General features: G+C 43.6%; 6 protein-coding genes across 7 annotated transcripts; 3 read left to right on the forward strand and 3 right to left on the reverse strand.

Annotated features, from left to right (window-relative positions):
- The first annotated feature begins 2,483 nt into the window (after positions 1-2,483).
- LOC106579933 (glutathione hydrolase 1 proenzyme) lies at positions 2,484-12,013 on the forward strand. Its single transcript, XM_014160336.3, has 12 exons — positions 2,484-2,668; positions 2,795-2,925; positions 3,013-3,102; positions 3,457-3,649; positions 4,797-4,957; positions 5,104-5,253; positions 5,991-6,127; positions 7,877-8,064; positions 8,316-8,443; positions 8,591-8,703; positions 8,842-8,955; positions 9,084-12,013. The coding sequence occupies exons 1-12, from the start codon at positions 2,496-2,498 to the stop codon at positions 9,228-9,230; spliced, it is 1,725 nt and encodes a 574-aa protein (XP_014015811.2). The 5' UTR covers positions 2,484-2,495; the 3' UTR covers positions 9,231-12,013.
- A 1,410-nt stretch (positions 12,014-13,423) lies between these two features.
- Positions 13,424-16,121, reverse strand: LOC123729313 (anaphase-promoting complex subunit 5). The gene is made up of 5 exons (XM_045704193.2): positions 16,049-16,121; positions 14,549-14,656; positions 14,308-14,455; positions 13,911-14,073; positions 13,424-13,777 (listed from the first exon to the last, which is right to left on the reverse strand). Exons 1-5 carry the CDS (start codon positions 16,105-16,107, stop codon positions 13,566-13,568), a joined length of 690 nt encoding a protein of 229 aa, XP_045560149.2. The 5' UTR covers positions 16,108-16,121; the 3' UTR covers positions 13,424-13,565.
- A 1,426-nt stretch (positions 16,122-17,547) lies between these two features.
- Positions 17,548-47,897, forward strand: LOC106579829 (glutathione hydrolase 1 proenzyme). 2 transcript variants are annotated; one of them, XM_082966274.1, is made up of 13 exons: positions 17,548-17,894; positions 38,425-38,631; positions 38,758-38,888; positions 38,976-39,065; positions 39,434-39,611; positions 40,635-40,795; positions 40,941-41,090; positions 41,830-41,966; positions 43,760-43,947; positions 44,199-44,323; positions 44,471-44,583; positions 44,722-44,835; positions 44,964-47,897. In XM_082966274.1, the coding sequence occupies exons 2-13, from the start codon at positions 38,429-38,431 to the stop codon at positions 45,108-45,110; spliced, it is 1,737 nt and encodes a 578-aa protein (XP_082822400.1). In that variant the 5' UTR covers positions 17,548-17,894; positions 38,425-38,428; the 3' UTR covers positions 45,111-47,897. The 2 variants fall into 2 exon arrangements, with proteins under 2 accessions (XP_082822400.1, XP_045559021.2); XM_045703065.2 differs by having other exon boundaries at positions 17,549-17,894; positions 39,419-39,611.
- A 1,311-nt stretch (positions 47,898-49,208) lies between these two features.
- LOC145862394 (anaphase-promoting complex subunit 5) lies at positions 49,209-51,994 on the reverse strand. Its single transcript, XM_082966275.1, has 5 exons — positions 51,915-51,994; positions 50,415-50,522; positions 50,177-50,324; positions 49,780-49,942; positions 49,209-49,646 (listed from the first exon to the last, which is right to left on the reverse strand). The coding sequence occupies exons 1-5, from the start codon at positions 51,992-51,994 to the stop codon at positions 49,435-49,437; spliced, it is 711 nt and encodes a 236-aa protein (XP_082822401.1). The 3' UTR covers positions 49,209-49,434.
- Positions 51,995-53,390: 1,396 nt separating this feature from the next.
- Positions 53,391-86,862, forward strand: LOC106596834 (glutathione hydrolase 1 proenzyme). Its single transcript, XM_082966276.1, has 13 exons — positions 53,391-53,709; positions 78,089-78,295; positions 78,422-78,552; positions 78,640-78,729; positions 79,084-79,276; positions 80,382-80,542; positions 80,688-80,837; positions 81,574-81,710; positions 83,502-83,689; positions 83,941-84,065; positions 84,213-84,325; positions 84,464-84,577; positions 84,706-86,862. Exons 2-13 carry the CDS (start codon positions 78,093-78,095, stop codon positions 84,853-84,855), a joined length of 1,755 nt encoding a protein of 584 aa, XP_082822402.1. The 5' UTR covers positions 53,391-53,709; positions 78,089-78,092; the 3' UTR covers positions 84,856-86,862.
- A 1,313-nt stretch (positions 86,863-88,175) lies between these two features.
- On the reverse strand, positions 88,176-98,053 carry anapc5 (anaphase promoting complex subunit 5). Its single transcript, NM_001165333.1, is given in 16 exon segments — positions 88,176-88,613; positions 88,747-88,909; positions 89,144-89,291; positions 89,382-89,489; positions 90,436-90,557; positions 90,746-90,820; positions 91,023-91,158; positions 91,400-91,581; positions 95,273-95,365; positions 95,520-95,601; positions 95,712-95,902; positions 96,045-96,213; positions 96,719-96,965; positions 97,106-97,215; positions 97,325-97,404; positions 97,493-98,053. Coding segments are annotated over 16 exon segments (2,319 nt in total). The 5' UTR covers positions 97,694-98,053; the 3' UTR covers positions 88,176-88,401.
- Positions 98,054-104,832: the final 6,779 nt, after the last annotated feature.

Here is a 104,832-nt window from a genome sequence, read left to right on the forward strand (position 1 = left end):
CGTGTAGACCAATTTGGGTTTCCAATCTCTCCAAAAGAATGTGGTGATCGATGGTATCAAAAGCAGCACTAAGATCTAGGAGCACGAGGACAGATGCAGAGCCTCGGTCTGATGCCATTAAAAGGTCATTTACCACCTTCACAAGTGCAGTCTCAGTGCTATGATGGGGTCTAAAACCAGACTGAAGCGTTTCGTATACATTGTTTGTGTTTAGGAAGGCAGTGAGTTGCTGCGCAACAGCTTTTTCAAAAATTTTCGAGAGGAATGGAAGACTCGATATAGGCTGATAGTTTTTTATATTTTCTGGTTCAAGATTTGTCTTTTTCAAGAGAGGCTTTATTACTGCCACTTTTAGTGAGTTTGGTACACATCCGGTGGATAGAGAGACGTTTATTATGTTCAACATAGGTGGGCCAAGCACAGGAAGCAGCTCTTTCAGTAGTTTAGTTGGAATAGGGTCCAGTATGCAGCTTGAAGGTTTAGAGGCCATGATTATTTTCATCATTGTGTCAAGAGATATAGTACTAAAACACTTTAGTGTCTCCCTTGACCCCAAGTCCTGGCAGAGTTGTGCAGACTCAGGACAACGAAGCTTTGGAGGAATATGCAGATTTAAAGAGGAGTCCGTAATTTGCTTTCTAATGATCATGATCTTTTCCTCAAAGAAGTTCATTAATTTATTACTGCTGAAGTGAAAGACATCCTCTCTTGGAGAATGCTGCTTTTTAGTTAGCTTTGCGACAGTATCAAAAATAAATGTTGTACTGTTCTTATTTTCCTCAATTAAGTTGGAAAAATAGGATGATCGAGCAGCAGTGAGGGCTCTTCGATACTGCACGGTACTGTCTTTCCAAGCTAGTCGGAAGACTTCCAGTTTGGTGTGGCGCCATTTCCATTCCAATTTTCTGGAAGCTTGTTTCAGAGCTTGTGTATTTTCTGAATACCAGGGAGCTAGTTTCTTATGACAAATGTTTTTAGTTTTTAGGGGCGCAACTGCATCTAGGGTATTGTGCAAGGTTAAATTGAGTTCCTCAGTTAGGGGGTTAACTGATTTTTGTCCTCTGTATCGTCATTAGACATTTACATTACATTTACGTCATTTAGCAGACGCTCTTATCCAGAGCGACTTACAAATTGGTACATCTATATCTTTTTTTTTGGGGGGGGGGGGGGGTGTAGGGGGGGGGAAGGTTAGAAGGATTACCTTATCTTATCCCAGGTATTCCTTAAAGAGGTGGTGTTTCAGGTGTCCAGAAGGTGGTGATTGACTCCGCTGTCCTGGCGTCGTGAGGGAGCTTGTTCCACCATTGGGGTGCCAGAGCAGCGAACAGTTTTGACTGGGCTGAGCGGGAACTGTGCTTCCGCAGAGGTAGGGAGGCGAGCAGGCCAGAGGTGGATGAACGCAGTGCCCTTCTTTGGGCGTAGGGACTGATCAGAGCCTGAAGGTACGGAGGTGCTGCTCCCCTCACTGCTCCGTAGGCAAGCACCATAGTCTTGTAGTAGATGCGAGCTTCAACTGGAAGCCAGTGGAGTGTGCGGAGGAGCGGGGTGACGTGAGAGAACTTGGGAAGGTTGAACACCAGACGGGCTGCGGCGTTCTGGATGAGTTGTAGGGGTTTAATGGCACAGGCAGGGAGCCCTGCCAACTGCGAGTTGCAGTAATCCAGACGGGAGATGACAAGTGCCTGGATTAGGACCTGCGCCACATCCTGTGTAAGGCAGGGTCGTACTCTGCGGATGTTGTAGAGCATGAACCTACATGATCGTGTCACCGCCTTGATGTTAGCGGAGAACGACAGGGTGTTGTCCAGGGTCACGCCAAGGCTCTTAGCACTCTGGGAGGAGGACACAATGGAGTTGTCAACCGTGATGGCGAGATCATGGAACGGGCAGTCCTTCCCCGGGAGGAAGAGCAGCTCCATCTTGCCGAGGTTCAGCTTGACAAACGTGCAATCACAAGGAATTCACACATTTACATTTTTAGACTCTTATAGTCAGCTCTTTGCTCCCTGCTCACTCACCCTCAATCCCAGGTAGTAGGATACCACTATTTTCTACCAGGAGTTTCTGTTTTATTATGCTTTTGAAAGTTTAATGGAGCTTGTCAAACAGACACCACCAACTCCGTATCATTTTGTAACTCACAGAAAACATTAAGGGACACATGCAGGTATCTCAAGGGACAGCCTCTGACAGTTTAGATTTGAGTCACATGTATATGATTGACAACCCACAGCATGCTCCATGGGGGACCTCTGCATTGGGAGGATAGTGATGACATTAAGATACAATGCCCATGGCGCTTTGCATGTTCCTTTGACAGTGTTTGATCAGGCAAAAAACAGCACTAAGACTGACTGCATGCTAAAAAAGCCTACTACTTCTAACTATATAATAAATTCGATCAGGAAGATATCTGTAAGGCTCCTGTCTAACTGTAAGGCTCCTGTCTAACTGTAAGATGTGTTGGTGTGTTGGTTCCCCTGGGCAGGAAAATGGTCAGGAAGTCCCTGGTGGCTGGCCTGGTGTTTTTGCTGGTGGCTGCAGTAGGAGTGTTCGTGGGGGTGTTCATGGGGGTGGGAAACAAGAACCCCATCTCACCCTCAGACCATTTCTACTCAAAAGCTGCCGTGGCTACAGATGCTGGGATATGCTCTGAGGTGGGGAGGTAAGTAACGTAACACTAGCCAACTAATTCCCTTTGATACAATGATTCATGGTACAAGCTTAGTCAAATGACAGGACACGATTAAGCTCTACAAGGAGCATTAAGTGTGTGTGTGTGCGTACCTAGGGACATCCTGAAGAGGAACGGCTCAGCGGTGGATGCATCTATCGCCGCCCTGCTGTGTGTTGGCCTCCTGAACGCTCACAGCATGGGCATTGGAGGGGGTCTCTTCTTCAACATCTACAACGCTTCCACAGGTGAGTCAGTGTGTCCTCAAGACACCACAAATTAAAAAGGCTAAAAAACACATCCATTTGTCTGTATTTTGTATCACTGCTCGACAGGGAAGGTAGAAACCATTGACGCGAGGGAGACAGCACCCATGAACGCGACGGAAGACATGTTTGGCGATAACACCCAGCTTTCTCAGAAAGGTACCATTTTTACTGTTCTGGAATGTATGTCAGGTACAGGGTAGGCTAGGCAGGTTCTGTAGTTCAAACCATCCTGAGATAACAGTTGAATAGTAATATCGTAGCTGTCATGTATCACAGTGGGGTAGGGATAGAGAGAAGATAACACTGTGTTTGAACCTTCTGGCAGCCTCTTCCCTGATCTGCCATCATTCTAAGAAAAATTAGCTCTAACCTTCTGCATCATATGCATTGCTAAGGGGGCAACAGTTTGACCTGTCAAAATGAGGAAATGGACTGATACGCATTTTAAATCCTTTCTGGGCAGGGTTCCAACTTTGTGCAAAATGTGGTAAAGACTTCTTTGCATAACAGGTGGATTGTCTATAGCCATTCCAGGGGAGATCCGTGGTTACGAGATGGCACACAGGAGACACGGCAGGCTGCCATGGAAGGAGCTGTTTGAGCCAAGCATTGAGTTGGCACGCGTAGGTTTCCGTATAGGCAAAGCCCTGGCCAAGGCCATCGCCAGCAACAAGGACGCTATTCAAGGAGATGCCAATATGTGGTGAGGATAGGACAGGAGATCAAAGAAAACAAATATGGAACAAAAATTATTCTGTAATTGCTATATTACCACTACAACCACTTCTACAAATCTAATAATATTGACAAAGATAGATTTAAGTGATATGGATGGTTGATAATAGCTACCCTTTAATGATAGTGTAAATTAAATGTTCTATAACAGGGATGGGCAACTTTGATGGGGGTGGGGGCCACAAAAAATCTGAACTCATCATGAGGGGTCGCAGTGGCTCGCGGGTCTGTGTACCAACATCCATACCCACACATGCAGTCAGTGTCGGCCCTAACCTTTTGGGGGCCCTAAGTGACATTTTGTTGGGGGGCCCCCCACCTTGCGAGCAGAACATTTTAGAGTTTTAGAGTTCATTTCCTGCAATTCTACACATTTTGCCATGGGGCTTTGAGGGGCTGCTGCCGTTTTAAAGCAAGTGTGCTGCAATTCTACACATTTTGCCATGGGGCGGAGAGAAGATTTATCAATTGCATAACTCATTTCATGCAATTCTATTAATTTTGCCATGGGACTGAGAGAAAAATGTGCAGTTTTACAGCTCATTTCCAGCTCATTACACATTTTGCCATAGGGTGGAGAATTGTTTTTTTCAGTTTTGAATATGATATCTGAGTGACAGTGAATAAGAAAATCAATGGGGTCCCCTGGTCGGTAATTTGACCATGATTACTACACATTTAGAAAGCTGGCTAGGCTAATTTACAATCAAAACATGTTCAGCTGACAGGCAACTTGAGTGAATGACATAACAAGATAAAAACTGCTGATGTACAACAACATTTAGAAATTACACCTTGTGTGATCTACTATTCTAACTCTCAACATTAAGTTCAGACCCCGACTGAGTCCATCCCTGCTCAATAAAGTACTATAATTGGATTATTAGTTGGATTTTATCACAGAGTACCACATTGATATATTGCAACCAATAAAATGTGATTACATTGATGTCCAAAATTCATGGCTTCCTCTGTGATTTATTATGACCATTGATTATTTGATTGACCGCTGTAAAACCTATGATGACAATGCCATGGGAATGCTGGTCCTTTTACTCTACAGATTTGTTTGAATAACTCCTGATAAGTTTTCTGCTCCTGTTTTTGTATTCCAGTGAAGTGTTCTGTGACTCCCAGAAAAAGATCCTGAAGGAAAATGATATCATTAAATTTCCCAAACTAGCAGACACCTACAGGAGGATAGCGGAGGAAGGACCTGATGTTTTTTACAATGGGACAATGGCACAGACAATTGTTGATGACATCCAAGCAGCAGGTCTTTTCTCTATTTCTTGTGCATTATAATATTCTATTAAAGCTCATCATTCTTGCTGTACACACTATGATAATGATAAGGCAAGACAGATCTGATAGGCAGTTTGTCGATGTGCTTCTTCAGCAGTTATTATTTTCACTTTTCAGGTGGGATTATCACCCTGGAGGACCTGTTGGACTACAGGCCTGTGTTGAATGAGTACCCACTGAAGCTGACTGTGGGCGAGTACACCATGCACGTCCCAGATGCCCCCTCCAGCGGCCCAGTCCTGGCACTCATACTCAACATAGTGGACGGTGAGCAGCAGCCTAGATAACTCTGAGTCTGAACTCAGCCATGCGGACCAGAGGATGTCAGGTTTCCTTCCACTGTACCACCTTGGACAGTGTTTCAGCCCCCTCCATCACCACCACCGCCCCTCTACATGAATCCAGCTACAGCTAATCCACCAGATGCAGAGAGTGTGGTCATGGAGAAGATCATTAGTCGTGCTTTAGACACAGAAGGGCATCATCCACCACTAATTGACTGTAAACAAACAGCTCAGGCCTCCCAGTTTGTCATCTCATCTTAAGAGAGATTCACTGTAAGCACTCTGGACATTATCTCACTGGAAATGAACTAAACTGCACTAGTCCTCTACATCTTGACATCAACCATAGCTGCTAGTGTTTGTGCAAAAACAAGGACGGAATCAGACGGAAATGACCCTGTGATGGAAACATCGAATTACATTAAAATTGTATCTTTGATAAATGAACACAGTTCTTTTTTTGGGCTGACATATTAGATCGATTAAATGTGGCCCGTGAGGGATTTTGTAAGCTTTTTGGGGGGATAATGATAATGGACCGATACATTTTCAAATAACTCCCCTTTTTCTTGCCTACAAATTAATTTTGACGAACAAATCAGTCGCGAAAAAAATCAGTGCGGCCATCCATTGAATTTTGAAATCCCCGATGTGGCCTTAGAGTCAAAAAGTTTACTCACCCGTGTATTAGATCTACATTTTGGTGTGTTTTTTCAACAGGGTATAACTTCACTTGCACAAGTGTTTCAACGGCCGAGAAAAAGACTCTGACGTATCACCGCATCGTGGAGGCTTTCCGGTTTGCTTATGCCAAGAGGAGCAAACTAGGGGATCCACGATATCTCAATATCACTGATGTGAGAACCCTGATACACAGCTTTCAAATACAAAGTTTCATTCACAAATATATATACACAGTGCATTTGGAAAGTATTCAGACCTCTTGACTTTTTACACGTTTTGTTACTTAACAGCCTAATTCTAAAATTAATTAAATTGTCCCCCCCTCAATCTACACACATTAACCCATAATGACAAAGCAAAAACAGGTTTTTAGAATTTTTTGTAAATGTATTACAAATAAATATATTACAAATATAAAACTGGACTATCACATTTACATAAGTATTCAGACCCTTAACGCAGTACTTTGTTGAAGCACCTTTGGCAGTGATTACAGACTTGAGTCTTCTTGGGTATGACGCTACAAACTTGGCACACCTGTATTGGGGAGTTTCTCCCATTCTTCTCTGCAGATCCTCTCAAGCTCTGTCAGGTTGGATGGGGAGCATTGCTGTACGGCTATTTCCAGGTCTCTCCAGAGATGTTTGATTGGGTTCAAGTCCGATCTCTGGCTGAGCCACTCAAGGACATTCAGAAACTTGTCCTGAAGCCACTCTTGCGTTGTCTTGGCTGTGTGCTTAGGGTCGATGTCCTGTTGGAAGGTGAACCTTCACCCCAGTCTGAGGTCCTGAGCGCTCTGGAGCTGTTTTTTATCAAGGATCTCTCTGTACTTTTCTCCATTAATCTTTCCCTCAGTCCTGACTAGTCTCCCAGTCCCTGCCGCTGAAAAACATCCCCACAGCATGATGCTGCCACCACCATGATTCAACATAGTGATGGTGACAAGTGTTCTCCAGACGTGACGCTTGGCATTTAGGCCAAAGAGTTCAATCTTGGTTTCACCAGACCAGAGAATCTTGTTTCTCATGGTCTCAGAGTCCTTTTAGGTGCCTTTTGGCAAACTCCAAGCGGGCTGTCATGTGCCTTTTACTGAGGAGTGGCTTCCTTCTGGCCACTCTATAATAAAGGCCTGATTGATGAAGTGCTGCAGAGATGGTTGTCCTTCTGGAAGGTTCTCCCATCTCCAGAGCGGAATCTGGAGCTCTGTCAGAGTGACCATCAGGTTCTTGGTCACTTCTATGATCAAGGGCCTTCTCCGCCGATTGGTCAGTTCCAAACTTTTCCATTTAAGAATGATGGAGGCCACTGTGTTCTTGGGGACCTTCAATGCTGCAGAAATGTTTTGGTGTCCTTCCCCAGATCTGTGCCTTGACACAATCCTGTCTCGGAGCTCCACGTACAATTCCTTTGACCTCATGGCTTGGTTTTTGCTGTGACTGTCAACTGTGGGACCTTACATAGACAGGTGTGTGCCTTTCCAAATCATGTCCAATCAATTGAATTTACCAAAGGTGGACTCCAATCAAGTTGTAGAAACATCTCAAGGATGATCAATGGAAACAGGATGCACCTGATCTCAATTTTGAGTCTCATAGCAAAGGGTCTGAATACTTACTGTATGTAAATTTACATTTTTATACATTTGCAAACATTTCTTAAAATCTGTTATCGCTTTGTCATTATGGGGTGTTGTGTGTAGATTGATGAGGATTTTCTTTTTTAATAAGGCTGTAATGTAACAAAATGTGGAAAAAGGGAAGGGGTCTGAATACTTTCCGAATGCACTGTATTTGACTTTAAAATAAAAATGGTTTGTAGTTGTTTACTGAACATGGTCTATAATCACATGCTGTTGACTGCTGTTCAACATTGCCAGGAGAAATTAATTGAATTCCTATTTGATGATTTTATCTTCTCTCCAGCTCATCCACAACATGACCTCAGACTACTTTGCTGACGGGATCAGGAGCAAGATCACAGATGACACCACTCATCCCGACAGCTACTACGAGCCAGATTATTTTGTCCCAGACAATCATGGGACAGCACATCTGTCCGTCATAGCTGAGGATGGAAGTGCTGTGGCTGCCACCAGCACAATCAATCTATAGTAAGAGTCCTACAAGGCAAGACCTCCTCTGAGACAATAGGACTGATGAATACATAATGCTACAGGGTAGATTATAGATATCCAGAGACAGATCCTTAATATAGTATACATGTGCACTCTAAACAAACTTTGTTGCCGATGGTCTTACTAAGAATTTCCTATTTGCATTTAACCCAAAAATAACATGTATAGGTTACTTAACTCCTATAATTACTTAACTCTAACTACTTAACTATCATTCCTATCTTCAGTTTTGGCTCCAAAGTCATGTCCCAATCAACTGGCATCATTTTCAATGATGAGATGGATGACTTCAGCTCTCCGTACATCAACAACGGCTTTGGAATCCCTCCATCTCCGAACAACTTCATCCAGCCTGGTGAGAATAGGAACTGAAATCAATATCCTTATTTCTGGTAGGCTACTGAAAGTTCTCAATTTACACATGGCTCCAGCTTGATCCTTGGCTGGTTTGTTTTCTGAGAATACCTTTTGGTCTGAAGATTTGTCTCTCTCTCATTTTTAGGTAAAAGGCCTCTCTCTTCTATGTGCCCAACTATTATCTCCGACAAAGACAATAGAGTGAAAATGGTGGTGGGAGCCTCTGGTGGAACAAAGATCACCACAGCAACTGCCCTAGTAAGTTTTCATCCATACACATAAATGTCCTCTCTAAAACAGATATAGCCCATACTAACACATGATATCCATCTATCCTTACATAGTGATATTGTGATGAATCAGAGTACAAGAAGATTCCTTTTCTCATTTACATAGGTGATTCTGAATACCTTGTTCTTTGACTACGACCTCAAAAAAGCTGTGACACTACCTCGAATTCACAATCAACTCAACCCAAGTATGACTGTAGTGGAGGACGGCTTTGAAAAGGTGGGTAATTCTGAACAATTTTCCATCGTATATTGTTGAATTATAAAAATTGGTTTAAACTCTGGACTTTAATCTGTGTGTGTGTGTGTTGATTTCTGTGTTTATGTATGTGTGTGTTTGTGTAAAAGAGTGTATTAGATGGCCTGGTAAAGAAGAACCATGTAACAGAGCTGCTGAAGATTCCTGATTCAGTGGTTCAGGCGGTGGTGAGACAGGGGGAGCGGCTCTGTGCCGAGTCCGACCCCAGGAAAGGGGGCTATCCAGCGGGCTACTGAGTCTTACCTCACCCCTTCCTTCCCAAACCTGGAGTGTACCTCCATAAAGAGGCAGGGATAGAGCTAAGTATCTGGAAAGACACGCAAACAATGCCTCCTCAAGGTTACACAGCCACTCTCTTCAGCTGAGATTCATTTCAAGACATGGAAAATGACTTTACTCCACATCAATACCTCCTCCCTTCACACCAAATAATCGGCGGCATTTCTGCTTTCATTTCAGCATTATTCATTATTTATTTTTGTGTTTTGAGAAAGAAGTGAGGTTGCAACTCTGAAAGTGGCATTTTTTTAATCCTAGCTGTATCAAGAGATCATCATTATCGATTATCCTGAAGATGGAAGTTTATTAATGCAATGCAGTGGGGTAGCAGAAAGCTGGACTGCAACTTTCGATTCCTGCTGGATGTAAATACCAATGGGCTAGAACTTTATGGACGCCATGAATCTTCTGTTATACATTATGAAATAGTTTGCCTAGGAAATTTTAGCCAACATATTAGTCAAATTACTCTGTGATGATGAGCGATCATTCTGTTTGACAGAAAAAGAGCCATTTATCTGAGATTTAAGGAAAGCAATGTTTTAGGGGAGAATATGAACACCAATATGGAAGGTTGTCAAAGTAGTTTGTCTGTCCATTGAACAAATCAAATGTAGAGAAATGACTGTTTTATCTCTCCATCAAGGAAAAATGGTCTGTATGTTTTAACCTCAGGCCTTAACCTCAGGTCTTAACTGGTCAGGTTGCTATATCTGTTGGTGTTTTATGGGTTGGCTAAATCACCAACAGATCTGGCAACCAGGCTACAGGTCTACCATCTGCCTTATGAAGATGTTGGTCACAGGTAGCTACATTTTTTCTTTCATGAGGAAGCATATTCTGATCTGTTAACTGAAAACTGTGATTTCTGTTTTTCTGATTTCATCTCAACTCTGACCGTTGCCCATGGGGGCCTATTGTTAACAAGGGCTCAAATATGGCTGCCATTTAACTATTCAAATGGTATTTTTATATTTTTTTGTGATGCAGAATGTTGAGAAAAACACATCAATTGTTAATGTTTAATATGGAGTAAGACCATAGCAGTACAGTGAATGTATAGTGTATTTTACATTTGCGTATATATATTTTTAAACATGCATTGTTCTCATGCCATGCTTGTTATTAAAATGTTTAAAATAAGATATATTTTACATTAGTCACCCTGTTCCCAATATTCTTAGAGGCTTATTTCTCTGCATCGATACCTGTAACCAAAGAACAGTTTACATACAGTAAATATATACAATTTCATTTAAAAGTTAATATTTGAAACATGTATTATATTGCATAATACATGTTTCAAATATTAACTTTTAAATTCAATTGTATGTATTTACTGTATGTAAACTGTAAACGCATGGGATACCCACACAGGATTAATAACAGCTACATGATGTCTAAACAACTGACTGAAGTACAATTTTACACCTACAACCTAAAAATTGGGCTCGACTTCCTTCAATAGTCTGAAGAACATAATACACAGCAGCTTCCTTCTGACAAATATTAGCAAGATGTGGAATTTGGCTCCAGCTTCAGCTTTTACAAAAGCCTCCAAATGGATTATTCACTGAAGCAATTGCTTCCATGGACCAGTGATGCATAGGAGGCTACATAGCCGACTCAGGCTAAATACTTCCTCTCTATCAAAGTGTGCTCTTCTCCTTTATTAAGACACTTTATGTTGATGTTTCCTTTATTTTGGCAGTTACCTGTAGCTGCTGAGTAAGTGCACAGAGAAGTGACTGCCAACTAAAGTCCATCTATGGTAGTATCCTGTTGTCTAGGCTACAACCCGGTTGGCCCTATTGAATGTGGCCTGAGACACTATCTGCATACTCTCTACTCTCTGCTTCCCTGTATGAGCAAGAAGATCCATATTCATTCAGACAGCACTCAGCCTGTGGGCAGATGGGAAATGATGGCTAATGAAGCTGTATATTACATACAAAAATAGCAAAGCAAGGGTATTTCAATCCTTTGATACAGCTCATCTAACTGTGCTAATAGAACATATCCCATTCCCCCGACTAATGTGATACTCTTGACAGAACAGGCCTGAACAGAGTATAGTGTCAGTGTTGATGCACAGTGCTCACATACAGGGCAGGCCACTGGTTCAGAGGACATTCAGCGTCACTAGGCACATGCCCCATCTTGTGTTGTCTGATGAAAAGACATCCCACGGCTGCAGCTCACCCTCTCCATCTCGCTCTAGATATATAAACACACGCACACAAGAGCAGAGTGAATGATGCAGTGTGAGTCTGTGTGTATTTACACAGACAGTCTCTGTCCCGTCTCCTGTCCCATGGAGGCCCATTATCTACTGTATTTGTTTATAGAGCGAAGTGACATGTAGCGTATTTCAGACCCCACACACGGTCTTGGAGTACTTCTTGTGCAAACATACCAATAAACATCTGGAACAAACCTACATGGTAAAGTTAAGACTGATAGGGCAATGGAACATACTTTCTTTTTGTCTAATGTAAGCCGTTGACGTCAAACAGAAAGGCTCAAGTAATGATGACAATGCTTTTTTCATGTAAGAGGGACATGCAGAACATTCTCAAAAACCAGCCCACTCAAATGTTAAATATTACATTGTCTTTCAACTAAATTGGTTCTGCTTTGTACCTCAAATGCTTAGAGACCCAGAATGTAATATTTGAAGGCTCAGGGCTATATCACCGTGTCAATGCTTTGTTTCAGTAATAAAACTTCAGTGTTTTCATACCAATGTTAGGTCATGTTTTAAATGCTATTAGGCTAAGCTACTTCTGTATACAAACCAAAAGGCAATTCAGGATATTGAAAATATCCAAATATTTCATAAGACCTGATCTTGGATCAATGCCATTATGAAGAGATAATGTAAATGTAATAGCGCTCATGACTGGTACTGACTGAGTATGCTGAATAACTTAACCCAATAAAAACATTATCACTCTCACAGGTCGCATAAATCTACACCAGACTAACAAAAACAATGTGCACAGATTGTCATGTTATGGCACACACACAAAGATATCATTTCAAATCATCTCAGGACTATTACATTGATGTGCGCATATCTCTGGGAAATCTTTTCCTTCGCTAAAATGATGAATTCCATTGGCATGCTTCCAGTTGAAGAAAAATCACAATGCTCTCTCTAAAACATACTCATCTTCTGCCCGGCTCTGATTTGATATTACTCTCACTCATCATATCGTTGTAACTCCGACAGCTGAGAAACATTAAACCATTCCTCATTCTCTAAGCATAGATGAGAATGCGGATCCTCTATGATAGATATCTCTGGATATTTATATTTGACCTATGATGGGATCCCACCACTGGGACTTTGAAGAACATGATGATAAATGACAAAATACAAGTACATATCATAGAGAATGATAGTGGCCAAAGGGCAAAATTAGCATGGGCAGTGTCATTGAAGACTTCCACCATTTTAATGTGTCAACTGGGTGGGACTTCCAAATTCATTGGCTGATCCCTCCTGTTGGAGTCATGTCCAACCTGGTCATCATGAGGGATTAGCCAATCGTGAAGAAAATGTACTACTTATAAATGAAGAGATCCTCAATGGAGCTGCCCATACCGTCACTGATGCTATAATTGCAGATGCAAAGACAAGTCCTCTATCTCTATAGCCCAGATCTATTCTAATGACATCCTACAACAGAGGCTATGACTACCTCTAAAGAATCAGATCTCTCTGGTCCTGAATAAAGGATAAAGGGTTGTATAACGGTATGTATGCTGAAATTCAAATACTATGTGGGTGCTACTCAAAGAGGTGGTGTGGCGGCATCTAGGTTTCCATATCGAGGCCTCTGGATCCTGCACAGTTCTGAGGGAAACACCTACGTTTGTTGGAACTGTTTTAACTGCAAATAAATGTTAAAATTGTGGGGAGGCCCAACCAGGCTGCACTCTTTCGCCAACAGCTGTGCTTGACATCAAGTGGTAGTAAGACAAACATTTTCAGGTGGAACAAATTAGAAATGTTCTTGTTCTCCGTTTTGCCAAAAAAAAGCACAACAAACATGACAAAAGATTAGAGACTTAAAGTCTGATCTTTATATTGTAGATAGATGATACAAGTTTGCAATGTAAATTGGGAGTGCCCTAAACCAGGTGTTTCTCTACTCTTTAACACACAAGCAATGTTGCAATTTAAACCAAAAGATAGGATAGAATGCGAAGTCCATGACAATGACAGAGTACACCAGTATATGTTCCGGTCTGTGTCGGGGAGAAGGCAGGGTGGTGATGACCGTTCAGAGTCGCATGGCGACAGCTGCCCCCGGCGCCTGCAGCTCCTGGTCCAGGAGGCGGAACAGCATGGCACATTTGTTGCGCTGGGGGGTTTGTCCCAGGGTGTGGTGCAGCCGGGCCTGCAGGTAGTGGACGTCACGGAGACGCTCCTTACAGTCCAGCATGGAGAAGTAGGCTGCAGCCTCTCCCAGCGATTGCACAGCCAGGCCTAAAGCTGGAGGGAGACAACAGGGAGGAAGACTGAACGACTCCTGTCTATGTACTTACATGACAAAGTAATTGTATCCACAAACATGTACATTTGAGGTAGTGAGTGATATTAAGTTTGTGTTGGGGATGTGTGCTACCTGCATGCCTCTGGCCATTGGACCGGGTCCCAGCCATGGCCATCTGACAGCGGGCTGCCAGCAGCAGAGCTCTGCCCTTATCCATGACCGCTCCGTGTGCCAGGATGGGCTCCATCGCCTCATGAAGGACACCCAGAGCCTGCTCCGGTACTCCCAGCATCAACTGGACAGGGGGAAGGAGAAGAAAAAACTATTGGAGTTTTGAAATATAACCCAGTATGAATTTCCTTGTTTTGCCTAAATGTGGGTGTTTACTTTGCATACAATATGCAGTTCTGTCTAAGTTAAGGGGTTTGAAGATGTGTGTGTTAGTATGTGTAGGGGTTTTAGAGAGTATACGGTGGTGTGTTTGCCATAACAGGGTTACATATTGCATGTGCGCGTCTGTTGTGCTGACCTGAGTGAAAGCCAGGTGAAGGATGGTCTCGGAGGACATGGCCTGTAGGTGGTGCTGTCTGGCCAGGGCCAGGGCCTGTAGCAGGAGAGGAAGGGCTGTGGCAAAACCTGACGACTCCCAATGCAACTCAGCTGTGACCAGCATCACCCTGCACAAGGCATACCAATATGTCTAAAACACATATCTGATAAACAACCCTTAACCCAAAAATATGGAGTCTGTTGTTTCATTTAGAGCCTACCGGATGATCATCTCTGTGTACTTGATCTTCTCGCAGTACAGCTGCAGCCTCTGCAGGATACTGTATGCTTCAGTGGTCCGGTTCAAGGCCTTCAGCACTTGAGCTTTCCTGTTAACACGACAGATATACACATGGGTCGTTCCACGAAAAGAGTGCGGTTTGCGTCCCTTTAATATTTGAAGTAGAAATTGTGCACCAATATTGCATTTTAAAAGCCTGTTGTATGAAATGAAGTGCCTTTAAGATAGACCACCTTCAATAAATCTGTCCCTTCGTCAACACCGTGTCACTTCTAGGAAGATTTCAACCCACATGCACCCAAAATGTATCCTAGTTTCCCCATCATTGTAAAACCCTGGTTATTTTGTTACTTTGACAAAGTTATTTCTGAAGATGATTATTTATTTAATGTGATTAGTGATTCATTTATGTTTGTCACTCATTTTAAGGTCAATCCTGTTACATTAATTGAACTCAAATTTTAATCTGGTGAAACTACTCCATCTTAAAATATTTGGTTTCAAAAGAAAAATGTAACATTAATAGTTAAATCATAGTGTAAAAAAGCAGGTGATCTGGTTCTACTCTTTTTGGCAATTTTCTGGTGTTCTGTGGTGGAAAACTGAGCGTGTCGAGAATAACATGTTAACCCTGTTACCCATAGATAGACAGGCTTGAAACGTTTTAACAATGTAAAATTTTTTTGTGAAGCTTGCATTCAGTTGCCCCTCCCTGAGGTACACAACAAGCTTTCATTCCCCCTGTCACGAGAGGATTTATGGCTGATTTAATATGAAATCATCAACCCTGTTAGAGTCAACCCTGTTCCTTTATCTGCTACTTAGTAGAGTCTTATTTCTATCTCTTGAGATGGGGAAACTTGTTTTTCATCAAGTTGAACATGTGCTCTTTATGACAATGTTCAAATTAGGTGAAATCAAAACGTTTTTGGGGACCAAGTTACACTTCTCAAAAGCCACTGAATTAGTGGAACGCCCTACATACAGATAGCTACAGCACTGGAAGACAGTGTAAAGGTGTTCTATGTTCTGAGTCATGACCCTTCCTTACCTATTGTCACAACATCCACAGAAGGTGGCGCCTCTCCCCGTTCAGGCGGCGCTCGGCGGTCGTCGTCGCCGGCCTACTAGCTGCCACCCATCTCCTTTTCTGTTTCTTTTGGTGATGTCTTTTTAGGTTAGCACCTGTTTTGTGTTAATTCATTAGTGGGGTATTTAGTCTGTCTGTTTTTGGTTTGGGGTTGTGCGGGATTATTTTGTGTCGTCTTTCTTAGGTTGGGGAATTTGCTTTTCCTCTGCCGTTCTATTTAGGCATTAGGGTTTGCTGGGCTGCGTCCCGACTCCTGTTTGGGTTCAATCCTGTCTTTGGATTTTGTACCCTGCCTTGTTTGACAGCACTGTTTGGACTTTGTGCATTAAACGTGTGTTGGTCTCCTGCGCCTGACTTCACCCCTCCTGCAAGTTAGAGTCGGTCTGACACCTATAAAGACCCTCAGTTTTGTTCAAGGCAGCAATGGCTGTGACATGGGGCTCCGCCATGTGGTATTTCCCATCATTCATAGCTCTAACTTTGGTTAACTTTGGTAAATTACTGGTAGCTTTGCAACCCTATATAGCACCAATCATTATAAAGCCAAACCATTTGCATGGCAAATGTGGAAGACTTTCCTCATTAGTGATTGTATTGGAACAGCATATAATTCTATTCATGATGATACTTATTCTATCGACATCTTGATTTCTGGAAGTTTGATTCCAAGCTAAGCAGACAATACACCTTGAGATAAGGGTTTTGGAGATCTTACCTTCTTGGGACACTGCATCTCACGAGCCAGGCTTAGCAGCAGCTCATGGGAGATGGGATCCACCAGGTTGAGAAAAGCAGCGTTCTTATATAAGATGTCATTTAGGGACGTTCCTTCCAAGCCCAGATCCTGCCAAATCAGACAAGAAGAGACAGTATTACTCAAAGTGCCTTAAGGCCACATTTTTCACTCTTCCTATTTTATGAAAACAAGGAATTGTGTAACAAGAGCAGCATTATCACAGACACACCTGATTGATGATATATTATGAAATGATGATGAAATCGACAAATCTGCTTTAAGTGCAGGATTAGCTGGATATATACGGTATAAAGAGGATGTAGAGAAGTTCCAGCAACAATAATGTAATGCTACTGTAGATGAGACACATAGAAAACTGTATTTAATTATTTTTTTTAAAATTAATTTAAGGGGTGAAGGCTTTCATCTGAAAAGAGCTATACCTGAATACTGTAATGTGCTTAATGTGCCTTGCACCAGGCAGAAGCATTACTTTTAGGATATTCACCAACACCTCTGTAATTTAAAGTTTCAGAGAGCTTTAGCATGCCACAGCATTGCACAGTCTGCATCTCTAACTTTAGTACTATGGTGTCCTTCTGATGAATCCTGCAGTATATGAGAGTTCAATAAACATTATATGATGGATGAGCATTTGGTTCTTCTTTTGATGTTTAATGTAGCATTTTGTTTAGGTCTGCCATTGCGCAATACATTCTAAACATTAGACTAAAAACAACTACTCTATGAATGGCGCAGACACATTTGTGAGGGCAGACAGACACAAAAGAGTTGATGTTTTTAAGGTGAGAATGATGTCTGTAACAAACTACAGATCAGAGCCAACGGAAAGAAATTATTTGCATACACCTTTTAAGCCGCAAATGAAGAAGTAAGTAAGGAGAGTAGATAGAGAACTGAAAATGAAAGATTTTCACAGGCCGCATAGAATAGCTGTTCCTGAGTCCTCTACAAAGGCCTTATTAGGCTGTGTATGTGAGGGGTAGAGATTGGACGTGCGCATATAGAGAGCTGAGAAACGAAATACATGTAGGATGGGAACACACACACACACACACACACACACACACACACACACACACACACACACACACACACACACACACACACACACACACACACACACACACACACACACACACACACACACACACACACACACACACACACACACACACACACACACACACACACACAGAGAGAGAGAGAAAGAGAGACACACACACACACACAGAGAGAGAAAGAGAGACACACACAACAAAAATTATTGATTGCAAATGGACAGTTTGGGTGGGAGGCTAGCAGCCACCTCTTACTGACTTCCCTTTTAACAAGAGGCAGACATTGAAACAGGATCAATACAGATGTAACCGCACCACGTCTGAAGCAACACGGAGTCCTTTTTAATGGGATATTGTGAAGAATAGACTTTACTACCTTACTGCAGACGCAACATTTTGAACTCAGTTGCCTATACAGGTACATTTTCATTCTTCAGTTGTTACAGTAACTCTAACCTAACCATAGCATGTCTACTAACTATACAGTGGATGATGGATCCCCTCTTTTAATTGAGTTACAAACCAAAATATAATTGAGACACGTGCCGATTTGCAATAGCATGAATGCTGATAACGTGAGTCTTATTCAATTAAACCAGAGCTAATTTAAAAGAGGGTCCCCTGTGATGTGGCTGTCATGCAGCTTTGGCACTCTGGGTTATCTCCTTGCCTTGATTAAAGAGATTCTACAATCTCCTCTGTCAAGTCTTCAGCGTAATTAACTACAGATTGGACAACCTCTGAAAGAGAGAGGAGCTTACGATTGAGCTAACAAACAGGACTATCAGATGTACTGTTATAGCGCATTAATAGTCATGTAATCATACTGCTGCTATTCTTATAGAAATGACTCATTTTCAGCTGATAACATGCTTTGAAATCCTGATCCGTCCCTAGAAACATGATGCATAGATAGTGAATAAATAGAGCCAAATCCAAACTTGACAGAATGGATTATGCTTGGGAATTTTCAAGACATCTTGCATTCCTGTGTCTTAGCGTGATACTAACCATGACTAATGTTGTGTAGCAATCAGGGAACTACTTGTAGTTCAACTAGTAATTTAACTACATTTTGCAGCAGCTTGGTGGTACTGGAACTAACTTCAAATCAAATCAAAGTTGATTTGTCATGTGCGCCGAATACAACAGGTGTACACTTTACAGTGAAATGCTTACTTACAGGCTCTAACCATTAGTGCAAAAAAAGTATTAGGTGAACAATAGGTAAGTAAAGAAATAAAACAACAGTAAAAAGACAGGCTATATACAGTAGCGAGGCTATAAAAGTAGCGAGGCTACATACAGACACCGGTTAGTCAGGCTGATTGAGGTAGTATGTACATGTAGATATGGTTAAAGTGACTATGCATATATGATGAACAGAGTATTCACACACCTAGGGCTGTGGCGGTCATGAAATATTTCAACCTGAGATTGTCAAGCAAATAAACCAAATCAAATCAAATCAAATTTCAAATCAAATTTGATTGGTCACATACACATGGTTAGCAGATGTTAATGCGAGTGTAGCGAAATGCTTGTGCTTCTAGTTCCGACCATGCAGTAATATCTAACAAGTAATCTAACAATTTCACAACAACTACCTTTTACACACAAGTGTAAAGGAATGAACAAGAATATGTACATATAAATATATATATGAGCGATGGCCGAACTGCTTAGGCAAGATGCAGTAGATGGTATAGAGCACAGTATATACATATGAGATGAGTAATGTAGGGTATGTAAACATTATATAAAGTGGCATTGTTTAAAGTGACTGGTGATACATTTATTACATACATGTCACGTCCTGACCAGCAGAGGGAGCAATTGTATTAGTTTTGGTCAGGATGTGGCAGAGTTTTTTGTGTTATGTGTAGATTGGTTGTTGGACTCTCAATTGGAGGCAGGTGGTTCTAGTTGCCTCTGATTGGGAGTCCTATAAACAGGTGTGTGTTTTTCTTTGGGGTTGTGGGTAGTTGTTTTTGCACTGCGTTTTGTGTGCCTGCAAAACTGTTCCTGTCGTGTTTTTTGTTTTTTTCCTGTGGATGCTTTACTTGTGTTTATTAAAAATATGAGTATCCACATTCCCGCTGCGCCTTGGTCCATTCCTGACGACAGACCTTACAATACAATTTTGAATTATTAAAGTGGCTAGAGATTTGAGTCAGTATGTTGGCAGCAGCCACTCAATGTTAGTGATGGCTGTTTAACAGTCTGATGGCCTTGAGATAGAAGCTCTCTCGGTCCAAGCTTTTATGCACCTGTACTGACCTCACCTTCTGGATGATAGCGGGGTGAATAGCCAGTGGCTCGGGTGGTTGTTGTCCTTGATGATCTTTTTGGCCTTCCTGTGACATCGGGTGGTGTAGGTGTTCTGGAGGGCAGGTAGTTTGCCCCCGGTGATGCGTTGTGCAGACCTCACTACCCTGTGGAGAGCCTTACGGTTGTGGGCGGAGCAGTTGCCGTACCAGGCGGTGATACAGCCCGACAGGATGCTCTTGATTGTGCATCTGTAAAAGTTTGTGAGTGTTTTTGGTGACAAGCCACATTTCTTCAGCCTCCTGAGGTTGAAGAGGCAGTGTTGCGCATTCTTCACCACGATGTCTGTGTGGGTGGACTATTTCAGTTTATCCGTGATGTGTACGCTGAGGAATTTAAAACTTTCCACCTTCTCCACTACTGTCCTGTCGATGTGGATAGGGGGGTGCTCCCTCTGCTGTTTCCTGAAGTCCACGATCATCTTTGTTTTGTTGACGTTGAGTGAGAGGTTATTTTCCTGACACCACACTCTGAGGGCCCTCACCTCCTCCCTGTAGGCCGTCTCGTCGTTGTTGGTAATCAAATCCTACCACTGTAGTGTCATCTGCAAACCTGATGATTGAGTTGGAGGCATAAATGGCCACGCAGTCATGGGTGAACAGGGAGTAGAGGAGAGGGCTGAGAAAGCACCCTTGTGGGGCCCCAGTGTTGAGGATCAGCAGGGTGGAGATGTTGTTTCCTACCCTCACCACCTGGGGGCGGCCCGTCAGAAAGTCCAGGACCCAGTTGCACAGGGCGGGGTCGAGACCCAGGGTCTCGAGCTTGATGACGAGTTTGGAGGGTACTATGATGTTAAATGCTGAGCTGATGAACAGCATTCTTACATACGTATTCCTCTTGTCCAGATGGGTTAGGACAGTGTGCAGTGTGACTGCGATTTCGTCGTCTGTGGACCTATTGGGGCGGTAAGCAAATTGGAGTGGGTCTAGGGTGTCAGGCAGGGTGGAGGTGATATGATCCTTGACTAGCCTCTCAAAGCACTTCATGATGACGGAAGTGAGTGCTACGGGGCGATAGTCGTTTACCTCAGTTACCTTAGCTTTCTTGGGAACAGGAACAATGGTGGCCATCTTGAAGCATGTGGGAACAGCAGACTGGGATAGGGATTGATTGAATATGTCCGTAAACACACCAGCCAGCTGGTCTGCGCATGCTCTGAGGACGCTTCTAGGGATACCGTCTGGGGGTTAAAACAGCCTTGCGAGGGTTAACGCGTTTAAATGTTTCACTCACGTTGGCTGCGGTGAAGGAGAGCCCGCAGGTTTTGGTAGCGGGCCGTGTCGGTGGCACTGTATTGTCCTCAAAGCAAGCAAAGAAGTTGTTTAGTTTGTCTGAGAGCAAGACATCGGGGTCCGCGACGGGGCTGGTTTTCTTTTAGTAGTCCGTGATTGACTGTAGACCCTGCCACATACCTCTCGTGTCTGAGCCATTGAATTGCGTCTCTGCTTTGTCTCTAGCTTGTTTGATTGCCCTGCGGAGGGAATAGCTACACTGCTTGTATTCGGTCATGTTTCCGGTCACCTTGCCCTGATTAAAAGCAGTGGTTCGCGCTTTCAGTTTTGCGTGAATGCTGACATCAATCCACGGTTTCTGGTTGGGGAAGGTTTTAATTGTCGCCGTGGGTACAACATCACCGATGCACTTGCTAATAAACTCGCTAGCCGAATCAGCGTATACATCAATGTTGTTGTTCGATGCTATCCGGAACATATCCCAGTCCACGTGATCGAAGCAATCTTGAAGCGTGGAATCAGATTGGTCGGACCAGTGTTGAACAGACCTGAGCACGGGCATTTCCTGTTTTAGTTTCTGTCTATAGGCTGGGAGCAACAAAATGGAGTCATGGTCAGATTTCCCAAAAGGAGGGCTTAATTTTAAGAAGTTATTTGGCCACTGTAGTTGTGATACAAACCTAATCAAAACATAGCATGTGGTGTTTCTTGCCTTAAGCTGGGCATCATTCACAAGTGATAATATATTATTCACAAGTGATAGGCTAATACTGTAACCCATCACACTATTCTTGATTTAATCTTGTCTTTACATATACTAAAAAACATGTGTGAAATTTGTTTTGATTTAGAATGGACCATTATCATGCACCTGTCTCAAAACAGGGGCAGCTGAAAAAAATACATGTCATCTATGCACTTAAATAGCAAATGGAGGACGCTTATCCCGTAGTTCATTTTCATGCCAGCCAGGTATGCTATACTCCTGTTATAAAGAGTAGCAATGTGCTTAATATTAGGAAAGTTGAGAAATAAATATAGTAGGCCTAGCCTATAGAAAGCTGATGGGATCCTCCTCTTTTTAATAGAGACCATCACTCTGTTTCTCACGCAATTGCATTGCTTATAGAAATCAGCAGCATCAGAGCTTGGAGAAGCCTAATTACCATGGCTAAACGGTCACGTGGAATTTGACTGCCTCACGACTCGTGACCGCGGTATGGACCCCATAACAGCCCTGCACACACCTGAGTCAATGCTTTGTAGAAACACTTTGGCGGCGATTACAGCTGTGAATCGTTTTGGGTAAGTCTCTAAGAGCTTTGCACACCTGGATTGTAAAATATTTGCCCATTATTTTTTATTCTTCAAGCTCTGTCAAGTTGATTGTTGATTATTGCTAGATAGCCATTTTCAAGTCTTGCCATAGATTTTCAAGTCGATTTAAGTTAAAACGGTAACTAGGCCACTCAGGAACATTTGGCCTTGTGTTTTAGGTTATTGTCCTGCTGAAAGGTGAATTCATCTCCCAGTGTCTGGTGGAAAGCAGACTGAACCAGGTTTTTCTCTAGGATTTTGCCTGTGCTTATTGCCGTTTCTTTGTATCCTAAAAAACTCCTAAAAAACTCGCTAGTCCTTGCCGATGACAAGAATACCCATAACATGATGCATCCACCACTATGCTTGAAAATATGGAGAGTGGTACTCAGTAATGTGTTGTATTGGATTTGCCCCACACAACACTTTGTATTCAGGACAAAAAGTTCATTTATTTTATTTTTTTGCAGTAATACTTAGCTGCCTTATTGCAAACAGGATGCATGTTTTGGAATATTTGTATTCTATACAGGCTTCCTTTTTTTCACTCTGTCATTTACATTAGTATTGTGGAGTAACTACACTGTTGTTGATCCATCTTCAGTTTTCTCGTATCACAACCATTACACTCTGTAACTGTTATCACCACTGGCCTCATGGTGAAATCCCTGAGCAATTTCCTTCTTCTCTGGGAACTGTTAGGAAGGATGACTGTATCTTTGTAGTGACTGGATGTATTGATACACCATCCAAAGCCTAATTAATAGGCTCAAAGGGATATTCAGCATCTGCACTTTTTATTGTTACACATCTACCAATAGGTGCCCTTCTTTGCGAGGCATTGAAAAACCTCCCTGGTCTTTGTGGTTGAATCTGTGCTTGAAATGTAGTACTCAATTGAGGTACCTTACAGATACTTGTATGTGTGGGGTACAGAGGTGGGGTAGTCATTCAAAAATGATTGAACAAGGAATGCAACTTATTAATGCGATTTGTTATGCACATTTTTACTCCTGAACTTACAGTGAGCTCCAAAAGCATTTGGACAGTGACACATTGTGTATTGTTTCTTCTCTGTACTCTAGCACTTTGGATTTGAAATGATACAATGACTATGAGGTCAGAGTGCAGATTGTCCCAAAAGTATTGGGACAAATTCACGTATGTATGTATTAAAGTAGTAAAAAGTAAGTTATTTGGTCCCATATTCAAAGCACGCAATGACTACATCAAGCATCTGACTCTACACATTTTTGGGATGCATTTGCTGTTTGTTTTGGTTGTGTTTCAGATTATTTTCTGCCCAATAGAAATGAATGGATTCCCTTTTATTGTAAATAAGTTCCCAAACACTTCTACATGAATGTGGATGCTACCATGACCACGGATAATCTTGAATGAATCGTGAATGTTGAGTGAGGAAGTTACAGACGCACAAATATCATACCCCTAACACATGCTAACCTCTCACCATTACAATAACAAGGGTGGTAAGCATTTTTGGGTGGACTGTTATTTGTGTATAAAAACAGAACTAACAGTAAATTCAGTAGGATAAATCGATCCACTAATATAGGACTAGTAAAGCCCCAGTGCTTCTGAGATTCTTCAAAGTTGCCACCCTTTGCCTTGATGACAGCTCTGCACACTCTTGTCATTCTCTCAACCAGATTCATGAGGTAGTCACCTGGAATGCATTTCAATTAAAAGGTGTGCCTTGTTAAAAGTTAATTTGTGGAATTTCTTTCCTTCTTAATGCAGTTGAGCCAAACAGTTGTGTTGTGACAAGGTAGGGGGGTAGACAGAACATAGCCCTATGTGGTAAAAGGCCAAGACCGTATTAATGCAAGAACATCTCAAATAAGCAAAGAGAAACTACAGTCCATCATTACTTTAAGACAAGAAAGTCAGTCAATGAGGAACATTTCAAAAACTTTGAAAGGTTCAAGTGCAGTCGCAAAATCCATCAAGCGCTATGATGAAAGTGGCTCTCATGAGGACCGCCACAAGAAAGGAAGACCCAGAGTTACAGTACCTCTGCTGCAGAGGATACGTTCACTAGAGTTACCAGCCTCAGAAATTGCAGCCCAAATAAATGCTTCACAGAGTTCAAGTAACAGTCACATCTCAACATCAATTGTTCAGAGGTGACTGCGTGAATCAGGCCTTCATGGTTGAAATGCTGCAAAGAAACCACTACTAAAGGACACCAATAGTAAGAAGAGACTTGCTTGGGCCAAGAAACAAGAGCAATGGACATTACACCAGTGGAAATCTCTCCTTTGGTCTGATGAGTCCAAATTTGAATTTTTTGGTTCCAACCGCCATGTCTTTGTGAGACGCATTGTAGTTGAACGGATGATCTCCGCATGTGTGGTTCCCACAGTGAAGCATGGAGGAGGAGGTGTGATGGTGTGAGGGTGCTTTGCTGGTGACACTGTCGGTGATTTATTTAGAATTCAAGGCACACTTAACCAGCATGGCTACCACAGCATTCTGCAGCGACACGCCATCCCATCTGGTTTGCACTTAGTAGGACTATCATTTGATTTCAACAGGACAATGACCCAACACACCTCCAGACTGTGTAAGGGCTATTTGACCAAGAAGGAGAGTGATTGAGTGATGCATCAGATGACCTGGCCTCCACAATCACCCGACCTCAACCCAATTTAGATGGTTTGGGATGAGTTGGACCACAGAGTGAAGGAAAAGCAGCCAACAAGTGGTCAGCATATGTGGGAACTCCTTCAAGACTGTTGGAAAAGCATTACTGTCACGTCCTGACCAGCAGATGGAGCTGTTGTAGTAGTTTTGGGGTCAGGACGTGGCAGTCTTGTGTGTGTGTGAATGTTCTGTGTTGGTCTTGTGACTCCTGATCAGGAACAGCTGGGGATCGTTGTTCCTGATTGGGAGTCATAAATGTAGGAGTATGTTTGTCACTTGGTTTGGTGGGTAGTTGTTTTTGCACTGTGTTTGTAGAGCCTGTAAAACTGTTGCTGTTGTCACCTTTATTGTTTTGTCAGTGAATACTTTACTCCTTTTTTTTAAATTAAAACCATGAGTATTCACATACCTGCTGCGCCTTGGTCCATTCTTGACGACGGACGTTACAGAACTACCCACCACCAAAGGACCAAGCAGCAGAAGAGGAGGAAGCCACAGGAGAACAAAATGGAGGAATGGACATGGGAGGATGTCCTGGACGGCAAGAGAGCCTACACCTGGGAGGAGATCCTGGCCGGAAGGGATCGCCTCCCATGGGAACAGGTGGAGGCACTCAGGAGAGTGAAGGCAGCTGGACAGAGGAACCAACGGGAACGTTATGCTGGAACACGGTTGGGTAGGAAACCCGAGAGGCACCCCCAATAATTTTTTTGGGGGGGGGCACACGGGTAGCTTGGCCAGGCCAAGGAAGAGCCGTAAGCCAGCTACCCGTGACTACAGGGAGGTGCGTATGAGGTGGAGGGCAACATGTTACGCTGAGGTACGCACCATCTCGCCTATACGGACGCACAGCCCAGTCCGCCCGGTACCAGCGCCCCGCAGGTGCCAGGGCAAGGTGAGCATCGAGCCGGAAAGGGTGATGCCAACCCTGCACTCAAGACCGCCAGTGCGCCCTTTCGGTCCGGTGTTTCCCGCTAGACGCACTAGCATGGAGGTGCATGTCTCCAGGCTGGCACATCCAGTACCAGCCCCACGCATCAGGAGTCTAGTGCGTCAGCCCAGCCTCGCCAGTCAACAGTCACCAGAGCTGCCCGCCAGTCAAGAGTCACCAGAGCTGCCCGCCAGTCGTAAGTCGCCAGAGCTGCCCGCCAGTCGTAAGTCGCCAGAGCTGCCCGCCAGTCGTAAGTCGCCAGAGCTGCCTGCCAGTCGTAAGTCGCCAGAGCTGCCCGCCAGTCGTAAGTCGCCAGAGCTGCCCGCCAGTCAGGAGTCGCCAGAGCCGCCCGCCAGTCAGGAGTCGCCAGAGCCGCCCACTAGTCAGGAGCCGCCAGAGTGGCCGAACAGCCCGGAACTGCCTGAGTGGCCCGACTGCCCGGAGCTGCCAGAGTGGCCCGACTGCCAGGAGCTGCCAGAGTGGCCCGACTGCCCGGAGCTGCCAGAGTGGCCCGACTGCCCGGAGCTGTCAGAGTGGCCAGACTGCCCGGAGCTGCCAGAGTGGCCAGACTGCCAGGAGCTGCCAGAGTGGCCAGACTGCACGGAGCTGCCAGCGTGGTCAGACTGCCCAGAGCTGCCAGAGTGGCCAGACTGCCCGGAGCTGCCAGAGTGGCCAGACTGCACGGCCCAGCCCGAGTGGCCCTCCTGTCCTCCGGCCCAGCCCGAGTGGCCCTCCTGTCCTCCGGCCCAGCCCGAGTGGCCCTCCTGTCCTCCGGCCCAGCCCGAGTGGCCCTCCTGTCCTCCGGCCCAGCCCGAGTGGCCCTCCGGTCCTCCGGCCCAGCCCGAGTGGCCCTCCTGTCCTCCGGCCCAGCCCGAGTGGCCCTCCGGTCCTCCGGCCCAGCCCGAGTGGTCCTCCTGTCCTCCGGCCCAGCCGGAGTGGCCCGCCTGTCCTCCGGCCCAGCCCGAGTGGCCCGCCTGTCCTCCGGCCCGGCCCGAGTGGCCCGCCTGTCCTCCGGCCCGGCCCGAGTGGCCCGCCTGTCCGCCGGCCCAGCCCGAGTGGCCCGCCTGTCCGCCGGCCCAGCCCGAGTGGCCCGCCTGTCCTCCGGCCCAGCCCGAGTGGCCCGCATGTCTTCCGACCCAGCCAGAGTGGTCCATCTGCCAGGGTCAGCCCGAGTGGCCCTCCTGTCCTCCGGCCCAGCCCGAGTGGCCCTCCGGTCCTCCGGCCCAGCCCGAGTGGCCCTCCGGTCCTCCGGCCCAGCCCGAGTGGTCCGTCTGCCAGGGTCGCCCGAGTGGCCCTCCTGTCCTCCGGCCCAGCCCGAGTGGCCCTCCGGTCTTCCGGCCCAGCCCGAGTGGCCCTCCTGTCCTCCGGCCCAGCCCGAGTGGCCCGCCTGTCCTCCGGCCCAGCCCGAGTGGCCCGCCTGTCCTCCAGCCCAGCCCGAGTGGCCCGCCTGTCCTCCGGCCCAGCCCGAGTGGCCCGCCTGTCCTCCGGCCCAGCCCGAGTGGCCCGCATGTCTTCCGACCAAGCCAGAGTGGTCCGTCTGCCAGGGTCAGCCCGAGTGGCCCGTCTGCCCAGCGCACCTATCGGCGCCACCAAAGTGGGCAACGCCGAAGGTGGAGCGAGGTCCACGTCCTGCACCTGAGCCACCTCCAGGATAGGTGGGTTGGGGAGGGAGGGTGTAGCACAGTGCCGTCGGTGACGGCAGCCACCCTCCCTTCCCTCCCTTATTGTTTAGGGGTTATTGTTTATGGGTTTTGTTGGGGATTTTGTTTGTTGGTGTTTTCTGTTAGGTGCATTCCGGGGTCTGCACCTTGAGGGGGGTACTGTCACGTCCTGACCAGCAGATGGAGCTGTTGTAGTAGTTTTGGGGTCAGGACGTGGCAGTCTTGTGTGTGTGTGTGAATGTTCTGTGTTGGTCTTGTGACTCCTGATCAGGAACAGCTGGGGATCGTTGTTCCTGATTGGGAGTCATATATGTAGGAGTATGTTTGTCACTTGGTTTGGTGGGTAGTTGTTTTTGCACTGCGTTTGTAGAGCCTGTAAAACTGTTGCTGTTGTCACCTTTATTGTTTTGTCAGTGAATACTTTACTCCTTTTTTAAAAATTAAAACCATGAGTATTCACATACCTGCTGCGCCTTGGTCCATTCTTGACGACGGACGTTACAATTACAGTTGAAGCTGGTTGAGAGAATGCTAAGAGTGTGCCAAGATATCATCAAGGCAATGGGTAGCTACTTTGAAGAATGTTAAATATAAAATATATTTTGATTTGATTAATACTTTTTTGGTTACCACATGATTCCGTATGTGTTATTTCATAGTTTTGATGTCTTCACTATTATTCTACAATGTAAAAAATAGTAAAAATAAAGAAAAACCCTTGAATGAGTAGGTGTGTCCAAACTTTTGACTGGTACTGAATATTTTTTTTATTAATATTTTTGTTTAATTCAACATTTTCAGGGGGTGGTGCAGCATCCTCAGCACCCTTACTTCCCGCGGCCATGCTTTTATCCTGTTTCCCTCTGTACACAGACCACATGTACAGTTGAAGTCGGAAATTTACATACACTTAGGTTGGATTCATTAAAACTCGTTTTTCAACCACTCCACAAATTTCTTGTTAACAAACTATAGTTTTGGCAAGTCGGTTAAGACATCTACTTTGTGCATTACACAAGTAATTTTTCCAACAATTGTTTACAGACAGATTAATTCACTGTATCACAATTACAGTGGGTTAGAAGTTTACATACACTAGGTTGACTGTGCCTTTAAACAGCTTGGTAATTCTAGAAAATGATGTCATGGCTTTAGAAGCTTCTGATAGGTTAATTGACATCATTTGAGTCAACTGGAGGTGTACCTGTGGATGTATTTCAAGGCCTACCTTCAAACTCAGTGCCTCTTTGCTTGACATCATGGGAAAATCAAACGAAATCATCCAAGACCTCAGAAAACAATTGTAGACCTCCACAAGTCTGGTTCATCCTTGGCAGAAATGTCCAAACGCCTGAAGGTACCATGTTCATCTGTACAAACAATAGTACGCAAGTATATACACCATGGGACCACGCAGCCGTCATACCGCTCAGGAAGGAGACGCGTTCTGTCTCCTAGAGATGAACATACTTTGGTGCGAAAAGTGCAAATCAATCCCAGAACAACAGCAAAGGATCTTGTGAAGATGCTGGAAGAAACAGGTACAAAAGTATCGCTCAGCAAGGAAGAAGCCACTGGAAGAAGCCACTGCTCCAAAACTGCCATAAAAAGCCAGACTACGGTTTGCAACCACACATGGGGACAAAGAGTGTACTTTTTGGAGAAATGTCCTCTGGTCTGATGAAACAAAAATATAATTGTTTAGCCATAATGACCATCGTTATGTTTGGAGAAAAAAGTGGGAGGCTTGCAAGCCCCGTGAAGCACGGGGGTGGCAGCATCATGTTGTGGGGGTGCTTTGCTGCAGGAGGGACAGATGCTCTTCACAAAATAGATGGCATCATGAGGAAAGGAAAATTATGTGGATATATTGAAGCAACATCTCAAGACATCCGTCAGGAAGTTAAAGCTTGGTCGCAAATCGGTCTTCCAAATGGACAATGACCTGAAGCATACTTCCAAAGTTGTGGCAAAACGACTTAAGGACAACAAAGTCAAAGTATTGGAGTGGCCATCACAAAGCCCTGACCTCAATCATATGGAAACTTTGTGGGCAGAACTGAAAAAGCGTGTGCGAGCAAGGAGGCCTACAAACCTGACTCAGTTACACCAGCTCTGTCAGGAGGAACGGGCCAAAATTCACCCAACTTATTGTGGGAAGCTTGTGGAAGGCTACCCGAAACGTTTGACCCAAGTTAAACAATTTAAAGGAAATGCTACCAAATACTAATTGAGTGTATGTAAACTTCTGACCCACTGGGAATGTGATGAATGAAATAAAAGCTGAAATAAATCATTCTCTCTACTATTATTCTGACATTTCACATTCTTAAAATAAAGTGGTGATCCTAACTGACCTAAGACAGGGAATTTTTACTAGGATTAAATGTCAGGAATTGTGAAAAACGGAGTTTAAATTTATTTGGCTAAGGTGTATGTAAACTTCAGACTTCAACTGTATATACTTTTTCTATACTATTCTACAGTATCTCATTCACTTAATAATGTTTACATATCTTGCATTACTCGTCTCATATGTATATACTATATTCTATACTATTCTACTGTATCTTAGTCTGTTCCGCTCTGACATCGATCATCCATATGTATATAGTCTTAATTCATTCCTACTTAGATTTGTGTGTATTGGGTATACGTTGTGTAATTTGTTTGATATTACTGCACTGTCGGAGCTAGAAGCACAAGCATTTCGCTACACCCGCAATAACATCTGCTAATCACGTGTATGTGACCAATAAAATTTGATTTGAAGATCAGTTTTTGGTTCAACCCCCGCATGGGAGAGGGAGATAAGGTCTGTTCAGAATGCTCTTTGTGTAACTCAACATGAAGATGTCCTCCTAACGATCCTTACGGAGGTGGAAGGCATACTAGGCTCCATGATGCTTCACTCCCACATGCTGTATATGCAGACAAAGACCTTCTTGGACAACGCCGTTGGAAGCATAGTAAGGTCCTGGCTGACCACTTTGGACCCACTTCATGTGGAACTATTTGCCAAGTCTTCAGCAGAGGCAGAAGTGGTGGAAGGACACACCAGACTTAAAGGTTGGACAAGTGGCCATGATAGTGGAGCCTCGTTGCCCATCATACGGATAGTGAAGACGATCCCAGGTGCAGATGGAAGGATCCGGACTGTGGAGGTCAAGGTCAAGTAACGAACCTACCTGCGTCCTGTTGCCCGATTGGTGGAGCTTCCTGCTGTGTTAGACAATGCAGACCTACCTTCGTAGAAAGGAAGAGGGAGGCTTTTACTAAATTCAAATTAGTTACACTAATTGTGGGGTGGTTGTATAAAAGCCTGTTAGATTTGAATTTAGAATCTCGCTAAATTTAATTAGATCTACATGGACCTTTTATTGAACTTTCAGTTGGCTTTAGTGGATACCTGTCATGGCTGTCTGAAGGATTGGACCAAAAGGCAGCGTGTTCTTAGTTCCACATATTTTATTTACCGTGAAACCAATTGCAATACACTAAATACTTGAATACACAAAAAACAACAAACTGTGACACAGAGAGGAAAACACACTACTCACAAAATAATCACCCACAAAAACAGGTGGGAAAAACATCAACATAAATATGACCTCCAATTAGAGGTAACGAGGATCAGCTGCCTCCAATTGGAGATCAACCCAAACAACCCCAACATAGAAATAGACAAACTAGAACTTAAACATAGAAATAGACAACATAGAAAAACCACCCAAAACACCCCCTGTCACACCCTGACCACTCTACTATAGAAAATGACCTCTTACAAGGGTCAGGATGTGACAGTACAGACCATTTTTCCTTTGCATGGATATTTGTGCATTTTCTACCAAATGTAAGTCAGAACAAATATTTATTTTACTTTTAGAATATTCCTGTTGCTATTGTTATATGTAAATGCAAGTAATTTGTATGTAGAGAACAGGTTGGCGTCGATAGATGGCCACTCTGTTTCTAGCACCTAAGCAACTTTGCAATATTTAGTATTTTTTTATGTTATTTCTCACATTATTAGCCCAGAATGTTTTTGTGTTATTACATACAGCCGGAAATAACTTTTGGATATCAGAGTGGCAGTAATACGACTATCCTGAATTAGATCCTTTGTTCGTACCACTCAAGGCGATTTAACTTATACTAGAGGCTGCTTCAAGACACTGCCGGTGGAGAAGAGGTATTCGGAGTGACCTTTAGTCAGACTCACACCATCCTCCACTTCTGAGTATATTACTCATTAATGTTCAGTCCCTGGACAATAAAACAGACAAGCTCAGGGCAAGGATCTCGTTCCAGAGAGTCATCATTGCCTGCATCCGTAATGGGTCTGGTATCAAACGACCACCCCTCATCACTGTCAAACGCTCCCTAAAACACTTCAGCGAGCAGCCTTTCTAATCGACCTGACCCGGGTATCCTGGAAGGATATTGACCTCATCCCGTCAGTACAGGATGCCTGGTTATTCTTTAAATGTGCCTTCCTCACCATCTTAAATAAGCATGACCCTTTCAAACAATTTAGAACCAGGAACAGATATAGCCCTTGGTTCTCTCCAGACCTGACTGCCCTTGACCAGCACAAAAACATCATGTGCAGTTCTGCATTAGCATTGAATACCCCCCCTGATATGCAACTTTTCAGGGAAGTTAGGAACCAATATACACAGGCAGGAAAGACTGTCACCACCGATAAATCCACTATAATTGAGAATTTCAATAAGCATTTTTCTACGGATGGCCATGCTTTCCACTACAAATCAGCTGGGCTAGACAATCTGGACCCTCTCTTTCTAAAATTATCTGCCGAAATTGTTGCAACGTCTATTACTAGCCTGTTCAACCTCTCTTTTGTATCGTCTGAGATTCCCAAAGATTGGAAAGCTGCCACGGTCATCCCCTCTTCAAAGGGGGAGACACTCTAGACCGAAACTGCTACAGACCTATATCTATCCTACCCTGCCTTTCTAAGGTCTACGAAAACCAAGTTAACAAACAGATTACCGACCATTTCGAATCCCACCGTACCTTCTCCGCTATGCAATCTGGTTTCAGAGCTGGTTATGGGTGCACCTCAGCCACGCTCAAGGTCCTAAACGATATCATAACCGCCATCGATAAGAGACATTACTGTGCAGCCGTATTCATCGACCTGGCCAAGGCTTTCGACTCTGTCAATCACCACATTCTTATTGGCAGACTCAACAGCCTTGGTTTCTCAAATGATTGCCTCGCCTGGTTCACCAACTACATCTCTGATAGAGTTCAGTGTGTCAAATCGGAGGGCCTGTTGTCTGGACCTCTGGCAGTCTCTATGGGTGTGCCACAGGGTTCAATTCTCGGGCCGACTCTTCTCTGTATACATCAATGATGTCACTCTTGCTGCTGGTGATTCTCTGATCCACCTCTACGCAGACGACACCATTCTGTATACTTCTGGCCCTTCTTTGGACACTGTGTTAACTAACCTCCAGACGAGCGTCAATGCCATACAACTCTCCTTCCGTGGCCTCCAACTGCTCTTAAATGCAAGTAAAACTAAATGCATGCTCTTCAACCGATTGCTGCCCGCACCTGCCCGCCCGTCCAGCATCACTACTCTGGACGGTTCTGACTTAGAATACGTGGACAACTACAAATACCTAGGTGTCTGGTTAGACTGTAAACTCTCCTTCCAGACTCACATTAAGCATCTCCAATCCAAAATTAAATCTAGAATCGGCTTCCTATTTCGCAACAAAGCATCCTTCACTCATGCTGCCAAACATACCCTCGTAAAACTGACCATCCTACCGATCCTCGACTTTGGCGATGTCATTTACAAAATAGCCTCCAACACTCTACTCAACAAATTGGATGCAGTCTATCACAGTGCCATCCGTTTTGTCACCAAAGCCCCATATACTACCCACCACTGCAACCTGTACACTCTCGTTGGCTGGCCCTCGCTTCATACTCGTCGCCAAACCCACTGGCTCCAGGTCATCTACAAGTCTTTGCTAGGTAAAGCCCCGCCTTATCTCAGCTCACTGGTCACCATAGCAGCACCCACCCGTAGCACGCGCTCCAGCAGGTATATCTCACTGGTCACCCCCAAACAAAGCCAATTCCTACTTTGGCCGCCTTTCCTTCCAGTTCTCTGCTGCCAATGACTGGAACAAACTGCAAAAATCTCTGAAGCTGGAGACTCATATCTCCCTCACTAGCTTGAAGCACCAGCTGTCAGAGCAGCTCACAGATCACTGCACCTGTACGTAGCCCATCTGTAAATAGCCCATCCAACTACCTCATCCCCATATTGTTATTTATTTAATTCTTTGCTCCTTTGCACCCCAGTATCTCTATTTGCACATTCATCTTCTGCACAGCTACCATTCCAGTGTTTAATTGCTATATTGTAATTACTTCGCCACCATGGCCTATTTATTGCCTTACCTCCCTTGTCTTACCTCATTTGCACACACTGTATATAGACTTTTTTTTCTACTGTGTTATTGACTGTGTGTTTGTTTATTCCATGTGTAACTCTGTGTTGTTGTATGTGTCGAACTGCTTTGCTTTATCTTGCTCAGGTCGCAGTTGTAAATGAGAACTTGTTCTCAACTTGCCTACCTGGTTAAATAAAGGTGAAAAAAAATGTATAACCTGTTTCGTCATTAAAACTCCTAGACTGGGCTTCTGTGTCTGTCGTCACTCTTTGACCGGAGTGCAGTCTGGAATCCGTCTACTCCGAGTGGCCTATCCACACATTAGAGAGTACCAGACTCTGTTTTATAACTACTTTTTCAAAGTAACATTAGAAAAGTAAATTACATTTTTCATAAGGGTAGCTTTACCGTGGTTTAACTTCCTTCAGTGTGAAGTAATTGGTAGCTTGGTAAACTATCTTTTCAGAGGAGCTTCCCCAACACAGGTAGCAATCATTACCAATAGGATGGCTCGATTAAATCTATACAGATATTATGTCAATGCTGTACTTTACTTGTGTGAATCTACATAACACATTTCCTCTGTATATCTTTAAAAAATACTGAGGCAAAACTTGAATTAACCAATATGAAATGGGCCGATTTCTGTATTTCTGGAAGCGTCAGCTGCTCACTCTCCTGCTGTAACAGCCAAGGTCCATTACAGAGAATGGGCTGGCAGTAGGGAGGAAGACATTAGGGGCAGAGAGATGGTGAATGTGTGGCTCTAATGGGTGCATTAGACAGCAGAGAGTGGAGGTGAGATCCTGCCCTGTCCATACCAGGGGATAAAGGGGTGGGATGACGGGGAGGAAGGGGGGCAGCACTCACACCCACAGTCCCATAAGACAATAGGAGCAGAAGAGTAGTCATTCGGTGACCTGTCAGTAGAAGAGACTCTTGTCGTGGAAAATTGCAAAATTATGTTATAATGCTTGTATTGCATAATATGTTTATGTTATATACGTGTCTATTAGAATGTATTTCTAATAGACTCTAGTGTTGGCAGTTGCATTTCTTCCCTCAGCTGAGGCTCAGTCACTTGGGGCCCAGAGAGGGGAGAGGTCAGACTTGTCTTTTACATGTCTCTGGTGCTATGCAGAATATCAGAAAGGGAAGCGGACAGGATGGAACATTGTCTTCATATGTGAATGTGTCTTTACCTATTCTTAAACCATGTGAAGGGATGGCGTGATTAATGGGGAACCAATTACTTGTTTCCACAATGTCTGTGCGCAAGTCACTCCCTCCTTTGGCATTGGGGGGAGGTGTATGGCAGTGTCTGGAACCATTGTATGTCCTCTCTGATGTTGCACTTATCCTGGGATAGTGTATGACCTAGAGGCTCACTCCCCTCAGTGAGCTTGTCCAGGAGAGGGGTCAAGAGGGGGTTTACTTGAGATGGGAGTATCTAGAGTTGACAATTGATTTATGCCATAGGATGAGATGGTGTTTTTGTGCTATGAAGTACCAGGAACGGGATTAGAACCTCGTCTTGGGGACCAAACTGAACGATAATTTATAGCGAATGCTATCTGGCTATGGAATACTCCTCTCTCAAGTAAAAGTCTTTCTTTGTGAACTGTTCCTAAGATCTGTTGTTCGTCATGTAGGTTGAGAGGGGTGTATCTTGGCTATAAAAGATCTTTGTACTTTTGTGTTGTCACTTTCAATGGTTCATTAGAAATGGCGCATCATTGAAAGTCTAGTGATATTGCAAAGCTCTTATTATTAAAGATGTAGTTGAAGTATAACTCTGATTGGTTTGTGAAGTTTGTTTCTCCTCATTTGGGGGTATTGATCTGGGCTGTGCAGACATCCAAATTGCACTTAGACTAATAACTGAGAATTGCCATTTGTGCTTCGTTTCAACCAACGCAAGAAATTGTAGTGGAAAATGAACCTTATTTTAAGCCATTTATAGACAAAACACAGTCGACATGACATAGGTCGCAATTAAATTGAAAAAATCAAATGCAGGTTTTCCAACAAATGTCAACACTAAACACATTATATTATCATTACATCATTATGGGTGGAATGGCATAAGATAATGTAATGTAATGGGAACATTTTATTAATGAAAGAAATCAGCATTAATTCTACAGACAGACACTTGTAGTCCCATGTGTTACACCACTGCTGTTGCACATAGAATTCCCTATTTATGAGAATAAGTGGCAGAATCACTCTATTCCCACAAGCTGGTCCAGCACCCTGTTTCTGTTATTATTAGAAACTCTGAAAAGACCATGCACTCAGACAAATCTGTGCAATATGTTATGTCTATCATATTGTGAATAGTAATTGTGATATTGTTCAAGGTTAATTTGAAATAGCAGCAGCACCTGTGGTGCCATGGAAATGACCAGATGCCAGGGATGACAGTGAGAGTAGTGGGCCTAATAGTTTACAAACACCTCCTTCAAAAACAGGTCAATAGTAGGAGCACCTGTGGCCACCGTATGGGTGGGTAGGCTACTTCAAATGTAGGTTAAATAATGTAGAGGAGCTCCTGCATAAACGGAAATATTGGGACTTATCCACGACAGTCTGTCACGTCCTGACCAGTATAAAGGGTCTTTGTCATTTTAGAATGGTCAGGGCGTGGCAGGGGGTGTTGTTTTTGTGTGTTTTGGGGTTGGTTTTTTTCATGGGGATTTGTTCTAGTTTTCATTTTCTATGTTCATTTTCTTGTGTGTTCAGTAACTCATTACAGTGTTTTTTTGTTCCCTTCTGAACAGCTTAGTTCCAAAGTGTAGGCCATATATCAGATATCAGGGTTACATCTATTATGTAAGTGTTGCCAAATGGTTGATAAGACAAACTCTTAATATAATAAATTGTTATTTTATAACACAATGTACTTTATGGTGAAGAGTACATTGATGTGGTTGCCGTGTTTTCTGTGTAGCCCGAGGGCAATTCCTCAGAAATGGAATTACACTGAGACTCCGATTTTTCACCTTAAAATGTATTTAAAAGTTTATCCAATAGCAGAAACCGTCATTTGAAATGTTAAACTTTGAAATCAATGGATTTTGTTTGGTATACATTGAGTTTACTTTCCATGACATAGACTGACCAGGTGAATCCAGGTGAAATCTATGATCCCTTGTTGATGCCACTTGTTAAATCCACTTCAATAAGTGTAGATGAAGGGGAGGAGACAGGTTAAAGAAGGATTTTCAGCCTTGAGACAATTGAGACATGGATTGTGTATGTGTGCCATTCAGAGGGTGAATGGGCAAGACAAAATATTAAAGTGCCTTTGAATGGGGCATGGTAGTAAGTGCCAGGCACAACAGTTTGTGTCAAGAACTGCAACACTGCTAGGTTTTTTACACTCAACAGTTTCCTGTGTGTTTCAAGAACGTTCCACCACCCAAAGGACATCCAGCCAACTTGACACAACATGGGCCAGCGTCCCTGTGGAATGCTTTCGAAACCTTGTAGAGTCCATGCCCTGATGAATTGAGTCTAGGGCATGAGGGGGTTTAACTCAATATTAGGAAGGTGTTCTTAATGGTTTGTACACTCAGTGTATATGTTCAATTTCTTGTATCTTCCTCTTAATTTTATGCTTCCTATGTAAGGGAGACCGGGGTTGGTTGTCACAGTCTTTGTCACAGGGCTGTGTGATAATTTCAAGATAAAAATGTGTGTCCTCTATAGGAGAGGTCATACACATGGTAAATTCAGGCCAGGATCACAAAACGTTGAGGGAGAGGACTATTATGATTTTTCAAGGGTGAAAGTAAATATTCACTTGAAATAAAGTGTATCATCATTAGACAAACGTACAATCACAAGGAATTCACACATTTACATTTTTAGACTCTTATAGTCAGCTCTTTGCTCCCTGCTCACTCACCCTCAATCCCAGGTAGTAGGATACCACTATTTTCTACCAGGAGTTTCTGTTTCATTATGCTTGAGTTGAAAGTTTAATGGAGCTTGTCAAACAGAAACCACCACCTCCGTACCATTTTGTAACTCACAGAAAACATTAAGGGACACATGCAGGGAACTCAAACGACAGCCTCTGACAGTTTAGATTTGAGTCACATGTATATGATTGACAACCCACAGCATGCTCCATGGGGGACCTCTGCATTGGGAAGATAGTGATGACATTAAGATACAATGCCCATGGCGCTTCGCAGGTTCCTTTGACAAGGTTTCATCAGGCAGACACAGCACTAAGACTGACTGCATGCTAAAAAAAGCCTACTACTTTTAACTATATAATAAATGAAATCAGGAAGATACAGTATCTGTAAGGCTCCTGTCAAACTGTAAGATGTGTTGGTGTGTTGGTTCCCCTGGGCAGGAACATGAGCAGGAAGTCCCCGGTGGCTGGCCTGGTGGCTGGCCTGGTGTTTCTTTTTCTGGTAGCTGCCCTGGCTGCCCTGCTGGCTGCAGTAGGAGTGCTCGTGTGTGTGTACGTGGGAAACAAGAACCCCATCTCACCCTCAGACCATTTCTACTCAAAAGCTGCCGTGGCTACAGATGCTGGGATATGCTCTGAGGTGGGGAGGTAAGTAACGTAACACTAGCCAACTAATTCCCTTTGATACAATGATTCATGGTACAAGCTTAGTCAAATGACAGGACACGATTAAGCTCTACAAGGAGCATTAAGTGTGTGTGTGTGCGTACCTAGGGACATCCTGAAGAGGAACGGCTCAGCGGTGGATGCATCTATCGCCGCCCTGCTGTGTGTTGGCCTCCTGAACGCTCACAGCATGGGCATTGGAGGGGGTCTCTTCTTCAACATCTACAACGCTTCCACAGGTGAGTCAGTGTGTCCTCAAGACACCACAAATTAAAAACACTAACAAACACATCCATTTGTCTGTATTTTGCATCACTGCTCGACAGGGAAGGTAGAAACCATTGACGCGAGGGAGACAGCACCCATGAACGCGACGGAAGACATGTTTGGCAATAACACCCAGCTTCCTAAGAAAGGTACCATTTTTACTGTTCTGGAATGTATGTCAGGTACAGGGTAGGCTAGGAAGGTTCTGTAGTTCAAACCATCCTGAGATAACAGTTGAATAGTAATATTGTAGCTGTCATGTATCACAGTGGGGTAGGGATAAAGAGAAGATAACACTGTGTTTGGACCTTTGGCAGCCTCTTCCCTGATCTGCCATCATTCTAAGGAAAATTAGCTCTAACCTTCTGCATCATATGCATTGCTAAGGGGGCAACAGTTTGACCTGTCAAAATGAGGAAATGGACTGATACGCATTTTAAATCCTTTCTGGGCAGGGTTCCAACTTTGTGCAAAATGTGGTAAAGACTTCTTTGCATAACAGGTGGATTGTCTATAGCCATTCCAGGGGAGATCCGTGGTTACGAGATGGCACACAGGAGACACGGCAGGCTGCCATGGAAGGAGCTGTTTGAGCCAAGCATTCAGTTGGCACGCGTAGGTTTCCATATAGGCAAAGCCCTGGCCAAGGCCATCGCCAGCAACAAGGACGCTATTCAAGGAGATGCCAATATGTGGTGAGGATAGGACAGGAGATCAAAGAAAACTAATATGGAACAAAAATGATTCTGTAATTGCTATATTACCACTACAACCACTTCTACAAATCTAATAATATTGACAAAGATAGACTTAAGTGATATGGATGGTTGATAATAGCTACCCTTTAATGATAGTGTAAATTAAATGTTCTATAACAGGGATGGGCAACTTTGATGGGGATGGGGGCCACAAAAAATCTGAACTCATCATGAGGGGTCGCAGTGGCTCGCGGGTCTGTGTACCAACATCCATACCCACACATGCAGTCAGTGTCGGCCCTAATCTTTTGGGGGCCCTAAGTGACATTTTGTTGGGGGGCCCCCCACCTTGCGAGCAGAACATTTTAGAGTTTTAGAGTTAATTTTCTGCAATTCTACACATTTTGCCAAGGGGCATTGAGGGGGTGCTGCCGTTTTACAGCTCATTTCCTGAAATTCTACAAATTTTGCCATAGGGTGGAGAATTGTTTTTTCAGTTTTGAATATGATATCTGAGTGACAGTGAATAAGAAAATCAATGGGGTCCCCTGGTCGGTAATTTGACCATGATTACTACACATTTAGAAAGCTGGCTAGACTAATTTACCAATCAACAAAATGTTCAGCTGACAGGCTAATTGAGTGAATGACATAACAAGATAAAAACTGCTGATGTACAACAACATTTAGAAATTACACCTTGTGTGATCTACTATTCTAACTGTCAACATTAAGTTCAGACCCCGACTGAGTCCATCTCTGCTCAATAAAGTACTGTAATTGGATTATTAGTTGGATTTTATCACAGAGTACCACATTGATATATTGCAACCAATAAAATGTGATTACATTGATTTCCAAAATGCATGGCTTCCTCTGTGATTTATTATAACCATTGATGATTTGATTGACCGCTGTAAAACCTATGATGACAATGCCATGGAAATGATGGTCCTTTTACTCTACAGATTTGTTTGAATAACTCCTGATAAGTCTTTTGCTCCTGTTTTTGTATTCCAGTGAAGTGTTCTGTGACTCCCAGAAAAAGATCCTGAAGGAAAATGATATCATTAAATTTCCCAAACTAGCAGACACCTACAGGAGGATAGCGGAGGAAGGACCTGATGTTTTTTACAATGGGACAATGGCACAGACAATTGTTGATGACATCCAAGCAGCAGGTCTTTCTCTATTTCTTGTGCATTATAATATTCTATTAAAGCTCATCATTCTTGCTGTACACACTATGATAATGATAAGGCAAGACAGATCTGATAGGCAGTTTGTCGATGTGCTTCTTCAGCAGTTATTATTTTCACTTTTCAGGTGGGATTATCACCCTGGAGGACCTGTTGGACTACAGGCCTGTGTTGAATGAGAACCCACTGAAGCTGACTGTGGGCGAGTACACCATGCACGTCCCAGACGCCCCCTCCAGCGGCCCAGTCCTGGCACTCATACTCAACATAGTGGACGGTGAGCAGCAGCCTAGATAACTCTGAGTCTGAACTCAGCCATACGGACCAGAGGATGTCAGGTTTCCTTCCACTGTACCACCTTGGACAGTGTTTCCGCCCCCTCCATCACCACCACCGCCCCTCTACATGAATCCAGCTACAGCTAATCCACCAGATGCAGAGAGTGTGGTCATGGAGAAGATCATTAGTCGTGCTTTAGACACAGAAGGGCATCATCATCCACCACTAACTGACTGTAAACAAACAGCTCAGGCCTCCCAGTTTGTCATCTCATCTTAAGAGAGATTCACTGTAAGCTCTCTGGACATTATCTCACTGGAAATGAACTAAACTGCACTAGTCCTCTACATCTTGACATCAACCATAGCTGCTAGTGTTTGTGCAAAAACAAGGACGGAATCAGACGGAAATGACCCTGTGATGGAAACATCGAATTACATTAAAATTGTATCTTTGATAAATGAACACAGTTCTTTTTTGGGGCTGACATATTAGATCGGTTAAATGTGGCCCGTGAGGGATTTTGTAAGCTTTTTGGGGGGATAATGATAATGGACCGATACATTTTCAAATAACTCCCCTTTTTCTGGCCCACAAATTAATTTTTACAAACAAATCGGTCGCCAAAAAATCAGTGCGGCCATCCATTGAATTTTGAAATCCCCGATGTGGCCTTAGAGTCAAAAAGTTTACTCACCCGTGTATTAGATCTACATTTTGTTGTGTTTTTTCAACAGGGTATAACTTCACTAGCTCAAGTGTTTCAACGGCCGAGAAAAAGACTCTGACGTATCACCGCATCGTGGAGGCTTTCCGGTTTGCTTATGCCAAGAGGAGCAAACTAGGGGATCCACGATATCTCAATATCACTGATGTGAGAACCCTGATACACAGCTTTCAAATACAAAGTTTCACTCACAAATATATATACACAGTGCATTCGGAAAGTATTCAGACCTCTTGACTTTTCCACATTTTGTTACCTAACAGCCTAATTCTAAAATTAATTAAATTGTCGTCGTCCCCTCAATCTACACACATATTACCCCATAATGACAAAGCAAAAACAGGTTTTTAGAATGTTTTGTAAATGTATTAAAAATAAATATATTACAAATATAAAACTGGACTATCACATTTACATAAGTATTCAGACCCTTAACGCAGTACTTTGTTGAAGCACCTTTGGCAGTGATTACAGACTTGAGTCTTCTTGGGTATGACGCTACAAACTTGGCACACCTGTTTTGGGGAGTTTCTCCCATTCTTCTCTGCAGATCCTCTCAAGCTCTGTCAGGTTGGATGGGGAGCATTGCTGTACAGCTATTTCCAGGTCTCTCCAGAGATGTTTGATTGGGTTCAAGTCCGATCTCTGGCTGAGCCACTCAAGGACATTCAGAGACTAGTCCCGAAGCCACTCTTGCATTGTCTTGGCTGTGTGCTTAGGGTCGATGTCCTGTTGGAAGGTGAACCTTCACCCCAGTCTGAGGTCCTGAGTGTTCTAGAGCAGGTTTTTATCAAGGATCTCTCTGTACTTTACTCCATTAATCTTTCCCTCAGTCCTGACTAGTCTCCCAGTCCCTGCCTCTGAAAAACATCCCCACAGCATGATGCTGCCGCCACCATGGTACAACGTAGGGATGGTGCCACACTTTCTCCAGACTTGACATTTGGCATTTAGGCCAAAGAGTTCAATCTTGGTTTCACCAGACCAGAGAATCTTGTTTCTCATGGTCTCAGAGTCCTTTTAGGTGCCTTTTGGCAAACTCCAAGCAGGGTGTCATGCGCCTTTTATTGAGGAGTGGCTTCCATCTGGCCACTCTACAGTAAAGGCCTGATTGGTGGAGTGCTGCAGAGATGGTTGTCCTTCTGGAAGGTTCTCCCATCTCCACAGAGGAACTCTGGAGCTCTGTCAGAGTGACCATCGGGTTCTTGGTCACTTCTACGATCAAGGGCCTTCTCCGCCGATTGGTCAGTTTGGCCGGGCGGCCAGTTCTAGGAAGAGTCTTGGTGGTTCCAAACTTCTTCAATTTAAGAATGATGGAGGCCACTGTGTTCTTGGGGACCTTCAATGCTGCAGAAATGTTTTGGTATCCTTCCCCAGATCTGTGCCTTGACATAATCCTGTCTCGGAGCTCCACGTACAATTCCTTTGACCTCATGGCTTGGTTTTTGCTGTGACTGTCAACTGTGGGACCTTACATAGACAGGTGTGTGCCTTTCCAAATCATGTCCAATCAATTGAATTTACCAAAGGTGGACTCCAATCAAGTTGTAGAAACATCTCAAGGATGATCAATGGAAACAGGATGCACCTGATCTCAATTTTGAGTCTCATAGCAAAGGGTCTGAATACTTACTGTATGTAAATTTACATTTTTATATATTTGCAAACATTTCTTAAAATCTGTTATCGCTTTGTCATTATGGGGTGTTGTGTGTAGATTGATGAGGATTTTCTTTTTTAATAAGGCTGTAATGTAACAAAATGTGGAAAAAGGGAAGGGGTCTGAATACTTTCCGAATGCACTGTATTTGACTTTAAAATAAAAATGGTTTGTAGTTGTTTACTGAACATGCTCTATAATCACATGCTGTTGACTGCTGTTCAACATTGCCAGGAGAAACTAATTGAATTCCTATTTGATGATTTTATCTTCTCTCCAGCTCATCCACAACATGACCTCAGACTACTTTGCTGACGGGATCAGGAGCAAGATCACAGATGACACCACTCAACCAGACCGTTACTACGAGCCAGATTATTTTGTCAAAGACAATCATGGGACAGCACACCTGTCCGTCATAGCTGAGGATGGAAGTGCTGTGGCTGCCACCAGCACAATCAATAATTAGTAAGAGTCCTACAAGGCAAGACCTCCTCTGAGACAATAGGACTGATGAATACATAATGCTACAGGGTAGATTATAGATATCCAGAGACAGATCCTTAATATAGTATACATGTGCACTCTAAACAAACTTTGTTGCCGATGGTCTTACTAAGAATCTTCTATTTGCATTTAACCCAAAAATAACATGTATAGGTTACTTAACTCCTATAATTACTTAACTCTAACTACTTAACTATCATTCCTATCTTCAGTTTTGGCTCCAAAGTCATGTCCCAATCAACTGGCATCATTTTCAATGATGAGATGGATGACTTCAGCTCTCCGTACATCAACAACGGCTTTGGAATCCCTCCATCTCCTAACTTAATCCAGCCTGGTGAGAATAGGAACTGAAATCAATATCCTTATTTCTGGTAGGCTACTGAAAGTTCTCAATTTACACATGGCTCCAGCTTGATCCTTGGCTGGTTTGCTTTCTGAGAATACCTTTTGGTCTGAAGATTTGTCTCTCTCTCATTTTTAGGTAAAAGGCCTCTCTCTTCTATGTGCCCAACTATTATCTCCGACAAAGACAATAGAGTGAAAATGGTGGTGGGAGCCTCTGGTGGAACAAAGATCATCACAGCAACTGCCCTAGTAAGTTTTGATCCATACACATAAATGTCCTCTCTAAAACAGATATAGCCTATACTAACACATGATATCCATCTATCCTTACATAGTGATATTGTGATGAATCAGAGTACAAGAAGCTTCCTTTTCTCATTTACATAGGTGATTCTGAATACCTTGTTCTTTGACTACGACCTCAAAAAAGCTGTGACACTACCTCGAATTCACAATCAACTCAAACCAAATACGACTGTAGCGGAGGACGACTTTGAAAAGGTGGGTAATTCTGAACAATATTGCATCGTATATTGTTGAATTATAAAAATTGGTTTCAACTATGGACTTGAATCTCTGTGTGTGTGTGTTTATTTCTGTGTTTATGTATGTGTGTGTTTGTGTAAAAGAGTGTATTAGATGGCCTGGAAAAGAAGAACCATGTAAGAACCAGGCCCCTGTATAATGATTCAGTGGTTCAGGCGGTGGTGAGACAGGGCGAGCGGCTCTGTGCCGAGTCTGACCACAGGAAAGGGGGCTATCCAGCGGGCTACTGAGTCTTACCTCACCCCTTCCTTCCCAAACCTGGAGTGTACCTCCAAAAAGAGGCAGGGATAGAGCTAAGTATCTGGAAAGACACGCAAACAATGCCTCCTCAAGGTTACACAGCCACTCTCTTCAGCTGAGATTCATTTCAAGACATGGAAAATGACTTTACTCCACATCAATACCTCCTCCCTTCACACCAAATAATCGGCAGCATTTCTGCTTTTATTTCAGCATTATTCATTATTTATTTTTGTGTTTTGAAAAAGAAGTGAGGTTGCAACTCTGAAAGTGGCATTTTTTTTATCCTAGCTGTATCAAGAGATCATCATTATCGATTATCCTGAAGATGGAAGTTTATTAATGCAATGCAGTGGGGTAGCAGAAAGCTGGACTGCAACTTTCGATTCCTGCTGGATGTAAATACCAATGGGCTAGAACTTTATGGACGCCATGAATCTTCTGATATACATTATGAAATAGTTTGCCTAGGAAATTTTAGCCAACATTTTAATCAAATTACTCTGTGATGATGAGCGATCATTCTGTTTGACAGAAAAATAGCCATTTATCTGAGATTTAAGGAAAGCAATGTTTTAGGGGAGAATATGAACACCAATATGGAAGGTTGTCAAAGTAGTTTGTCTGTCCATTGAACAAATCAAATGTAGAGAAATGACTGTTTTATCTCTCCATCAAGGAAAAATGGTCTGTATGTTTTAACCTCAGGCCTTAACCTCAGGTCTTAACTGGTCAGGTTGCTATATCTGTTGGTGTTTTATGGGTTGGCTAAATCACCAACAGATCTGGCAACCAGGCTACAGGTCTACCATCTGCCTTATGAAGATGTTGGTCACAGGTAGCTACATTTTATCTTTCATGAGGAAGCATATTCTGATCTGTTAACTGAAAACTGTGATTTCTGTTTTTCTGATTTCATCTCAACTCTGACCGTTGCCCATGGGGGCCTATTGTTAACAAGGGCTCAAATATGGCTGCCATTTAACTATTCAAATGGTATTTTTATATTTTTTTGTGATGCAGAATGTTGAGAAAAACACATCAATTGTTAATGTTTAATATGGAGTAAGACCATAGCAGTACAGTGAATGTATAGTGTATTTTACATTTGCGTATATATATTTTTAAACATGCATTGTTCTCATGCCATGCTTGTTATTAAAATGTTTAAAATAAGATATATTTTACATTAGTCACCCTGTTCCCAATATTCTTAGAGGCTTATTTCTCTGCATCGATACCTGTAACCAAAGAACAGTTTACATACAGTAAATATATACAATTTCATTTAAAAGTTAATATTTGAAACATGTATTATATTGCATAATACATGTTTCAAATATTAACTTTTAAATTCAATTGTATGTATTTACTGTATGTAAACTGTAACCGCATGGGATACCCACACAGGATTAATAACAGCTACATGATGTCTAAACAACTGACTGAAGTACAATTTTACACCTACAACCTAAAAATTGGGCTCGACTTCCTTCAATAGTCTGAAGAACATAATACACAGCAGCTTCCTTCTGACAAATATTAGCAAGATGTGGAATTTGGCTCCAGCTTCGGCTTTTACAAAAGCCTCCAAATGGATTATTCACTGAAGCAATTGCTTCCATGGACCAGTGATGCATAGGAGGCTACATAGCCGACTCAGGCTAAATACTTCCTCTCTATCAAAGTGTGCTCTTCTCCTTTATTAAGACACTTTATGTTGATGTTTCCTTTATTTTGGCAGTTACCTGTAGCTGCTGAGTAAGTGCACAGAGAAGTGACTGCCAACTAAAGTCCATCTATGGTAGTATCCTGTTGTCTAGGCTACAACCCGGTTGGCCCTATTGAATGTGGCCTGAGACACTATCTGCATACTCTCTACTCTCTGCTTCCCTGTATGAGCAAGAAGATCCATATTCATTCAGACAGCACTCAGCCTGTGGGCAGATGGGAAATGATGGCTAATGAAGCTGTATATTACATACAAAAATAGCAAAGCAAGGGTATTTCAATCCTTTGATACAGCTCATCTAACTGTGCTAATAGAACATAACCCATTCCCCCGACTAATGTGATACTCTTGACAGAACAGGCCTGAACAGAGTATAGTGTCAGTGTTGATGCACAGTGCTCACATACAGGGCAGGCCACTGGTTCAGAGGACATTAAGCATCACTAGGCACATGCCCCATCTAGTGTTGTCTGATGAAAAGACATCCCACGGCTGCAGCTCACCCTCTCCATCTCGCTCTAGATATATAAACACACGCACACAAGAGCAGAGTGAATGATGCAGTGTGAGTCTGTGTGTATTTACACAGACAGTCTCTGTCCCGTCTCCTGTCCCATGGAGGCCCATTATCTACTGTATTTGTTTATAGAGCGAAGTGACATGTAGCGTATTTCAGACCCCACACACGGTCTTGGAGTACTTCTTGTGCAAACATACCAATAAACATCTGGAACAAACCTACATGGTAAAGTTAAGACTGATAGGGCAATGGAACATACTTTCTTTTTGTCTAATGTAAGCCGTTGACGTCAACCAGAAAGGCTCAAGTAATGATGACAATGCTTTTTTCATGTAAGAGGGACATGCAGAACATTCTCAAAAACCAGCCCACTCAAATGTTAAATATTACATTGGCTTTCAACTAAATTGGTTCTGCTTTGTACCTCAAATGCTTAGACCCAGAATGTAATATTTGAAGGCTCAGGGCTATATCACCGTGTCAGTGCTTTGTTTCAGTAATAAAACTTCAGTGTTTTCATACCAATGTTAGGTCATGTTTTAAATGCTATTAGGCTAAGCTACTATACAAACCAAAGGGCAATTCAGGATATTGAAAATATCCAAATATTTCATAAGACCTGATCTTGGATCAATGCCATTATGAAGAGAATGTAAATATAATAGCGCTCATGACTGGTACTGACTGAGTATGCTGAATAACTTAACCCAATAAAAACATTATCACTCTCACAGGTCGCATAAATCTACACCAGACTAACAAAAACAATGTGCACAGATTGTCATGTTATGGCACACACACAAAGATATCATTTCAAATCATCTCAGGACTATTACATTGATGTGCGCATATCTCTGGGAAATCTTTTCCTTCGCTAAAATGATGAATTCCATTGGCATGCTTCCAGTTGAAGAAAAATCACAATGCTCTCTCTAAAACATACTCATCTTCTGCCCGGCTCTTATTTGATATTACTCTCACTCATCATATCGTGGTAACTCCGACAGCTGAGAAACATTAAACCATTTCTCATTCTCTAAGCGTAGATGAGAATGCGGATCCTCTATGCTAGATATCTCTGGATATTTATATTTGACCTATGATGGGATCCCACCACTGGGACTTTGAAGAACATGATGATAAATGACAAAATACAAGTACATATCATAGAGAATGATAGTGGCCAAAGGGCAAAATTAGCATGGGCAGTGTCATTGAAGACTTCCACCATTTTAATGTGTCAACTGGGTGGGACTTCCAAATTCATTGGCTGATCCCTCCTGTTGGAGTCATGTCCAACCTGGTCATCAGGAGGGATTAGCCAATCGTGAAGAAAATGTACTACTTAAAAATGAAGAGATCCTCAATGGAGCTGCCCATACCGTCACAGATGCTATAATTGCAGATGCAAAGACAAGTCCTCTATCTCTATAGCCCAGATCTATTCTAATGACATCCTACAACAGAGGCTATGACTAGCTCTAAAGAATCAGATCTCTCTGGTCCTGAATAAAGGATAAACTGTTGTATAACGGTATGTATGCTGAAATTCAAATACTATGTGGGTGCTACTCAAAGAGGTGGTGTGGCGGCATCTAGGTTTCCATATCGAGGCCTCTGGATCCTGCACATTTCTGAGGGAAACACCTACGTTTGTTGGAACTGTTTTTACTGCAAATAAATGTTAAAATTGTGGGGAGGCCCAACCAGGCTGCACTCTTTTGCCAACAGCTGTGCTTGACATCAAGTGGTAGTCAGACAAACATTTTCAGGTGGAACAAATTAGAAATGTTCTTGTTCTCTGTTTTGCCCAAAAAAAGCACAACAAACATGACAAAAGATTAGAGACTTAAAGTCTGATCTTTATATTGTAGATAGATGATACAAGTTTGCAATGTAAATTGGGAGTGCCCTAAACCAGTTGTTTCTCTACTCTTTAACACACAAGCAATGTTGCAATTTGAACCAAAAGATAGGATAGAATGCGAAGTCCATGACAATGACAGAGTACACCAGTATATGTTCCGGTCTGTGTCGGAGAAGGCAGGGTGGTGATGACCGTTCAGAGTCGCATGGCGACAGCTGCCCCCGGCGCCTGCAGCTCCTGGTCCAGGAGGCGGAACAGCATGGCACATTTGTTGCGCTGGGGGGTTTGTCCCAGGGTGTGGTGCAGCCGGGCCTGCAGGTAGTGGACGTCACGGAGACGATCCTTACAGTCCAGCATGGAGAAGTAGGCTGCAGCCTCTCCCAGCGATTGCACAGCCAGGCCTAAAGCTGGAGGGAGACAACAAGGAGGAAGACTGAAAGACTCCTGTCTATGTACTTACATGACAAAGTAATTGTATCCACAAACATGTACATTTGAGGTAGTGAGTGATATTAAGTTTGTGTTGGGGATGTGTGCTACCTGCATGCCTCTGGCCATTGGACCGGGTCCCAGCCATGGCCATCTGACAGCGGGCTGCTAGCAGCAGAGCTCTGCCCTTATCCATGACCGCTCCGTGTGCCAGGATGGGCTCCATCGCCTCATGAAGGACACCCAGAGCCTGCTCCGGCACTCCCAGCATCAACTGGACAGGGGGAAGGAGAAGAAAAAACTATTGGAGTTTTGAAATATAACCCAGTATGAATTTCCTTGTTTTGCCTAAATGTGGGAGTTTACTTTGCATACAATATGCAGTTCTGTCTAAGTTAAGGGGTTTGAAGATGTGTGTGTTAGTATGTGTAGGGGTTTTAGAGAGTATACGGTGGTGTGTTTGCCATAACAGGGTTACATATTGCATGTGCGCGTCTGTTGTGCTGACCTGAGTGAAAGCCAGGTGAAGGATGGTCTCGGAGGACATGGCCTGTAGGTGGTGCTGTCTGGCCAGGGCCAGGGCCTGTAGCAGGAGAGGAAGGGCTGTGGCAAAACCTGACGACTCCCAATGCAACTCAGCTGTGACCAGCATCACCCTGCACAAGGCATACCAATATGTCTAAAACACATATCTGATAAACAACCCTTAACCCAAAAATATGGAGTCTGTTTCATTTAGAGCCTACCGGATGATCATCTCTGTGTACTTGATCTTCTCGCAGTACAGCTGCAGCCTCTGCAGGATACTGTATGCTTCAGTGGTCCGGTTCAAGGCCTTCAGCACTTGAGCTTTCCTGTTAACACGACAGATATACACATGGGTCGTTCCACGAAAAGAGTGCGGTTTGCGTCCCTTTAATATTTGAAGTAGAAATTGTGCACCAATATTGCATTTTAAAAGCCTGTTGTATGAAATGAAGTGCCTTTAAGATAGACCACCTTCAATAAATCTGTCCCTTCATCAACACCGTGTCACTTCTAGGAAGATTTCAACCCACATGCACCCAAAATGTATCCTAGTTTCCCCATCATTGTAAAACCCTGGTTATTTTGTTACTTTGAAAAAGTTATTTCTGATGATGATTATTTATTTAATGTGATTAGTGATTCATTTATGTCTGTCACTCATTTTAAGGTCAATCCTGTTACATTAATTGAACTCAAATTTTAATCTGGTGAAACTACTCCATTTTAAAATATTTGGTTTCAAAAGAAAAATGTAACATTAATAGTTAAATCATAGTGTAAAAAAGCAGGTGATCTGGTTCTACTCTTTTTGGCAGTTTTCTGGTGTTCTGTGGTGGAAAACTGAGCGTGTCGAGAATAACATGTTAACCATGTTACCCATAGATAGACAGGCTTGAAACGTTTTAACAATGTAACATTTTTTTGTGAAGCTTGCATTCAGTTGCCCCTCCCTGAGGTACACAACAAGCTTTCATTCCCCCTGTCACGAGAGGATTTATGGCTGATTTAATATGAAATCATCAACCCTGTTAGAGTCAACCCTGTTCCTTTATCTGCTACTTAGTAGAGTCTTATTTCTATCTCTTGAGATGGGAAAACTTGTTTTTCATCAAGTTGAACATGTGCTCTTTATGACAATGTTCAAATTAGGTGAAATCAAAACGTTTTTGGGGACCAAGTTACACTTCTCAAAAGCCACTGAATTAGTGGAACGCCCTACATACAGATAGCTACAGCACTGGAAGACAGTGTAAAGGTGTTCTATGTTCTGAGTCATGACCCTTCCTTACCTATTCTCACAACATCCACAGAAGGTGGCGCCTCTCCCCGTTCAGGCGGCGCTCGGCGGTCGTCGTCGCCGGCCTACTAGCTGCCACCCATCTCCTTTTCTGTTTCTTTTGGTGATGTCTTTTTAGGTTAATACCTGTTTTGTGTTAATTCCTTAGTGGGGTATTTAGTCTGTCTGTTTTTGGTTTGGGGTTGTGCGGGATTATTTTGTGTCGTCTTTCTTAGGTTGGGGAATTTGGTTTTCATCTGCCGTTCTATTTAGGCATTAGGGTTTGCTGGGCTGCGTCCCGACTCATGTTTGGGTTCTATCCTGTCTTTGGATTTTGTACCCTGCCTTGTTTGACAGCACTGTTTGGACTTTGTGCATTAAACGTGTGTTGGTCTCCTGCGCCTGACTTCACCCCTCCTGCAAGTTAGAGTCGGTCTGACACCTATAAAGACCCTCAGTTTTGTTCAAGGCAGCAATGGCTGTGACATGGGGCTCCGCCATGTGGTATTTCCCATCATTCATAGCTCTAACTTTGGTTAACTTTGGTAAATTACTGGTAGCTTTGCAACCCTATGTAGCACCAATCATTATAAAGCCAAACCATTTGCATGGCAAATGTGGAAGACTTTCCTCATTAGTGATTGTATTGGAACAGCATATCATTCTATTCATGATGATACTTATTCTATCGACATCTTGATTTCTGGAAGTTTGATTCCAAGCTAAGCAGACAATACACCTTGAGATAAGGGTTTTGGAGATCTTACCTTCTTGGGACACTGCATCTCACGAGCCAGGCTTAGCAGCAGCTCATGGGAGATGGGATCCACCAGGTTGAGAAAAGCAGCGTTCTTATATAAGATGTCATTTAGGGACGTTCCTTCCAAGCCCAGATCCTGCCAAATCAGACAAGAAGAGACAGTATTACTCAAAGTGCCTTAAGGCCACATTTTTCACTCTTCCTATTTTATGAAAACAAGGAATTGTGTAACAAGAGCAGCATTATCACAGACACACCTGATTGATGATATATTATGAAATGATGATGAAATCGACAAATCTGCTTTAAGTGCAGGACTAGCTGGATATATACGGTATAAAGAGGATGTAGAGAAGTTCCAGCAACAATAATGTAATGCTACTGTAGATGAGACACATAGAAAACTGTATTTAATTTTTTTTTTTTAATTAATTTAAGGGGTGAAGGCTTTCATCTGAAAAGAGCTATACCTGAATACTGTAATGTGCTTAATGTGCCTTGCACCAGGCAGAAGCATTACTTTTAGGATATTCACCAACACCTCTGTAATTTAAAGTTTCAGAGAGCTTTAGCATGCCACAGCATTGCACAGTCTGCATCTCTAACTTTAGTACTATGGTGTCCTTCTGATGAATCCTGCAGTATATGAGAGTTCAATAAACATTATATGATGGATGAGCATTTGGTTCTTCTTTTGATGTTTAATGTAGCATTTTGTTTAGGTCTGCCATTGCGCAATACATTCTAAACATTAGACTAAAAACAACTACTCTATGAATGGCGCAGACACATTTGTGAGGGCAGACAGACACAAAAGAGTTGATGTTTTTAAGGTGAGAATGATGTCTGTAACAAACTACAGATCAGAGCCAACGGAAAGAAATTATTTGCATACACCTTTTAAGCCGCAAATGAAGAAGTAAGTAAGGAGAGTAGATAGAGAACTGAAAATGAAAGATTTTCACAGGCCGCATAGAATAGCTGTTCCTGAGTCCTCTACAAAGGACTTATTAGGCTGTGTATGTGAGGGGTAGAGATTGGACGTGCGCATATAGAGAGCTGAGAAACGAAATACATGTAGGATGGGAACACACACACACACACACACACACACACACACACACACACACACACACACACACACACACACACACACACACACACACACACACACACACACACACACACACACACACAGAGAGAGAGAAAGAGAGACACACACACACACACAGAGAGAGAAAGAGAGACACGCACAACAAAAAGTATTGATTGCAAATGGACAGTTTGGGTGGGAGGCTAGCAGCCACCTCTTACTGACTTCCCTTTTAACAAGAGGCAGACATTGAAACAGGATCAATACAGATGTAACCGCACTACGTCTGAAGCAACGAGGAGTCCTTTTTAATGGGATATTGTGAAGAATAGACTTTACTACCTTACTGCAGACGCAACATTTTGAACTCAGTTGCCTATACAGGTACATTTTCATTCTTCAGTTGTTACAGTAACTCTAACCTAACCATAGCATGTCTACTAACTATACAGTGGATGATGGATCAGCTCTTTTAATTGAGTTACAAACCAAAATATAATTGAGACACGTGCCGATTTGCAATAGCATGAATGCTGATAACGTGAGTCTTATTCAATTAAACCAGAGCTAATTTAAAAGAGGGTCCCCTGTGATGTGGCTGTCATGCAGCTTTGGCACTCTGGGTTATCTCCTTGCCTTGATTAAAGAGATTCTACAATCTCCTCTGTCAAGTCTTCAGCGTAATTAACTACAGATTGGACAACCTCTGAAAGAGAGAGGAGCTTACGATTGAGCTAACAAACAGGACTATCAGATGTACTGTTATAGCGCATTAATAGTCATGTAATCATACTGCTGCTATTCTTATAGAAATGACTCATTTTCAGCTGATAACATGCTTTGAAATCCTGATCCGTCCCTAGAAACATGATGCATAGATAGTGAATAAATAGAGCCAAATCCAAACTTGACAGAATGGATTATGCTTGGGAATTTTCAAGACATCTTGCATTCCTGTGTCTTAGCGTGATACTAACCATGACTAATGTTGTGTAGCAATCAGGGAACTACTTGTAGTTCAACTAGTAATTGAACTACATTTTGCAGCAGCTTGGTGGTACTGGAACTAACTTCAAATGAAATCAAAGTTGATTTGTCATGTGCGCCGAATACAACAGGTGTAGACTTTACAGTGAAATGCTTACTTACAGGCTCTAACCATTAGTGCAAATGGCGGGTGGTGGGTGGTGGGACAAAATGCAGATAGCCCGGTCAGCCAATGTGCGGGAGCACTGGTTGGTCGGCCCAATTGAGGTAGTATGTACATGAATGTATAGTTAAAGTGACTATGCATATATGATAAACAGAGAGTAGCAGCAGCGTAAAAAGAGGGGTTGGGGGGGGGGGGGGGGGGGGGCACACAATGCAAATAGTCTGGGTAGCCATTTGATTACCTGTTCAGGAGTCTTATGGCTTGGGGGTAAAAACTGTTAAGAAGCCTTTTTGTCCTAGACTTGGCACTCCGGTACCGCTTGACATGCGGTAGTAGAGAGAACAGTCTATGACTGGGGTGGCTGGGGTCTTCGACAATTTTTAGGTCCTTCCTCTGACACCGCCTGGTGTAGAGGTCCTGGATGGCAGGCAGCTTAGCCTCAGTGATGTACTGGGCCGTACGCACTACCCTCTGTAGTGCCTTGCGGTCAGAGGCAGAGCAATTTCCGTACCAGGCAGTCATGCAACCAGTCAGGATGCTCTCGATGTTGCAGCTGTAGAACGTTTTGAGGAACAAAGGGCCATTGACAAATCTTTTTAGTTTCCTGAGGGGGAACAGGCTTTGTCGTGCCCTCTTCACGACTGTCTTGGTGTGTTTGGACCATTCTAGTTTGTTGTTGATGTGGACACCAAGGAACTTGAAGCTCTCGACCTGCTCCACTACAGCCCCGTCGATGAGAATGGTGGAGTGCTCTGACCTCCTCCCTATAGTCTGTCTCGTCATTGTCGGTGATCAGACCTACCACTGTTGTGTCGTCTGCAAACTTAATGATGGTGTTGGAGTCGTGCCTGGTCATGCACCTGGCCATGCAGTCGCGGGTGATACAGGGAGTACAGGAGGGGACTGAGCACACAACCCCGAGGGGGCTCCAGTGTTGAGGATCAGAGTGGAAGATGTGTTGTCACCTACCCTCACCACCTGGGGGCGGCCCATCAGGAAATCCAGGATCCAGTTGCAGAGGGAGGTGTTTAGTCCCAGGATCCTTAGCTTAGTGATGAGCTTTGAGGGTACTATGGTGTTGAATGCTGAGCTGTAGTCAATGAATAGCATTCTCACATAAGTGTTTATTTTGTCCAGGTGGGAAAGAGCAGTGTGGAGTACAATAGAGATTGCATCATCTGTGGATCTGTTTGGGCGGTATGCAAATTGGAGTGGGTCTAGGGTTTCTGGGATAATGGGATAATGGTGTTGATGTGAGACATTACCAACCTTTCAAAGCACTTCATGGCTACGGGCATGAGTGCTACGGGTATGTAGTCATTTAGGCAGGTTGCCTTTGTATTCTTGGGCACAGGGACTATGGTGGTCTGCTTGAAACATGTTGGTATTACAGACTCAATTAGGGACATGTTGAAAATGTCAGTGAAGACACGTGTCAGTTGGTCAGCACATGCCCGGAGCACAAGTCCTGGTAATCCATCTGGCCCCGCAGCCTTGTGTATGTTGACCTGTTTAAAGGTCTTACTCACGTCGGCTACGGACAGCGTGATCACACAGTCATCCAGAACAGCTGATGCTCTCATGCATGCCTCAGTGTTGCTTGCCTCGATGCAAGCATAGAAGTGATTTAGCTCGTCTGCTAGGCTCGTGTCACTGGGCAGCTCGCGGCTGTGCTTCCCTTTGTAGTCTGTAATACTTTGCAAGCCCTGCCACATAAGACGAGCGTCGCAGCCGGTGTAGTATGATTCAATCTTAGCCCTGTATTGACGCTTTGCCTGTTTGATGGATCGTCGCTGGGCATAGCAGGATTTCTTGTAAGCTTCCGGGTTAGAGTCCTGCACCTTGAAAGTGGAAGCTCTACCCTTTAGCTCAGTGCGAATGTTGCCTGTAATCCATGGCTTCTGGTTGGGGTATGTACGTACAGTCATGGTGGGGACGACGTCCTCGATGCACTTATTGATAATGCCAGTGACTGATGTGGTGTACTCCTCAATGCCACCGGAAGAATCCCGGAACATGTTCCAGTCTGTGATAGCAAAACAGTCCTGTAGTTTAGCATCTGCTTCATCTGACCAATTTTTTATAGACCGAGTCACTGGTGCTTCCTGCTTGAATTTTTGCTTGTAAGCAGGAATCAGGAGGATAGAGTTGTGGTCGGATTTACCAAATGGAGGGCGAGGGAGAGCTTTGTACGCGTCTCTGTGTGTGGAGTACAGGTGATCTAGAATTGTTTTCCCTCTGGTTGCACATTTAACATGTTGATAGAAATTTGGTAGAACTGATTTAAGTTTCCCTGCATTAAAGTCTCTGGCCACTAGGAGCGCCGCCTCTGGGTGAGTGGTTTCCTGTTTGCTTATTTCCTAATACAGGTGACTGTGTGTGGTCTTAGTGCCAGCATCTGTCTGTGGTGGTTAATAAAGTAGTCAGCTTCTTGATATGCCACACCTGTCAGGTGGATGGATTATCTCGGCAAAGGAGAAATGCTCACTAACAGGGATGTAAACAAATTTGCGGTCAATTTTCTTTAGAAATGAGCTTTTTGTGCATGTGGAATATTTCTGGGATCTGTTATTTCAGCTCATGAAACATGGGGAAACACTTTACATGTTTTGTTTATATTTTTGTTCAGTATAGACATTTTTGCACATTGATTGAAACTGAAATACAGAAATATTTAATTTACATAAGTATTCACACACCTAGGGCTGTGGCGGTCATGAAATATTTCAACCTGAGATTGTCAAGCAAATAAACCAAATCAAATCAAATCAAATTTCAAATCCAATTTGATTGGTCACATACACATGGTTAGCAGATGTTAATGCGAGTGTAGCGAAATGCTTGTGCTTCTAGTTCCGACCATGCAGTAATATCTAACAAGTAATCTAACAATTTCACAACAACTACCTTTTACACACAAGTGTAAAGGAATGAACAAGAATATGTACATATAAATATATATATGAGCGATGGCCGAACTGCATAGGCAAGATGCAGTAGATGGTATAGAGCACAGTATATACATATGAGATGAGTAATGTAGGGTATGTAAACATTATATAAAGTGGCATTGTTTAAAGTGACTGGTGATACATTTATTACATACATGTCACGTCCTGACCAGCAGAGGGAGCAATTGTATTAGTTTTGGTCAGGATGTGGCAGAGTTTTTTGTGTTATGTGTAGATTGGTTGTTGGACTCTCAATTGGAGGCAGGTGGTTCTAGTTGCCTCTGATTGGGAGTCCTATAAACAGGTGTGTGTTTTTCTTTGGGGTTGTGGGTAGTTGTTTTTGCACTGCGTTTTGTGTGCCTGCAAAACTGTTCCTGTCGTGTTTTTTGTTTTTTTCCTGTGGATGCTTTACTTGTGTTTATTAAAAATATGAGTATCCACATTCCCGCTGCGCCTTGGTCCATTCCTGACGACAGACCTTACAATACAATTTTGAATTATTAAAGTGGCTAGAGATTTGAGTCAGTATGTTGGCAGCAGCCACTCAATGTTAGTGATGGCTGTTTAACAGTCTGATGGCCTTGAGATAGAAGCTCTCTCGGTCCAAGCTTTTATGCACCTGTACTGACCTCACCTTCTGGATGATAGCGGGGTGAACAGCCAGTGGCTCGGGTGGTTGTTGTCCTTGATGATCTTTTTGGCCTTCCTGTGACATCGGGTGGTGTAGGTGTTCTGGAGGGCAGGTAGTTTGACCCCCGGTGATGCGTTGTGCAGACCTCACTACCCTGTGGAGAGCCTTACGGTTGTGGGCGGAGCAGTTGCCGTACCAGGCGGTGATACAGCCCGACAGGATGCTCTTGATTGTGCATCTGTAAAAGTTTGTGAGTGTTTTTGGTGACAAGCCACATTTCTTCAGCCTCCTGAGGTTGAAGAGGCAGTGTTGCGCATTCTTCACCACGATGTCTGTGTGGGTGGACTATTTCAGTTTATCCGTGATGTGTACGCTGAGGAACTTAAAACTTTCCACCTTCTCCACTACTGTCCTGTCGATGTGGATAGGGGGGTGCTCCCTCTGCTGTTTCCTGAAGTCCACGATCATCTTTGTTTTGTTGACGTTGAGTGAGAGGTTATTTTCCTGACACCACACTCTGAGGGCCCTCACCTCCTCCCTGTAGGCCGTCTCGTCGTTGTTGGTAATCAAATCCTACCACTGTAGTGTCGTCTGCAAACCTGATGATTGAGTTGGAGGCATAAATGGCCACGCAGTCATGGGTGAACAGGGAGTACAGGAGAGGGCTGAGAAAGCACCCTTGTGGGGCCCCAGTGTTGAGGATCAGCAGGGTGGAGATGTTGTTTCCTACCCTCACCACCTGGGGGCGGCCCGTCAGAAAGTCCAGGACCCAGTTGCACAGGGCGGGGTCGAGACCCAGGGTCTCGAGCTTGATGACGAGTTTGGAGGGTACTATGATGTTAAATGCTGAGCTGATGAACAGCATTCTTACATACGTATTCCTCTTGTCCAGATGGGTTAGGACAGTGTGCAGTGTGACTGCGATTTCGTCGTCTGTGGACCTATTGGGGCGGTAAGCAAATTGGAGTGGGTCTAGGGTGTCAGGCAGGGTGGAGGTGATATGATCCTTGACTAGCCTCTCAAAGCACTTCATGATGACGGAAGTGAGTGCTACGGGGCGATAGTCGTTTACCTCAGTTACCTTAGCTTTCTTGGGAACAGGAACAATGGTGGCCATCTTGAAGCATGTGGGAACAGCAGACTGGGATAGGGATTGATTGAATATGTCCGTAAACACACCAGCCAGCTGGTCTGCGCATGCTCTGAGGACGCGTCTAGGGATACCGTCTGGGGGTTAAAACAGCCTTGCGAGGGTTAACGCGTTTAAATGTTTCACTCACGTTGGCTGCGGTGAAGGAGAGCCCGCAGGTTTTGGTAGCGGGCCGTGTCGGTGGCACTGTATTGTCCTCAAAGCAAGCAAAGAAGTTGTTTAGTTTGTCTGGGAGCAAGACATCGGGGTCCGCGACGGGGCTGGTTTTCTTTTAGTAGTCCGTGATTGACTGTAGACCCTGCCACATACCTCTCGTGTCTGAGCCATTGAATTGCGTCTCTGCTTTGTCTCTAGCTTGTTTGATTGCCCTGCGGAGGGAATAGCTACACTGCTTGTATTCGGTCATGTTTCCGGTCACCTTGCCCTGATTAAAAGCAGTGGTTCGCGCTTTCAGTTTTGCGTGAATGCTGACATCAATCCACGGTTTCTGGTTGGGGAAGGTTTTAATTGTCGCCGTGGGTACAACATCACCGATGCACTTGCTAATAAACTCGCTAGCCGAATCAGCGTATACATCAATGTTGTTGTTCGATGCTATCCGGAACATATCCCAGTCCACGTGATCGAAGCAATCTTGAAGCGTGGAATCAGATTGGTCGGACCAGTGTTGAACAGACCTGAGCACGGGCATTTCCTGTTTTAGTTTCTGTCTATAGGCTGGGAGCAACAAAATGGAGTCATGGTCAGATTTCCCAAAAGGAGGGCTTAATTTTAAGAAGTTATTTGGCCACTGTAGTTGTGATACAAACCTAATCAAAACATAGCATGTGGTGTTTCTTGCCTTAAGCTGGGCATCATTCACAAGTGATAATATATTATTCACAAGTGATAGGCTAATACTGTAACCCATCACACTATTCTTGATTTAATCTTGTCTTTACATATACTAAAAAACATGTGTGAAATTTGTTTTGATTTAGAATGGACCATTATCATGCACCTGTCTCAAAACAGGGGCAGCTGAAAAAAATACATGTCATCTATGCACTTAAATAGCAAATGGAGGACGCTTATCCCGTAGTTAATTTTCATGCCAGCCAGGTATGCTATACTCCTGTTATAAAGAGTAGCAATGTGCTTAATATTAGGAAAGTTATAAATATAGTAGGCCTAGCCTATAGAAAGCTGATGGGATCCTCCTCTTTTTAATAGAGACCATCACTCTGTTTCTCACGCAATTGCATTGCTTATAGAAATCAGCAGCATCAGAGCTTGGAGAAGCCTAATTACCATGGCTAAACGGTCACGTGGAATTTGCCTGCCTCACGACTCGTGACCGCGGTATGGACCCCATAACAGCCCTGCACACACCTGAGTCAATGCTTTGTAGAAACACTTTGGCGGCGATTACAGCTGTGAATCGTTTTGGGTAAGTCTCTAAGAGCTTTGCACACCTGGATTGTAAAATATTTGCCCATTATTTTTTAGTCTTCAAGCTCTGTCAAGTTGATTGTTGATTATTGCTAGATAGCCATTTTCAAGTCTTGCCATAGATTTTCAAGTCGATTTAAGTTAAAACGGTAACTAGGCCACTCAGGAACATTTGGCCTTGTGTTTTAGGTTATTGTCCTGCTGAAAGGTGAATTCATCTCCCAGTGTCTGGTGGAAAGCAGACTGAACCAGGTTTTTCTCTAGGATTTTGCCTGTGCTTATTGCCGTTTCTTTGTATCCTAAAAAACTCCTAAAAAACTCGCTAGTCCTTGCCGATGACAAGAATACCCATAACATGATGCATCCACCACTATGCTTGAAAATATGGAGAGTGGTACTCAGTAATGTGTTGTATTGGATTTGCCCCACACAACACTTTGTATTCAGGACAAAAAGTTCATTTATTTTATTTTTTTGCAGTAATACTTAGCTGCCTTATTGCAAACAGGATGCATGTTTTGGAATATTTGTATTCTATACAGGCTTCCTTTTTTTCACTCTGTCATTTACATTAGTATTGTGGAGTAACTACACTGTTGTTGATCCATCTTCAGTTTTCTCGTATCACAACCATTACACTCTGTAACTGTTATCACCACTGGCCTCATGGTGAAATCCCTGAGCAATTTCCTTCTTCTCTGGGAACTGTTAGGAAGGATGACTGTATCTTTGTAGTGACTGGATGTATTGATACACCATCCAAAGCCTAATTAATAGGCTCAAAGGGATATTCAGCATCTGCACTTTTTATTGTTACACATCTACCAATAGGTGCCCTTCTTTGCGAGGCATTGAAAAACCTCCCTGGTCTTTGTGGTTGAATCTGTGCTTGAAATGTAGTACTCAATTGAGGTACCTTACAGATACTTGTATGTGTGGGGTACAGAGGTGGGGTAGTCATTCAAAAATGATTGAACAAGGAATGCAACTTATTAATGCGATTTGTTATGCACATTTTTACTCCTGAACTTACAGTGAGCTCCAAAAGCATTTGGACAGTGACACATTGTGTATTGTTTCTTCTCTGTACTCTAGCACTTTGGATTTGAAATGATACAATGACTATGAGGTCAGAGTGCAGATTGTCCCAAAAGTATTGGGACAAATTCACGTATGTATGTATTAAAGTAGTAAAAAGTAAGTTATTTGGTCCCATATTCAAAGCACGCAATGACTACATCAAGCATCTGACTCTACACATTTTTGGGATGCATTTGCTGTTTGTTTTGGTTGTGTTTCAGATTATTTTCTGCCCAATAGAAATGAATGGATTCCCTTTTATTGTAAATAAGTTCCCAAACACTTCTACATGAATGTGGATGCTACCATGACCACGGATAATCTTGAATGAATCGTGAATGTTGAGTGAGGAAGTTACAGACGCACAAATATCATACCCCTAACACATGCTAACCTCTCACCATTACAATAACAAGGGTGGTAAGCATTTTTGGGTGGACTGTTATTTGTGTATAAAAACAGAACTAACAGTAAATTCAGTAGGATAAATCGATCCACTAATATAGGACTAGTAAAGCCCCAGTGCTTCTGAGATTCTTCAAAGTTGCCACCCTTTGCCTTGATGACAGCTCTGCACACTCTTGTCATTCTCTCAACCAGATTCATGAGGTAGTCACCTGGAATGCATTTCAATTAAAAGGTGTGCCTTGTTAAAAGTTAATTTGTGGAATTTCTTTCCTTCTTAATGCAGTTGAGCCAATCAGTTGTGTTGTGACAAGGTAGGGGGGTAGACAGAACATAGCCCTATGTGGTAAAAGGCCAAGACCGTATTAATGCAAGAACATCTCAAATAAGCAAAGAGAAACTACAGTCCATCATTACTTTAAGACAAGAAAGTCAGTCAATGAGGAACATTTCAAAAACTTTGAAAGGTTCAAGTGCAGTCGCAAAATCCATCAAGCGCTATGATGAAAGTGGCTCTCATGAGGACCGCCACAAGAAAGGAAGACCCAGAGTTACAGTACCTCTGCTGCAGAGGATACGTTCACTAGAGTTACCAGCCTCAGAAATTGCAGCCCAAATAAATGCTTCACAGAGTTCAAGTAACAGTCACATCTCAACATCAATTGTTCAGAGGTGACTGCGTGAATCAGGCCTTCATGGTTGAAATGCTGCAAAGAAACCACTACTAAAGGACACCAATAGTAAGAAGAGACTTGCTTGGGCCAAGAAACAAGAGCAATGGACATTACACCAGTGGAAATCTCTCCTTTGGTCTGATGAGTCCAAATTTGAATTTTTTGGTTCCAACCGCCATGTCTTTGTGAGACGCATTGTAGTTGAACGGATGATCTCCGCATGTGTGGTTCCCACAGTGAAGCATGGAGGAGGAGGTGTGATGGTGTGAGGGTGCTTTGCTGGTGACACTGTCGGTGATTTATTTAGAATTCAAGGCACACTTAACCAGCATGGCTACCACAGCATTCTGCAGCGACACGCCATCCCATCTGGTTTGCACTTAGTAGGACTATCATTTGATTTCAACAGGACAATGACCCAACACACCTCCAGACTGTGTAAGGGCTATTTGACCAAGAAGGAGAGTGATGGAGTGCTGCATCAGATGACCTGGCCTCCACAATCACCCGACCTCAACCCAATTTAGATGGTTTTTTGATGAGTTGGACCACAGAGTGAAGGAAAAGCAGCCAACAAGTGGTCAGCATATGTGGGAACTCCTTCAAGACTGTTGGAAAAGCATTACTGTCACGTCCTGACCAGCAGATGGAGCTGTTGTAGTAGTTTTGGGGTCAGGACGTGGCAGTCTTGTGTGTGTGTGAATGTTCTGTGTTGGTCTTGTGACTCCTGATCAGGAACAGCTGGGGATCGTTGTTCCTGATTGGGAGTCATAAATGTAGGAGTATGTTTGTCACTTGGTTTGGTGGGTAGTTGTTTTTGCACTGTGTTTGTAGAGCCTGTAAAACTGTTGCTGTTGTCACCTTTATTGTTTTGTCAGTGAATACTTTACTCCTTTTTTTTAAATTAAAACCATGAGTATTCACATACCTGCTGCGCCTTGGTCCATTCTTGACGACGGACGTTACAGAACTACCCACCACCAAAGGACCAAGCAGCAGAAGAGGAGGAAGCCACAGGAGAACAAAATGGAGGAATGGACATGGGAGGATGTCCTGGACGGCAAGAGAGCCTACACCTGGGAGGAGATCCTGGCCGGAAGGGATCGCCTCCCATGGGAACAGGTGGAGGCACTCAGGAGAGTGAAGGCAGCTGGACAGAGGAACCAACGGGAACGTTATGCTGGAACACGGTTGGGTACGAAACCCGAGAGGCACCCCCAATAATTTTTTTGGGGGGGGGCACACGGGTAGCTTGGCCAGGCCAAGGAAGAGCCGTAAGCCAGCTACCCGTGACTACAGGGAGGTGCGTATGAGGTGGAGGGCACCATGTTACGCTGAGGTACGCACCATCTCGCCTATACGGACGCACAGCCCAGTCCGCCCGGTACCAGCGCCCCGCAGGTGCCAGGGCAAGGTGAGCATCGAGCCGGAAAGGGTGATGCCAACCCTGCACTCAAGACCGCCAGTGCGCCCTTTCGGTCCGGTGTTTCCCGCTAGACGCACTAGCATGGAGGTGCATGTCTCCAGGCTGGCACGTCCAGTACCAGCCCCACGCATCAGGAGTCTAGTGCGTCAGCCCAGCCTCGCCAGTCAACAGTCACCAGAGCTGCCCGCCAGTCAAGAGTCACCAGAGCTGCCCGCCAGTCGTAAGTCGCCAGAGCTGCCCGCCAGTCGTAAGTCGCCAGAGCTGCCCGCCAGTCGTAAGTCGACAGAGCTGCCCGCCAGTCAGGAGTCGCCAGAGCCGCCCGCCAGTCAGGAGTCGCCAGAGCCGCCCACTAGTCAGGAGCCGCCAGAGCCGCCCGCTAGTCAGGAGCCGCCAGAGTGGCCCGGCTGCCCGGAGATGCCAGAGTGGCCCGACTGCCCGGAACTGCCAGAGTGGCCCGCCTGCCCGGAACTGCCAGAGTGGCCCGACAGCCCGGAGCTGCCAGCGTGGTCAGACTGCCCAGAGCTGCCAGAGTGGCCAGACTGCCCGGAGCTGCCAGAGTGGCCAGACTGCACGGCCCAGCCCGAGTGGCCCTCCTGTCCTCCGGCCCAGCCCGAGTGGCCCTCCTGTCCTCCGGCCCAGCCCGAGTGGCCCCCCTGTCCTCCGGCCCAGCCCGAGTGGCCCTCCGGTCCTCCGGCCCAGCCCGAGTGGTCCTCCTGTCCTCCGGCCCAGCCGGAGTGGCCCGCCTGTCCTCCGGCCCAGCCCGAGTGGCCCGCCTGTCCTCCGGCCCAGCCCGAGTGGCCCGCCTGTCCTCCGGCCCAGCCCGAGTGGCCCGCCTGTCCTCCGGCCCAGCCCGAGTGGCCCGCCTGTCCTCCGGCCCAGCCCGAGTGGCCCGCATGTCTTCCGACCCAGCCAGAGTGGTCCGTCTGCCAGGGTCAGCCCGAGTGGCCCTCCTGTCCTCCGGCCCAGCCCGAGTGGCCCTCCGGTCCTCCGGCCCAGCCCGAGTGGCCCTCCGGTCCTCCGGGCCCAGCCCGAGTGGTCCGTCTGCCAGGGTCGCCCGAGTGGCCCTCCTGTCCTCCGGCCCAGCCCGACTGGCCCTCCGGTCTTCCGGCCCAGCCCGAGTGGTCCGTCTGCCAGGGTCGCCCGAGTGGCCCTCCTGTCCTCCGGCCCAGCCCGAGTGGCCCTCCGGTCTTCCGGCCCAGCCCGAATTGCCCTCCTGTCCTCCGGCCCAGCCCGAGTGGCCCGCCTGTCCTCCGGCCCAGCCCGAGTGGCCCGCCTGTCCTCCGGCCCAGCCCGAGTGGCCCGCCTGTCCTCCGGCCCAGCCCGAGTGGCCCGCCTGTCCTCCGGCCCAGCCCGAGTGGCCCGCCTGTCCGCCGGCCCAGCCCGAGTGGCCCGCCTGTCCGCCGGCCCAGCCCGAGTGGCCCGCCTGTCCTCCGGCCCAGCCCGAGTGGCCCGCATGTCTTCCGACCCAGCCAGAGTGGTCCGTCTCCCAGGGTCAGCCCGAGTGGCCCTCCTGTCCTCCGGCCCAGCCCGAGTGGCCCTCCGGTCCTCCGGCCCAGCCCGAGTGGCCCTCCGGTCCTCCGGCCCAGCCCGAGTGGTCCGTCTGCCAGGGTCGCCCGAGCGGCCCTCCTGTCCTCCGGCCCAGCCCGAGTGGCCCTCCGGTCTTCCGGCCCAGCCCGAGTGGTCCGTCTGCCAGGGTCGCCCGAGTGGCCCTCCTGTCCTCCGGCCCAGCCCGAGTGGCCCTCCGGTCTTCCGGCCCAGCCCGAGTGGCCCTCCTGTCCTCCGGCCCAGCCCGAGTGGCCCGCCTGTCCTCCGGCCCAGCCCGAGTGGCCCGCCTGTCCTCCGGCCCAGCCCGAGTGGCCCGCCTGTCCTCCGGCCCAGCCCGAGTGGCCCGCATGTCTTCCGACCCAGCCAGAGTGGTCCGTCTGCCAGGGTCAGCCCGAGTGGCCCTCCTGTCCTCCGGCCCAGCCCGAGTGGCCCTCCGGTCCTCCGGCCCAGCCCGAGTGGCCCTCCGGTCCTCCGGCCCTGCCCGAGTGGTCCGTCTGCCAGGTCAGCCCGAGTGGCCCTCCTGTCCTCCGGCCCAGCCCGAGTGGCCCGCCTGTCCTCCGGCCCAGCCCGAGTGGCCCGCCTGTCCTCCGGCCCAGCCCGAGTGGCCCGCCTGTCCTCCGGCCCAGCCCGAGTGGCCCGCATGTCTTCCGACCCAGCCAGAGTGGTCCGTCTGCCAGGGTCAGCCCGAGTGGCCCGTCTGCCCGGCGCAGCTATCGGCGCCACCAAAGTGGGCAATGCCGAAGGTGGAGCGAGGTCCACGTCCTGCACCTGAGCCACCTCCAGGATAGGTGGGTTGGGGAGGGAGGGTGTAGCACAGTGCCGTCGGTGACGGCAGCCACCCTCCCTTCCCTCCCTTATTGTTTAGGGGTTATTGTTTATGGGTTTTGTTGGGGATTTTGTTTGTTGGTGTTTTCTGTTAGGTGCATTCCGGGGTCTGCACCTTGAGGGGGGTACTGTCACGTCCTGACCAGCAGATGGAGCTGTTGTAGTAGTTTTGGGGTCAGGACGTGGCAGTCTTGTGTGTGTGTGTGAATGTTCTGTGTTGGTCTTGTGACTCCTGATCAGGAACAGCTGGGGATCGTTGTTCCTGATTGGGAGTCATATATGTAGGAGTATGTTTGTCACTTGGTTTGGTGGGTAGTTGTTTTTGCACTGCGTTTGTAGAGCCTGTAAAACTGTTGCTGTTGTCACCTTTATTGTTTTGTCAGTGAATACTTTACTCCTTTTTTAAAAATTAAAACCATGAGTATTCACATACCTGCTGCGCCTTGGTCCATTCTTGACGACGGACGTTACAATTACAGTTGAAGCTGGTTGAGAGAATGCCAAGAGTGTGCCAAGATGTCATCAAGGCAATGGGTAGCTACTTTTTAGAATGTTAAATATAAAATATATTTTGATTTGATTAATACTTTTTTGGTTACCACATGATTCCGTATGTGTTATTTCATAGTTTTGATGTCTTCACTATTATTCTACAATGTAAAAAATAGTAAAAATAAAGAAAAACCCTTGAATGAGTAGGTGTGTCCAAACTTTTGACTGGTACTGAATATTTTTTTTATTAATATTTTTGTTTAATTCAACATTTTCAGGGGGTGGTGCAGCATCCTCAGCACCCTTACTTCCCGCGGCCATGCTTTTATCCTGTTTCCCTCTGTACACAGACCACATGTACAGTTGAAGTCGGAAGTTTACATACACTTAGGTTGGATTCATTAAAACTCGTTTTTCAACCACTCCACAAATTTCTTGTTAACAAACTATAGTTTTGGCAAGTCGGTTAAGACATCTACTTTGTGCATTACACAAGTAATTTTTCCAACAATTGTTTACAGACAGATTAATTCACTGTATCACAATTACAGTGGGTTAGAAGTTTAGATACACTAGGTTGACTGTGCCTTTAAACAGCTTGGTAATTCTAGAAAATGATGTCATGGCTTTAGAAGCTTCTGATAGGTTAATTGACATCATTTGAGTCAACTGGAGGTGTACCTGTGGATGTATTTCAAGGCCTACCTTCAAACTCAGTGCCTCTTTGCTTGACATCATGGGAAAATCAAACGAAATCATCCAAGACCTCAGAAAACAATTGTAGACCTCCACAAGTCTGGTTCATCCTTGGCAGAAATGTCCAAACGCCTGAAGGTACCATGTTCATCTGTACAAACAATAGTACGCAAGTATATACACCATGGGACCACGCAGCCGTCATACCGCTCAGGAAGGAGACGCGTTCTGTCTCCTAGAGATGAACATACTTTGGTGCGAAAAGTGCAAATCAATCCCAGAACAACAGCAAAGGATCTTGTGAAGATGCTGGAAGAAACAGGTACAAAAGTATCGCTCAGCAAGGAAGAAGCCACTGGAAGAAGCCACTGCTCCAAAACTGCCATAAAAAGCCAGACTACGGTTTGCAACCACACATGGGGACAAAGAGTGTACTTTTTGGAGAAATGTCCTCTGGTCTGATGAAACAAAAATATAATTGTTTAGCCATAATGACCATCGTTATGTTTGGAGAAAAAAGTGGGAGGCTTGCAAGCCCCGTGAAGCACGGGGGTGGCAGCATCATGTTGTGGGGGTGCTTTGCTGCAGGAGGGACAGATGCGCTTCACAAAATAGATGGCATCATGAGGAAAGGAAAATTATGTGGATATATTGAAGCAACATCTCAAGACATCCGTCAGGAAGTTAAAGCTTGGTCGCAAATGGGTCTTCCAAATGGAAAATGACCTGAAGCATACTTCCAAAGTTGTGGCAAAACGACTTAAGGACAACAAAGTCAAAGTATTGGAGTGGCCATCACAAAGCCCTGACCTCAATCATATGGAAACTTTGTGGGCAGAACTGAAAAAGCGTGTGCGAGCAAGGAGGCCTACAAACCTGACTCAGTTACACCAGCTCTGTCAGGAGGAACGGGCCAAAATTCACCCAACTTATTGTGGGAAGCTTGTGGAAGGCTACCCGAAACGTTTGACCCAAGTTAAACAATTTAAAGGAAATGCTACCAAATACTAATTGAGTGTATGTAAACTTCTGACCCACTGGGAATGTGATGAATGAAATAAAAGCTGAAATAAATCATTCTCTCTACTATTATTCTGACATTTCACATTCTTAAAATAAAGTGGTGATCCTAACTGACCTAAGACAGGGAATTTTTACTAGGATTAAATGTCAGGAATTGTGAAAAACGGAGTTTAAATTTATTTGGCTAAGGTGTATGTAAACTTCAGACTTTAACTGTATATACTTTTTCTATACTATTCTACAGTATCTCATTCACTTAATAATGTTTACATATCTTGCATTACTCGTCTCATATGTATATACTATATTCTATACTATTCTACTGTATCTTAGTCTGTTCCGCTCTGACATCGATCATCCATATGTATATAGTCTTAATTCATTCCTACTTAGATTTGTGTGTATTGGGTATACGTTGTGTAATTTGTTAGATATTACTGCACTGTCGGAGCTAGAAGCACAAGCATTTCGCTACACCCGCAATAACATCTGCTAATCACGTGTATGTGACCAATAAAATTTGATTTGAAGATCAGTTTTTGGTTCAACCCCCGCATGGGAGAGGGAGATAAGGTCTGTTCAGAATGCTCTTTGTGTAACTCAACATGAAGATGTCCTCCTAACGATCCTTACGGAGGTGGAAGGCATACTAGGCTCCATGATGCTTCACTCCCACATGCTGTATATGCAGACAAAGACCTTCTTGGACAACGCCGTTGGAAGCATAGTAAGGTCCTGGCTGACCACTTTGGACCCACTTCATGTGGAACTATTTGCCAAGTCTTCAGCAGAGGCAGAAGTGGTGGAAGGACACACCAGACTTAAAGGTTGGACAAGTGGCCATGATAGTGGAGCCTCGTTGCCCATCATACGGATAGTGAAGACGATCCCAGGTGCAGATGGAAGGATCCGGACTGTGGAGGTCAAGGTCAAGTAACGAACCTACCTGCGTCCTGTTGCCCGATTGGTGGAGCTTCCTGCTGTGTTAGACAATGCAGACCTACCTTCGTAGAAAGGAAGAGGGAGGCTTTTACTAAATTCAAATTAGTTACACTAATTGTGGGGTGGTTGTATAAAAGCCTGTTAGATTTGAATTTAGAATCTCGCTAAATTTAATTAGATCTACATGGACCTTTTATTGAACTTTCAGTTGGCTTTAGTGGATACCTGTCATGGCTGTCTGAAGGATTGGACCAAAAGGCAGCGTGTTCGTAGTTCCACATATTTTATTTACCGTGAAACCAATTGCAATACACTAAATACTTGAATACACAAAAAACAACAAACTGTGACACAGAGAGGAAAACACACTACTCACAAAATAATCACCCACAAAAACAGGTGGGAAAAACATCAACATAAATATGACCTCCAATTAGAGGTAACGAGGATCAGCTGCCTCCAATTGGAGATCAACCCAAACAACCCCAACATAGAAATAGACAAACTAGAACTTAAACATAGAAATAGACAACATAGAAAAACCACCCAAAACACCCCCTGTCACACCCTGACCACTCTACTATAGAAAATTACCTCTTACAAGGGTCAGGATGTGACAGTACCCCCCCCCCCCCCAAGGTGCAGACCCCGACTGCACACAAACAAAACCCAACAAAACAACCACAAAACACAAAGGGAGAGTAGGGAGGGTGACAAAATGTCTATGGCGGCTCTAGTGCTAAACCAAGAACCCTCCTCTCCCTCCAATCCTCCAGCAATGGCGGTGGCTCCAGCTCAGGGCGTAACCCCCGTTCCGTCCGCAGATCCCTCCGCTTCTGTAACACCGGCCTGTGGATCATTATCAGAGGAATCGGACTGTAGATCATTACCGGAAGCTCTGTGCTGCAGACCACCGCTGGAGGTTCTGGGCTGCAGGCCACCGCTGGAGGTTCTGGGCAGCAGGCCGCCGCTGGAGGTTCTGGGCAGCAGGCCTTCGCTGAAGATTCTGGGCTGCAGGCCGTCGCTGGAGGCTCCGGACTGAGGTCCGTCTCAGTAGGTTCCGGACTGTAGGCCGTCTCAGTAGGTTCCGGACTGTAGGCCGTCTCAGTAGGTTCCGGACTGTAGGCCGTCTCAGTAGGTTCCGGACTGAAAAACGGCGCCGGAAGCTCTGGACGGGGAACTGTCGCCGGAACCCCAACATAGAAATAGACAAACTAGAACTTAAACAGAGAAATAGACAACATAGAAAAACCAAACAAAACACCCCCTGTCACGCCCTGACCACTCTACTATAGAAAATGACCTCTTACAAGGGTCAGGACGTGACAATACAGACCATTTTTCCTTTGCATGGATATTTGTGCATTTTCTACCAAATGTAAGTCAGAACAAATATTTATTTTACTTTTAGAATATTCCTGTTGCTATTGTTATATGTAAATGCAAGTAATTTGTATGTAGAGAACAGGTTGGCGTCGATAGATGGCCACTCTGTTTCTAGCACCTAAGCAACTTTGCAATATTTAGTATTTTTTATGTTATTTCTCACATTATTAGCCCAGAATGTTTTTGTGTTATTACATACAGCCGGAAATAACTTTTGGATATCAGAGTGGCAGTAATACGACTATCCTGAATTAGATCCTTTGTTCGTACCACTCAAGGCGATTTAACTTATACTAGAGGCTGCTTCAAGACACTGCCGGTGGAGAAGAGGTATTCGGAGTGACCTTTAGTCAGACTCACACCATCCTCCACTTCTGAGTATATTACTCATTAATGTTCAGTCCCTGGACAATAAAACAGACAAGCTCAGGGCAAGGATCTCGTTCCAGAGAGTCATCATTGCCTGCATCCGTAATGGGTCTGGTTTCAAACGACCACCCCTCATCACTGTCAAACGCTCCCTAAAACACTTCAGCGAGCAGCCTTTCTAATCGACCTGACCCGGGTATCCTGGAAGGATATTGACCTCATCCCGTCAGTACAGGATGCCTGGTTATTCTTTAAATGTGCCTTCCTCACCATCTTAAATAAGCATGACCCTTTCAAACAATTTAGAACCAGGAACAGATATAGCCCTTGGTTCTCTCCAGACCTGACTGCCCTTGACCAGCACAAAAACATCATGTGCAGTTCTGCATTAGCATTGAATACCCCCCCTGATATGCAACTTTTCAGGGAAGTTAGGAACCAATATACACAGGCAGGAAAGACTGTCACCACCGATAAATCCACTATAATTGAGAATTTCAATAAGCATTTTTCTACGGATGGCCATGCTTTCCACTACAAATCAGCTGGGCTAGACAATCTGGACCCTCTCTTTCTAAAATTATCTGCCGAAATTGTTGCAACGTCTATTACTAGCCTGTTCAACCTCTCTTTTGTATCGTCTGAGATTCCCAAAGATTGGAAAGCTGCCACGGTCATCCCCTCTTCAAAGGGGGAGACACTCTAGACCGAAACTGCTACAGACCTATATCTATCCTACCCTGCCTTTCTAAGGTCTACGAAAACCAAGTTAACAAACAGATTACCGACCATTTCGAATCCCACCGTACCTTCTCCGCTATGCAATCTGGTTTCAGAGCTGGTTATGGGTGCACCTCAGCCACGCTCAAGGTCCTAAACGATATCATAACCGCCATCGATAAGAGACATTACTGTGCAGCCGTATTCATCGACCTGGCCAAGGCTTTCGACTCTGTCAATCACCACATTCTTATTGGCAGACTCAACAGCCTTGGTTTCTCAAATGATTGCCTCGCCTGGTTCACCAACTACATCTCTGATAGAGTTCAGTGTGTCAAATCGGAGGGCCTGTTGTCCGGACCTCTGGCAGTCTCTATGGGTGTGCCATAGGGTTCAATTCTCGGGCCGACTCTTCTCTGTATACATCAATGATGTCGCTCTTGCTGCTGGTGATTCTCTGATCCACCTCTACGCAGACGACACCATTCTGTATACTTCTGGCCCTTCTTTGGACACTGTGTTAACTAACCTCCAGACGAGCGTCAATGCCATACAACTCTCCTTCCGTGGCCTCCAACTGCTCTTAAATGCAAGTAAAACTAAATGCATGCTCTTCAACCGATTGCTGCCCGCACCTGCCCGCCCGTCCAGCATCACTACTCTGGACGGTTCTGACTTAGAATACGTGGACAACTACAAATACCTAGGTGTCTGGTTAGACTGTAAACTCTCCTTCCAGACTCACATTAAGCATCTCCAATCCAAAATTAAATCTAGAATCGGCTTCCTATTTCGCAACAAAGCATCCTTCACTCATGCTGCCAAACATACCCTCGTAAAACTGACCATCCTACCGATCCTCGACTTTGGCGATGTCATTTACAAAATAGCCTCCAACACTCTACTCAACAAATTGGATGCAGTCTATCACAGTGCCATCCGTTTTGTCACCAAAGCCCCATATACTACCCACCACTGCGACCTGTACACTCTCGTTGGCTGGCCCTCGCTTCATACTCGTCGCCAAACCCACTGGCTCCAGGTCATCTACAAGTCTTTGCTAGGTAAAGCCCCGCCTTATCTCAGCTCTCTGGTCACCATAGCAGCACCCACCCGTAGCACGCGCTCCAGCAGGTATATCTCACTGGTCACCCCCAAACAAAGCCAATTCCTACTTTGGCCGCCTTTCCTTCCAGTTCTCTGCTGCCAATGACTGGAACAAACTGCAAAAATCTCTGAAGCTGGAGACTCATATCTCCCTCACTAGCTTGAAGCACCAGCTGTCAGAGCAGCTCACAGATCACTGCACCTGTACGTAGCCCATCTGTAAATAGCCCATCCAACTACCTCATCCCCATATTGTTATTTATTTAATTCTTTGCTCCTTTGCACCCCAGTATCTCTATTTGCACATTCATCTTCTGCACAGCTACCATTCCAGTGTTTAATTGCTATATTGTAATTACTTCGCCACCATGGCCTATTTATTGCCTTACCTCCCTTGTCTTACCTCATTTGCACACACTGTATATAGACTTTTTTTTCTACTGTATTATTGACTGTGTGTTTGTTTATTCCATGTGTAACTCTGTGTTGTTGTATGTGTCGAACTGCTTTGCTTTATCTTGCTCAGGTCGCAGTTGTAAATGAGAACTTGTTCTCAACTTGCCTACCTGGTTAAATAAAGGTGAAAAAAAATGTATAACCTGTTTCGTCATTAAAACTCCTAGACTGGGCTTCTGTGTCTGTCGTCACTCTTTGACCGGAGTGCAGTCTGGAATCCGTCTACTCCGAGTGGCCTATCCACACATTAGAGAGTACCAGACTCTGTTTTATAACTACTTTTTCAAAGTAACATTAGAAAAGTAAATTACATTTTTCATAAGGGTAGCTTTACCGTGGTTTAACTTCCTTCAGTGTGAAGTAATTGGTAGCTTGGTAAACTATCTTTTCAGAGGAGCTTCCCCAACACAGGTAGCAATCATTACCAATAGGATGGCTCGATTAAATCTATACAGATATTATGTCAATGCTGTACTTTACTTGTGTGAATCTACATAACACATTTCCTCTGTATATCTTTAAAAAATACTGAGGCAAAACTTGAATTAACCAATATGAAATGGGCCGATTTCTGTATTTCTGGAACCGTCAGCTGCTCACTCTCCTGCTGTAACAGCCAAGGTCCATTACAGAGAATGGGCTGGCAGTAGGGAGGAAGACATTAGGGGCAGAGAGATGGTGAATGTGTGGCTCTAATGGGTGCATTAGACAGCAGAGAGTGGAGGTGAGATCCTGCCCTGTCCATACCAGGGGATAAAGGGGTGGGATGACGGGGAGGAAGGGGGGCAGCACTCACACCCACAGTCCCATAAGACAATAGGAGCAGAAGAGTAGTCATTCGGTGACCTGTCAGTAGAAGAGACTCTTGTCGTGGAAAATTGCAAAATTATGTTATAATGCTTGTATTGCATAATATGTTTATGTTATATACGTGTCTATTAGAATGTATTTCTAATAGACTCTAGTGTTGGCAGTTGCATTTCTTCCCTCAGCTGAGGCTCAGTCACTTGGGGCCCAGAGAGGGGAGAGGTCAGACTTGTCTTTTACATGTCTCTGGTGCTATGCAGAATATCAGAAAGGGAAGCGGACAGGATGGAACATTGTCTTCATATGTGAATGTGTCTTTACCTATTCTTAAACCATGTGAAGGGATGGCGTGATTAATGGGGAACCAATTACTTGTCTCCACAATGTCTGTGCGCAAGTCACTCCCTCCTTTGGCATTGGGGGGAGGTGTATGGCAGTGTCTGGAACCATTGTATGTCCTCTCTGATGTTGCACTTATCCTGGGATAGTGTATGACCTAGAGGCTCACTCCCCTCAGTGAGCTTGTCCAGGAGTGGGGTCAAGAGGGGGTTTACTTGAGATGGGAGTATCTAGAGTTGACAATTGATTTATGCCATAGGATGAGATGGTGTTTTTGTGCTATGAAGTACCAGGAACGGGATTAGAACCTCGTCTTGGGGACCAAACTGAACGATAATTTATAGCGAATGCTATCTGGCTATGGAATACTCCTCTCTCAAGTAAAAGTCTTTCTTTGTGAACTGTTCCTAAGATCTGTTGTTCGTCATGTAGGTTGAGAGGGGTGTATCTTGGCTATAAAAGATCTTTGTACTTTTGTGTTGTCACTTTCAATGGTTCATTAGAAATGGCGCATCATTGAAAGTCTAGTGCTATTGCAAAGCTCTTATTATTAAAGATGTAGTTGAAGTATAACTCTGATTGGTTTGTGAAGTTTGTTTCTCCTCATTTGGGGGTATTGATCTGGGCTGTGCAGACATCCAAATTGCACTTAGACTAATAACTGAGAATTGCCATTTGTGCTTCGTTTCAACCAACGCAAGAAATTGTAGTGGAAAATGAACCTTATTTTAAGCCATTTATAGACAAAACACAGTCGACATGACATAGGTCGCAATTAAATTGAAAAAATCAAATGCAGGTTTTCCAACAAATGTCAACACTAAACACATTATATTATCATTACATCATTATGGGTGGAATGGCATAAGATAATGTAATGTAATGGGAACATTTTATTAATGAAAGAAATCAGCATTAATTCTACAGACAGACACTTGTAGTCCCATGTGTTACACCACTGCTGTTGCACATAGAATTCCCTATTTATGAGAATAAATAGCAGAATCACTCTATTCCCACAAGCTGGTCCAGCACCCTGTTTCTGTTATTATTAGAAACTCTGAAAAGAGCATGCACTCAGACAAATCTGTGCAATATGTTATGTCTATCATATTGTGAATAGTAATTGTGATATTGTTCAAGGTTTATTTGAAATAGCAGCAGCACCTGTGGTGCCATGGAAATGACCAGATGCCAGGGATGACAGTGAGAGTAGTGGGCCTAATAGTTTACAAACACCTCCTTCAAAAACAGGTCAATAGTAGGAGCACCTGTGGCCACCGTATGGGTGGGTAGGCTACTTCAAATGTAGGTTAAATAATGTAGAGGAGCTCCTGCATAAACGGAAATATTGGGACTTATCCACGACAGTCTGTCACGTCCTGACCAGTATAAAGGGTCTTTGTCATTTTAGAATGGTCAGGGCGTGGCAGGGGGTGTTGTTTTTGTGTGTTTTGGGGTTGGTTTTTTTCATGGGGATTTGTTCTAGTTTTCATTTTCTATGTTCATTTTCTTGTGTGTTCAGTAACTCATTACAGTGTTTTTTTGTTCCCTTCTGAACAGCTTAGTTCCAAAGTGTAGGCCATATATCAGATATCAGGGTTACATCTATTATGTAAGTGTTGCCAAATGGTTGATAAGACAAACTCTTAATATAATAAATTGTTATTTTATAACACAATGTACTTTATGGTGAAGAGTACATTGATGTGGTAGCCATGTTTTCTGTGTAGCCCGAGGGCAATTCCTCAGAAATGGAATTACACTGAGACTCCGATTTTTCACCTTAAAATGTATTTCAAAGTTTATCCAATAGCAGAAACCATCATTTGAAATGTTAAACTTTGAAATCAATGGATTTTGTTTGGTATACATTGAGTTTACTTTCCATGACATAGACTGACCAGGTGAATCCAGGTGAAATCTATGATCCCTTGTTGATGCCACTTGTTAAATCCACTTCAATAAGTGTAGATGAAGGGGAGGAGACAGGTTAAAGAAGGATTTTCAGCCTTGAGACAATTGAGACATGGATTGTGTATGTGTGCCATTCAGAGGGTGAATGGGCAAGACAAAATATTAAAGTGCCTTTGAATGGGGCATGGTAGTAGGTGCCAGGCACAACAGTTTGTGTCAAGAACTGCAACACTGCTAGGTTTTTTACACTCAACAGTTTCCTGTGTGTTTCAAGAACGTTCCACCACCCAAAGGACATCCAGCCAACTTGACACAACATGGGCCAGCGTCCCTGTGGAATGCTTTCGAAACCTTGTAGAGTCCATGCCCTGATGAATTGAGTCTAGGGCATGAGGGGGTTTAACTCAATATGAGGAAGGTCCTCTTAATGGTTTGTACACTCAGTGTATATGTTCAATTTCTTGTATCTTCCTCTTAATTTTATGCTTCCTATGTAAGGGAGACCGGGGTTGGTTGTCACAGTCTTTGTCACAGGGATGTGTGATAATTTCAAGATAAAAATGTGTGTCCTCTATAGGAGAGGTCATACACATGGTAAATTCAGGCCAGGATCACAAAACGTTGAGGGGAGAGGACTATTATGATTTTTCAAGGGTGAAAGTAAATATTCACTTGAAATAAAGTGTATCATCATTAGACAAACGTACAATCACAAGGAATTCACACATTTACATTTTTAGACTCTTATAGTCAGCTCTTTGCTCCCTGCTCACTCACCCTCAATCCCAGGTAGTAGGATACCACTATTTTCTACCAGGAGTTTCTGTTTCATTATGCTTGAGTTGAAAGTTTAATGGAGCTTGTCAAACAGACACCACCACCACCTCCGTACCATTTTGTAACTCACAGAAAACATTAAGGGACACATGCAGGGAACTCAAACGACAGCCTCTGACAGTTTAGATTTGAGTCACATGTATATGATTGACAACCCACAGCATGCTCCATGGGGGACCTCTGCATTGGGAAGATAGTGATGACATTAAGATACAATGCCCATGGCGCTTCGCAGGTTCCTTTGACAAGGTTTCATCAGGCAGACACAGCACTAAGACTGACTGCATGCTAAAAAAGCCTACTACTTTTAACTATATAATAAATTAAATCAGGAAGATACAGTATCTGTAAGGCTCCTGTCAAACTGTAAGATGTGTTGGTGTGTTGGTTCCCCTGGGCAGGAACATGAGCAGGAAGTCCCCGGTGGCTGGCCTGGTGGCTGGCCTGGTGTTTCTTTTTCTGGTAGCTGCCCTGGCTGCCCTGCTGGCTGCAGTAGGAGTGCTCGTGTGGGTGTACGTGGAAAACAAGAACCCCATCTCACCCTCAGACCATTTCTACTCAAAAGCTGCCGTGGCTACAGATGCTGGGATATGCTCTGAGGTGGGGAGGTAAGTAACGTAACACTAGCCAACTAATTCCCTTTGATACAATGATTCATGGTACACACTTAGTCAAATGACAGGACACGATTAAGCTCTACAAGGAGCATTAAGTGTGTGTGTGTGCGTACCTAGGGACATCCTGAAGAGGAACGGCTCAGCGGTGGATGCATCTATCGCCGCCCTGCTGTGTGTTGGCCTCCTGAACGCTCACAGCATGGGCATTGGAGGGGGTCTCTTCTTCAACATCTACAATGCTTCCACAGGTGAGTCAGTGTGTCCTCAAGACACCACAAATTAAAAAGGCTAACAAACACATCCATTTGTCTGTATTTTGTATCACTGCTCGACAGGGAAGGTAGAAACCATTGACGCGAGAGAGACAGCACCAATGAACGCGACGAAAGACATGTTTGGCAATAACACCCAGCTTCCTCAGAAAGGTACCATTTTTACTGTTCTGGAATGTATGTCAGGTACAGGTTAGGCTAGGCAGGTTCTGTAGTTCAAACCATCCTGAGATAACAGTTGAATAGTAATATCGTAGCTGTCATGTATCACAGTGGGGTAGGGATAGATAGAAGATAACACTGTGTTTGAACCTTCTGGCAGCCTCTTCCCTGATCTGCCATCATTCTAAGGAAAATTAGCTCTAACCTTCTGCATCATATGCATTGCTAAGGGGGCAACAGTTTGACCTGTCAAAATGAGGAAATGGACTGATACGCATTTTAAATCCTTTCTGGGCAGGGTTCCAACTTTGTGCAAAATGTGGTAAAGACTTCTTTGCATAACAGGTGGATTGTCTATAGCCATTCCAGGGGAGATCCGTGGTTACGAGATGGCACACAGGAGACACGGCAGGCTGCCATGGAAGGAGCTGTTTGAGCCAAGCATTCAGTTGGCACGCGTAGGTTTCCATATAGGCAAAGCCCTGGCCAAGGCCATCGCCAGCAACAAGGACGCTATTCAAGGAGATGCCAATATGTGGTGAGGATAGGACAGGAGATCAAAGAAAACAAATATGGAACAAAAATGATTCTGTAATTGCTATGTTACTACTACAACCACTTCTACAAATCTAATAATATTGACAAAGATAGATTTAAGTGATATGGATGGTTGATAATAGCTACCCTTTAATGACAGTGTAAATTAAATGTTCTTTAACAGGGATGGGCAACTTTGATGGGGGTGGGGGCCACAAAAAATCTGAACTCATCATGAGGGGTCGCAGTGGCTCGCGGGTCTGTGTACCAACATCCATACCCACACATGCAGTCAGTGTCGGCCCTAATCTTTTGGGGGCCCTAAGTGACATTTTGTTGGGGGGCCCACCACCTTGCGAGCAGAACATTTTAGAGTTTTAGAGTTCATTTCCTGCAATTCTACACATTTTGCCATGGGGCATTGAGGGGCTGCTGCCGTTTTAAAGCAAGTGTGCTGCAATTCTACACATTTTGCCATGGGGCGGAGAGAAGATTTATCAATTGCATAACTCATTTCATGCAATTCTATTAATTTTGCCATGGGACTGAGAGAAAAATGTGCAGTTTTACAGCTCATTTCCTGAAATTCTATATGATATCTGAGTGACAGTGAATAACAAAATCAATGGGGTCCCCTGGTCGGTAATTTGACCATGATTACTACACATTTAGAAAGCTGGCTAGGCTAATTTACAATCAAAACATGTTCAGCTGACAGGCTAATTGAGTGAATGACATAACAAGATAAAAACGGCTGATGTACAACAACATTTAGAAATTACACCTTGTGTGATCTACTATTCTAACTCTCAACATTAAGTTCAGACCCCGACTGAGTCCATCTCTGCTCAATAAAGTACTGTAATTGGATTATTAGTTGGATTTTATCACAGAGTACCACATTGATATATTGCAACCAATAAAATGTGATTACATTGATGTCCAAAAATTCATGGCTTCCTCTGTGATTTATTATGACCATTGATGATTTGATTGACCGCTGTAAAACCTATGATGACAATGCCATGGGAATGTTGGTCCTTTTACTCTACAGATTTGTTTGAATAACTCCTGATAAGTTTTCTGCTCCTGTTTTTGTATTCCAGTGAAGTGTTCTGTGACTCCCAGAAAAAGATCCTGAAGGAAAATGATATCATTAAATTTCCCAAACTAGCAGACACCTACAGGAGGATAGCGGAGGAAGGACCTGATGTTTTTTACAATGGGACAATGGCACAGACAATTGTTGATGACATCCAAGCAGCAGGTCTTTCTCTATTTCTTGTGCATTATAATATTCTATTAAAGCTCATCATTCTTGCTGTACACACTATGATAATGATAAGGCAAGACAGATCTGATAGGCAGTTTGTCGATGTGCTTCTTCAGCAGTTATTATTTTCACTTTTCAGGTGGGATTATCACCCTGGAGGACCTGTTGGACTACAGGCCTGTGTTGAATGAGAACCCACTGAAGCTGACTGTGGGCGAGTACACCATGCACGTCCCAGACGCCCCCTCCAGCGGCCCAGTCCTGGCACTTATACTCAACATAGTGGACGGTGAGCAGCAGCCTAGATAACTCTGAGTCTGAACTCAGCCATGCAGACCAGAGGATGTCAGGTTTCCTTCCACTGTACCACCTTGGACAGTGTTTCCGCCCCCTCCATCACCACCACCGCCCCTCTACATGAATCCAGCTACAGCTAATCCACCAGATGCAGAGAGTGTGGTCATGGAGAAGATCATTAGTCGTGCTTTAGACACAGAAGGGCATCATCCACCACTAATTGACTGTAAACAAACAGCTCAGGCCTCCCAGTTTGTCATCTCATCTTAAGAGAGATTCACTGTAAGCTCTCTGGACATTATCTCACTGGAAATGAACTAAACTGCACTAGTCCTCTACATCTTGACATCAACCATAGCTGCTAGTGTTTGTGCAAAAACAAGGACGGAATCAGACGGAAATGACCCTGTGATGGAAACATCGAATTACATTAAAATTGTATCTTTGATAAATGAACACAGTTCTTTTTTGGGGCTGACATATTAGATCGATTAAATGTGGCCCGTGAGGGATTTTGTAAGCTTTTTGGGGGGATAATGATAATGGACCGATACATTTTCAAATAACTCATTTTTTTCTGCCCACAAATTCATTTTGACGAACAAATGGGTAGCCAAAAAATCAGTGCGGCCATCCGTTGAATTTTGAAATCCCCGATGTGGCCTTAGAGTCAAAAAGTTTACTCACCCGTGTATTAGATCAAAATTTTTTGTGTGTTTTTTCAACAGGGTATAACTTCACTTGCTCAAGTGTTTCAACGGCCAAGAAAAGGACTCTGACGTATCACCGCATCGTGGAGGCTTTCCGGTTTGCTTATGCCAAGAGGAGCAAACTAGGGGATCCCCGATATCTCAATATCACTGATGTGAGAACCCTGATACACAGCTTTCAAATACAAAGTTTCACTCACAAATATATATACACAGTGCATTCGGAAAGTATTCAGACCTCTTGACTTTTCCACATTTTGTTACCTAACAGCCTAATTCTAAAATTAATTAAATTGTCGTCGTCCCCTCAATCTACACATATTACCCCATAATGACAAAGCAAAAACAGGTTTTTAGAATGTTTTGTAAATGTATTAAAAATAAAATGTATTATAAATAAAAAACTGGAATATCACATTTACATAAGTATTCAGAACCTTAACACAGTACTTTGTTGAAGCACCTTTGGCAGTGATTACAGCCTTGAGTCTTCTTGGGTATGACGCTACAAGCTAGGCACACCTGTATTGGGGAGTTTCTCACATTCTTCTCTGGATATCCTCTCAGGTTCTGTCAGGTTGGATGGGGAGCATTGCTGTACAGCTATTTTCAGGTCTCTCCAGAGATGTTTGATTGGGTTCAAGTCCGATCTCTGGTTGAGCCACTCAAGGACATTCAGAAACTTGTCCTGAAGCCACTCTTGCATTGTCTTGGCTGTGTGCTTAGGGTCGTTGTCCTGCTGGAAGGTGAACCTTCACCCCAGTCTGAGGTCCTGAGTGTTCTAGAGCAGGTTTTTATTAAGGATCTCTCTGTACTTTTCTCCATTCATCTTTCCCTCAGTCCTGACTAGTCTCCCAGTCCCTGCCGCTGAAAAACATCCCCACAGCATGATGCTGCCACCACCATGGTACAACGTAGGGATGGTGCCACACTTTCTCCAGACGTGACGTTTGGCATTTAGGCCAAAGAGTTCAATCTTGGTTTCACCAGACCAGAGAATCTTGTTTCTCATGGTCTCAGAGTCCTTTAGGTGCCTTTTGGCAAACTCCAAGCAGGGTGTCATGCGCCTTTTATTGAGGAGTGGCTTCCATCTGGCCACTCTACAGTAAAGGCCTGATTGGTGGAGTGCTGCAGAGATGGTTGTCCTTCTGGAAGGTTCTCCCATCTCCACAGAGGAACTCTGGAGCTCTGTCAGAGTGACCATCGGGTTCTTGGTCACTTCTACGATCAAGGGCCTTCTCCGCCGATTGGTCAGTTTGGCCGGGCGGCCAGTTCTAGGAAGAGTCTTGGTGGTACCAAACTTCTTCCATTTAAGAATGATGGAGGCCACTGTGTTCTTGGGGACCTTCAATGCTGCAGAAATGTTTTGGTATCCTTCCCCAGATCTGTGCCTTGACATAATCCTGTCTCGGAGCTCCACGTACAATTCCGCTGACCTCATGGCTTGGTTTTTGCTGTGACTGTCAACTGTGGGACCTTACATAGACAGGTGTGTGCCTTTCCAAATCATGTCCAATCAATTGAATTTACCACAGGTGGACTCCAATCAAGTTGTAGAAACATCTCAAGGATGATCAATGGAAACAGGATGTACCTGATCTCAATTTTGAGTCTCATAGCAAAGGGTCTGAATACTTAGTGTATGTACATTTAATTTTTTATACATTTGCAAACATTTCTTAAAATCTGTTATCGCTTTGTCATTATGGGGTGTTGTGTGTAGATTGATGAGGATTTTCTTTTTTAATAAGGCTGTAATGTAACAAAATGTGGAAAAAGGGAAGGGGTCTGAATACTTTCCGAATGCACTGTATTTGACTTTAAAATAAAAATGGTTTGTAGTTGTTTACTGAACATGCTCTATAATCACATGCTGTTGACTACTGTTCAACATTGCCAGGAGAAACTAATTGAATTCCTATTTGATGATTTTATCTTCTCTCCAGCTCATCCACAACATGACCTCAGACTACTTTGCTGACGGGATCAGGAGCAAGATCACAGATGACACCACTCAACCAGACCGTTACTACGAGCCAGATTATTTTGTCAAAGACAATCATGGGACAGCACACCTGTCCGTCATAGCTGAGGATGGAAGTGCTGTGGCTGCCACCAGCACAATCAATAATTAGTAAGAGTCCTACAAGGCAAGACCTCCTCTGAGACAATAGAACTGATGAATACATAATGCTACAGGGTAGATTATAGATATCCAGAGACAGATCCTTAATATAGTATACATGTGCACTCTAAACAAACTTTGTTGCCGATGGTCTTACAAAGAATTTCCTATTTGCATTTAACCCAAAAATAACATGTATAGGTTACTTAACTCCTATAATTACTTAACTCTAACTACTTAACTATCATTCCTATCTTCAGTTTTGGCTCCAAAGTCATGTCCCAATCAACTGGCATCATTTTCAATGATGAGATGGATGACTTCAGCTCTCCGTACATCAACAACGGCTTTGGAATCCCTCCATCTCCTAACTTAATCCAGCCTGGTGAGAATAGGAACTGAAATCAATATCCTTATTTCTGGTAGGCTACTGAAAGTTCTCAATTTACACATGGCTCCAGCTTGATCCTTGGCTGGTTTGCTTTCTGAGAATACCTTTTGGTCTGAAGATTTGTCTCTCTCTCATTTTTAGGTAAAAGGCCTCTCTCTTCTATGTGCCCAACTATTATCTCCGACAAAGACAATAGAGTGAAAATGGTGGTGGGAGCCTCTGGTGGAACAAAGATCATCACAGCAACTGCCCTAGTAAGTTTTGATCCATACACATAAATGTCCTCTCTAAAACAGATATAGCCTATACTAACACATGATATCCATCTATCCTTACATAGTGATATTGTGATGAATCAGAGTACAAGAAGCTTCATTTTCTCATTTACATAGGTGATTCTGAATACCTTGTTCTTTGACTACGACCTCAAAAAAGCTGTGACACTACCTCGAATTCACAATCAACTCAAACCAAATACGACTGTAGCGGAGGACGACTTTGAAAAGGTGGGTAATTCTGAACAATATTGCATCGTATATTGTTGAATTATAAAAATTGGTTTCAACTATGGACTTGAATCTGTGTGTGTGTGTGTTTATTTCTGTGTTTATGTATGTGTGTGTTTGTGTAAAAGAGTGTATTAGATGGCCTGGAAAAGAAGAACCATGTAAGAACCAGGCCCCTGTATATGAATGATTCAGTGGTTCAGGCGGTGGTGAGACAGGGGGAGTGGCTCTGTGCCGAGTCTGACCACAGGAAAGGGGGCTATCCAGCGGGCTACTGAGTCTTACCTCACCCCTTCCTTCCCAAACCTGGAGTGTACCTCCAAAAAGAGGCAGGGATAGAGCTAAGTATCTGGAAAGACACGCAAACAATGCCTCCTCAAGGTTACACAGCCACTCTCTTTCTTCAGCTGAGATTCATTTCAAGACATGGAAAATGACTTTACTCCACATCAATACCTCCTCCCTTCACACCAAATAATCGGCGGCATTTCTGTTTTTATTTCAGCATTATTCATTATTTATTTTTGTGTTTTGAAAAAGAAGTGAGGTTGCAACTCTGAAAGTGGCATTTTTTTTTATCCTAGCTGTATCAAGAGATCATCATTATCGATTATCCTGAAGATGGAAGTTTATTAATGCAATGCAGTGGGGTAGCAGAAAGCTGGACTGCAACTTTCGATTCCTGCTGGATGTAAATACCAATGGGCTAGAACTTTATGGACGCCATGAATCTTCTGATATACATTATGAAATAGTTTGCCTAGGAAATTTTAGCCAACATTTTAATCAAATTACTCTGTGATGATGAAAATGTTTAAAGTAAGATATATTTTACATTAGTCAGCCTGTTCCCAATATTCTTAGAGACTTATTTCTCTGCATCGATACCTGTAACCAAAGAACTGATGAAAAATGTACACAATAGATGAATAACAGCTACATGATGTCTAAACAACTGACTGAAGTACAATTTTACACCTACAACCTAAAAATTGGGCTCGACCTCCTTCAATAGTCTGAAGAACATAATACACAGCAGCTTCCTTCTGACAAATCTTAGCAAGATGTGGCATTTGGCGCCAGTTTTGGCTTTTACAAAAGCCTCCAAATGGATTAATCACTGAAGCAATTGCTTCCATGGACCAGTGATGCATAGGAGGCTACATAGCCGACTCAGGCTAAATACTTCCTCTCTATCAAAGTGTGCTCTTCTCCTTTATTAAGACACTTTATGTTGATGTTTCCTTTATTTTGGCAGTTACCTGTAGCTGCTGAGTAAGTGCACAGAGAAGTGACTGCCAACTAAAGTCCATCTATGGTAGTATCCTGTTGTCTAGGCTACAACCCGGTTGGCCCTATTGAATGTGGCCTGAGACACTATCTGCATACTCTCTACTCTCTGCTTCCCTGTATGAGCAAGAAGATCCATATTCATTCAGACAGCACTCAGCCTGTGGGCAGATGGGAAATGATGGCTAATGAAGCTGTATATTACATACAAAAATAGCAAAGCAAGGGTATTTCAATCCTTTGATACAGCTCATCTAACTGTGCTAATAGAACATATCCCATTCCCCCGACTAATGTGATACTCTTGACAGAACAGGCCTGAACAGAGTATAGTGTCAGTGTTGATGCACAGTGCTCACATACAGGGCAGGCCACTGGTTCAGAGGACATTTAGCATCACTAGGCACATGTCCCATCTAGTGTTGTCTGATGAAAAGACATCCCACGGCTGCAGCTCACCCTCTCCATCTCGCTCTAGATATATAAACACACGCACACAAGAGCAGAGTGAATGATGCAGTGTGAGTCTGTGTGTATTTACACAGACAGTCTCTGTCCCGTCTCCTGTCCCATGGAGGCCCATTATCTACTGTATTTGTTTATAGAGCGAAGTGACATGTAGCGTATTTCAGACCCCACACACGGTCTTGGAGTACTTCTTGTGCAAACATACCAATAAACATCTGGAACAAACCTACATGGTAAAGTTAAGACTGATAGGGCAATGGAACATACTTTCTTTTTGTCTAATGTAAGCCGTTGACGTCAACCAGAAAGGCTCAAGTAATGATGACAATGCTTTTTTCATGTAAGAGGGACATGCAGAACATTCTCAAAAACCAGCCCACTCAAATGTTAAATATTACATTGGCTTTCAACTAAATTGGTTCTGCTTTGTACCTCAAATGCTTAGACCCAGAATGTAATATTTGAAGGCTCAGGGCTATATCACCGTGTCAGTGCTTTGTTTCAGTAATAAAACTTCCGTGTTTTCATACCAATGTTAGGTCATGTTTTAAATGCTATTAGGCTAAGCTACTATACAAACCAAAGGGCAATTCAGGATATTGAAAATATCCAAATATTTCATAAGACCTGATCTTGGATCAATGCCATTATGAAGAGAATGTAAATATAATAGCGCTCATGACTGGTACTGACTGAGTATGCTGAATAACTTAACCCAATAAAAACATTATCACTCTCACAGGTCGCATAAATCTACACCAGACTAACAAAAACAATGTGCACAGATTGTCATGTTATGGCACACACACAAAGATATCATTTCAAATCATCTCAGGACTATTACATTGATGTGCGCATATCTCTGGGAAATCTTTTCCTTCGCTAAAATGATGAATTCCATTGGCATGCTTCCAGTTGAAGAAAAATCACAATGCTCTCTCTAAAACATACTCATCTTCTGCCCGGCTCTGATTTGATATTACTCTCACTCATCATATCGTGGTAACTCCGACAGCTGAGAAACATTAAACCATTTCTCATTCTCTAAGCGTAGATGAGAATGCGGATCCTCTATGCTAGATATCTCTGGATATTTATGACCTATGATGGGATCCCACCACTGGGACTTTGAAGAACATGATGATAAATGACAAAATACAAGTACATATCATAGAGAATGATAGTGGCCAAAGGGCAAAATTAGCATGGGCAGTGTCATTGAAGACTTCCACCATTTTAATGTGTCAACTGGGTGGGACTTCCAAATTCATTGGCTGATCCCTCCTGTTGGAGTCATGTCCAACCTGGTCATCAGGAGGGATTAGCCAATCGTGAAGAAAATGTACTACTTAAAAATGAAGAGATCCTCAATGGAGCTGCCCATACCGTCACAGATGCTATAATTGCAGATGCAAAGACAAGTCCTCTATCTCTATAGCCCAGATCTATTCTAATGACATCCTACAACAGAGGCTATGACTAGCTCTAAAGAATCAGATCTCTCTGGTCCTGAATAAAGGATAAACTGTTGTATAACGGTATGTATGCTGAAATTCAAATACTATGTGGGTGCTACTCAAAGAGGTGGTGTGGCGGCATCTAGGTTTCCATATCGAGGCCTCTGGATCCTGCACAGTTCTGAGGGAAACACCTACGTTTGTTGGAACTGTTTTAACTGCAAATAAATGTTAAAATTGTGGGGAGGCCCAACCAGGCTGCACTCTTTTGCCAACAGCTGTGCTTGACATCAAGTGGTAGTCAGACAAACATTTTCAGGTGGAACAAATTAGAAATGTTCTTGTTCTCCGTTTTGCCAAAAAAAAGCACAACAAACATGACAAAAGATTAGAGACTTAAAGTCTGATCTTTATATTGTAGATAGATGATACAAGTTTGCAATGTAAATTGGGAGTGCCCTAAACCAGTTGTTTCTCTACTCTTTAACACACAAGCAATGTTGCAATTTGAACCAAAAGATAGGATAGAATGCGAAGTCCATGACAATGACAGAGTACACCAGTATATGTTCCGGTCTGTGTCGGAGAAGGCAGGGTGGTGATGACCGTTCAGAGTCGCATGGCGACAGCTGCCCCCGGCGCCTGCAGCTCCTGGTCCAGGAGGCGGAACAGCATGGCACATTTGTTGCGCTGGGGGGTTTGTCCCAGGGTGTGGTGCAGCCGGGCCTGCAGGTAGTGGACGTCACGGAGACGATCCTTACAGTCCAGCATGGAGAAGTAGGCTGCAGCCTCTCCCAGCGATTGCACAGCCAGGCCTAAAGCTGGAGGGAGACAACAAGGAGGAAGACTGAAAGACTCCTGTCTATGTACTTACATGACAAAGTAATTGTATCCACAAACATGTACATTTGAGGTAGTGAGTGATATTAAGTTTGTGTTGGGGATGTGTGCTACCTGCATGCCTCTGGCCATTGGACCGGGTCCCAGCCATGGCCATCTGACAGCGGGCTGCCAGCAGCAGAGCTCTGCCCTTATCCATGACCGCTCCGTGTGCCAGGATGGGCTCCATCGCCTCATGAAGGACACCCAGAGCCTGCTCCGGTACTCCCAGCATCAACTGGACAGGGGGAAGGAGAAGAACAAACTATTGGAGTTTTGAAATATAACCCAGTATGAATTTCCTTGTTTTGCCTAAATGTGGGAGTTTACTTTGCATACAATATGCAGTTCTGTCTAAGTTAAGGGGTTTGAAGATGTGTGTGTTAGTATGTGTAGGGGTTTTAGAGAGTATACGGTGGTGTGTTTGCCATAACAGGGTTACATATTGCATGTGCGCGTCTGTTGTGCTGACCTGAGTGAAAGCCAGGTGAAGGATGGTCTCGGAGGACATGGCCTGTAGGTGGTGCTGTCTGGCCAGGGCCAGGGCCTGTAGCAGGAGAGGAAGGGCTGTGGCAAAACCTGACGACTCCCAATGCAACTCAGCTGTGACCAGCATCACCCTGCACAAGGCATACCAATATGTCTAAAACACATATCTGATAAACAACCCTTAACCCAAAAATATGGAGTCTGTTTCATTTAGAGCCTACCGGATGATCATCTCTGTGTACTTGATCTTCTCGCAGTACAGCTGCAGCCTCTGCAGGATACTGTATGCTTCAGTGGTCCGGTTCAAGGCCTTCAGCACTTGAGCTTTCCTGTTAACACGACAGATATACACATGGGTCGTTCCACGAAAAGAGTGCGGTTTGCGTCCCTTTAATATTTGAAGTAGAAATTGTGCACCAATATTGCATTTTAAAAGCCTGTTGTATGAAATGAAGTGCCTTTAAGATAGACCACCTTCAATAAATCTGTCCCTTCGTCAACACCGTGTCACTTCTAGGAAGATTTCAACCCACATGCACCCAAAATGTATCCTAGTTTCCCCATCATTGTAAAACCCTGGTTATTTTGTTACTTTGAAAAAGTTATTTCTGATGATGATTATTTATTTAATGTGATTAGTGATTCATTTATGTCTGTCACTCATTTTAAGGTCAATCCTGTTACATTAATTGAACTCAAATTTTAATCTGGTGAAACTACTCCATTTTAAAATATTTGGTTTCAAAAGAAAAATGTAACATTAATAGTTAAATCATAGTGTAAAAAAGCAGGTGATCTGGTTCTACTCTTTTTGGCAGTTTTCTGGTGTTCTGTGGTGGAAAACTGAGCGTGTCGAGAATAACATGTTAACCATGTTACCCATAGATAGACAGGCTTGAAACGTTTTAACAATGTAACATTTTTTTGTGAAGCTTGCATTCAGTTGCCCCTCCCTGAGGTACACAACAAGCTTTCATTCCCCCTGTCACGAGAGGATTTATGGCTGATTTAATATGAAATAATCAACCCTGTTAGAGTCAACCCTGTTCCTTTATCTGCTACTTAGTAGAGTCTTATTTCTATCTCTTGAGATGGGAAAACTTGTTTTTCATCAAGTTGAACATGTGCTCTTTATGACAATGTTCAAATTAGGTGAAATCAAAACGTTTTTGGGGACCAAGTTACACTTCTCAAAAGCCACTGAATTAGTGGAACGCCCTACATACAGAGAGCTACAGCACTGGAAGACTGTTCTGAGTCATGACCCTTCCTTACCTATAAAGACCCTCAGTTTTGTTCAAGGCAGCAATGGCTATGACATGGGGCTCCGCCAAGTGGTATTTCCCATCATTCATAGCTCTGTCAAACTGGATCTTGAGGTCACAGAGCATCCACAGCTGGGTGACAGAACACAAAACATTAGAATGAACAGCCCACTTCATACCAGCCATGTCAGTGCCATTGCCTTTGAGAAGAAGACAATGGCGTTTCTGTGTAGCGCAGCAATAGGAAAGTGCTAAACATGGGGATTGAGGCCAAGTCTAAAGTTGATGATAGAGAAGAGCAGGAGTTCAGAATGGCTCACCTTGGCATGTTGGGTGTGAGGTGGAAACTGCTCCTTCAGATGCTTCAGGACCTCAGACACAGCCCCATACAGGCCCTGGAGGGAGGGGGACAGGAACATGTAACTGGTGCAGGCCTCACTCACAGCCTACACAAGTGCACATCTCCTGAGCTTTAATCTGGATCACATCAATGGTTATGAAACAGCCCTGAGTGACTAAATGAGCACTGAGGGAGACGTGACAGAGGGACTGAAGCCGGAGAGACAGAGGTGGGATGAGGTGTACCAACTACAGCACCTGTTCAGCATGAAGCTCAGCCAGGTGGCAGAGGGCCACAGCAAAGGCCTCTGTGTTGTTCTGCTGGACCCCAAAGTTAACCTGCTCCAGGCTATTCATGTTCAGGAGGAGCTGGGCCTGCTGCTGAGCCATGGTGCTGGAAGAACACATACGTTCAACAGGACATGAATGTTGGAGACATGCAGTCAGTGAATGTGTGTTGGATTAATTAAATTAGTCAAGACTGGATATCAATAATTGACAGTCACTTTTTTTCTTACCAATCGAGTAAAAAAAACAGGTTTCATACTGAAAGATAAACTTACTGGTTAGGATTGTTTATGTTCAGTGTGGATTCTGATTGTCAGGGAGGATCAGGATGCGTGAAGGAGACCCACCTCTTGCCATACATCCTCCATATGGACGTTGTCTGAGCCAGGCTGATGTCTATGAGCTCTGACAGGCTGTGCTTCCAGTGCAGGATATCTGTGTCCTTCAGAGCATCCATCAGCTCATGGGCTGTCTTGCCCTGGACCGCCCCCTGCTGGACCAGGGACTGAATGCCAAGAGATACCAGGTACTGAGAAGGAGAGAGAGGGTGAAGGTAATGTGAGGCTTAGTAAACACCTGGCTCTACTGAACTCCCATAGCCTGACCTCTCAGGTTTAAAACTAAGGGCAGACCCATCGTTGCCAGTATTGACTCTTCTAGAGCCACTCTCCAACTTTGTTGATTCTATCATTAAGCCTATTGTGGAAAAAATCCCAGCATTCGTCAAAGATTCTACAGATGTGATTAATAAAATATCAGAACAGTAATCTCCCTGACATCATATTGGCTACATTTGGTCTAGAGAGGGTGTACACGAATATCTCTCATGAAAAAGCCCCAGATGCACTGGGATATTAGAGGACCGTGAAGGAGAAATGTCACCACCTAATGAACTCATCTGTGAACAGCTTCTCTAGTTCTCAAGCGCAACTAAACTGAACAAAAATATAAATGCAACAATTTCAAAGATTTTACTGAGTTACAGTTCATATAAGGAAATCAGTCAATTGAAATAAATTCATTAGCCCCTAATCTATGTATTTCACATGACTGGGCAGGCATGCAGCCATGAGTGGTCCATGGAGGGCATAGGCCCACCCACTTGGCAGCCAGGCCCACCCACTTGGCAGCCAGGCCCACCCACTCAGAATACATGTTTCCCCCACAAAATGACTATATTAGAGACCTGTCAGGCGGATGAATTATACAGGCTAAGGAGAAATGCTCACTAACAAGGAAATAAAAAAATTTGTGCACAGAATCTGAGAGAGAAATACGTTTTTTGTGCGTATGCAACATTTCTGGGATTTTCTATTTCAGTAGAAAAGCTGAAGAACATACACACATCCAGGTACTTTCTGCAGGTGCTGGAGTTGTAGGCAAACTCTTGGAAAATAAAAAGAAACGCTGCTGCTCATGCTCCTAGGTGATTTTATGTCCTACGACAACAATGTCTGATGAAGACCTAAGGGTCGAAACGTTATAAATATATATTTATATTTTTTTAATCACCTGGTAGCATAAGCAGCGTTTTCCTATCTGTTTTTTACTTCAGCTCATGAAACATGGGACCAACACTTCACAAGTTGCGTTTATATTTGTGTTCAGTGTAAATCCCCACCCAAAGCCATTATGATTAAAAACACTGATCAAGAACCCCCCACACCTTTTTCATCTACAAACGAGGGCCCAATCTTCACAGTAGACTAGTCCAAGCCAGCCTCTACACGGGTTCTAAACAAACCCTCCTTACTCCCCTGAGAGATGGAAATTACACCAGTGGAAATGGTGCTCAGTGCAACACCAAAAAAAGAACTCAGAGTTCCGACACCCTAGGTCTGGAAAAATATGTAGTGTTAAAGGGGCGATCACATGCAACACAAAACATGTGATTTATATCGTACACTGTGTGATAACATGTATATGGGCAAGACATCCAGAAGATTGAAACATAGAACTCTTTACGTTCACTTATTCTATAAGACGCAAGGATGAAAATGACCCTGTTGCTTTTCACTTTATCCAGTGCTCTCAGTGTGTCTTCTCAATGCCCTGGAATTGTAGAGGTGCGTCACCAAGAGGACATAATGACCGTTAACTCTGCTAGAGAGAACTCCTCTGGATTCATACTTTAGGCACCCTATAGCCGTTATGACACAATGAGGATTTTGATAGGAGTGTCATGTTGTAATTATTATTGTCCCCGTCACTGGTATTAGGGTGTCCTGTATTCAAGATGGCTCTAGTGGCCCGATACTTACCCAACAGGTTACCTTAAATTTTATCTACTCGTTTTCTAGATTTCTTCTGGTTCTACATATGTACAGTGCATTCGGAAAGTAATCAGACACCTTCCCCTTTTCCACATTTTGTGCCGTTACAGCCTGATTCAAAAATTGACTAAATTAAAATATACACACAATACCCCATAATGACAAAGAGAAAACAAGTTTAGAAATGTTTGCAAATTTATTTTTAAATAATACATATATTTAAATACCTTATTTACATAAGTATTCAGACCCTTTGCTATGACTCAAAATTTAGCTCCTGTTTCCATTGATCATCCTTGAGATTTTTCTACAACTTGATTGGAGGCCATGTGGTAAATTCAATTGGATTGGACATGATTTGGAAAGGCACACACCTGTCTATATAAGGTCCCACAGTTGTTTGTGCATGTCAGAGCAAAAACCAAGCCACGAGGTCGAAGGACAGGATTGTGTCAAGGCACAGATCTGGGGAAAGGTACAAAAATATTTCTGCAGCACCGAAGGGCACTGAAGTTGGGAACCACCAAGACTCTTTCTAGAACTGGCCGCCCGGCCAAACGGGGGAGAAGGGCCCGATGGTCACTGACAGAGCTCCAGAGTTCCTCTGTGGAGATGGGAGAAACTTCCAGAAAGACAACCATCTCTGCAGCACTCCACCAATCAGGCCTTCATGGTAGAGTGGCCAAACGGAAGCCGCCACTCAGTAAAAGGCACATGATAACCCGCTTGGAGTTTGCCAAAAGGCACCTAAAGACTCTCAGACCTTGAGAAAACAAGATTCTCTGGTCTAATGAAACCAGGAGTGAACTCTTTGGCCTGAATGCCAAGCGTCACATCTGGAGGAAGCCTGGCACCATTCCTACGGTGAAGCATGGTGGTGGCAGCATCATGCTGTGGGGATATTTTTCAGCGGCAGGGACTGGGAGACTAGTCAGGATTGAGGGAAAGAGGAACAGAGCAAAGTACAGAGAGATCCTTGATGAAAACCTGCTCCAGAGAGCTCAAGACCTCAGACTGGGGTGAAGGTTCACCTTCCAACAGGAAAACGACCCTAAGCACACAGCCAAGACAACGCAGGAGTGGCTTCGGGACAAGTCTCTGAATGTCCTTGAGTGACCCAGCCAGAGCCCGGCCTTAGCTGTGCAGCGACGCTCACCATCCATCACGATAGAGCTTGAGAGGATCTGCTGAGAAGAATGGGAGAAACTGCCAAATACAGGTGTGCCAAGCTTGTAGTGTCATACCCAAGAAGACTCGAGGCTGTAATCACTGCCAAAGCACTGAGTAATAAAGGGTCTGAATACTTATGTAAATGTGATATTTTCACATAATTTTTTTTAGAAATTAGCACAAGAAAAAAAACGTTTTGCCTTGTCGTTATGGGGTATTGTGTGTAGATTGATTGATCCATTTTAGAATAAGGCTGTAACATAACAAAATGTGGAAAAAGTCAAGGGGTCTGAATATATAGTGTTGCATATATTTTCCTTTTCTTATGACATTTTTCAGCTTTATTGCTTTCTGAGAGTATGGGTTCCTTATGCTAACACCACATTCCCTGTGTACGTTTTTGGTCTACTAGAAATACATCTATAACATTTTCTGTTCTATCCTGTATTTCTTTCTATCTGATATTATGACAACTTGTGGCCATTGTGGGTACCCACAGGTGTCTGCAATTACTTCTGGCTCGCTGTGTGGCCTTATCTGTCCCACTATTGTTTGTGGAGATATGCTCTGATGAAGGTTGACTGACCAAAAGCTCAGCTATAATTTAAATAAATTAGCATCTGGCTGGAAGTGTGCATAGACATTCCTGTTTCGCCTTCAGCACCTTCACAAATCAGCTTTAGGTCTGCGATAAATTCTGCCTATTATCTGAATCTATTGCATAAACCCGTACGAGAACCTGGAGTGCCTCAGTCTGCACGCTCATGCTATTCTTACCGGTAGACAGAAGTGGGCTGCCATTTTCACTGAGTCCTCAGTTAGCACAGAACTGTCAGATCCTTTCATCTGTTCAAGGGTATAAAGCCAACTCTGAAAGAGATACAAATACATTAATAGATGATTACACAGATAACGTATTGGTGCTGAGAAAGTGGTACAAGGTATAGACACAGACCAACCTTGACTACCCATATTGTGTAAATACTGTATGTTGAGCATAGAACACAAAAGTAAAAGCTCCTACCAGGCAATGCTGCAGGCACACGTGATCGTTGGACTCCTGGGCGATGCGGATAGCTTCCTGTAGAGCCAGGTCAGCCTGTTGACTGAGTTAAGAGTTGGAGTTGATTTTTTCATTTGACAAGAATCAATATTGCATAGATAAATTGCAACTGATATTGACAGACTTTCCATATCTATGCCCACTACTACTCACTAGTGTCCAAAGCGACAATGCAGTGCTGCCAGGTTGAGGGCAGCGTAGCGGAGACTTCTCCCGTAGCCTTCGTCCCCGTTGCTCTTTCCCTCGCTCCCTGACAGGATGAGGCGGTCAAAGTAATGTAACAGACTGTGGGTGGAGATGAAGATGTCCTGGACTCGCATGCTGTTCAGGTAGCTCAGGTAATGCTGCAGACACAAAACAGCTGCCTCAAGCACAATCAGGTTGACCAAAAATCACTCAAACACTCACTTTCTTTATGCTCCACACAAATTTTGTGTCATGTTTGTTTGAGTGAGTCCATAATATTAACTGATAGTAGAGCCTCACCGCCTCAGCAAAGTCAGGGTTGAACTTGAGCATGTTGTTCAGCTCATCCTGCAGGGCAGATGGCTTCAGGGCTTTGTTCTCATCATTCTTTAGAAGGTACGCTTGTCTAGCAAGAAAGTACTCTGCTTGCTTCTGCGAGAGTGGGCCTCTGCTTGGGGCATCCTCATTTCTATAGAAAGTAGCAAATAAGGAAAAAGAACAATATGCAAAGGGTAAACTGATGACCATCACACTGATGAGAATGATTACTACATGTCATGCCTGGTGTTCAACCTTCCCAAGATCTTACATGTCACCCCACTCCTCTGCACACTCCACTGGCTTCCAGTCAAAGCTTGCATCCACTACAAGACCATGGTGCTTGCCTACAGAGCAGCAAGGGGAACTACCCCTTCCTACCTTCAGGCTATACTCAAACCCTACACCCCAACCCGAGTACTCCGCTCTACAACCTCCGTTCTCTTGGCTGTTCCACCTATACGGGGGTCAGCTCCCGCTCAGCCCAGTCAAAGCGCTTCTCTTCCTGGCACCCCAATGGTGGAACCAGCTTCCCCCTGAAGCTAGAAAAGCAGAGCCCCTGCCCATCTTCCAATACTTACACACTATTCCCTCTACTACCACTATTCCCTCTACTACCACCTCTTCTTTTACTTATACAAGTGAATTATACGAACTTTAGCTCAGACTCATGCAGCGGTGCAGTATCCAGCTCCTCCTTCTCCATCCTCTCCCCTACGTTGTCCTCTGTGCTGGTGAGGTCCATGTCAGAGTCGTCTGCAGCCAGGGCAGGCAGCCCCACCTGGACATCACCAGGCCGGGCGTAGTGACTGTGGTAGTACTGCTGCAGGGCTTTGTAAAGTTTGTACACCTGGCTGAAGGACAGCTTGTTGTAGGCCAGGAGCATGTGTCTCATGAACAGGCCTGAGAAAACAAAGACAAGGTCATGATGATAAAACCTCAAATCTGTGTCATCAATTTATATAGCGCCACTCTAACTAAACAAGATGCTCCATTGTTCCAACCTTTGGACTTCGAATCAAATGATGCTTACTACTACTCACCAACAACACTGGTCTTATACGCCTCAGAATCAATAGCGCTAAAAGGAGTGGGGAGGGTGGCAAAGAAATATTCCATGTCCTTCAGCTCTCCATCAGCCATTTCATGTAACCTGTAAAGAGAAAATGTGTGTGATGAAAGAGCAGACAACATGCATCTCTGACCTTTTACACTAGACATAGGCCTAAGCCACAGCAATTGGGTCAAGGACTCATCCATACCGGAGTTTCACAGCATATGCTGTTTGAGGGCAACATTCTTCCACAGTCTTCAGGAACTGGTCAAGAGTCAAGTCTGGACCCTGATAGACAGACAAACATTTGATAAAGAAAAGCAAGCAATTGACAGTGGAAAGTAGAAGTTGTAAGGTGATCAATAGCTATTCCAACCTGTTGTAGAGGCAGGATGAGTTTGTTCAAGCGCCTTCTTTCCTGAAGAGCAATTGGTTTTGACGTGGTCATCTCGTACAGCAAGGCCAGCACAGAGATTTTATACGGAGTCACCCAATCTTTGATGCCAAACACATTGGCATGGACCACCCCATTGGTCATCATTGGGTTGAAATACAAACTTTCATGTACGCTCGCCATTGTTTGAATTGGAACGTTAACTCGCTAGCTAGCTTGCTAAATATTATAAAGCTACATTTTAACAGCGTTGTGTGAAGTCAAATAATCAAGAAAAACATGCAACAATTCGCAAACCATGTTATCGAGCTAGCTAACGTTAGCTAAGCTGATATTCTTTGCTAGCTAAACACGCTAGCTTGCTATCTAACTCCTTGAGAGAGTAGCTAACTATCTTATAATTTTGTAGCCAGACTGACTAATGTTATTTTAAGTCTGCCACATACGGCAATATTTCCAGTAGTATTTTGTTAACAAACTGCATGAATTTTAGAACATGGTTTACCACCCCGTCGCTTTTGCTTCAAACTGCCCTCCTTCTGTCCCTATCTAATGACGTTCCTACATGGCCACGCCCCCAAATGTCACAACATAGAGTGGATTGCAGAGTCATCGATTGGTCCCATCAGCACAACAAAAACTCACACATGAAATGTTCGAATACATTATTTTAATATGATGGATATCGTCTTCTCCATAAGATTTTAGATTTTCCATAGTACCATCAGTTCCCTTCATGTAGGTCAGACCTACTTATTCCAGGACATCATTTTTATATCCTAATTGTACATATCCCATGTTAAAAATACCTCACACAATTTAGACTTACATTTTACTTAACCAGAGCAACTCACAGTAGTAAGAGCATACATTTTCATACTGGTATCCCGTGGGACTCAAACCCACAACCCTGCCATTGCAAGCACCATGATCTACCAACTGAGCTACACGGGACTCACCTCTTGACATTTATTTTGTATTTTTATTAACAAACAGCAAACGTCAACAACCAAAAGAGGAATAGTCACATACAAAAAAGCGTACATACAAACCTTTTACATTGCCAGAAATCCTAAACAAACAAATCATATTCATTAATAGCCTTCCCTGTGGCTCAGTTGGTAGAGCATGGTGTTTGCAACGCCAGCATGGTGTGTGCAACGCCAGGGTTGTGGGTTCGATTCCCACGGGGGGCCAGTACAAAAAAAAAAAAAAAAAAAAAATGCATGAAATGAAATGTATGCATTCACTACTGTAAGTCGCTCTGGATAAGAGCGTCTGCTAAATGACTAAAATGTAAAAATGTAAAAATTAATAATACTAGAGGTTTTAATTGCCTTTTAGTTTGTTTTTTTGTAAAGTAGTGCCATATTGTCAGTGGTGTAAATTACTTAAGTAAAAATACTTTAAAGTACTACTTAAGTCGTTTTTGGGGGTGTCTATACTTTACTATTTATATTTTGGACAACTTTTACTTCTACATTCCGAAATAAAATTATGTACTTTTTACTCCTTACATTTTACCTGACAACCAAAAGTACTTGTTACATTTTGAATGCTTAGCAGGAGAGAAAAATTGTCAAATTCACGCACAGAAAAATGGTCGAATTCACGCACTCATCCCTACTGCCTCTGATCTGGCGGACTCACTAAACACAAATGCTTGGTTTGTAAATGATGTGTGAGTGTTTCAGTGTGCCCCTGGCTATCCGTCAATTTCAAAACATGAAAATCGTGCCGTCTGGTTTGTGCAATATAAGGAATTTGAAATTATTTATACTTTTACTTTTACTTTTTATACTTCAGTATATTTTAGCAATTACATTTACTTTTGATACTTAAGTAGTTTTAAAACAAAATACTTTTAGTCTTTTACTCAAGTAGTATTTTATTGGCTGACTTTCATTTTTTATGAAAGTATCTTTACTTTTACTCAAGTATGACAATTGGATACTTTTTCCACCACTGCATATTGTTAAAATTAATTTATAATGTAAAAAAAGTTAGGTTTAAAATCAGACCATTTGCATTTTATGATATGACATTTACTTGTTATTATTAGCTGTTGAATTAAATATACTACATCCTTATCAACATAATATTTTCAGAAATAAATTATTATATCAAAACCATTCAATTGTACAACATGTCCTACTAATAAATACATTGGGAAAAAACAAGTAAAAAAGGGTCTCCTCCATTCCATAGAAATCACAAATATAATCAATATTCAGTTTCAATCTTTCCAAAACATTTCAAATGAAACGTCCTTTACCTTGTTACTGATACAATATTTTTAGGAATCGTCCATGCTTTTCCTCTTACAGTATATCACCATAGATATTCAACCAAATAAATCTTACTGAGGGAAATGCAGTATCACAAACAATATTCCTATTCTGTTAATTACTACATTTCAGTGGTGGAAAAAGTACCCAATTGTCATACTTTAGTAAAAGTAAAGACACCTTCAAGAATGTAGTCAGTAGTGTAAAGTATTTAAGTACAAATATTTTTTAAATACTACTTAAGTAGTTTTTATGGGTATCTGTAATTTACTATTTATATTTTTGAAAACTTTTACTACACTACACTCAATACATTTCCCCTGACACCCAAAAGTACTTGTTACATTTTGAATGCTTAGCAGAACAGGAAAACGGTCCAATTCACACACTTATCAAGAGAACATCCCCGGTCATCCCCTGCCTCTGATCTGGCGGACTAACAAAACACACATGCTTCATTTATAAATGATGTCTGAGTGTTGGAGTGTGCCCCTGGCTATCCATAAAAATAAAATAAAAAAATACTTAAGTATATTTAAAACCAAATACTTTTAGACTTCTACTCAAGTAGTATTCTACTGGGTGACTTTCACTTTTACTTGAGTCACTGTCTATTAAGGTATCTTTACTTTTACTCAAGTACGACAATTTGATACATTTTCAACCCCTGTAGTTAAAGTAAAAGTTGTCAAGAATATAAATAGGAAAGTAAATTAAAGATACCCATAAAAAATACTTAAAGAGTAGGAATGCTGCAGCAGCCCGCAAGGTGTGCTGCAGTATGACACAACTTTTAAAGGAGCAACCACTATTCTTTAGTACTTGAAAGTATTTTTACTTAAGTACTTTATAACACTGCTACATTTATACTTGAGGATGTTAATATTTTCAATGAATATATTATATATTATCATACTTACATCAACCACTGAGGAATTTTTCAAAAACAATAAAGCCCCCCTTTGGAATCGCATAAAAAACATTGTATATTCTTTAAGGGTCAATGGAATTCTAAATGTATCAAGACATTCCCCCTATGAGAGTACATATCCATCCTCATTCAGTAACTGACCAACCAAAATTACTTTATTCTCAAACCACTTTAGAAAAAAAGTGACTTATTTTCTTTGTTGTAGTATCTGTGAGGGGAAAAATGTTTATATGCTAAAATCCAAGCTAAAAGTGCCTGCTCATGGAAATTGGCCAATGTTACACCAAAATAGAAATTATAAACCACCAACTGAGTCAAACAGTAACTAAAAATGTTATGGAAGACATTCTTAAAGTACAGTGCCTTCGAAAAGTATTCAGACACCTTGACTTTATCCACATTTTGTTACGCTACAGCCTTATTCTAAAATGTATTAAATATTTTTTTCCCCTCATCAATCTACACACAATACCCCATAATGTCAAAGCAAAAACATGTTTTTAGATATTTTTGCAAATAAAAAATGGAAATATTACATTTACATAAATATTCAGACCCTTCATTCAATACTTTGTTGAAGCACCTTTGCCAGCGATTACAGCATTGAGTCTTCTTGGGTGTGACACTACAAGCTTGGCACACCTGTATTTGGGGAGTTTCTCCCATTGTTCTCTGCAGATCCTCTCAAGCTCTGTCAGGTTGGATGGGGAGCTTTGCTTCACAACTATTTTTAGGTTTCTCCAGAGATGTTTGATCAGGTTCAAGTCCGGGCTCTGGCTGGGTCACTCAAGGACATTCAGAGACTTGTCCCAAAGCCAGTTCTGCATTGTCTTGACTGTGTGCTTATGGTCGTTGTCTTGTTGGAAGGTGAATCTTCACCCCAGTCTGAGGTCCTGAGAGCTCTGGAGCAGGTTTTCATCAAGGATCTCTCTGTACTTTGCCTCGTTCATCTTTGCCTCAATCCTGACTAGTCTCCCAGTCCCTGCCGCTGAAAAACATCCCCACAGCATGATGCTGCCACCACCATGCTTCACCATAGGCATGGTGCCAGGTTTCCTCCAGATGTGAATCTTGGCATTCAGGACAAAGAGTTCAATCTTGGTTTCGTTAGACCAGAGAATCTTGTTTCTCATGGTATGAGAGTCTTTACGTGCCTTTTGGTGGTTCCAAACTTCTTCCATTTAAGAATGATGGAGGCCACTGTGTCCTTGGGGACCTTCAGTGCTGCAGAAATATTTTGGTACCTTTCCCCAGATCTGTGCCTCAACACAATCCTGTCTCAGAGCTCTATGGACAATTCCTTCGACCTCATGGCTTGGTTTTTGCTCTGACATGCAGTAACAACTGTGGGACCAACTATAGACAGGTGTGTGCCTTTCCAAATCATGTCCAATCAATTGAATTTACCACAGGTGGACTCCAATCAAGTTATAGAAACATGTCAAGAATGATCAATGGAAACAGGATGCACCTGAGCTCAATTTTGAGTCTCATAGCAAAGGGGTCTGAATACTTATGTAAATAAGGTATTTCTGTTGTTTTTTTTAAATACATTTGCTTTGTCATTATGGGGCATATTGTGTGTAGATTGCTGAGGATATTTTGTTTTTTATCTATTTTTGAATAAGTCGCGGGGCCTGAATACTTTCCGAAGACACTGTACTTCAGAATCCAATTTATTTAAAACGTTTTATTTAGAGTATTGAAATCTAAAACCCTGTTCTTGGGTATTATTGAGAATATCTTTCCGTAGATAGTGAGGCTTCTAAGTCCTTCACAATTGTAGGGGGCAATTCAAGTGATAATGAGTCATAAACCGACCTACCATACAATGAAATATCTTCTAGTAACTAGAGGTTACACTTATTTTGGTTTTCTTAAAAATGGGGTTAAACTTCAAATGACTCCTTTGTTTTTCATCCTTGCATATAACAATACCAAGATAAGTTATCTTGTCTTTAATTGGGATACCATATACCTCCTGTAAAACACAGTCCTTGAGTGGAAATAAGACTGACTTATATTCATTTCCAAAAATGATACCAAGGAAAACTGTTCAATACAGGAAACTGCGTTGGAGACCTCATTCCTGTCTCTCAAAAATATGGTGGTATCATCAGCCAGTTGACATAATTCTAATTCCATGCCAAGTGCTGAAATACATTGAAAATTCACATTCTTGATATGAAGAGCCATAAATTGAGTAACCAATAAAAAGGAAAATGGACTACTTCCCCCTTTGATACAGTATGTAGCCTACTCTCGATATAAACATTATGTTGTTTTAGGTGAACTGTAGCCAGCAGAGGGCCCCCAAATCCATTGGTAATGTATTACATCAGAGTCTTTTTAGAAACAACTGCACTGAAATCCCTGATTGTCATTCTGTTCAAAACATACTACAAGAATGATCTGCTTTCGTCCACTATTTCCCATATTATTTCCCAGGTGGGTGCACAGGCCCTACAAATCAACATTCAGGGCCTCTAAGAAAAACATTACATTAAAATCAATTGAATCCAAATGATTTATGTCGGGGCATGTATGTCTTTATTTTCTATGGGGGAACAACAATGCTAGGTGCGGCTCTGTCTATAGAGTGATAGTGGAAGCACTATAGACCACATACACTAGTGTTAGCAGATATTAATTGAATTGGACTCTTTCAGATTACTACTAGCAAGAGTGTATATCATAGAAGACATTTACTTTAAGAAATACCTATACAAATCAAGCTTAAAATAATGACTGGGCCCTCTCTAACAACCAAGCACAAAGCACTTGGGCTCCAGAGTGGCTCAACTGCTTCTCAGTGCTAGAGGTGTCACTACAGACCCTGGTTCGATTACAGGCTGTATGACAACCAGATGTGATTGAGAGTCCCATAGGGTGGTGCACAATTAGCATAAAAGTAGGCATCATGCAAAACCACAAGTCCCTGCAAGCTCCTGCATGTCATCTCTAGCTGACACCTTTGCTAACAGGTATTGTGTCAGTTTAAAATGTACACAAGACAGTTCACAGAATTGTCAATTTAAAGAAATATAGCCAATGTATTATGACTCATACTGTAGTACTCTATACACGTGCTGCGTTAAACCAATTTCATAGTTTCTTAGTTCCCGACTTGCACATGAATGGGGCAGAAGTTGATAAAGAGCAACTGCATAAATTTGAAGTTGACTGCAGTCAAAACTTCATGACCTTAAATCACATGTTTTTTTGTTCATGCAGTCAGTCATGTAGGCATATCCAAATAATGCAACACACTTTGGAAGGAGTCACCTATAGTCGTGGCCAAAAGTTTTGAGAATGACACAAATATACATTTTCACAAAGTCTGCTGCCTCAGTTTGTATGATGGAAATGTGCATATACTCCAGAATGTTATGAAGAGTGATCAGATGAATTGCAATTAATTGCAAAGTCCCTCTTTGCCATGCAAATTAACTGAATCCCCAAAAAAACATTTCCACTGTATTTCAGCCCTGCCACAAAAGGACCAGCTGACATCATGTCAGTGATTCTCTCGTTAACACAGGTGTGAGTGTTGACGAGGACAAGGCTGGAGATCACTTTGTCATGCTGATTGAGTTCGAATAACAGACTGGAAGCTTCAAAAGGAGGGTGGTGCTTGGAATCATTGTTCTTCATCTGTCAATCATGGTTACCTGCAAGGAAACACGTGCCGTCATCATTGCTTTGCACAAAAAGGGCTTCACAGGCAAGGATATTGCTGCCAGTAAGATTGCACCTAAATCAACCATTTATCGGATCATCAAGAACTTCAAGGAGAGCGGTTCAATTGCTGTGAAGAAGGCCTCAGGGCGCCCAAGAAAGTCCAGCAAGCGCCAGGACCGTCTCCTAAAGTTGACTCAGCTGAGGGATCGGGGCACCACCAGTACAGAGCTTGCTCAGGAATGGCAGAAGGCAGGTGTGAGCGCATCTGCACACACAGTGAGGCGAAGACTTTTGGAGGATGGCCTGGTGTCAAGAAGAGCAGCAAAGAAACCACTTCTCTCCAGGAAAAACATCAGGGACAGACTGATATTCTCCAAAAGGTACAGGGATTGGACTGCTGAGTACTGGGTTAAAGTCATTTT

The sequence above is a fragment of the Salmo salar genome, chromosome 20, assembly GCF_965601325.2.
Source record: "Salmo salar chromosome 20, fSalSal1, whole genome shotgun sequence".
Lineage (NCBI taxonomy): Eukaryota > Metazoa > Chordata > Actinopteri > Salmoniformes > Salmonidae > Salmo > Salmo salar.

What these genes read in the sequence shown, in the direction of transcription:
- LOC145862394 (XM_082966275.1), bottom strand. Translation starts at nt 51,994, where the DNA reads ATGAATGATGGGAAATACCACATGGCGGAGCCCCATGTCACAGCCATT. An exon ending in AAAACTGAGGGTCTTTATAG is followed by an intron (nt 50,523 to 51,914) that starts GTGTCAGACCGA and finishes TCGTGTTAACAG; the next exon opens with GAAAGCTCAAGTGCTGAAGG. An exon ending in CAATGGCCAGAGGCATGCAG is followed by an intron (nt 49,647 to 49,779) that starts GTAGCACACATC and finishes GTCTCCCTCCAG; the next exon opens with CTTTAGGCCTGGCTGTGCAA.
- LOC106579933 (XM_014160336.3), top strand. Translation starts at nt 2,496, where the DNA reads ATGGTCAGGAAGTCCCTGGTGGCTGGCCTGGTGTTTTTGCTGGTGGCT. An exon ending in GATATCTCAATATCACTGAT is followed by an intron (nt 6,128 to 7,876) that starts GTGAGAACCCTG and finishes TCTTCTCTCCAG; the next exon opens with CTCATCCACAACATGACCTC. An exon ending in TCACCACAGCAACTGCCCTA is followed by an intron (nt 8,704 to 8,841) that starts GTAAGTTTTCAT and finishes TCATTTACATAG; the next exon opens with GTGATTCTGAATACCTTGTT.
- LOC106596834 (XM_082966276.1), top strand. Translation starts at nt 78,093, where the DNA reads ATGAGCAGGAAGTCCCCGGTGGCTGGCCTGGTGGCTGGCCTGGTGTTT. An exon ending in CACCCAGCTTCCTCAGAAAG is followed by an intron (nt 78,730 to 79,083) that starts GTACCATTTTTA and finishes TTTGCATAACAG; the next exon opens with GTGGATTGTCTATAGCCATT. An exon ending in GATATCTCAATATCACTGAT is followed by an intron (nt 81,711 to 83,501) that starts GTGAGAACCCTG and finishes TCTTCTCTCCAG; the next exon opens with CTCATCCACAACATGACCTC.
- LOC106579829 (XM_045703065.2), top strand. Translation starts at nt 38,429, where the DNA reads ATGAGCAGGAAGTCCCCGGTGGCTGGCCTGGTGGCTGGCCTGGTGTTT. An exon ending in CAAGGAGATGCCAATATGTG is followed by an intron (nt 39,612 to 40,634) that starts GTGAGGATAGGA and finishes TTTGTATTCCAG; the next exon opens with TGAAGTGTTCTGTGACTCCC. An exon ending in GATATCTCAATATCACTGAT is followed by an intron (nt 41,967 to 43,759) that starts GTGAGAACCCTG and finishes TCTTCTCTCCAG; the next exon opens with CTCATCCACAACATGACCTC.
- LOC123729313 (XM_045704193.2), bottom strand. Translation starts at nt 16,107, where the DNA reads ATGGCGGAGCCCCATGTCACAGCCATTGCTGCCTTGAACAAAACTGAG. An exon ending in AAAACTGAGGGTCTTTATAG is followed by an intron (nt 14,657 to 16,048) that starts GTGTCAGACCGA and finishes TCGTGTTAACAG; the next exon opens with GAAAGCTCAAGTGCTGAAGG. An exon ending in TTCACCTGGCTTTCACTCAG is followed by an intron (nt 14,074 to 14,307) that starts GTCAGCACAACA and finishes CCCCCTGTCCAG; the next exon opens with TTGATGCTGGGAGTACCGGA.